At 40.4% G+C, this 123,685-nt stretch overlaps 1 protein-coding gene across 2 annotated transcripts; it reads right to left on the bottom strand.

Annotated features, from left to right (window-relative positions):
• Positions 1–4,946: 4,946 nt before the first annotated feature.
• Positions 4,947–94,526, bottom strand: CD2AP (CD2 associated protein). Of its 2 annotated transcripts, XM_056343995.1 has the most exons (18): positions 94,303–94,525; positions 71,130–71,290; positions 52,583–52,736; positions 48,848–48,948; positions 44,286–44,406; positions 37,848–38,032; positions 34,116–34,224; positions 29,943–30,034; positions 27,548–27,652; positions 25,070–25,106; positions 24,733–24,795; positions 21,198–21,357; positions 17,604–17,746; positions 11,273–11,388; positions 10,351–10,437; positions 9,576–9,760; positions 8,362–8,425; positions 4,947–7,273 (listed from the first exon to the last, which is right to left on the bottom strand). In XM_056343995.1, exons 1-18 carry the CDS (start codon positions 94,304–94,306, stop codon positions 7,232–7,234), a joined length of 1,929 nt encoding a protein of 642 aa, XP_056199970.1. In that variant the 5' UTR covers positions 94,307–94,525; the 3' UTR covers positions 4,947–7,231. The 2 variants fall into 2 exon arrangements, 1 of the variants encoding a protein (XP_056199970.1); XR_008822612.1 differs by lacking the exon at positions 4,947–7,273 and having other exon boundaries at positions 9,576–9,762; positions 10,352–10,437; positions 94,303–94,526.
• Between the last annotated feature and the right edge of the window lie 29,159 nt (positions 94,527–123,685).

Raw genomic sequence — 123,685 nt, 5'->3', positions numbered from 1 at the left:
CTGATTACTAGATGCTATGCATGTCTAAGGTAAAAGCAACAGCTGCTGTGGATTCAAAAGAATTGAGACACTAATCTTCCGTCATTGGATGCAGAGGTAGATTAAGGCATGGACTAATAAAAAAAAAAAAAAAAAGGCATAAAATTGGTGAGCTAAAGCACTAAAACACAAAACAAACACAAAGTGGCAAAGCGGAATGATGGCTGGATTTCAGGAGATGCACACTCGTCAGATCACCATGCCTTGATAGCAGCCACTCAGTTCTCCCCCGATAGTACTGAGCAGCACAGATGATGCTGAAACAGAAGGGGTCCTGCACCGACAGAGTTTCCTGGATAGGAAAACACATCTCCGCTCCAAGTTCTCACCATCTGACAGCATCGCAGGGCCAGGCGCACAGCTGGCTACCCCCTTCATCTGTGGCAATTGTTCACCTTACTGTATTTTCAAATTCGCAGGTTTATTACTTATGAAAAGATCATAAAGGGAAGAGCCATGGGAATTTCTAAGCTAGCTCTAAAGGAGAACCTTATGGCAGCCTCTTGAATTCAACTGGTACGAGTACAAAGATTTTCTGGGTTTAAAAGCTAGAAACCATTAGCTCTTCTAAGGAAATAAAATGGACAAGGAGAAGTGAACCAAAAGATTCAGATCAACCTTGCCAAAAAATGGGAGGTGGCTGGGAAACACCTACAGGTTTGAGGCAAAGGGCTGTATCAAATTCTTTTCCGATTTCTGCGGTCATTATGTGTTTACTGTATGCTTGTAGCCCTAATTCCATTTCACAGCAGGGAATCCTTGAGCTCATCGTGTTTCATCGTTAACTCATATTTTTGTATTTAGTCACTGATGTAACTCCACCTAGGGCTGTTACCTTTAAGTGAGGTAGAAATCTGGAACAGGTCCAGGTATCTAAGGCTCACCAAGATATCGGCCCGCGTTACCAGTAAAACACTGTTCTCGCTCAGTTGCGTTGCTTGACTCACCCTGGAAAGCACCCAGTCTCACACTGCAAGAACATGCCAAGCACCAACAGATACTTAGAGCAAAACAAGGAACACAGCAGCAAGTCACTGTAGGGAAAGAACATGGATATACTGACCCAAGACCATGTGAAAGCACATACACCTATTCCTCGCCCAAAGCATCCAGTTATAGTACTTGAGACAGAGAATAACATATATATCTTATCATAAACTACCTACTACCAGTAATGCCTCCCTTTTTAAGAAGCTGTAAACAGGTTACTCCTCCCTTCCAGAGCTTTCTGTTCCACCAGGACATAGGCACACAAGCAACTGAGTTGTCAAAACCCTTGAGAAACAAGGTACTTCCATACCCTCAGGTACCTCCCACCCAACTCAGGAGATTGTCACCAGCTGTGGAACCTCCTTCTCCACCTCATTTCATTTCATCACAGCACCCCAGGGGGGCAAAGCTCTGAAAGAGTGAGGAGTGAGTGGCTAGACAGTGGTTGCAAGAGGACAGCACCTCTTTAAACAGTTTAAAAAAAGGTCAAGCAAGTAATCCATATGTTCGTGAACATATCGTAGCCTTAAATTCAAAGCCCTTACTCCGTGACTTCTGTTGGTTTAAAATCAAAGTGTTTTGTAAAACTCTACAAAACCATCCCTCCTTTCCTCCACCCCAAGCTCCTTCGTACTTTTCATTTCTGGCAGGATGCTGCCAGGCAGTCTGGCCCCACGTGGCTGCCGCTACCAGAGGGCTCAGCCCAAGCAGCGACAACGGTAGGAACTACAACCCCAGCCTGGTGGGACCGAGGTCTCTGGCCAAAAAGCTCTCCGTTACCTGGGGTCACAGCTTTCCCCTCCTCACTGCTCCTGAAACAAACTACCCTTAGGTTTATGGGGAATGGTATCCTGCGCAAAAACGACACACACATACTGCACAAAATAAAGTTTTACATGGTCTTGCCATAATTGGCTACACAAATATATTTTCCCAAACACTGCAAACTCGCACTGCGTGTATTTAACATTTTCTAAAAAATATTAAACCCATTGTTATGAACCTATTCTATTATTTTTAGGGCTTGAATGGCTACATGGCTAGTTTAAAACTCAATAAACCACCATAATGTGGCAAGTTAGAAGGGCTGCAGCAGGAAACTATTTAGAGTCTTCAACATGGTCATCCGAGGATAAAAGTTAAAGCTCTTAATTATACAGAATGCTATCAGTTGTATTTTTCAAGGGAAATTTACATTTTCCAAATGTATTAAGTAAAGTTGAGAGGAAAGTGAATTTCACAGTAACTTTTTCTGTAAGAAAATTTCTGATTTTCTTAAAAAGTGGCAACACTTTGATTAGATACCAATTACAAAACTACAAGCAAAAAGATCAGAGATTTATTAAAACATCAACACTGCACAGACATAAGGAGAACATAAAACTGAGGAACGAAGTGCAAAGTAAACACAGCCTAAGCAATTAAGTGCATTTTAGATTATGAACAAACAAGCTTCACAGACCACCGATGATTTTCGAACAGTTCTGGAAAAGGTTTTGTGATAATACTCACCGTTTATAGAAATCTGGGTTCTACTGTAAACAAAATTAACACAGCCAGAGATCCTCAAGATATCAGAGGCGACTGTCTAACCATTCATCTGCTGCCATCGTGCCCCAGTCTCACTCTTACGGTTTTACCCAGCGTTGCTTGGGTGCTCTGACTCATTTACAGTTTTCCCATGAGGAAATAATCTTGGGCATCAGTATGCTTCTTTTCTTGTCCAACTGGATTAGCACTGAGGAACCTGCAGACGAACAATAAAGGTATTGCACTGCAAAATGACAAAACAAGTTGCAAACACACCCCCAAAACTGCTAGATTGCCACCTCTGCCAGGAGTCCACACAGATGAATCATGCCTGCGTGGTTTGTACCCTTCCTCCTGGTGGAGGAGGCATCTTCTGTATTGTCTGTATTGATCTTCTCAAGACAAAAAAAAAAAGAAAGAAAAAGAAAAAAAAAAATCTTGCCAGGTTAATGCATTACCCTTCGTAAATCAAAGATGACACTACTGACAGTCTCTCGCACAGGTAAAAAGCTCAATGAGCAATTAAGAATCCTTTCTTTATGGGCTGCACCCATTGTAAGGGGTGAGAGCTGTCTGCTGAACCTTGTGCTACATTCACTGCTCGCTCTCTTAATATTGGCTCACCTCCAGCAGCCAGATTTCCAGTAGCCAGTAATTTACAACAAGTAGTTTGTCATAACAATAGAGCAATTCCTAACACGCTACTCAACAGGGCTGCTTTGGAAGAGTTTTGGTCAGGAATTTTTTCCAGTCCTGCAATGTTTGTCATGGTCTTATAGGGTTTCCTGGGATAACATCATTTTGCCTGCTACCGCAACTTCAGTCAGGCCTCTGCCGCAAGGTAGGTCTCCAGTTTTAGCCTAAAGGCAGGTATTATTTAATGTTCTGTTTTGTTATAGCCAGACTTGCGTCTCACATTGGTATCAAGTAGGAATTAAGCCAAGCGCAATCAGACACAGCCAACGCAACCCATCTGGAAAGGTTAAATGACTTACACTTGATATAGCACTGGTTAAAGACAAATTTGAAGGTGGCACCTTAGCAACCTTCTAAGTAAGAAGAGGACCCAAGACCAGACCGCATCAAGGTACGGACACCTGTTTTAAAAGGCTTCTTCCCCTAGTCACACACACTCCCTGAACCTTTGCTACAACAGCAAGACTAACCACCCCATGACTCTCGATTCTCCAACACCTCCTCAATCTAGCAAGCCCTCCGAAGGATGCAACGGCTGGCATACTTCAACAGACACACACACATGCTTCGCTCGGAAGGAAGAGGTGTGGATCTGTGCTCCCAAGGGCTTCGCAAGATACTCAAACCATGACTTCCAACAAGCAAAGGGGGTACTCCAAACGCTGAACCCAGCAGCATCAGGTCTCACGCTTTACAAGCTGGTCGAGGCTGCATTCTTCAAGCTGGGAGGTATGTGCCTCAGCACCCAAAAGGGAGTGGTTTGTCTTTTTAGCTCTTGCAAAATCCAATTACCCAAGATCTACGACCAGCTGCTTTGACACTGCTCTGAGAAAGCAGCCAGCAATTGGGAACATCTCAGATCAGTTTAATAGCAGCTAAAAGTAAGGCAGCTGTGAAAATCTAGTTTTACCAATTTCTTCGGAAAGAGTTAACACACTTCTGCTAATTGTGACTTCAACGAATACAAGGTACTGATATTTTTTCTACACAACTCAAAGTCAAACCTTGCAATACATTACAGGTTTTCAACAGAAACTTCATTTCCCTGGAGCAACATTCATGAAAGATGTTACCTTAATGATGATCAACTATATATAAGTAGACCTGTAATTTGATGTTAATTTGTTTTTTAAACTGTACCCTGTATGCAAACAAAAGCTTTTTAAAGAATGTTATGAAGATACAATAAAAACCTTGCAGTTTAAAAATGTCCTTCTGTTTGCCTATTCTTCATTTGCCTTTTCCCTCATCCACACCCCTTTTAAAACCTGCCACGCTCTCAGTCTTCAGATCTTCACTGTAGTCTTAAGAAATGATTCAAACATCCATTTATCCATGTTATTTGTTGACTGGTAATAGGGGTCTTAGGAAAAGGCTCTGAAGATGCCAGTAAGGTCAGTTCAATACGGACCGACAGAAAAAAAAAAAGTGGGGGGAATAAGGAGATACTGGGAAGTTAAGATTCCCAGTTACACTTACAAAGAAAAACAGTAAGCTTTCCAACTGTTTCCATCCTAAGCCATCCTGACAGTCAGGAACCAGAGCATTCCAGTGAGCAAATTAAAATCTGAAAGTCTCCAAGACTGTCTATACAAATAGTCATACACTTTGCTCCCACCCCCTGGACTGCTCTTGTAGAAAATTTAATGGCATACCAAACATTCCTGAACAGAACTGAGCAGACATTTCAACAGGTTTTTGAACTTATTTTATTTGCCGAGTTTGGATAGCATGCATCATTTTACAGCACCGGTAAACAATTCAGTGAAGCATACTGCTTTCAGCAACTTGTATTGCGGAATGTCTTCAAAACCATTACCCTCTCCCCCTCCACTCTGGTCCGTAACACTAGCTGAAGACAAGATACACGTATCTGGGCAGTTTCCTTATGGCTAAAAATACTCATAGCAGCGACTTTTAAAAGAAGGATTTATTAAATCAAGTCATTGCACTTGGGTCATTTATTGCTATAGTGAACAAAGGCCATTAAATAACAAACACCTTTCATTACTGGTTTTAACTGATTGTCTTGTTCTGTTCATCTGCTACAAGCTTACATGCAGACAACTTCTGTAGAGCAATTCATTTCAAGATTTGTTTCATGCTCTAATCACAGTGAGGAGCTTATATAACAAAACTGGCTGTTCCGTTAGGCTCAATTCTTGCTTTTCCTCAACTGACTCAGAGGTACAAATTCTAAGTAAGAGTTTAGTGTCTGACAAGGCATTACTGCTGCACATTACTCCTCAATATAAAGATCTGGCTCAAGACTTCATTTGTGATGCACCTAGGCAATTAAAAGTTAAAAGCACTAATATTTGATCCGCTGATTAGCAATGTGACTAGCAAATATTACCCAATACCTGCATAGTATATTAACCAAATTTTATGAACAATTTAAATCAACAACTGACAGACATCCTCCAATTGACTTTTTCCTGTTTGTATTTTATGACGCATCAACTGTGGAAAAAGTATGCTCTCTAAGAAGTAACACTTCCATGTCGCTTGCTCAAGTGACACACGAAATAATTACTGTATTTTTTACTATTCCCATGAATAGAAACTTCATTGCTTCTCTTACTGGTAAAGTTGTCAAACTATGTGGCACGGTTTTTTTTTTCATTTAAATTCTAATAGACCAATAGGAGATAAGGTGATTACTAACAGAAGTAATGCATTTGACTGGCTTTCTGAAGCTGTATGTTTTTTAATTCTTCAATCAAATGAACACAGCAATAAATATCACCTCTTATATTATTCTGGTGCACTGCGTTGAGCTCAGGGGTTAAAGACAAAAGCCATCCACAAGATTTCAACTGTTTTCCATAAAATGTGAAAGACACCATCTTGGACACCAGCATAATGCTGTCAAAGCAACTGTTCCAACCACTCATTAAAATACGAAGTTGTTATTAAATTTAGAGGTACACAATATACTGAGAAAATTTATGGCATAAATATATAAATATTGAGACCTTTTGGGAGTATCAAAGTTCAAAAGGGATTTATTTAGAGACAATAACAAAACCTGACTATTTTAAAAACAGGTCAAGACTATTTTAAAAACAGATCAAGATGCATACTTAACCACTAGAAAGACTGTCTTCAGTTTAGACACACAGAAGCACAGACACTGTGACTTAAGGTTTACTTTTTCATGCTGTATGCTGCAGTATTTTAGGCACAACAGGTTGAGTTAAGACTGGATTCTAGTCTTCTGTATTTCTTGCATTTTGTGGTTTTAAAAGTTATTTTTGTCATAATTTCATGATTCAGTCCTAAATCCCTTATTAATCCAATAGTGCAAGCAACAAAATGTTCTGCTAAACTCCTCAGATCATTCGTTCTAATTACAATGCATGGGAGTTCCACCTGCTTCATGGCATTAACAAATTCCTATCTCATTACTCAACTTATAAACAGCATATTATTAATATTCTCACTGTAGACAGGCATAACAGCATAACCCTGGGTAAAACTGCCAAAATTATACAAATATCATATATTCCCTTTTGCATGTAGGGGAAAAGCAGCAACTACAATTACGATACAGTTATTCCATCCCTCCCAATAGACTATTTTACAGATTACTTGTGAAGATAGATTACCCTATTTATAGTATAGATCTCTTCAAAAATTAAGCTACAGGTAGTCGATAAAAATCTGTTAAGAATTCCCTCTCCTTTCTATACAGATTCAGTAGTATTTTCAAGCAAACCAAAAAATAAGGTCTGCAATTCCAGCACAGTAAGAAATAAGGCCTCTTTTATATTGGCAAAAAAATTACATCATTATTCTTTTTTGTTTTCTTATCTCTCTGAATAAAAGACTATATTCTTTTTTTTTTATTTTACTATATATTTTTTTAAGACTGTTGAACACCAGCATCCACTATTATGAAATAAAGAGTCAGTTCTCCTTGTGTTCATCTTTGAATTCCTGGTGAGTTAAAAACATTGAGTCCACAGCTGTCTCATGTAGACATCACTGCTTTCTTCAATTTTTCTATTTCAAGCTGGAAAATGGACATTTTGAAAAGAGAGTCAGTACTGGAGTGGCGATAAAGACTTCAGAGCTTTCACTAAAATTATAACTGTTGTATTTCAAAGACACTTCAGTAAAAATCACAACACAGAAGCACTTGACAGTTTAGTATTTACAGCTGACTTTATACTAGTATGTCGCTAAACAAACAAGAATTTAAAATCATTACAAACTTGCCTATAGTTCTGCTACATTTTGTTGGATAAACTCTGAATAAAGCAAAGCTGGGTTGTGAAATCACTTGACATGCCCCCATGCAACACTGCATCACCACCTCAGACTAACTTCCTAAAGCAGCCTTCATGCAAAAAAAACGCACCACGATTAATTTGTATTTCTTCAAATGGATTTAGAGGATACACGTAAAGTCACCTCTTCTTCATCCCCGGTGCATATTTAAGGCAACTTCATTGATTGCTTTTGAGTTGCATTAAAAAGCAAACTCACCAAGAGTTCAAAAGTAGCTTTGTAGTCAATAAAAGGTATTATTTCACAAATAAAATGCTCTTTTGTACCAGACAAATATTTTTCTACAATGAGCTCATCCTATTAACTACTTAATGTCATCATATTGTAATGCAGGTAGCCTTCTTCATTAATAAATTGAGAGGAGTGGCATTCATTCATAAGAAAAATTTTCAGATGCATTCTGTTCTTTTGGCAAATTATCCACTTAATATTTAAACAAATCCATCAAAAAATTTAGGGAAGTTGACTTTTGCCCAGTTTTTCTTTTGATTGCATAAAGTCGATTTTTCCTTCAGCTTTACAAAAGCAAAGTATTCTTCTTCTCTCTTGGAACACGTCCAGTTGGACATGTTTCTAGCAAAGAGCAGAATCTAGTAACGCTGAACTGAACTCGCAACCCCAACACATCCTACTGTGAATCTTTCATATACATCCAACCGCTTTGTGAGGCATTCGTTCAACGCCACGCTAGCACAGCAACACAAAAAGTTTGAGCAGGTTCATTAACACTTTACTGTGGCGCCAGATTTCAGAACACTGCCTATGTATACTTGTAAACTCCCCCCGTCACCTTCAAATTGCTAACGTTACCTCCAGATTACTTCGCAACAGCTTCTCTTCTTCCAAATCCTTCTTTAGTTTTTCCAGTTCTCTCCTAATAGTGGTTAAGATACCAGAAATACAGGTCAGATGGGGGAAAAAAGAATTCATATTACCGAGAACAGGAAGCACAGGCCTTGTTTAAATTTTACAAGAGCAATCCACATAACTGTCTGATGTTACATCTTATAAATAAAACTTACATGTAAGTACAGGCCCACTAGTGAACTGGCACTCAAGCCTGTTGGACCACAAGATTCCACCAACCCTCAACACTTCTTACCTAACACTAGGCACCAATCCCTAACTTATAATCACAATTTTAAGTAGGCTACTTAAAAATCTGTACCGTTCTTTTATTTTAACTTGAATTCAACTCTCCAAGTAATCTGGCAATTTCTACATAGAGAACAGTCATTCTTTAGAATACAAAGTTCCTAAAAATGTGTTTTATTTCATAAGTATGTTCAGGCAAGAAAGTACTAAGAATTACCAAGTCACTGAAAAGCTAGTTCATTGATCTCCAGAACTCATAATTTACTAGTTTACTCTGGAGACCAACTGATCCTGATGCTTTATAACCTCTCCAGAGGTCAATAAAAGCCAGTTCAGTTAACACTAGTCATTATTTAAATAGTACCAAAATGAATGTCTGTGCTGTAGAACTAAAACAGAAAAAGTAAATTTTCTGCAGATTGGTCTTTATTATTTTTACTCAAACACAAATTTTATTTTTTTTCTACATCATTCTCCAAACACAACCCTACCCACATGCACAGAGATGATGGGGCCACCACGATCACCAACTTCAAAAGCTCTGTAATATCTTTCCCTACCAACAGTCCTGTCAATACTGCAACTACTTGTGCGCAGTGTTACACAAGGCCAGTACATGTACTTCTATACCCTCAACATTACCTATTTTTCCTTACAGTGAGAGTACTAACTGTTTAAGAAACGTTTTCAAAAAGCTGTAATGAATGCAGGAGCACAGAATATGAAGGAAAAAACCTGTACAAATTCCCAAAATAGTCTGACATCAAATTCATAGGTATTTAGGACATCTAGTTAGATCAAGTTCTAAACAAAGAAGTTCTCAATTAATATTAATATAGACTAGCTTTTTATTTTTAAGAAATTTGGCATTCAAGACATTTGGAAGATGTTTATATATTCCTTTGTAAATTGAGAAGGAAAATATTTACCCATGTTCTTTCTTCAGTGTGTCTACTAAACCCATCAATTCATTCATCTGAGTCCTGAGCTCTTCCACAGAAATTTTTTCATCATCTGTTTCTCCTTTAAGTTGGATGTCCCCAGGAAAAGAATTGAGTATAACAGAACTTGGTCTCTGAGATGAAGATGGAATTGGTGGACTGAATGCAGATGGCTGAAAAAAAAAAAACCCGAGCAGAAAGCTAAGAAAGATCTTTATGAATGGCTCACTTACAGCATAGACGTTGTACTGGTATGGCAGCTGCATGTGTACAAATTTCCTTTACTTTCTACCCAAAAGGTAAAACATAATGTCCAGTTCAAATGGACGACTGTAGTATGTGAAAGTTATTTTATACAGCTCTTTATTAAGCATTTCCCTGAGGTTCCTGTACTCACTTTAAAAAAGTACAGTTCTCTACACCTTAAAAAACAAACTGATTTAATGGAGCCCATTGGTTCATTATAAACAATCTTCTGTGCACCTTTCTAATCTGCTCAGTTGTTCTGTCGGGAGGCTGAAGGCTGAGCAGACATGAAGCTTATTTGGGAAACACCACCAGTTTCATGCTACCTCATGTAATAGTTCTCATCAGAACTGATGCACATTATACTGAAGTATAATGAACTTTATACTAAATGACACTGTACACTTGCATTTAAATATAATCATTTGTATTTAAATTGTAGCATCCATACAAACTTGAAACATGAGCAAGATGAACAGAACAACTGGTACTTCTCTAGCTCTCTTTGGTATCATACCTTTTTTGTTTCAAATGGCTTTGGTTTGGCACTTTCTTCTTCTTTCTGAGTCTTCAAATTTTTTTCCGGACTCACATTTTGACTTGCCTGGTAAACGATTTATAAAAAATGAGAAGGTTTTCAGAATTTAAAAAAAATAAAAAGTAAATAAAAACTGCCTGATGTTTCTAAGGATGTAATACTACAAAAAGAAAAAATACAGAACAAAAACCCCCAAGCTTCAATCGCTAGATTACCAGTTTTCATTCCCCGCCACTCCGAACTTTCTTTCCCTGCACTACTCATTCAGATGAATTTAAACTGAACATAGGAAACTTGGGCAGGATTTTCAAGCATCTCTGCAGTACTTAACAAGTCCTTGATGTTTTTGGGAGCATATAAGTGCTTCAACAAAACAAACATTAATGGGCAGTAACTGTAGATGGTAACTAGCATGACTGAACTATATGATATCCGATGATACAAATTGATTTCAAGGACTCTGCACCACCTGGTTCTCATGTTCTGACAATCTTACATCTCAGCACATGAGGTCACAAAACCCACATTACAGCAACATTAAATTACGAATTTGTTGTGGCCAAAGACTATATATTGTTAGGCTTGTAAGACACTAAGGACACTTTGTGAGTTGTGTGTATGGTTTCATCATCAGTGATCTTAGAAAAGCCAAGTACTCACTGGAGCCATAACCCACAGAACAGAAAGACTCCTCCAGCTGCGACACAGCCACGTTGTTTCTCTTACATACACTTCTCTCCTGGGAATGGAAATTCCTGTAGACTTTGTCTACAGGAACTGAACCTCTGTGGCATTTACCTCTCAGGTAAAAATGATTCATGAGACACTTTCCTAGTGCAATCCTGTTTCCTGGGAAGTTAGTTCTTAGTTCACTACTAGGAAACACCCCCGATATACTCACAGGACTAGTGCTATTGAAACGTGAAGGCAGCCTCCTACCAGGCATCTTGGGTCGGTTTGCAGTGGGGTGTGATAGATTATCTGAGGTAGCTATTACATCATCAAAGCTTAACAGATCTAGAAAGAGATGAAAACAGAGACCACCATCATGACCAGAAGGTTTTGCTGCGTTCTTCTTTTGTCACTTTCTTCCTTAAGACACACACACACAAATTATCAGAACTCTTATTGTTTCAAAGAATTTCAGCATATACAACACTAGCTATATGAAGCAACCACATGACTGGCATATCTGGGAAACCACATTTTCCCCTAAAAAAAAAAAAGTTAATTCAATTAGCATTTAAATTCAAGTTCTCAACAGAACTAGTGCTGTAGTCACATGGCAGCATAAAACAGACCTAACTAGTATGTGCAGAAAAATATATTTTTTGAGATTAGACATTTTTGAGTATTGCCATACTCAATTATGTAGGAGAGCATATTTTGTTATCATTAAACTTGCATGAAAATCCAAGTTTAGTGACTAGGACAAAAATAAAAGCAACATGTTAACATCCATGTTCACACACATTGGTTAAAATAAGTTAACAAGATGTTAACTGCAAGTATTTCCTTGCAGGGTAGTTTTTTCATATGCAGTACTTTGTCCAAAGAGAATACAGAACTTCACGAAGTCTGTAATAAAAGTTTTCAAAACTCCATTCTCGTATTTTATGAAATCATGTAGATGTCTGCCCATTAGTCTCTTTACGCTCATAGCTCTAGGTAAACTCTCTCTTAGAATAAGAGAAATTTACATCCTATGGGAAAAGGCAATCTTAGGAAAAAAAATCTATTAATAGGAGGAACAGAACATATCTAACCTAATAACACAAGTACTTCACCTGGTTAACAACTGGACTTCTTAACCATTTCTCCACAAAAATATTAATACTTACCTGCCAACATATTTGTAATGAGATAGTCTTATTTAAGCATCAACATAAGGTTATAGATGTTGTATATCATTTTACCACACAAATCCATTATTTCTTCTAGAGACTAAACTTAACTAAAACGTGACACAATTTACTATGGGCACTAAGAGTAACATTCAAGGCTCTGGGTTTTGTTTATGGTGACCTCCAATTTTTACATGACATTATGATTTATCAAACAGAAGCTATGATACTTCTTTCCTTACTTTTTCATTCATATTGACAGTATAGCAAGAAGTCAGATAAGAAAAAAAGTACTAAGAACACTGAGCAAGACCATTCATACAGCTTCAGTGTTCGGATAACTTAAAATCCTGATTAATTCCACTTCTACTCACACCATTGTCAAAGCTAATTTACACTTGCAGGAACTAAGTTTTCCACTGAATGTATTAACTGATTTTTCTACTCTACATTACTATCCTTGAAGTCCCTAAAACATTCACAGCTTTCAGACATTCCTGAACACATCTACTTCATCATCTATTGCCTTGTTGAAATGCAAGCACTTATAACACTACCTGTTACCAATCAGTTTTACTTTTTTTTCATTTTTGTAAAGAGAATATAAAGGCAGTCTTTTGTAAATATGTTATCATATTTGTAATCAAAAAAAGCAGGGAAGAAAAAGAAGGAAGAAACAGAAGAGTGATGAATGGCAAGCGGCTGACGGAAAACAGGATGAGGGAGAAATAAATAACTATGAAGGTATTTCTGTTGTAGTCTGTACCAATAAAATGTGTAACTTATTAGAAGTCAAGCAATAGCGATCCAGGTGTATATCTTTACGTTCTTAACTGTCAGTAATCCCAGAGCATGAACCCATGCCAAAATGTAAATCAGGATTTACATTATAGTTAGGTATTACTAAAAAGATAACATGAAGGCAGGAAAAAAAATATACATGCCTTCTCACCCATTTCAGTAATTTTTGCCTTTAAATGATCCTCCTTTTGTCATTCTGCAGAACTGACAAATCATTTGGCAGTAAATTTAAATAAGAATTGAAAATTGAGTTGCTGCTCTTACTGTAATTCCACCCCATCTCCATGAACAAAGTAAACATCAGGCATATTAAGAATGATGTATTGAATTGTATACGATTTAAATATAGATGGTGGGATGACACTAAAGCCAGGTGGCTCTTTTTTTCCTATTTGTAAAGAGCTTCTAAAGGAAACTGCTACACTTGAAACAATTGCTCAGCATTAAAATATTACCAGGACATTACAGTCAGAGGGAATACTGGCTGCACTTGCATGTTCCTGTTTACCATTCCATTTTATTGCTTTGGTATAGGGAAGAAATTAAGACACAGGCTGGTGGGGATTAGGGTTTGTGGTTTTGCTTGGTTTTCTTTTTGAACAGCATTCTTAGTTAATTTAGGAGAAATCCTGGCCCCACTGAAACCAATACAGATACTAATGGAAACACACAGAAAGTTCACAATTTACACCCATTTCAATCAATTAAGTGATTTCACTTTCTTACAGACAGCCTGTGAGTAATTGTTAAAAGGAAATCCCATCATAGTGCCAAAAGAGCAATACTGTACCTCTGGGGATAATTTAAGTCAGAAAATTATTTTAAGGCTGAGCAACAGCACCTTTCTAGAAAGAAAGATGAGCTAAGTTTAATGAGCTAAGCTTAAATAGTTACTTAGGACAGACTTATTAGAAATGTCTCTACTGCAAGCTTAATGGAGCCACAACAGAACTGTTAGGAGCTTTAACAGATATAATTAGGTGAGAGGTTTTGTTAAACTTGTGAATGCTTCAAGTGTATTTACAGCAGTTTATCTTAAAAAGCCTTCACAAAAACAAGCAAAAATGAAGGAGTGTCTAAAGAAATTATAGTTTCAACATCTCACCTGGCTAGGGTTCAAAAAAACGATGAAAAAGTAAAAATATCCAACTGGACCCGCACTGGGTGAAGCACTGCCAGGCAGCCCATGTTTTAGATAAGGACTCACATTAATCAGGAGAGTAAGAGAAGATGGCAGCCTTTTTTCCTATTACTCATGTTGCTGAGATTGCACCCCAAAAATTTAGGGCACAGATACAAGCTTTAGAATATTTAAATTTGCAGTCAGGAATAGTAAGGTATTTGCTACAATTAAAGGTGTGTCTAACACAACTTTCAAGAATACTATTTTACAAGACTCATGATGCTAAATAGCCAACACTAGTGGATTCAGTACCTAAAAGCTTCATAACTGCATAACTTGTGTGTACAGAAAGAGAAAGCCATTCAATCTACATACACCAGAAGTGTTAGAAATTATTGAACACATTTCACTACAAACACTAGGTTTGGCTTGTCAATAGTTGGCCTGTAAAGTTTTTCTTATTTGTTGTTTTTTTTTTAATCCCCACAAGTTCCTAACTGAAAAGTATACTTAAAGTAACTTCTTAACAGCTAAGGCAAACAGGCATTGCATTCAAACAAACAACAAAAAAAAAAAACATTTTAAATTGAACCCCCAAAATTTTAGTATCAATAGCTGCAACTGAAAATCATGCTTACGACGTTAAGAGGCTATGCGTATGGCATAAAGCATTTGGATTTCCTTATAGATTGTTATCTTACCAAAATGGAGAAGGGTAGGGTAATTTCCTGACACGTAAGAAGGGAAACATGGCAAACAGGATAGGAAACAAAATCTGGAAAGAAAAGTCAAGGAGAGGAATGTCTAGAAAAAGATTCTGAACAAAAAAATTATTTTACAAAGCAGGAAAAAGAAACATTTGTAGAAGAAACAGAATTGCTTTACATGTTCAGCATGCTAGTATTACAGCTTTATTCTTTTACAGTACTTAAATTCTAAACTAACAGAGAAACATTTATGCCATTTTTCAAATAAAGCTTCAAGAGGAGGTATTTCAATATGATCAGTGTTTCTGAACTTTTTTGAGTATTTGTCCTTATCTGATGGCTGGGGGCCTAATTTTGGTATGGGGTGGGTTGTTTTTTCCTATAGATACAGAACTTACAGCTTTTCCTTAGGCTAAATTGAAAGTAGCTCAACATACGCCACACTTCATGGACAAACTAAGTTGCAAGAAGAAAAACAAGACCCATACTTTATTGGATTTCTAAAAATTCATTCAATTCAGGTTCTGAATCTAAAGCAGAGGGGAAAAAGCCAAGAAAAAAGTAGAAGGGGGGAACAGGGGGAAGATTCTGGTAACCGTTGCCAACCCCAGCCATACATTTCCCCCCATGTTTTAGTACCTACTCTAGTTCTTGTTAGATTAAACATTTTTTAACTCTGTATTAGGACCAAACATCTTTGGAGTTTTATATAGCCTTTTCTGCTGCATGCAGTATTGTATCTTTAGCATCAGAATGCATACAAAGGCATAAAGCATGAGATTCATTACATTTTACTAGCAGGAGTGTGAACTAGTCTCTTTTCACAAGTGAAGTAAAACTACAAGTGACTTACACAGATCGTTTTAAACAAGGGCAGTTTCACATAACAGGATTTTTGAAACTTTCCTTGACACTGTCAGCATTGCATCCCTACACAGACTGCCTGAGCCTCCTTTGCTTGCTCTGCACCCAGCAAGGACCACTGAACAAACCTCACCCACTTGTTACGCAGCCTGTCTCCTGCCCTATCGAGGTGCTAAAATCTTGTATTGCTCCATGAGCCTGTAAAAGTTAATGCTAGCAAAACAGAATTCATGTATTTTTAATTTTTTTTCTAAATCAGATAAAATCAGGGGGGTTATATACATGATTATCTAATATCACAACTACTATGGTGCCACTGTGGTTATTAAAGATGTCAAGATAATTGCACCTAAAGGGGGGGTGGGGGAAAGACATTCCATATGTTTTCATGGGGAGTTTCTTCCTGGGGATAAATGATATTATGCTGTACAGTAACACATCTAAGCACAATCCTAGATAAACATGTGATTCGTAGGGCAAGGCTTATATTTTTAAGGCTAGGTTGTGCATTGCTATTTCATATCTCAGCTTACTTTGGCCTAGTTATTTTTCTTCCGTACCCTCACTCAAATTAGTCTTCAAAAAAAGGCAATGGCTTAAATGGCCAATTAAACACCTTTAAAACAAGGCATATCACAGCATATGCATAGATTTTACTGGGGAATAATAAAAAAGAGCTTATAAATACTTTAGGGCAACACTGATAACACTTGTAATAACTTCAGGATATTTTAATACGTGCTGGAATCCAGCTTTTTGTGGCTCAGAAAAATGCAGTTTCTGGGTTAAAAACATACATGAACTAACGTTTCCTCACACAAAGCATTTAAGCTTAGAAGCCCATTTTAAAACGCTTAATGGAAAAAATCAGAAGTACTCTTTCCTATTCATAAACCGCTTCAGTTTTTTAATGCATTATTTTTATCTTCTAGATGAATTTATTACACTTTAGTACCAATTATTCTATAACCTGAATATTGTAACTGGTCTTAAAAAAAACCCCAACAAGTTATACTAATTCAAAATGTGTTATTACTGAAACCTTTTCTGAGATGAAAGGTTGCCTTTGAGATATGCAAGCCAAACACTGCAGGTACAATTTTGCTACAGTTTTTTCTGTAGTGGTTAGTCATACAGTAAAAATAATTTAGAGTTTAAAAAATATGCCCACAGCAGATGATTTCTGCCTGAGGCACAGAGGACTGATATCAGTTGAGCTGTCAGTAAAGGACTACAGGTAACTATATAATAGTTCAGAGAGCCTAATCATCCATGTGGGTACTTTAACCAGTATCAAGGCTTTTACTGGATAAATTTAGATTTTTAGAGATACCAGGTTTGGCTCAAGCTGCATCAAGCAAAGCCGTAAGGATGAAACTCAAATGTACAACACTCCATGCTGGCCCAAATTTAAGGTATGATAAAGTCATAATCTAGAACAGCTATGAACTTAATCACAGAATGCTGAAGGCAATGGCATTACTAAAAATATGCAAGTTAGCTAGAAAAGCCAGTTATCCAAAATGCAAAAGCAGAACAAACAGAACCAGTCAGTAAGGAAAAAAATTTCATAAAAACACAAGGTAATTGCCAGCAAAAAAACATGCTTTCAAATTAGAAGAACAAATCATTACTTATGTTTTTCCCTTCCTGTCATCTATTAAAACACATAGCTCATCATCTACCACCAAATAGCCTACTCATATTTGCTCATCACTTGCTGACTCTTACCTTCAGCTACCTACAGCAGTTCTAAAAAATGTTACTTTCCCCTGAACAGCTGTAATGGCACTCTGTGGCATTGAATAAATAACTTTGAAAGCTTATTCTAACTTTGTAAAATACTACAATCCAAACAGAAAGACCCAAAAAAATGTTTTATTCTTTTCTTACCTGATTCTTTAGAGCTCTTTACCACAAGTGAATCTACCTCTACTGATTTTGGTCTAAGTGGTAATGATTCAGAGTCTAACTTTGGTTTTGCTACTGGCTCAACTTCAGATTTCGGTCGAAGACAAACAAGTTCTCCATTAGACCTGTAGAAAGGAAAAAAAAAAAAAAAAAAAAAAAAAAAAGAGAGAGAGAACCACATATCTAGTCAAGCAGATAAATAGTTTACAACTGAAACATAACAAGAATTAGAAGTAACCTGAAAAAAATACTGAAATATTTTCCAAAGCCTTAAAATCAAGTCTGTTGGAGACTAACTCTAGTCCTATAAACGAATTCTTCTTTTCCAGCTCTTGCAGAGTTGTCAAACATGTACAATCTCCTTGTAAAAATAACACAAAACTTTCTCTACAAGGCACATTTTGGCATTTAAAGCTAAAATATTATACTTCAGGGCAACAGAAATCAAGAAACCTGAACAGCACCCTCAGCAATCTCTCATGAAATAATTCAGAAACATACTCAGACTCCTTGACATCAAGATCTTCCTGTAAAGAAAAAAAAGCTGCCAAGAACAAGTTATTTTGTTCTGGGTATAGGATAATGTACTTTGTATATACGGCTTTTATTCTACCATGCATTTTTGCATGTCTGGACACATCACCCAGGGACAAAAAAAAAAGAAACCACCACCAAAACACACACAGCAAAAAAAAACCCAAAAGATGGCATTTTCCTTTACAAATCTTGCCTTCTTTAATGCCGTAACATAAAACTAGAATCATAGAATCATCTAAGAGAACTTTAAGGTCATTCAGCCCAACCATTAACCTAACACTGCCAATTCCAGTAAACCATGTCCTCAAGTCCCACATCTACTACCTCCAGCGATGGTGACTCAACCACCTTCCTGGGCAGCCTGGTCCAGTGCTTCAAAACAGTGTCGGTGAAAACATTTTTACTAACATTCAAACTAAACCTCCCCTGGTGCAATTTGAGGACATTTCCTCTCATTCTATTACTTGCTACCTTACGAGAAGAGGCCAACCCCCACCTGCCTACAACCCCCTCTCAGGCAGCTGTAGAGAGCGATCAGGTCCCCCCTGAGCCTCCTCTTCCCCAGGCTGAACCCCCCCAGGTCCCTCAGCCGCTCCTCATCAGCCCTGTGCCCCAGCCCCTGCCCCAGCCCCCTGCCCGGCTCTGGACACGCTCCAGCCCCTCCACGTCCCCCTGCAGTGAGGGGCCCAAAGCTGAACACAGGGGTCCAGGGGCGGCCTCACCGGTGCCCAGCGCAGGGGGACGGGCACTGCCCTGCTCCTGATGGCCACACTCTTTCGGATACCAGCCAGGATGCTGATGGCCACCTGGGCCACCTGGGCACACAGCTGGCTCATGCCCAGCCGGCTGCTGACCAGCACCCCCAGGCCCTTTCCCACCAGGCACCTTCCCAGCCCCCTGCCCCCAGCCTGTAGCGCTGCCTGGGGTTGCTGTGACCCAGGGGCAGGACCCGGCACTGAGCCTGGTAGAACCTCGTGCCATTGGCCTCGGCCCATCGGTCCAGCCTGCCCAGACCCTCTGCAGAGCCTCCTGCCCTACAGTGAGTCAACACTCCCCAACAACTCAGTGTCATCTGCAAACTGACTGAGGGTGCACTCGATCCCCTCATCCAGGTCATCGATAAAGACATTAAACAGAACTGGCCCCAGTGCTGAGCCCTGGGGAACACCGCCTGTGACCGGCTGCCAACTGAATTGAACTCCATCCACCACCACTCCTTGGGCTTGGCCATCCAGCCAGTTTTTTACCCAGCAAAGTGTACGCCTAAGCCATGAGCAGCCAGTTTCTCCAGGACAATGCTGTGGGAGACAGTGTCAAAGGCTTTACTAAGGTCCAGGCAGACAGCATCCACAGCCTTTCCCTCATCCACTAAGAGGGTCACCTTGTTACAGAAGGAGGTAAGGTCAGTCACGCAGGACCTGCCTGTCATAACCCCATGCTGCCTGGGCCTGATCACCTGGTTATCCTGCATATGCCATATATAAATACTACAAAACAGAGCAGTTGTCAGTTTCAGTGTGTCCCTGTCATTAACTCACCTCCCAAATGCTTTATTTAGACGTTTTACTGTAGCAGGAAAAGAGATAGCAGCCTTATCTTCCTAAAGCAATGTTAAACTTTCAGACACTTAAATATATTTAAATACCCCTAAGAATTAAAGTCTTCAGTTATTAAAGGACCACTGTTTACTACAGACATCTATTTAACTACACATATGTATCCCTCCATAGCTGTAATTATTTGTTAAAATTGAGGAGAACATGACTTGTGGTTTTTTTTTAAAAAAAAAATCTTTACTTGGGAAAGTCTCCAAAATATGAAGTTCTATAACATAACTGCACACTGAGAACCTAACCAGAAGAATCTGGCAATGGTCTAACTCTTCATTCAGGCGTCCAATGTTCCCAGGGCTCTGCAGGGTGGGATCAGAGGCAGCCGATCCCTGTTGGAGTCAACCATCCAAAGTGTGTGCTTTATCCACACTCCCTTTCCCCACTGCCCTCCCCTCCTCACTGCTTTCTCCCTTTAGATATTCTTCCTTTTGGTTCAGCTATACAGGACCTGCTCTAAAGATGATAAACCTTAACAAATGCTTGCTGCCACCCTGTATCTTTGCATGTATTTAAGGTGCAAGCTCTTTAATGTAGCAGCTGTCTGCTCCTTTATTGGTACAAGGCCAAGTGCATCACAACCTTACTTTCTCATGGTTCTTTCAAGTGAACTAAAAATCCCAAAGGGACAGTTACCCGTCAGGAGTTTATATACAGTTTTGGGTAAGGATCTAGCAAATACTTTGATAAGACAGAAAGGGAAACTGTGTGGGTGACTGTATTGATGCAAAATTAGTCTCAGTGAAACACCATAAATAATTCTTTTAAACTCATGAGAAATTTTTTTTTCAAGTGGATCTAAAAGAAATAGTGAGAATTACTTGCTATTACCCTCCCTGTTTGTCCAGTAACTCAACTGAGAATACTCCAGACAGCATACAGAGACTGGATGTAGTTCTGTAACAAGTGCTTTCTTCCCCAGGAGAGCAACACTGCGTACTTTTACTACACGTACTAACTGTGCTAAACCCTTCCTTTCCATCTACCTTACTCTACAGAAATGCTGAAACATCAAACGTTGATGCAGCCCAAATCTTCAGGTTTTTTCCAACACCATAATAATTCTCAAGTACCATGTCCATAGATTCTTTTACACCATACTGCTACTGTAGCTACAACTTCTTCATTATGGGGCAGGCAGGCTTAAAGCACAGCATCCCACAGATTTGTAACTTCATCTGCTCCATGGTTAGTTCTGCTGTTAATACTTACTCTGAGAAGGATTCAATATCTCAAACGACTAGAAAGTTCTAGTGTTCACATTGATAAAGACTCTGAGAACTAAGACACTGGTAGATGTAGGACGAAACTTATCCTTGCATCCTTTTAACCCTAAAAACATACGTTTCTTCCCACCTCATCCATAAAGGAAGATCAATCAACAAACCAAAGAAAATACAGTTGTGTATATTATTTAGGTTATACTGACTTGGACACAGATGATGGCAAAATAGGTTTATCGGGACGTTTTGGGTGCAAAAGTCCTGCTCTCAGTAAGCTGTTAGTCTTGCTTGGAGGAATAGGCTTCTTGGGTGGTACTTGAGGAGCTTGTGGCTTCAAAGGCTTCTGATCCAAAGCTCCTTTTTCATCTGACAAAGTAAGTCACCACAACATTTTAAAAACCCATGTTGTATAGAATTCTTACAACACTAATCAATTAGAAAGCAACTTCTGTCAGAAATACTTTCTTTGAAGATCAAAGTGAAAAACAGATATGCAAGTGTCTTAAGCGATACCTTATCAAAACACAGAAACTACTTACCTGAACTCAAAAAACATGTTGAAGTAAGCAAAACGTCTTTTTACTGAGACAAAAGAGTAGCAAGAAATTATGGATTCATATTATTATACGGCAAGTGACAGCTAAGAACCAAGAATCTCCCTGTATTGCTACTGCTTTTTTCTTTTCCACGATTCACCTATCTCCTCTTTAAAAGGCAGGGTTTGGAGGTTTTATTCTTTGTAACTAGACTTCTTCCATACACAAAAGCAACATAATTTAGCTATGGAAAAAAGGGGAAAATTAATATCTATCTGAATAACTGAATTTATTTTAGATAAAGTCAACCTTCCTGCATATTTGAGATACAAATTAAGTATGGGAAAATCAAACAAAGTTAAATTTATTGTACAATGGCTGCATGTCCCAATTGAATACCATCCAGAGGAGCTGACATATAACATACGGGACCCTGACAAATTCAAGCTGCTTCACAAATGTTAGTTTAATAGTCCTCAACGCATGTTCCCTAATCACACCCTGTAGGATATCCAGGGCATACCTTCTACTTTCCCTTTTAAAATTATGCTACAGCTCAGTCAGGCATGCATAAAGTACTGAGGACTTACAATATCGCTATGTTATAGTAAGAAGTTACGGTCCTTTACAATTACTGCCCTTACCAGGCAGTAAATCAGTAAACTGGGATGGAAAGACTGACCTTCAGCTTTGATTCTCCCCATCCTCCCCTCGCACGACTTTGCTTTTAACCAAGTATTGGTCTAATGTAAAACGTTTACATATACTATGGATTTGGGTGTCGGGTTGGAAATTTGCTTCAGCTTCATCACAGCCTGAACTGTGAGGTCTATGACTGACTGACTTTGGACAAGTGCTGAAGCCCGTGAGTGTCAGCCCTCCAACTGTAAAATGGGAACACACTGACTTACTGTCATTGGAATACAAGTAAGTAAACAGAGCAGAGAGATACTTCTGCAAAAACGCATTATCCAGGGCGGAATTTTCTTCCTCTTTTGGTATGTTTAAACATTAGAAGGAGATATGAACCAAAACCCTAAACTGGTTAGCATCCCCGTCCAGTCTCAGTACCGAGTTTAACAAGTTGAGTACTGAAATACTGGAAAGATTTTGCCACACGGTGGTGCTGACTGTCCTATGTAAAACAGCCCATTACCAGCGCTAGCCACTTCTGCCTACTGATCTCTATGCAAGATTTAAATTTTAAACGCCCAATAGCAGTTAGCATTAACTGATGATCAATTAGCTTTATTTTAGCTATGCTGAACAGAAGTTGAGAATTACGCCTTTTATTTTAAGAAAAAGTGAGTTCATAAACAGGGCAGAAAAGATCCTGTCATCAAATCGTATTCCTGAATTATCATCTGTCAGTTTCTCTTCAATTACTCCCACTCAAAATCTGAATATAAAAACCATCCACAGCTAAGTGGAAAAAGTTAATACCAAAGGTCAAAATTCACCACGAGCACAGAAACTGAACAATTCTGCCGGACAAAATGGCATGCCTCTTTTTTGGATTTTGCTCTGCAATGGAAAAGATAAGCGTTGGCTAAAAATGAGCACTTTAGTAATGGAAATAAAAATACTAATCTGAAGGCATTTACACTGGACAAAAATTTCTACATGATACCACTAAGTGTCCTTCACTATAAATACAGAAATACTTACGGGAGTATTGTTTTAATTTTTTTTATTGCAATTAAAGTCAGATTTATTACTCTTCCAATAGGCATAAAAAAATTACATGGTTTGATAGCTTGTGATTAGCGCTGTTCAATTATTTTTTTTAAACTAATTAGAGTACAATTTCATACTTAATTAATCACTAGTACCAACATGGTTATTTTTCCATAAGTAAAACAGCACTGATAAGCAGGCATTTATTCTAGTAAAACACCACTGCTATCTAAATAACTAACTTTTAAGACACGACCTTCAACTGAATATGAGACACTTACTCCATTTCCTGTACAACAGTAAGGGGCTGTTCTCTACCTTAATTTTTCAGAAGCTCTCATGTTCTAAGCATTTTGGACGATGTCACTCAGTAACTATCTTTTTTCCTATATTCCTCCATGAAAGCTAAACTCAATGACACAAAGGTTAGCACCCCGTACAAACAGAAGCAGTGTAAAATTGAACTTACTTCAGTTTAAACAAACTTAAACTTACAAAGAGCCAAGTGACCAGAATTTCTAGAATCATACAGCTGATCTCAATTCACACCTGAAGATACTGTTCCAACAGATAAAAATAACTTTTTTGTTCACATGCAGAGGAAACAGCTGAATTTAACAACTATCCTTCATATGAAACACCTGAGAACATGCTTTGTTTAAGATGTGGGTTATAAAATCTACCCAAGGAAGCCAAGAAAACCATCAAGCAGGTTTACTTGTCAAAATGCTGTCTAGCTATAGTCAGCCAGTTCACTATTCACAGCACACAGCATGTTTTTCTAATACGGATAAACTGCAGTAACACCAGAACTACTTCTTTAAGACCCAACCAGCATGTTTGTTTAAGCTTCTGACTTTTAAACACAATCAAACAGTTTGACTTGGCAAACTTTTCAAATATGAGAAGAAGCCTTTTAGAAACATGTTTGGGTGATAATAGTAGCTATTTTTTTTCTGAAAAAAGGTGTCCTTTAAATTTTAAGAATAAAGTGCTAAACATCTCCAAACTCTGTGAAACTGGAAAATACGAAACATAGCAAGAATTAACAAGACAAGAAATCTCTGTTTCTGAGCATTGTGACCATAACATCTGTCTGAGTGCTGTAACTGTTCCGTTATTTCTTTCAAAAATACTTCCAATCAGAGACCGATTTCAGCCAAAACATTCAGAAGTAGCAGCAACCATTTTCATTTCTAGTAACTTACTATTCAAAACTGCAGACACTATCATTTAATATCCTTAAATGAATTCAATAACTATGTTATTATTGTAGTGCAATAAACATTTTCCAGAATGTAATGAAGTAACAAGAAATAAACATTTCTTAAAAGAATAGTTGCTGTTCTAATTGCTCTAAAGACATTTCCACAAGATCACAGAGATGACAAATTGAGTAGATGGCATTAAGAGAATCTGTATGATGCCTTCCAAGCAGGTACCCACTACAGAGAGCAGCCAAGCTAAAAACTGTAACTGATTTACAAGATCATGGTCTGAAATTCATTATGAAGCAAACTGGTCTGACCTTTTTCTTCAGGCCTCAAAGAAGGGAATTTCTTCTCTCCAGCTGGCAACTCAGGCTTTGGAGCTGAATGTGAAAACAAACCATAGATATTTCTCAAAGAGCTTTAATTATCTTAGTCACTATCTAAAAATATGACAAACACAAACTGGTGTGTATTTTCTCCTTTGCAAGGAGTGTAATACTATTTATAAACAGTCACCTGAGCCCTAAAATGTTTCCAAAGTTTTTGAATATTTTCAGGAAATATGCAGCAGTGGCAAAATAAAATAAAATAAAAAAAAAGTAAGTCATGCACAGCTTCCAACATTTTGTATTTCCTCAGACACATACTACGTACCTGTACTTTTAACTGGAGGTGGAGGTTTCTTTGGCTTCTGCAAAATGCACCCAAAAAAAAAAGTTACAATAAAGAAACAGAATTTCTCTACTGAAGACAGACTTGTTTGTGTTTTGTTTTGCATACTGTAACATCTAGCTTGTTTACTAGCCGATTTAAAGCATTTCACACAGAAGCAATCAATTCACAGACAGAAAACACAGAACTGGAGTAATTCCTCTGATATCTCCCAGACAACCAGCTGCAAAAACAAGAACAAAATGCTGGTTTCTTTAAATCAGATCAATGATTCAGCAACATGCATAAGTAGCAGAGGTACAAAGAACTAAAAACTAAGAATTATATATTTTCCAGTCTAAAGAATTGCTCTGATCGCACCCATTTGAATTTCGCTATGTAAACCTTAATTTTACTTCCATTCAAGTTTAAAAGAGCAATCAGGTAAATTTTTGAACCAAAAATCATCGCTTTCATTAAAAAATAAAAAGATTCTAGATTAAGTATCAGAGGAACTATTTAAATTAATGGACTTTTAAATTACAATAATGTAAGAAAAAATAAGCAGTGTTTGCAACAAACACTGCAGTTACATGAAAAACATTGTTTTGAGCTCCCTTATCATGCATATTTAAGTGGGAAAGGTAGACAAACTACTCTAGTCATTAAAAAAATCACCAAGTATTACAGTGCCAAAGTCTGTACACTGAAAATAACTCTATTTTAAAACATAGTCACTCATCACTTTCCTTAAACTGGTAAAACTGAATTTGAAACTCTCTCCTGTTGAAGGAGCTATGGCACCTCTCAAGCCAGACATCTCAAGCCTCGGACTCCAAATCCTAAAAATACTGGTGTCTCTGGTTGCAGTAAGAACAAGACTCACTGATAAAACAATCACAAAAACCTATAAAAACACCTGTTCTTTATACAAACACTGCTGAAACCATATGGGATCAGTGTAATATAGACCCTCCAAAAGTACATTGCAGTGGGTATTTTTGAAAGAGTTGCTATGGATGGATTTCCCTTCTGTGCCTCTACTGCTATTGAATAAGCTCTTAAGGCACAAAGATTCTATTCCAACAAGTGAAATGCAATTAAGCAAACATGAAAATCCATATCAAATTTCTTTCTCTAGTTTCAGAGAATACAAAAGTTAGTGAACTGAAGTAACAACACTGGATTTTCTTTCTTTCCCAAAAAAGAAAACACATCATCCAGCTGTGCAGCACTGCTACCTATGTATATATAAAAATATCACAGAGTTCAGCATCAACTTGCTGTTATGTAGTTCCAGTCTATGTTTTTTATTAAGTTGATATCAAATAGCTGATCACAACAATCAGCTATTCAATGCCTTGAACTACAAAGCTGCTCAGTGGAAGATGAATCCCCGTATCAAGACATACTACACAGAGCAGAATAGAGGATCAAAGCAAGGTCTGTCTACAGGAAACATTGTCTATGGTAAAAGAATAATTTTCTTCCTTCCCTCTCTCAAGGGAGCAATTCTGTATTGTGAAACTGTGATACTACCCACCCACCCCTGAAATCAAGTGAGCTGTATTTATAGCATTTATGCCACCCTTCCAAAGCTGAGAATCAATTTGAAAAGAAAGCACTGACTTGGAGTAACTACACTTCCTGTGTATATTAAGTAACTCAGGTTAAATGCTAAGGCAGTAACTATCTATCAGGTTTTATCTAGCAATCCTCTGTTCCTCTGTGAATGTCTCCAATTCCAGACCAAACAGCACTAAATTACTATGAAACTCAAATGCTGTTCTGCTGAGATATAGGCTTCAGCATTTAGATGTCCCGATCTGGAGCTGAATCCATCCCATCTGGGGATGACATACATCTGTCAATTAACACAACCATCTTTGCCGCACAAACTTGTCCGAACCAAAACACCATACAAATGTCAATAAAAATATATAGAATAAGAACAAAAACTACAGGACCAAAGAGTACCGCACGAAAACACAAATTTTTACAAGTTAGCACGTAAGATGGTGAAAAAAATATTTCTAGATCCCATCCAAAGATTATCCTTCACACACCGCAACCTACTGGCAAGTCTCAACGTGGAAAATTCCCAGTGGGTTCCACAGGGGTCATTCAGCATTTTGCTACTACAGATGGAAGAGACCGACTGCTTATCTGCTTTCAAAATAGTAAGAGCTTAACTCAGTAATCAGTAACGCATCACACTATATTATCAGAACCATTTCTATATGGCCTAACCATCCTCATTAATTACAGTTATCTCAAAAAGTATGCCTCAGATAAATATTTGAGAAATTTTAAAACAAACATTAACCTTTAAATCTTTCTTCTTTGATATAGCTAATTCAAGATAAATATTGCCAAAATTGTAATAATATTTTAAGCAGCATAACGTGCTCTGAAGTCTTTTATTCTTTGCATTTCCATCAATAATTTCTGGGATAATAAATGATACATGTAAGAACTTACAGGGAAGTCTTTATCAGACTCTTGTATTTGAACAGCAAAATTATCTGGGAAGACTCCTTCTTTACCATTTAGTTCTCCTTTCCACCAGCCTGGTTCTCTAGTGTCCTAAAACAAACAACAGGACATTTCAATCAATATTTACTTCTTCCCCAAAACAGATACAGTTACAGGAACAACATTTTTGCTTTTACCCACAATATAAAATAATTGTTTGTCTGAAATATCACATTTACGAGAGGAATACTTTTGGCCACATTAGCAAGAGGAAACAGCTACAGATCAGATCAGGTTTGGTCACTCTATTTTTTAAAAAGGAGGATGAAATGATACTACATCATATATAAGATAAGGGTATAAGGATAAGATCACCTTATGACCCAATGTACAATATTCAATGTTCTCAACTGCCTTGACTGGCAACTTCTTCAGTAAACATTTAAAGTGTCACTGGAGTAACACACAATTCTACTGAATAAAAGTGATTCTGATGTGATTGATCAGGTCCATTGGTCTGAAAAGGGTGAAGAAGCAAGAGGATATAACCTACTGAGGGAAAAAATAACCACATGAAGACATAAAAAAATAAAAAAAAAAAAAGGAGAATTAATTCAGTGGCACAGAAATCCATTACATGATCTTACTGGATCGAGGCCTTAGTTTGCCCATAACAGAAGTATGACATTATTTGAATATTTTAGCAGCATAAATAACAGCTTTCTTCTGTGCCTCTGATCCAAAGTACTGCAGATGTCACTCCTGCATACAAAACCAAGAGGATTACTGCTGATATGTGCCACTGTTAGAAGCACCAAGTAGTTCACCCCAAAGTTCAAGACACAAGGACAATTCAGCACTTACTATAGCTGAGACACTGAACAGATAAAGGAGTAGGGTAAAAATAAAATGTAAAATGAAATAATATTAAAAAGAAATCCCCCCCTCCCCTTAACTAAAGGAGGAATCAGCAAGAAAAAGACCTGAATAGGTGATTAGTGCTGAAAGTAAAAGTTTGGTGAAGTTTTCTTTCATTTCTCCCTCCACTACCCTTTTAGATAAGTACTACAGAGTCCAAGATCTGAACAGTGTGTGATGGTGGAAGAGATAAGGCATCTATTGCTAAACTTCACTTAACCAGTGCTGAGGTATATTAGAAAGTCAGAGACAACTCCATGGACAATGATCATATGTACATAAACAGAAAAGAAACAGCCACGGGGGACAGGCTTTACACAAAGTGTGCATGGTAAAGAAAAATAACTCTTAACTCTTGGCAAGATCAAAAACCCGGACTGAGGCAGCCACCTGGAAGTTACATCAATATACCCAGACTTCAGAGGATGGTTTTGAGGGAGAGCTCTGCTCCGGATAACCCTTCTGGCTCCAGTCTGGAGCAGCTTATGCTTTCAGTAAATAGGTTTAAAAAGGACAGAGAGACAAGACATTCAGTGAAGACAGGGCAAGGGCTGTCACATTTTTAAAAGTGGCTTCCATAGCTACTCTTTTCCATTGTAATTACAGTCAATACTACTGACAATATCAATTCTCTTGTTAAGAAAAATGGCCATCTTTTCCATAAACTTAAAATACTCCTAAAGAAATAGTGTTACTTTTCTTCTGCAACTGTGCAAAAGCTGAAAACAAACAAAAAAAGAAACATTCCACCTTTTTAGGCAAGTTGTTATTCCTTAATAGAGCAGTATATAACCTAACAGGCCAGTACTGCAGGGAAGTTAAATATGAGTAGGTTCATTTCTTGTTTACAACCATCTCTGCAACAAGATAACGTTTCAAAGAGGTGTTTTCAATATTTAACACAAGTAAGAACATTCAACTAAATCATCATGTCTCTCTAAATAGCCAGACAGTATCATTAGCTTCTGTACGGTTACTTTGAAATACCAAGTACTTCTAACACCTGGACTTCATTTTCCTACTGAAAACAGTTGCTCAGGGTTGTTTTTTTTCATAATACCTAGACCAAAATCAGTAAGTACAGATATTAATTTATTACCTTTTGACACAATAACACTTTCCAACCACCACCTCTAGGTCAGCCTGATATACCACCAGAGGAAAAAGTACAAGTTCTGAAGATAAAAGGGCTATTTGCAAAGCTTTTCCAATTTCCTCACTGAAAAAGGAGCTGGTACTAGGCGTATACTGATTTAACTAGACTTTGAGGAATCCAAGATAACTTCCCACCTTGGAATGATCTTTAAGGACATCTGTATCTCCACCCAGTGCAGACAGAAAGTTGACTCTCACATGACACAAATTAGCCTACAAGAACACCTACTGCAACAGACTCTCCTGCTTTCACATTTTATACCATTACCTACCTGTAAAAAAATCCACAAAAGCTAGACAAATGGTTAAAGCAGATGAAATATCTTACCTTACTGATTATTTGAATGATCTCGCCTTCTTTAAAGCTGAGTTCATCATTTGAGCCTTCATAGGAAAATATTGTCCTGCAATATTCCTTGGCTGAAACAAAGCAGCGCAATTAAATTAAACTTCCAAACCATTGGTAGTAACTCACTCACATAGTACCAGGTCACTTAACACCATGTGAAAGGAGATCTTGGAAATTACCATGACAATCATACTTCCCTTCTAAAGCAGTCTCATATGGCTGGTCTACAGATGTTCAATATGTCATTCTGATCACAAGAAAAATATGATTATGTATTTACATAACTATGGAGGTAAGTCTTTGTTAAGTCAGTAGTTTAAGTTCCAAAATATTTTTTCCACAACCGCAACTTAATTCAAGTACTCTGACTTCAGAGGCACATGAGGAACCTACTCAAAATTGTAACAGCCTAACCCTCCCCATAGCATTATGTATTCAGGTTTGAGCTACTTCAGGCAAAAAAGGTTTCAAGCTTTTTACTGAGTTTATAAGGTATTTTCTTACCTAATTCTTACCTAAATTTCAAATTTTTAATCCTAATTAAATTCATGCAATCATTTCAAGGTGCCATCCTTTATCAACACATACAATTACAAAAACTTCAAATACTCAAGCAGCACATTTGCTGAAATTCTCCAGTAAAACCAAGTCACTGAAGCAAAGGAATTCTTGGCTAAGCACCTGAAACCAGACCTCATCTGAGCGATCAACTCAGTCACAGCCTCTTCTGCAAAAGTAGAAAGAATAATTTCTTTCTTTCCATTTGGTACAGTTCAATAACTAATCCATTTAAATTTGTGATAATTCTAGGTGAAAAAGCAGGAGGGGATTTGTTTTCCTTTCCCACACTAGAACAAAAACAACAGGAGAAAGGCCAAAACACATTATTATAGAAGTCTTGATTGCAAAGCAGTTTTTGCACCTTTTTTAACCCCAGCACATGTAAAACAACTTGGCAAATAGAGAGACTGGATTTCTTTATCTGACAAATTAAGGAAGCAAACAAAAGGACTCTGATGTGCTGCCACAACCCATCAGGTATTTGGCACTGACAACACACAAAGGTAAGCAGCTGCATCAACCCTGTTAGGCAGCAGCACAACATTAAGCCACCATCAGGACCTTCTGCAGGTTTTGCTGGATGGTAAGAAAACAAATGATTTGCAGTTAAATCTTTTTGTTCTTGTATTTTGTTTAATCGAGATACAAATCTTAAGTTAAAAAATGCACAAATTGCATTCTTAGACTAAAAAAAAAAAAAAAAATCTACCTTGGTCAGTGACAACCACTGTGTTAAAATGCAGAGGTACACCAAGCTTAAGAGTTGGATATATATGGATTTCTATACAGATACATTTATCTATGTAACCACATGAGTAATCCTAGGTACAAGAACTTGCATTATTTTACCGCCTTATCTAGTGATCAAAAATGCTCAACTACAAATGGACTACATTGTGTTTGTGAAGAATTACAGAAACATAAGAACTACCATGTCAGAGAGATGAATGTTTAAATCAAGGTTAAAAAAAGAAAGAAAACAAAAAAAAAAACCCACAAAGACTAAAAAAAAATTTACAGGTACCTTACAAATATCTATCAAATTCAGGGATTTTATTCATTAGTAATGAATAAGTATAACAGAAGTGTAATGTATTTCTATACATCCTGATTCTGCAAAAATACATGCATTTCCTTACTGCCTCTCACTGCCTGGGGATTCAGCCAGCACACAGGCACTACACAATCCTAATCTTCTCTCCTCTCCTCCTCTAAGCACCTCTCCCCTCGTCACGTACACCAAGTTCCATAACAGCAAGAAAACCATGAGCCAGAAAGTGGCCCTTTCGCTCTGCTCCAGCTGCCAGGAAAGCTGGAAACAGGGAGCACTGCAGACTGCCAATGTCCCCATATATGCCAGGCTGTGAACCCCAGCAATCAGCACCACCCGAGAAACACAGCCACGTACATTAAGCGTATGTACTATTTGCCATTCTGGCATTTTTTTTTGTAAGCCTGATATTCTGCCAGTAGTTAAGATGAAAAAAATTTCTATATCTAAGATGGTGTTTGTAAAACAGTCGATCTGAACTTCAGCAAATATTTTTAATAAAAAGGTATAGAATCACAGAATGGTTTGGGCTGGAAGGGACCTTAAATTTCATGTAGGTCCAACGCCCTGCCATGGGCAGGGACACCTTCCACTAGACCAGGCTGCTGAAAGCCCCATCCAACCTATCCTTCGTAGTTTAAAATTTAATCTTTTTGAAAAACTTGGGATCAACAATACAGTAGCAGGAAACATGGATGTTGTATTCTAACATAATGAGGGGGGAAAGAGGGGTCAAACTGTATTTATTTTATTTTTTAAACAAAATATTTTTACATACTTGCACCAGAGTCCAAAACAAACTTCCCAGAAATAGCAGAGCCACACCAAAAACTAAGCCACACTAGTCTAAACATTTTAGGGATCTCTGTTTATTTGCTAAGGTATTGAACACAGTTTATTTTAAACTTCCTCTCTCAAAATTGAGGAGGATATACATAAACTATAATACTGTCTATATTAAAATAAAAACACTAAGGAACAAACCCAAGTTTTCTTCCAAAAGTTATAAGATGTTTAATTTGTCTCTATAGGTATTATGCACTGATGTCCTCCCACAGCATCTATTACTAGCATATTTCAGTTCCTTTCTGATGTATTCATTTCTCCAGGGAGCTGAGTCTCAGCATAGCTACTAGATTAGTCCAATTTCTATGCTTTTAGCATGAGATGCACCTGAAATTATAAAAAGAGCTAAATATTTAATTCATTATTCAGTACCAAATGTTCAGATTTTTTTAGGCAGAGTCGAGTTAATTTTTATGCAAAGTTCCAGGCAAGTGAAATTTCACAATACTCAGAGCTGCACATTATCTTGCTGGCTCTTACAGAAATAGCACTGGAATGGTTTAACAAGATCGAAAGGTGATCCCAATTTTGATGTTCCGTAAAGATTTTAAAGTTGAAAGTAAGCATCAGCTTCCACTGAAAGCATTGTACACAAACTTTTGATACATGCTTTGCAATAACAAAACTCAAGTATTAACTGCTCTCAAGCCATAACATCAAATACCTCATGACAGTAATCCGCTGTCTGTACACGTTCACGCTATTTACAGCTACTGAATTCAACAAAGCCAAAATACTACTCAAATGGCATGAAAGCCATATATATATATATATATATATATATATATAATTAGGGCTCTGACTAACAAACCTGCCACTTCAAGTGCCCTGTTGTGCTAGATTACACAGTTCCTGAACACACACAAGAAGTCAGTTGTTTGCTGCAGTATTCTTATTTCTGCAAATTATGCATTCCATATAAAACCCACTTACACCAAAAGAAGTTTTTTCCACATAAAACAAAAATATACTTGAAATTACAATAGAGAAGTAGAAAAAACATCTGCTCTGGAACCAGGTAGAGTGAGCCGTCCACATATCACGTAATTGAAGTTAATTTTTTATATGGAGTTGGCACTCTCACAAGATGTCTTGGGTTGGTTAAAAATATCTCTCTAGATAAAACTATGCAATTTGGTAGTTAAATGCAGTCAGAAATTCTGAAGAGATAATAAAAAAAGAAAAACAAAAAAGCTGTTATAAACAGAATCACAATGTAACTGGATTATCTAGGGAACAGACTTCAACAAAACATAAGCACCAACTTCGAGGCAAGAAACTTTGCACACAGTTATGACAACATGCTAGCCACTCAGAAATGAAGTACGGGAACTGTTCCATTGCAATAGATATCCACTATCCCATCTGAACACCAAAAGCTAGGCAGAACGTCAGTCAGTTTGAGCACGTAGGAAATTAATGTAAAGGGACTGCTGCAATAAAACTTCATACCCCAGCCTTATTTTGTTCTGGGAGAAAATGCTACAAACGTTTTTGACTCATTTGCCACAGAAACGCAAGCAAAAACTCCTTTAGACTCTTTCGCATTTGCCTAACTCCTCAAAGGTACACAACACTACAGAAAAAGCCAGTATACACAGAAGTTTAAGATTTTCACACAAAAAAAATTAGACAACCAAGTACTTATCTAGGGAGGCCTACCAAGTAATAGATGTAAATTTCATCATCCTTACCTTTTGGTTTATTTTCTCCTTCTGATTTTATTACTTCTGATGAGTTTTCAGGTTTTGTTGTACTGGGAAAATGAATTAGCTTTGTTCCAGGGGGACAGTTAGGTAATGGCTATATGAACAAAAAAGAATTTTGTTGACAAAAATTCTTTATAAGTTTTATTTTTTATTACGCTACGAAACATACTCAGGTTTTTATTAGCTGAGATGATGCAAATGACCATAACCAAGAGATTCAATGAGCTTTTCCATTAAATACTTCAAATCCTGTAGCTATTTATATTACAGCCACTGCAATTAGAATTTTGTCTACTGATTAAAGACAGAGCACAGCTCTCAAACTGGAAGCAAATCTCAGGACATCACCAGACATACTTTTATAATCTTGTTTCAGCAGTTTCAAGCGTTCTCTTCCATTATCCTGAAAACTGCCTCCTCCAGTGCAGAACTGCAGCAGTTACCGAACAGCTCTGCTGAAAGTAACTCTCTGACCACACTTAGCACTGGAATAAAGCAGGAATATGCAGTAGCCATACACCACCTCAGCTGAAGAGGCATTCAGGTTTTAACTGTTCAGACAAACGTAAGAGCACATGGAAACTTGTCAAAGCTTCCCTCCACTCTTAAAAATTCGTAAAGAACAGGACAGGTAAGTGTCACTAGAGATATATCCTGAACCAAAAAAAAAACAAAAAACAAACCAACCACAGAGGTATTGCAACTAGTAACAAATTTCAGAATTAACATCTAACCAAAATAATTGTTCCAGTATTATTAGCCCCCCCACACACACAGAGGAGATTTACTGAGCTGTCAGGAAGATTCAGACAGCTTCAGCTGCATTCACTTCTTCAGAGGTGAGCTATAAAACATGAACTTACAGTCAGTACTTACCTGAACAGCCCTAACAGAGTTACTGACATGAAAAATCCCATTGCCTTTAGTTACTCTGTTCATTTTCATTTACAGTTAAACTTTGCAGGCTTCTTACGTCAGAGAAACTAGATTTACTCTCCCTAAAAGCAGATGATGCCTGTGGGCTGGTGTTTGGTACCTCTGACATACCATAAAGCCACACTTGGGATGTTCCTGAAGTACATATGCAATTTAACTCACTCCAGAATAATATATGAAGGATGCACTAAAATAACCCACCTATGAGATTAAACAAGTCCAACATGGAAATAGTTCTCTACATTTCCCCCTTCCAAAAGAAGATGCAATTAGAAGTATGAAAGGAAGTTTAGGCAGGAGGGCTATAAATAGCCTGAGCCCAGACAGGATACTAGGACCAGCTGAAACTATCTCCTGAAGGAACATATATAGTCTTAAGCACTTCAGAGACATCAGTGCTCAGCCTTCCTGTGCTGCACAGTCTCGGAATTCCCCAACAGAAAAAAAGTCCCCTCTATTCTAGAGTTTCCTGATGACAACTTCTTTCCTTACTGGCTTAAAGACTGAGAATGGCCTTCCAGCATCCCTCCATCTAACTCCAAAGTGAGTTGAGCACAAATCCAACGAAGCCACCCATTTTCACAAGACCTTCAAGAAAATTATCTCCCTAGGGCTCTCCACGTTGTTCTGCAAATCTGTCCACCTTTGGGATGACTGGCAACAAGCACAAGTGGAACGTTAAGTGCTGAACTCAACTGTTTATTTCATTGCCTTTAAGCTATGCAGAACTATTTTCTCACTTCATTTCCCTTCTTCCTGAGAAACAGCCAACAACAATTTTCCAGACAACCCAACCAACAAACCAGAGCACCAACATATTTTAGTGTTTATAGACAGGCAAACAACACAATTCAAAAACATCTGAGTAGACTTGATTGAACATATTTTAGATAGGCTCTTTATACTCCCAAGTTACAACGTAGAAAGTAGGGAAACATGCTTTTGAACAATCAATCTCATGACAAGACAGCAAATTAAAAGCTAAGGCCTGAAACTCTAGTCTATCAGCATTCACATGAAGATGCAATGATCCCACAAACTCCTACGTCAAGGGACAAAGCCTGGTGACAACCAAGGAAAATCAATGTGCCTTCACAGAATCACAGAATGGCTTGGGTCAGAAGGGACCTTCAAAGACCACTCAGTCTGACACCTTTGCCATGGGCAGTGACATCTTTCACTAAAACCAGGTTGCACAAAGCCACCATCCAACCTGACCTTGAACATTTCCAACAATGGGACATCCACAACTTCTCTGGGCAACCCACTCCAGTGCCTCACCTCCAACACCACCATTAGATTGGACATCACCTTATGTCCAATCTAATTCTGCCCTTTTCAGTTTAAAACTGCTGCCCTTTGTCCTGTCACTACAGACCTCAGTAAAAAGTCTGTCTCCATCTATACACCAAAATGACACATTTAGGTGTCCCCAGAGCCTTCTCTTTCCCAAGCTGAACAACATCCTCCTCAGCAGATAACATTCCCCAAGCCTTAAACAGAAGGCAACAAACTTACAGCTTTTGTCTTCTGAATCATCCGATGTTTTGACTGGACCAGAAACAAAGAGGACACGTACCATGTCTACAGGTGGATGATCACTGCTCTTAGCACTGCTACTGAGAAGAAACACATTCAAGGAAGTCTCTGTCCCTACCCTCTTTCTCAGGGACTCACCCCACCTTTTGCCCTACACCATTACAATTATTCCCATGGCAGAAGAGAAAGGCAAATCAGTCAGCAAAACAGCATTAATGACCATAACTGACAAGACAAAAAATTGAAATTGGACAAAGGTTTTAAAAGCTTTCTTGAATTGTCACCAGAGTAAAAACTGAAACACTGGCTATCTTAGCCGTTTTAAATTTATCAAAAGCTGAAAATCCATATATAAGCTTTTGGTGTAAACAATGTATAAAGTCAAGATAAAGAACGGAGCATCACTGTTGTGCTTCGAAGAGGTAAAAGTGCTCTTAGGTGCAATTCTAAAGCAGTTCCACTACCATTACATTGCCTGCTCTCTCCTAAAGCTTTAAGTCTGATACAGAGAATAAAAGTGCTCCTTTCCCACTCAAAAAAAAAAAAAAAAAAAGTAGGGGGGACACCACCAACATGAAAGAGGATGCAAAATTGTAGAAAAGTATTTTTCAGGCTTACACAATCAGCATTTTATGTAGCTCTTTAACCGAAGATATCAACAAAACCAAAAGCTTGATAGCATACACTGAAGGATGTTTACATTGGTAGTGACAGCTGACACCTAAAAGAGCAATCTCAACATCTACCAAAAGTTGGGGGAAAAAAAACAAGCCAAAACCTAAAGAAACCCCCAAATATTCCATGTTTTAAAGGCCAGGTTTAACTTGTACAGGAACACTTAACAGTCTTGTCCAGACTATATACAAAGTCTGTTACAAAGAGAACTACAAAAGGCCTCATATTACAGATGTGTTCGAGAAGTTATGTCTTACACCACACAGCTTTGAAACAATTTTTATATCAGCTTGGTTTTCGCTCATGTTTTAAATACCAAGACATTTGAATAGACCTTTTGGAATCAATGGCAGATATAATGTACTATGAAAGAATTCTGAGGGGGGTTGTCTTGTTTTATAGGCAAGAACCTTATGAGATTATTATGATCTCATTATGGAACAATACTGACAAATTTTAAAATGGTCAGTGTATTCAGCATCTGTAAGGTACTACGTCTTCAGATTCCATGTCTTCTAAATTATTTTTACAGGAAACCCAAAACCAACAATATGAACCACTACAAACCTTATCTTGCTTTTTATCTTCTGATTCATTACTGGACAATCTTGTCTTAAGTTTCACTGAGCCTTCTTTAAAGATATCTCCAAACCCAATACCTCGGATTTTCTTTGGCTGTGCTGGTCCAGATCCAGGTTCACTCCCATTTCCTGGAGAGGCCACAGGTGAGGTAGAACCACTGAAAACAGACTCTGAAAGTGGGGGTGGGGAGGGTGGGTAAGACAAAAAAAAAAGAAAAAGTTGTTTTCATCTCTGAAGTTATTTGCTCTTCTGGGGAAAAAAGGGGAAGCAAACCTGTTATGTGCACTGCTCTTGCTAAACATCTTTTCCAGGAATATTATTGTAGCTGTAATGCCTCACATTTGTTCTAGTTGTATATTTAACACAAGACCATTTGAAATTATACCAGTATTGTACTGAATGCTCTAGCAACTAAGTCATTAGACCACTAGTATTTCTGGCTATTTCCATTATCATTCAGGCTCCACAGTCTGTTAACATCAGTGTTTTCCATTAATTTTATAAAACATTGCTTACACATTCTCCGAAGATGTGGTTTCAGTCCAACATTTAAAAGCTTGTTATTTCCACAGCTATAGCTGCTGAAAGCGATAATCAATAAAGGTCCATAATGAATCCTACCATGTTTCAACAGCCACAGGAAAAAACTGCATGTTTCAGTGGTAGACTCATGTCTTTCAAAGCAAAGTGAAATTTTTCTATTGCTCAAAATGCACTATCAAAAGTACCTGAAAAGAGTTTGCAAATTTATTTAAATAGCTTTTTAACCTAACAACGCTTAAAACCCAATTTAAATGAGTTACACACTAAAACTGTATATAGCCTTCTGAGATTAATCACTGGTAGTTAACACAAGCTGTCATGGCTTAACCCCAGCCAGCAACTAAGCCCCACGCAGCCACTTACTCACTCCCCCGCAGTGGGATGGCAGAGAGAATCTGAAGGGTAAGTGAGAAAACTCATGGATTGAGATAAAAACAGTTTAATAGGGAAAGGAAAAGCCGCGCACACAAGCAAAGCAAACCAAGGAATTCATTCACCACTTCCCATGGGCAGGCAGGTGCTCAGCCATCCCCAGGACAGCAGGGCTCCATCCCGTGTAATGGTGACTTGGGAAGACAAACGCCATCACTCTGAATGTCCCCCCCTTCCTTCTCCTTCCCCCAGCTTTATATGCTGAGCATAACGTCATATGGTCTGGAATATCCCTTGGGTCAGTTGGGGTCACCTGTCCTGTCTATGTCCCCTCCCAACTTCTTCTGCCCCCCCCCCCCCCCCCCCCCCAGCCTTCTCGCTGCGCTGGTGGGGTGAGGAGCAGAAAAGGCCCTGACTCTGTGCCAGCACTCCTCAGCAATAATGAAAACATCCATGTGCTATCAACACTGTTTTCAGCATAAATCCAAAACATACCCCCACATACTAGCTACTGTGAAGAAAAGTAACTACCCAGTCAAAACCAGCACACAAGTATTTAAGATTCTTTTAAACTTTTTGTCTTAAGGGACAACATTTATACACCCCTAAAATACGTAGTTCAGAGCAGATCTTTAAAGCTCCTACCATCTAAATTAAGATATTTTTTTTGTTTCTGGTTGTTTTTTTTTTTTCTTTTTCAATTTACAAGTTAGTCAATCTGTTAAAGGCTACACAGTAGTATTCACAGACAAGTGATCTCCATGTGCAGAATTCCAGGAGACAGTCACATGAAAATAGACAGCTTTTATAAACCAAATTCAAAATAGCCTCCACACCTTTTACCCTTTCACATAAGTTATTTTAAGTGTATGCATGCCTAGGAATTGCAATAAAATCTAAAGCCTCTTCCCTCTACCATAAATGCAAGGATTTTTGATAATACCGTGAAGTTACATGGCTCTTAAACTCAGTTTCTTGTAATTTCTCAACCAAGTTACTCTTAACGTAGCTACACCCCTCTTGGATATCTAATAGGATAGCTAGACATTTTAGAAACATAGAACTATTCAGGTTGGAAAACACCTTTGAGATGATAGAGTCCAACCATTAACCCAGCACTGCCAAGTCCACCACTAAACCATGTCCCTAAACGGCACAGCTACATGTCTTTTAATACCTCAAGGATGGTGATTCCACCATCTCCCTGGGCAGCCTGGTCCAGTGCTTGACAACCCTTGCAGTGAAGGCATTTTTACTAATATCCAAACTAAACCTCCCCTGACACAACTTGAGGACATTTCCTCTCATTCTATCACTTGCTACCTTACGCGACCGACCCCCACCTGCCTACAGCCTCCTGTCAGGCAGCTGTAGAGAGCGATCAGGTCCCCCCTGAGCCTCCTCTTCCCCAGGCTGAACCCCCCCAGGTCCCTCAGCTGCCCCTCATCAGCCCTGTGCCCCAGCCCCTGCCCCAGCCCGGCTCTGGACATGCTCCAGCCCCTCCACGTCCCCCTGCAGTGAGGGGCCCAAAGCTGAACACAGGGGTCCAGGGGCGGCCTCACCAGTGCCCAGCGCAGGGGGACGGGCACTGCCCTGCTCCTGATGGCCACGCTCTTTCGGATACCAGCCAGGATGCTGATGGCCACCTGGGCCACCTGGGCACACAGCTGGCTCATGCCCAGCCGGCTGCTGACCAGCACCCCCAGGCCCTTTCCCACCAGGCACCTTCCCAGCCCCCTGCCCCCAGCCTGTAGCGCTGCCTGGGGTTGCTGTGACCCAGGGGCAGGACCCGGCACTGAGCCTGGTAGAACCTCGTGCCATTGGCCTCGGCCCATCGGTCCAGCCTGCCCAGATCCCTCTGCAGAGCCTTCCTACATGCAAGCAGATCAACTCCACCACCCCAGCTTGGTGTCATCTGCAAACTGACTGAGGGTACATTCAACCCCTTGTCCAGATTGTTGATTAAGATATTAAACAGCACTGGCCCCAATACTGAGCCCTGGAAAACACCACTTGTGACCAGCCACCAGCTGGATGTAATTTCATTTGGTACCACTTTTGGGGCTTGGCCATCCATCCAGCTTTTAACCCAGCATAGGGTGCACCCACCCAAGCCATGAACAGCCAGTCTCTCCAGGACAATGCTGTGGTAAGTGGTGTTAAAGGTTCTATGTCAAACCCTTGCCACAGAATGAGATCAGGTCAGTCACACAGGACCTGCATTTCATAACCCCATGCTGGCTGGGCCTGATCCCTCCATTGTCCTGCACATCCTACGGGATGGCACTCAGGATGAGCTGCTCCATAACCTTCCCTGGCACCAAGGTCAGGCTGACAGGCCTGTAGTTCCCTGGATCCTCCCCTCCTGCCCTTCTTGTAGATGAGCGTCACATTGTGTAACCTCCAGTCTGCTGGGACCTCTCTGGTTTGCCAGGACAGTTGATAGAAGATGGAGAGCGGCTTGGTGAGCTTTCTCTGCCAGCTCCCTCAGCACCCTCATGTGGATCCCATCCAGCCCCATTGTGTTGTCTTGAGTGCATGTCTCAGTGGAGCAGCAGGTCACTACCTACCTCCTCCCAGACTGTGGGGACTTGCTTCTGCTCCTCTTATCCCTGTCTTCCAGCTCAGGGAGATGGGTACCCTCAAGGAAGCTGGTCTTACTTTAATTATTAAAGATAGGGGCAAAGAAAGCATTAAGCACCTCAGCCTTTGTAGAAACATTCCCCGCCACACCCAATAAAGGATACAGGTTATCCTTGGCCTTCCTTTTGTTTCTAATGATTTGTAAAAACATCTTTTTTACATCCTTTACAGCAGTGGCCAGCCCGAGTTCTGCTGCGCTTTCACCTCTCCGATCCGCACCCTGCACAGCCTCACAACACCCCTGCGGCCCCCCAGAGCTGCCTGCCCCCTCTGCCAGCGGTGGAAACTCTCCCTTTCCCCGAGTTCCAGCCCAAGCTCCCTGCTCAGCCAGGCCTCCTCCTCCCCCACCGCTCATCTTTGCCTTTCGCCGTTCAGAATTCCTCCCTGAGGAACGCCCGGCCTGCCTGGAGCCCGGGCCCTGCAGGGCTGCCTCCCCAGGGGCTCTGTCACCCGGCCCCTGCACAGGCCAGCGCCGGCCCCCTGGCAGCACAAGGCAGCCGTTCTGCTGAGCCCCCTCCTCACTGCTCTGAGAAATGAAAACTCCTGTCATCCGGCGATCGCTGTGCCACAGACGCCCTCCAACCCCCACATCACCCACCAGTCCGTCCCTCTTTGCCCGTGGCAGGCTCCGTGGGGCATCTCCCCTGGCTGGCTCGCTGACCAGCTGGGTCAGGCAGTTATCCTCCGCCTGCTCCGGGAACCTCCTGGAATGTTCCCTCTTCGCCGTGGTGTATTTCCAGCGGCCATCCGGTAGGTTGAAGTCCCCCACACGAACAAGGGCTAGCTGATGAGCAAAGTCCACGTTGCATGTTTAAAAGAGCACAGCTCAGCGAATGGGGCATTTACCATCTCCCAGGAGTGAGGAGAGAGTGAGCAGATACTTGAGATACTGACTGTGAAAGGTCTGGGCATTAAATATAACCCCTGGGGGTATGAGGGGCTGAAAATCCTAACTTGTTAGTTAGCGACAGAAAACACAATTACTTCAAATTACTGTTCAGTCCGACTGATCTCAGTATTCAGGAGTTAACACCCAAACATACACACCTGTAAATCCATCTCACCAGACTCCAAAGTCAGGGAACTTTACCTCCAAGGACAGCCACTGTGCTATCTGCGACTGATCAAGTCAAAGAACTCATTTTATGCTACTGTAATTATTTCTGCAATTAAAAAAAAAATATCCAAACCAGACACTTCCTACCTCTGAACAAACTCTTGTTAGAAACAATACTAAACATCTTACAAGTGAGGGTGCACATCACTACAAAGAGAAAAATAAATTTTAAAATCACTTTTTCCCTTTAACATTACATAGCTGTGTTTAACCATCAATTAACTAGCATTAAGATGATGTTCCCAAAGAACACTCACATTCCACACTGTCATATCACAGAAACACAGAATGGTCGGGGTTGGAAGGCACCTCTGGAGATCATCTAGTCCAACCCCCTGCTAAAGCAGGATCACAAAGATCAGGTTGCACAGAGTGGCATCCAGGCAGGTTTTGAATGTCTCCAGAGGGGACTCCACAGCCTCTCTGGGCAACCTGTCCCAGAGCTCTGTCACCCTCAGAGGAAAGAAGTTCTTCCTCACATTCAGGTGGAACTGCCTGTGCTTCAGTCTGTGCCCGTTGCCCCTTGTCCTGTCACTGGGCACCACTGACAAGAGCCTGGAGACATCCTCTTGGCACTCGCCCTTAAGGTATTTGTAGACATTGAGAAAGTCCCTTCCCAGTCTTCTCCTCTCCAGGCTAGACATACCCAGCTCTGTAAGCCTTTCCTCATCAGGGAGATGCTCCAGTCCCCTCATCATCTCTGCAGCCCTCCACTGGACCCTCTCCAGTAGTTCCCTTTCTCTCTTGAACCAGGGAGCCCAGCACTGGACACAGTACTCCAGACCCAGCCTCACCAGGGCAGAGTAGAATGGGGGGACATCTTCACTCGACCTGCTGGCCATGCTCCTCCTCATGCCCCGCAGGATCCCATGGGCTTGCTGGCCACCAGGGCACACTGCTGGCCCATGGGCAACTTGCTGCCCACCAGCACTCCCAGGTCCTTGGCAGAGCTGGAGCTGCCCCCCAGCAGGTCAGTCCCAGCCTGTGCTGGTGTGTGGGGCTGTCCCTCCCCAGGGGCAGGACCCTGCACTTGCCTAAGCTTAAATCCTCTGCCTGCACAATCCAAGTCCTCAGGCGTTCACAGAGAGAATGCCTCTAAAGTGCAAAGGAATTCTAAAGTTTCAAAGGAACTAAGTAATTTCCTGTAACGTACACACATGCCTGGCACCACTCGGCACTCGGCTACTGCTTCTGCCCAAGCTGTACACTCATAGCCACAAAGGATGGCTAAATGTAAATACTGCCTTAATTTTATTGCTAGATTAAAACATAATAAAGAACCGGGGTCCCCTTCCCAGAATTCATTTTAAGTTGAGGCTCTCTGTACTGTTTTGGTTAAATTCAAAAGTTTTATTTATCAGTTTACATGGTTAAACACTTCAGTTTTCCACATTAGGGAATGCATGTCTGCGAGAATAAGATGAAAAAAAGCTATTAAAACAGAAGAATAATTTTACATCCAATACTTTAAAAACCTCAGCTCTGTATATGATAAAATTTCTAGTGCTACAATGCAGAACACACATTTGTAAGATCAAGACCTTGATTGTAATCTTACTAAAAGGGTATTGGGAGCAAGACAGGTATTTCTATACTCAGTATTTTCTAAAATGAAATTAAATACCATCCTAAGGAAGCTCATAGCTCACATTCTTTAGAGCTTTTGTTGTACTAAAACCATAATACTCCAAGATGCATGCAAGATCTAAAATGACTTTGCTAAGGGTTTACAACAAACAGAATACCACCTGTGTCATCCAGAGTGTCCTGTGTTTCTCCATCATCCGTCAATTCCAATTCTTTCACAAAGTTTGAAGGAAACAACCCTGCTTTGCCATTTAGTATTCCACTCCACCAGCCTTCTTCTACCTGTACAGAAATATTTTGCACATTACCAATAAAGCAAAAGGAAATTCCTATTAATTCCATCCATACTTCACTTATAAAACTCTACGAACAACATTGGGAAAGTTCAAAAGACCATGATTTCTCTATAAAGAAACCTACCAAAGATGTACAAACAGTAGGCAAAAAGAAGAGGAAAAAAATAATATACTGCCACTTCTGTCACTACAGTAGTGATCCTGAAACATGTGACTAGCCCCAGGCCAATTAATCCAGAACAGCAGCAAAATGTTCATCAACTTCCTCAAGGTAAGACAGTATAACAGTTGTTACATATCTTACAGAAGAAAAAAAAAAATTACACTGTTCATGAAATAACTATCAACTTTTAGCCTGGCTTTCGAAGGAAATTTTTATGTATTCTTGCTGATCATCTGTCTTTCCCTCTGTCTTGTCCACTTTCCACCAGTCCTACTCCCTGCCCTCCTATCTATTGAACAATCTCTAACAATTTTGGTCAAAAGACTCAAGTTTCTACAGACAATTTTTAGAGATAATGTTGGGTAGAACACAGAAAAGTCCTTAAGAATATCACAGAGTAACAGAAAACTAAGCTGTCCATTCCTTCTAGCAGGAGACAACTGGCTAAACAGCATCTGCCTAGCTCTAGATGTGTCAGAAGTACAGATACTTTCCCATCAGGGCTGTCCTGCCAACAAAGGTAGACGAGACACACGAGGATTTTGTGGTGGCACACAGCAGTCCTAAGGACAGAAGTCTGTTGGATGCCAAATTTTGTTGGCTTTGCTATTCACAAAACAACTCATTTTTGCACTGGAAATAAACCTGTTCAGTAATTAGGGAACAATGATGACTAATGTTATGTTCTTGGATCCCTGGTGTGTTATTTACACTGCAATACTCCAAAATTTAATGGAACATTTACCAGGAGTACCCCACGGTCCAAAGCAGAACAAGCCAAAGGTGGGCATGCATAGGTGACAGTGTAAAACAATACCAGAAGACTCAGTAAGAATTGTGCTCTTCAAATTTATCAACAATTTTCAAAATGTCTTAAGTCAAATGTATTTGCCTAATGAGCACTATTTTAAAAATATAATTAAGATGAGATATTTTGAAAATTTAATTGTTCTGTTTTGTGGCTGGAAAGCTGTTTTTAGATATGAAAAGCAAAGCAACAGGGGGGTGGGGAAGCAGTTGTTTACATTTTCTTTTTTTAGCCTTGTTTTCTAGGTCACTATGCCTGACACACAGGGATAGTTCTTAAACACTAGCATACCTTCAGGCAAGCAGAACCTGGCAGCTAGAGAGACAGACAGGCAACGAAAAGAGCACTGTTATTTTTAAAGACATCCTGGTGCTCAAATATAGCTTTGCTGTGGATGGTTCAAATTCAGAGTCTGGTCCTCTGAATTTAAGCACAGATTACTGACAAGTCCTCTCCAGGCTCCACAGCCTCATGCTTTACACAACGCATTACAAAAAACTAAAATTAAAATTACTTGACTCACCCATACAACACCCAAGAGCCATGAGAAAGGGACTTTTAATGTTTATGACACAGAAAGTGACTCGAGAATCCAATTTATTCTTCTGCCAAGAAATAAGGTCAGCAAAGCGCTTTAGAGACTTGCAAGGCAATGCGATGCCACGTCACGTCAGAGACAGACAGGAATTAAACAAAATTCTTGAGCACACTTACTTCAACCTCCTCACTACGCGGTCTTTAGAAAAAAAAATTACTATATACAAACTATATTACCAGAAATGGTATCATTAATCAACATTAAAAAAAAAAAGGTTTAAAAAGTTCTACGCACTTTGTTGGATAGCGTCCGTGCATGTCTGGGCACTAGCAACACAGAGGACAATTTCACAAGCCTTATCTTCCATTTCCAAAATCTTACACATGATACAATTTCCACAAGAGGGAGTTACAGCTTTTACACACATCAGTGCTTTTTCCGAGTGTGAATTCCATCAACTTATTTCTATAAGACGATGAAAACAGACTTCAAAACAAAGGGGGGGAGGTCCGAAACAAGCACTCCGATTTTTTGATTTTTTTTTTAATAAAAACTCCACTAAATTGAGTCATATGAATTTCAATTATGCTTGATAAACACAGCATGCAAATACTACAAATATAATACTACAAAAATAAATCTGCTATTTAGTGCTGCAGCTGACAGGAGTGGAAGGAAGATAAAGAAGAAACAGAAGTTATACAGCAGTGATACAATTATCACATACATTCTGTGCATGTATTTTGCATGCAAAACCCACATGTTCTGTAAACAAAAAACCTTGCAGATTCAGCCAGCACATAGCACAAGGGCCTTCTTCCCTAAAAGCTACTTCTGATCCTTGTAGCCTGCTCTTTTCAGTATTATCCATTTAATTCCTGAACCATCTGCCTCCACCTTTGATTTCACAATCAGTAGTGTCACTTGTAACGAGTCAATTAATAAAAACAGTTACAAAGGCTAAATTACTTAATTGTTCTCAGGTAAGTCCCCTTGTGAGGCTGATTTTACCTTATTTTCCCCACAAAAAAAGTAACCAAATGATATTTCCTTGAAGTAACAGTAATGCACTATCTGCATATATATAAATAGCATCTTTTATACATAAATGGAAGCGAACCATCTCACAATAATGGTAACAAGTTACCTAAGAAAAGTTATCCCAGCATACTGCACAACCAATGGATGGCATTTTCTACCATTCTTCACACGCATTTCTGGTCCATCAGTACAGTTTAGTGAAGCAAAGCCTACACCTGTCAGGTCTACTCTATGCCACCATAAAAACAGTGTGCAAACAGCTCTATGAGCATAGTTAGCTGCAATATTTTTCTACTGGTAGCATTTGCCTAAAAATTTCATTAATAGTTTTTCTCAGAAGTAGCAAAGGCTGTGTACTACAAACACGTATTTTCAAATCATTAGGAAGGGAAGAAGTATGGGGACTGACCAAATAAAAATTGAAAGAAAAAAAAAAAAATAATCCATGTTTCCTTAAGAAACCAGATGAGGAAATGCTTTGATCTTTTTATTCTGTTTGGGTACTTGGTCATCTCTGATACATCACACTGAACATCCCTCCCAAAATAATTCCAGATGTTGACACGTGCAACCTGAAACAGCAGCTTCCGCAACAGTTTACTGCACTGCTATCTCTTGTAAATGCTCACTTGGACCATTCAAAGTCATGACTGCTGTGTACAGGCACCATCCACAAATTAAACTGGTGAGGTTCTCCAGGAACACTCCTTTACAAAACACACACACACAATGGTATTTATGAAACTATGATTTTAGTGAGCAGGTTTTACAACTCACTTTCTCTTGTTTATAAGGAGATAACAAATTCTAGAAGTCATTGGTTTAAATGCATTTAAAGGAGTAACTTCTTCCTTGCTAGAAGACTGGACAAGTCCTCCCTGGCAACTGGCAGGATCCTGAAGAGTTAGGAGTCTCTTCAGAAGAGAGCATACATGTGAAAAACACAATCTCGTAAAACTACTTAAAAGCACCACCAGACACATGGCTACAAAGAAAGGTTCAGTCTTTTCCTTCCTCAGACCCTCAGGGAGACAGTAAGAAGAGATGGCACCAGTGAAGGTCAGAGCATGCCATGCAGAAGTTTTCCACCTAGTTCTGACGAGGTTCCTCCTACTATGGCTCTGATCTTTTCTGCAGGCTCCCTGACAGTTTTTGCTCTTGTAAGAGAAGCTCTTCCCACATATTCAAGCCTCTCACAACAGAAGTTGCCATTGAATGGAACAGACACTAAGGAAGCACATAGGCAGGAAAAGATAAGAAACTCCCTCTCAAATACACAGGGCCATTGCCATCAAAGTCTGAACATCAAGACATATCTTTAACTATTTCTTACCCAGTGGGAAATGAAGGCAATAACACATTGAGTTCATTTCTATGCTCCATATTTTTGCGCAAGTGGGTTGAAGTGTATTGTACTACAGGTACAGGCCTCTGTGCTGAATACTGTTACTATTAGCTCAAGCTTCAATGAATTTCAAAAAAGCATGAAACTGGAAAATCAGGTCAAATAACATTTTTCACCTAAACAAGTTAGGAGTATGTGTGCTTAAAGGCAACCAGTCAAACAGTTTTAGTATAAGCATCTAAAAACACAGATCACAGACTGGGCCAAAGAACTGTAGAAGTATCTCAAAAAAGGAATCTGTGTAACAAATCACAATTTACAGCTGCGATGATCAAATACTTCCCCTAAACATCTAGCATTCATTGGTTTAGGATTGGATCCTAAGAGAAGAACTCCTAAACTACTTGCTTTAGCTTCAAAAACACTACTTCCCCATGCTATTTTTCAAACATCCTTGCAACTCAGTAATCAGTCAACCCGCCCCCCCCACAAACATTTGACTTTTGGCCACATAGCGTGACAATCAGCTCACCTCTTCATGGATGTCGATCACATCCCCCAGCTTGAGTTCCAGCTCATCCGCATTCTGCGGGGTGTATTCAAAGAGCACTTTACACTGCCGCTTCTTGGACCCTGATTCAAGGGAAATGGTGAAAGTAAGAACACTTGCAAAGGAAAACTATTTTTTCCTAAATTCAGCTCCTGATGATCAAACCTGATTAGAAGATCCACAAACCATTCCAAAAAGCTATGTAGCTTTTGCTGCTGGTTTTTCAGTTTGCTTATGTCACTTTAGGCTAACGAGCCGTATCTTAGAGCTTGAAAACCATCAAGCTTCACAGACTGCAATTACAAACAAACATACACTGCCAATTACCAACATCCTATTAAAAAAAAACAAACACGTTGACACAAGCAAGTCAGATAAATCCCCTTACAATGATTTTTCAGGCTATTTCCTGACCAAAGTCTGCAGGAATGACAACAGCTGCCAACTGCAGTGTTAGCACCTGCTTGGAAGAAAACATGCAAGTTTGAGCCTCCAGTCTTTAAGTAATCCTGAAAGAAGTAACATGTTCTGTTCTGCACAACACTGAAGCGCCGATAGCCTTTCTGTCCTCTAACAAAGACCTTACTAACTACAGGTCTGAGGTAATGCTAACATTTTCTCAGCTCATATTTCAAAATCCAAACTCATTTTTTATCTGTGAATTCAAGAAAACTCCCTTTTCTCCATGCCGGTATGAAGTAGAGAAATTCAACCTAAGCTTCAATTCAGTGTCTGACACAGGTAAAATTAAAGTGCAGTCTTTAGATGTTTGCCACATACCATTAAAGCTTTGCAGGCATTAAAAAGACAAACTCGAGAGGGGAGCCCCTCCAGGCAGTGAGGTATGAACTTATGGTTGCCCAATTACTCTGCACGTATCCTGGAGGGATGTTTCTGCTCTACCCAGAGACTTCAGACACTTCTCCTTCAAAGAAGAGGCCATGTCTTCAGTCTTTTTCCACAACAGAGCACCAGCACACTTTTGAAGGCAACTGCCATCCTGAGCTATGACCCACAGATGTTCCCCATCCTCCTCAAAAACAATCTGCCACAGTTTAAGTGAAAATGTGAATCAAAAGCTTGAAGTGGTAAAGCTCAAGATAGTAGGAACTGTATATATAATTTCCACACTCTCTTGTACTTTGCAATGCTTCCTCACTCAAGCTGCAGCAATTAAGATTAACTGGGTGAAAACATTTCAAAACACAGATACTGCCTCCAAGATTGATTCTTGTTGTATTATAGCAACGTTGAAAGTCCAAAGTCAGATGTTTAGAAGGCTGCCACACCCAGCGTCCTCAGTACAAAACACGCCAGGCATCTGAGTAATAGTCAGCATCTACAATTTCTGAGAGGGCTCACCAAATCAAGAATTTTCTACTTGCTGGTATATGGCCTGTGCTTAATAAGAGGCATGCAATATATCAGCCAAAAGTATGAAGCTCTATGGGTTATTTTTAACAACATGCAATTGCCCACATAATATACCCTTCTTTTAACTCCACTGAAACTCCTACACCAGCCAAGAGGGATTGTTAACTTAACAGTAATTGGAATAAACAGTTCACTGGCCTTTACTACCTCCTACAGCACTTTCAACACTCTTCCTTTGTATGAGATTAACTGATATCAAAAAAAGACAAATTAAAAGTCATGGTCATTTGGTATAAATCTGATCTCAGCATTCCTTTTTGTATTGTAATTCTATCTAAATGGGGAAGAGGGGGAGAAGAAAAACCTGCAGATGCATTTCACATCCAGAACTCACTCTCATCTGAAGTCTGTTTTCAGTGGTGCCCGATTTAGAAAGTACTGCCTGCCAGTTTTGAAAATCCCTAGATTAAGCTAGAAACTAATGAATCCACTCAGAAAACACTCCAGCCTCACTGCAGCCCCCAGGCAATTCCAAACAGCTTGTCCAGCTTCAGGTTTTATTTGTTTTGTACAGGGTAAAACAAATGTATCCGTTGTTGCCTTGATTTAGCTCACCTTCTGTATTTTCCTTTTCCTGAATAAAGGCAGCCATCTAACGGATAGGAATACTGCCTGCAGCTTATTACCCATCTGATATAAAATACCTGAATACAGTGAAAGCTACTCATGAGAATAACACAAGGGACTTCCCCAGGCAGATACAACCTACCTCACTGCACATTGGAAACTTACTCTTAAAGCAGCTTAACTTTGTTTTCAACATTGTAAACCTCATTTTACCAGGTTAGGAACTAGAAAAGGAAAGACAACTAAGCCCTGAAAACCTTTTGAAGACAGTAAGCGATTGCCCAGGCACAGAGCAAACAGGATCTGCAGGAGATGTTTAAAGAGTCTTCCAGGAAAGAGGGAACAGAAAGTAAAATGGAAATGCAGAGACTGTCATTATGCCAAATGAACAGTTGTGTGCTTAAAGGAAGGTGCCCGAACACCATTTTCTACTAGGAGGATAAGACTAGCCAGAGACCAAGCTGTACCTACTACCCTGGTCACAGCCACCAGTATGAGGACAATGCATGCTGAATATGGGAATGTTCCAGGGTTAGGGAGACCACAGTAAGTAGCCAACACCTGAACTGATATCAGATCATATGCACAGAATCACAGAATCCTAGAATATCTCAAGTTGGAAGGACCCACAAGGATCATGCTGATTCTCTTTCAGAGTCTGGCTGCTCTAATCTAGGAACAGCATTAATTTTTAATGATACATTTTCAAAAGCCTGCTGATGCAAACATCCAACAGGCACCTACATGCTGTTGCCAATATGCATATAAAATACAGATTAGATTCACTAAAAAATTATTTTGAAGGTAACATCCTTAGTTGCCTAGAGGAAGGTTCCAACAAATTCCTAAGTCTGGTGGTCCCATTTCAGGGCTTTAGAAGATGACTAGCGGCTCTTCTTTTATGGGCAAAACCACAAAGCATAAACATACTAGAAACAGTAAGTTCTGACTTCTTTCTTTTTAAAAAAGCAAGCTTAAATCATAAATATAAGTGCCTGCAATCCCTTATAAGAGAGAAGCAGCCAGATTAGAGCAACATCTCTTACAAGACTGAGGTGTCGAAATACCAATCACAAGTCAGTTTTCTAGATGCAGGCAATGCTCAGTTTTCTGCTTTAGTTTTAGTCAGCTTGATTTAAACGCTGGCATTAAAACATAAAAACCACAGATATGGAGGCACCAAGTCTGTGCTCCCGACCATCCTGGGGGCTGCAGTTACAACCAAAGACCACTACTTTGTCTTAGGCACCACCAGCTCTACCTTATTTCACACTAGAAGCAAGCCTACCAAACAAGAGGAACTTGAACTATGGAGTGTTTCCTTGTCAAAGTCCTGAATTTGTAGCAAACACATTTAAAAGAAGTGACCACAGGAAGATTTTTTACTATCATGAACAGGCCTGTGGTTCACATTCAGGTATGTGACAATACAAGCAGAGCTCACGTGAAGTTACAGAGCAACTCTCTATAATCTGGAAGGGGGCTAAATCCTGTTCCCAGGAAAATCGATCCCTATTGCTGCTGTTAAGAACTGCATTTAAGCTTTCTGTCCATGCATACAGGAACAGAATTTGGCTGAGAATCAAAGTTCTTCCTCCTATGTCTCTAGTTTTCGGTCCAACCTGAAAACTAAGTCAGACATTAAATAATTCATGTTCATTAAAACAATGCACGTCAGCAGCTTATGCAATTGAAGGAATTGGAAAGACTACATACTCTTCTTGAAGCTTTTGGATGGGGGGTGAGGCTGAAATCCTCCTGCTGGAAGCCCATAGTTGCTCATACGCTGCACAAGGCTGGCTACATTGCCAGATTTCTCCCTCCTGACTGGTACGGCATCATCCTTTGGCTCTACATCCTTCTTAACTTCCTGAAACAAGAGATTTAGAAGACCAAGTGAATTACTCAAGAGGTCAGTGCTTTTACACAGGCAGATTTATGCAGACTAATGGATTTCAGGTACGTACCATTTGGTGTATAATGACGTACTATACTCAAAAATCATGGCATCCTACAACCAAACATACTAAAGGCCTTAATAAACTTGACCCTTCCATACAATTGTGTTAGTAAACAGGTAAGCTGATGCGCTGAGAAAATTCAGAAACAGGAGCAGTATTTTAGCCATCTACTCCAACCCTAAGAAAAATTGCTTTAGAGCCCAGAAGTCCCATATTACAACTTGTAATTAACAGCTCACATTTGAAAATATTTTTAAATCCAAAAACATTACTTCAATGACAGACCTATAGGGTAGGGCACTAAATATTTTCATACGTAAAACTGTATTAGGTGATCATCTCTGCCTCTGAAAGCTCCAAAGGTTGTTTAGCAAAAGACGCAAAAGTACTGCTGAAAGACCAGTGGAAAAGAAAGTGAGATACAAGAAACAAGAGTGGGAAAAGTGAGGGCAAAGGTGTAGGAGGAAAAGTAACAAAGACATTTTTCTGATCATTGTCTCCCACCTTCCAGTCTTCCTAAAATAAGGTGTTAACATTGGAATTGAATGTACCAATCAAGACTAAAAAGCCTATAAACAAGAAAGCATCAGCTTTTGACAGAAAAGACCATGTGTGCAGCAGTCACTCTACTGCATCAGCTCCTTAATAGAGATTCCACCGGAGAACAGACACTCTGAAAGAAGGAAATAGTCACTTTGCACAAGAAGAAACCCATTAAGTCAGATCAATGGTCCATCTAGTGCAGAACACAGCTCTGAGCAGCTGCAATCCCAGACACTCTCTAGAGAGCTACCCTGCAACCCAGATTCTCCAGATTCCCAGAGCACCCGTAAGGGTTTCCTATCAGGGAGATACACCCCCTCCACTCTTCCCTTCAGGTCTGCGGATGAAGCTGTCTAATCCCTTTCTGCATCCACGGTCCCCTCTGCCTCCACAGTCTCCTTGTGGATAGACACAAGATAATCGCTCTCTGCTCTGTGAAGAAGCTCCCCTCTATCATCTAAAGCAGATGACACCTTATTAATCCCAGTGTGTGCTCCCCACCGCTGCATTTATTTTATCACTACCTCCACAGCTGTGTAAACTGTGATTGTGTCTCCCCTTGGCTTTATCCTCTCAAATGAGGAGTCCCAGCCTTGTCAGCACCCCATCTCACCAGGCAGCTGTTCCACCCCCTGACCATCTCTAGCCACCTGTCCCCATCCTGGTCTCAGTGGATCTGAGGACACCTGGCATCCTGCCAGTGTTTGGGGGTGCTACTGCACCTGGAGCTGAGGAGTTTGGAGAACTGAAAGAGACAATACCAGATATTCATGTGCTGATGCTCAGCTCGCAACAGGCAGTTCCATGTAGGCATAAGGATTAAGTTTTCTTACACACAGTACTTGGCATTTACTTACCTTGCTTAGCTCACTGCCATCAGCATGACATTGAACTATCTAAGAATTTAAGAGCACTCACAAAATGGGAGCATCTGCTGTTAAATCCCCTCTCCAGATGACTGGAGATGCTGAACAAAGCCAGGGTCACAACCAGCTCCTGGGGCATCCCATCACCAGCTCTCCTCTACCCTGACAAGTCACTGCTAAGTCCTTAGCTTCTTATTCTTTAAGCATCTTCGAAACCATAAAATATTTTTCCGTTTAGTCTCATAGCAACTTCATTCTTTCAGTAACTTGATGGAGAACTTCATCAAAAACTTTCTGAAAACCCAAGTGTGTTACATTCATTGAATCTCATGCACCTGCATGAGCTTAGCAAGACCCTCAAAGCTGTCTGCTTTCCTACCACTGCAGCATTACAATGTCTTGAGCAATGCAAACACCCATAAGTACCTGGCATAAGTACTTTTTGTGATCAACTTCAGAACAATTCTTGCATCCACCAGCAGCAGCCACTGGTTCACAAGTCCACTAGTTACTGCAGCTGTAGCTGCAATAAGTATGTAATATTTGAAAACAAGATTGGCAATGAATACATGTACGCTTACTAACATCATGTGAACTCTTAAACATGAGCTTTAAGGCAACAAAACCCATGCATTGATGAAACACCAAAAATACAAGAAACATTTCACCAGGACCTATCTAGCGCTTTCTGGAACATTAAACCCCAGGTTCCTTAGTGCAGCTGTCCAGCTGGAAAATTCAGCAGGTTTGGTAATCTACTGATGCTTTCAAACACACTACAAACCTCAAGTCAAACAGTCCAAAGTACCTTCCTATTTCCCAAAAGGAGCAGAGCAAGTAGAACAAACAAGACTACAGACAGCACAAATTTTCCTCCCACTTATCTACATTAAGCAAAGAGGCTTTTCAGAAAACAGGTGAGTAGTTCCTGCTGTTAACTAGTCTTCATCCTCAGGGACTTCTGCCCTGCAGATCTTAGCTCTGCTGAGATCCCATCTTCCAAGTAAAAAAAAAAAAAAAACCACAAAAAAAAGCCCCAAACACCAACCAAAAACCCCAAACCTCCACAATAACAGGGCATCATGTCTATCTCCCATTTCAGTAGGTATTTCAAAGACTCTGTCAGTCTTATGGTTGGTTTTTTTGGCTAATTACTTCCAAGTCTGATAAACCATAAGGAATTAAATTTGACTACGGTTGAAAAATTTGCCACCTCCAAAACACCTTTCTGACTGCATTACTGATAAGGCCATTCTGCTCAGTTGAATAACAACGGTGCTTGAAAACTTGCCTAGAGCAGTTATATCCCTGGGTTTTTAAAACTCTTTATCTTTCACTATGCAATTTATACAGCCTCCAAAAGCTTCCAGCTGCTCCAGGAATTATTGCTTCCCCATTTAATTTATTTCTCAATCATAATGCTTTCTGGTGAGGAGTCAGCTCCAGGCTCCTCCCCCAGGTCTGTATTTCACACAAGGCTTCAGAAGCAGCTGCTTCAATAACATTGGGAAAACCACAGAGATGCAAAAGGGAAATGGGGAAGACATACACAGGCAGTTGGGTCAAAAACGTAACACCTCCCTCTTCTGGGTGTGTGTGTGTGTGTTTTGTTTTTTGTTTTTTTGGTTTTTTTTTTTTAATTTATTAGAAGAAAAACAAAACAACAAAAAAAAAAACCACACACACCACTTCCAAATGCTAGAACACATTGTAAGGTAAGCATCACCTGTATCAATAATTTGAAGTAAACAGACAATACACTTTTCAGTCCAGCAGTAATGTAAAAGGCAGCAAATAATTGATAGCTTACAAACAGGAAATTATCCGAGACAAAAGCAGTGACCACCACAAAAGAGCAAATACCCAAAAAGGAAACAAGGAATGCTTGAGCGACTTCTTTGCCAGGCTTCAGTCAGTACTTGAAGTGGTGATAGTAAGGAAATACTCAAAAAGTCTAACTCAAGACTAGCAATAGCAAATTTTAACAGAAAGTACAGTGGAATTAGACTTATAAAAATAAGATCTGAAATAATTCCATGAGCAAACATTATGTGAAGAAAATCTTGCAGTCATATTCAAAGGCTGAAGATTTATTGATGAAGAATTTCATCAGCAGAAACCAGGAAGAGTAACTGGACACTAGGACGGACTGGTACCACCAGACCTTCCTAATACAGCTAAGATATTAAAGCTGAACACTTCACAGTTAAGAGAAATTTTCCTAACCTAAGGCATACAAAAGGAAGGAGGATGCAAAGAAAAGATCAAGGTGACTACGGGATAAAACCAGGAGCAGAGAGTGCAAATCAATCAGATTTACAGTGAACAGACATGAGTAACGGACTGATACCAGCCGTGTTTAAATCAGTCAACAGCAACATTTTACTTCATGTATCAGAAAGCATGCTGTGACCATAGCATGACGTGAAGCTGTTCTGCAACAAGCAGAGGAAAAATAACCACAGAAGAGTCTACTGCTACAGCAACTAGTGATAAATCTAATTTTGACAAAAAAATACAGAAGAAGGGGTTAGATAAATCTTGACAAATTTTGACAGAAAACTACAGGAGGAGGCATGGATAAGCCAGCAACTGCTTTTCCCATATTTAACCTACTACCCTTTAGAACATCCTTGTAAAGCAAGCACTATTGGGTGGGTGGGGATTTTTTCCTTCTTGTTAAAAGAGGAACTGCAGCATTAATTATCCTTCTTCAGGGCATTAAAAAACACATTAAAACCAAACCAAGTTAAAGCAAATTCAGGAATCTCTGGTCTCTACAACCACATATGTTCCACTACATTGTAAACCTGTATTTCACATCAGCCTGCTAACAGTAGGAAGCTGCTCTAAGATTCATTTTCAAAAGCACACATCAGGATACTCTGACATATGCATCCATCACCACCACCGGCAATTCCACCTTCAGCATCATCATTACAACTCTCTGAACTTTTGGACGCGTTAAGATTTTACAAATTTCCAAGCAAAATACAGATCGGTTTGAATCTCTGAAAATTTCCACTAATCAATGCAAACATTAATGCATGCCCCGTTAATAACATTAATAAGAGTCCGCAATTAATGTTAAATGTTAATAAGAATCTGCAATTCTTACATCTCTGCCCAAACAGCTAGCCTGAATTTCAGCAGATGGAAAATGACACTGCCCCCAGGCCTCATCTCCCAGGTACCGCTATAACCAACATGAACATGCCCAAGACTCCTATTTACTGGCTTGACAGCAAGTAAGGCGTTTTTCTTAGGTATTGTTTTTTAAGTCAGCCTCACATATCCAAACTATCAGAGAGTCTGTGCTGTGACAATACCAACAACAAACATCCAGGACACTTCAGCTTGTTCTGAGATGAGGCCACCACCAGCTGTCAGCCAGCAAAAACTAAATGAAAACCTGACATTAACCACAGCTGTTTTAATATTTTTATTATGCCAGTCTACTGCAGTTCAAGGCTTGTCAGTGTTCCCATTAGCAACACAGATTCTATGCATTTATGACTTGGCAGTAGAAGGTCAATACAGACTGTCTCTTGGCATAAAACACTCTCAACTGGGAAGTAACCACCCACTCTTTCTGTTGCAGACAACAGCACTAGTCATATACGTTTGAAGTTTTCATAATCTCAACTAAACACATATTTCACGACACAAAATTTGCCAAAATCATTACAGGTTAATATGCAAAAATGCATACAAATCTAACTCAACAGGTAAAAAAAGACTGGGGTGATCTTAAGGGGCTACTGTTTTAATTGCACCTGTCACAATTTAACGATTCCTCCAGGAAATTTATATGTAACATCTCAAAACCATTTAGGTACAGCAACATGTGAAACAAGACTTCTTCTCTATACACAGACAAAAAAAATCTAACACATTAATTTAATCTATAGCCTCATGATGCCTATTAAACACATAAGCAGGCAGTTCTGACCTACTTTTTAAGCAAGCAAGCAGCCTTCCCACCACCAGCTGCTTGCCTACACATCACTCCAGTGGGGACAGCAGGATCCTCCCCGCTTCCCTTGCCAGAAGCAAAGAGCATTAAAATCAGCAGGGCGCTGGAGATAAAGCAGGTCAGATCATCTAAAAGGACACTAGGAATAGATGATTGTATACATGAAGTCTATTCCTGAATTACAGGGCACAGAGAAGTTCATTATCCAGTAAACCTAAATCCTTAGCTAGATTCTTCAAACATAAAAATATTAAGACTTTAGCTGCCCACCTCCTTCTATTTAAGTCATACCCAAAACAATTATCATTAGACTTTTAACATTATTTCCACTGTAAACTATGAAACATCAGCTTATACCAAAGCAATCTGTGTTTCTGTTATTGGCTGAGTACATTTTAAACCAAGATCTCAAGCAGCAGAAAATGGTCTTGATCTCTGAAGAGGCTGAGATGAATACACAAAGGTAAATGTCTGAGCCTTCATATAGAATTATCTCATCTCTTTTCTTCCCCATCAGAGCAGCAATAACATACCCATGGACTGGTAAATGAAGTTTATTATTCACGTTTTACTGGGCAGAAAGTAAGTCAGAATTGAACTTGTCATTTATTTCAGGGGAGAGGGAGGAACTGGAAGCTTGTGATACATCTACGGGCAATAGTTTTGTTTATACAAGTTTATCTTTTCCCCTCACAGCCTGCAAAACCCCATCACTGAAAAATAACACATACATATGTGTGTGACTGTATATAAACGCATAAAAATCTGTACAGCTACATACAAATGAGATTGACAGATTATGGTTGATTAAGTGCGTTGAAACATCACGGCTCCTGGAAAACAAAAATCTTCACATAGCCAACTATTTAAGCAGCCATTACCTCTCACATTTACAGTCTTAAGTTACAGCAACACAGGCAGGTACAGGGCAGCTTTAACAGCTCCAGCCTCTTAAATCTGAGATTTCCCACGTCCTTTCGTTTTGCCAGTGTCTCCTCCTTGAATAGGAAACGTTTCCTCACCCTGAATGCAGGCACCCATAGAGGCAAAATATTTAATAAAGGCAAAGAGAGGAATATAAAAATGAATAATTTGCTATCTGCCCCATTCCTTTGCCATGAGCTAAAGAGACAGATCAAGGCTATTTTATGTACCAAAATAGCTGAGAAGCTCCTGAGCTCTTTCTCTGGAACATTCAGGAGGTCAGAGCAGGTTCCACCTCCCGACAAAAAATCTGAGCTGGGAGAGGTCACGAGATGCCCCTGACTCCCAAGAGGATTGAAAGTTATTCTTAAAACCAGAAACAAATCACTTTAAAGATGAAAGTAGTTGCCATCTGACAAATGGACAAACTTGATAACCTTTGTTTTGCAAGACAAATTACCTCCTGGGCAGTTTAACATATGTCACCAGTTGTGGGGGGTTTGGCCTAATTTATGGCCAGTGTAGGTACTATTTAACAGTAAATCACTGGGTTTATTTTTTAAGTGCTGATCCACAATCAGGCTGAACCAACAGTAGGGTGGCATCACTCCTCATCTTTTCCTCTTCCAAAACTGAAGTTGCTTCATATTCTGACTTCTGTACACCCCATTCAGGGGCATTTCTGTTCAAGACTAAATTTAAAAAAAGTTTCCAGCTGACATGAGTCCCCAGCAATTTTCACATAAACTACAGGCACATACTGCTGTGGGAGCAACTACTGCTGTAGTTCCTCAACACAGCACACCACTCACTCAAAGGCCATTATCAACTGAGCATGGCTTTAGAAATTTGCCTAAATGTTTCTTGTAAGTTTTACACAGAGCTATCCATTTTACAGCTAAAGTTTTTGCATGCTTCAAACATGAGAGTACAGAAAGCAAGGATGCAGAGCCCCTGGTAGATAAACTTCTCAGCCATCAAGCGATGCCAGAAAATATGTGCAGACTCCCTGTGCATAGCAGAGTTTCATAAATGGTTGGGTAAGTATTTTCATATGATTGAATTATTAATATTTGTGCCTGCTTCAGATTCAGATCACAATTTCTAACCTTTTCCCCTCAAGATTAAAATATAATTAGCTGCAGAAGTGACTCAAGCCAGGCTCACACTTCTCCCATTTGCAGACAGAACCCCAGTGTTTCCTTCTATTAAATCACACCCACATCACATTACCCAGCATGAAGTTTAACAAGTTACCAATATTTTTCCATGTGTTATAATTATGCTAAATGTAGATCATATAATCATACTATCATACTGCCTCCCTGTAAGGAAGAAAGGCATAATCAGTCAGGCAAGGTATCACTTTATCACAATACATAACACATGGAATAAGCAGGATCCCTGGGAAGCGTAAAAAAAAAAAAAAAAAAAATACCGAGTCACTTCAGACTTACAGACTAAAACTTGAGCCACTGAATAAATGTAATATTTGAAGGTGAAGAACAGGCAAACAATCAGACTTTCCTAAATAAGGAAAACTCACCTCTAAAGAGGGAATGTAGAAGCAGGCTTGGAATTCCAGATTTTTATACAGATTTTAATATATGTAAACAAAATTATACATACATATCTATAATTGCTTTTTATTGTGGAGAACTGGATACCTGTAAAGCTTATGCCAAACAAGTGTCAAAACAGATTCTGATCTGAGGTCTTGTTAATATTTCAAAAATACAAGGGACCTAAAAACACTGAATGTCTTGGCATCCTAAGAAGCTTTTGCTGATGTTAAAAAGACTCCTTCCATCTGTTTTCAAGAAGCACCAAAGCCCAGATGCAGAAAAGGACAGCAGTCACATCACCAGGCCTACCAAGAGTGGAGCAAAGCATTCTATATCAACAGGGGTAGCTAAAGGAAGCACAGATGTTTACATCAATGTTTCCCAACCATTTAATTAAGAAAAGAGGTTAGTCTTAAAATACTTCTAAAAATAATATCTAAATAATATTTTATCATGCTGCTACATTCACAGGCAGATAAGAACATCTTAAAATGTTAATTGCATTTCTTTTCTATTCTACTTGCTTATACATATGAAAATTTAATTATCTTTCTTGTAATTGTTTTACAGACTAGCAGTTAACGTCCTATCAACCACCAGTACAAAATAGTGCTTTAGATCAATGAAACCAAGAATCACAAGTAGCAGAGCACAAGACAGATCCAGCTCCTGCAGCACTGTGTTTTATCAGGTTTTCCCCACACAGAAGTCAGAAAGACACATTTCTCCCAGTTAAATGCCTCTACTACTGGTCCAGAGAAATCCATGACCTGTTAACCACTACAGTTCCACTCTGATGTTTAACTCAGAACATCCCTTATTCCTTCTTCCCATCATTCTGGCTTCTCATGTTTGCTGTCATACTCTGCTTCCTTCTTCCCTACATGCCTTTTCCAGGGCACCCATCTCTATTCCCTTTAAAACCTCCAGTGCCTCACTCATGGCCACCTCTGCACAAAGGTTACAGTGAGTTAAAACATTGCCACATCTACATCCCATCACAACACTTGCCTAAGACGCTAAATCAAATGACTAAGAAATGTGCCAAATAAGGGCTAAAAATCTAAGTCTCTAAACCTCTTTTGATCTTCACTAAGATTTTAAGATTCAGTTTTACCAAAGATTCACAAGTTATCGTTAACTGAAAATGCATCTTGCTTTCTGCTCCTGTTCTGTAAGCAGGTAGGTGACAGGGCAACTGACCATCTTCATCAGTTTCTAACAGTTTGAAATCTTATTATACCAAGTCCAAAGCTAATGAGCTCACATGCATACACAAAAATTATATTTTTAGGAAGTGAAAAGTATCCAGAAAGCTCAATAAGCCTAGAAACCACTTAACACATCTAACTTTGAGACCAGCTCACCGTATTAGATAGAACCCGAAGTTCAAGGAAGGAAAACATACATTTAAAAATAAATTTAATACTGAAAACACTACAGTACAGGACAGCTAATTTCCCCCCTCCAAAATGATGACCCATCCAAAAAGAAAAATTCTCAAGTGGCACAAATGTTACAAGATCACAGGCCAGATGAGTAAGCCCCACACTAGTTTAATTTTCAAGTTCACAAGTAGATTACTTCATTCAACCTCACAAAAATAAGGCAAGAGAACAGATTTAGTAGTAACTGTGTTGGGTGTACACACATGTTGATTTATTAGACATATGGCAAACTACTAAAAATGTAGCACTGGAACACACGTCCAGAGCCTCCTAGTATGCAATAAATATTACATATTACAGTATCCAGATAACTGACCTTTTTGGTATTATTACATATGCTAATTACAGAGTACATATTTATGGCTGTATTTTAGACTTGTATATACAGTGAAGGTCTAAACTTAAAAGTAGGTTTTCTGCACCTCTGCAGTCAGGTATTGCTGCCCAAGACACTGGCAATACTTTGTGGAGTTCACCCATCTGATGGAACACACCCCGTTTACAAGCTTCCAGCCAGACAATGGTTACCTTTCTCCAGTGCTCAGAAAGGAAGTTATAAAACTATGCACAAATCAAGTGTAAAAACTAAATAAGGAAGGACTAAAGAGCAGACTGTTTCATGTGGTTAAAGGAATAACTACTTGTATATACCTGTTGCCCCTTCCAGGATAGCTTGTGCAGCAAACACCCAAACTGAGCAGCAGTGTGAGTATCCAGGAGTGTGCTGTTCCAACACAGAAACATCACAAGCTGACACGCCATTTAAAAAAGCAAAAGACACATGTACAATCAAGAAACTTGGATAATTTGAATCAGAGAGAATAATCAGCATGTTAAGCAGGTTTCACCCAAGTCATTAATCATGTTTTATCCTGCTGTCCTCAAGAACAGTAACTCCAATCCCCTTCCATACCAGTACTGCCACTGTGGCAAAAATTATGAGCTCTTTCCATTTCTCCCATGCACTTGGCAACACAGTATTTTAAGATACAGAAAATATGTTTTAAATGCTAAATATTAAAAGAAGCACCACTGTTTTCTTCATTCTGTGTTCACATCTGGCCACAAAAGAATTCACAACGCTACAGATTGTCATTCTTACAGTGAAACAACAGTTTTCAAATGTAAACTGAAACCTTCTTTACAGGTGGTATTTTTGGATCTAATAGTCCACCAAGATAAGTAACTCTATAGCTATATAACTTTCTCATGCCGTATCTTTCTAATCAGCATACCTATACTGCCTTGGAATAGGAAATAATTCACACAGCCCCAGGCAACACCGATAAGGCAACAAAATCTCAGTGTGGACATAGTGACAATAAGAAAAGACAAGCTGGCACACAGATGCCCACAAGTGGCTGTGCTCATTGCTGTCAGCAACAGGGTCTCTACGGTGCAAAGTCCAAGACCATCTTCAAACTCAAACCAACCTCAAGGCTCAGCTTTTCCCCTCTTCATGTCAGATAGAGTACAGAGGGGTCAAGGCCCAACTGATACAAACCCAAGTAGTCAATCCACTGATTCAACTGCAAAAGTCACAGAAATAAGAATAACCCATGTTGAGAACTGAATCCCAGCAAAAACTCTTATATGAATATATATCTATACATCAGTGCCACTGACTTTATCTGCTTATGTCTTCCACTGGTTTATTTAGTATCATTTTTAGAAACAATGGTTCCCCCATCATAAGCAAGGCTCAGGCAAGCCATTTATCCTGACATTCCAGTTGGAAGAAACCTGTTTCTTTGTTCATTCAAGCCAAAACAGTCGGCTAGTAGAGACCTGTCTCTCACCCCACAAGCACAGGAATCATTATCGCCATTTCCGCAAACCCCAGACACATGCCGATGGATGGGATTGGTGGGAGCAGCTCAGGCAAACCCACACGGCACCCCCTGACAACACACTGTTCAGTGGCACTACTTTCTTCATGAGCCAGAAGAAAAAAATCAGCAGAAACAACGGATGGTGCCATCACATCATCAACACGTCTTAAGAGCCCCAGCTTGAATGATCAGCTTCACTCCCCGCCAGGAGGCAAAAAGCCACCTTACACCCATGGTTTCTGTCTCATACTCAGCACTGAAAGCAAAATTACTTAATACAGCTTTCAATCTTGCACGTTAACTTTGTTTCTGAAAAACAAGAACTGTCAGCTTCAACACAAGCATCTCCTCCTTACTGACAGGGCTGCATACCTCTCCCTGGGAAGTCAACACCACCTCCAAGCCCCTCGGTCTCACCTCCCTACACTACTCACTACGACGACAGTTTCCTCAAAAGAAAAAAAGCAAATGAAAAAGCCATATAAATCGAAATACCATTTGACTGATAGGACCGATGAAGTAGTGCATAGCTAATTTCCCCAAGCCTTATTTGCATGCAAACAATTTGGACAGAACACCTTGAAGAAGAGCAAACCTCAAAATTCGGGAAACAGATACGTGTTTTATTCCATTCTATAAAGACACCCCGATTACTTCAACTTAGATGCACAATACTTATCCTATACACATTGTTTAAAAGCTTACAGTTAATCTGTTTTTTTTTAATTAATGTTACTACACTATTTAATTGTGCCTTGCCCAGGTTAGAATTAAGAACAACTCAGGAAAGAGTAATACTGTCTTGCTCATGAACCTTCCCAACTCCATGATTCCTGTTTAAAGTTCTGGGAGAGGTCAATTCTCTGTTTTTGAAAAGGAACTGTGGCAGAGGCTATGCTTGAAGGAGTTTTCAGCTAAAACTTCTCCCACCAGTTCACAGCACACTCGGTCCTTAATAGCATCCCACCAGCAAGAATGCAGGAAGAAGGCAGCAAAGACCCAGCCTTAAGAAGGCAGGTCAGCTATGCCAATACTATGACGTTTTCATTCAGGGAGGCTTAAGCGTGAAGCAAAGGGGGTTGGGTTTTGTTCTTTTTAAATGGACAAACACATAGACCAGGAAGCTGAACAAGGACATAACCCCTAAAAACAAATCACCCTTTTAAAAAGAAATTCTTCATGCAAGCACCATAGGTGTCTGCAGTTCCTAAGCTTCGCTGTACACTGCAGAAGATAAGCTAAGGCAGATAAGCTAAATCATACCAAAGTAATTTTATTACACAAACACCTCTAAGGCCAAGAATTTACACTTATATATTAAATCAAAACTAAAAATTATATTACAATCACAACTTTTAATTTGTGCTGCTGTTCATGTTCATTACTCCAAAACACAAAGTCTGTTTACAATATCTGATGTTAAGAACATATGGAAAACAAAGCAAGCTTACCGCTTCCAAGGACATACTTGTTTGAACACACCCAGTGTTGCAGGCTTTTTTATTTAGGGGGAGGAAGAAAAATGTCACAGCGAGCAAAGTTCATGTTAACCTGAAAAGGATCCAGGCTCAGCGCTAAAGCAAAGCAGGAGCAGGCGCACACACCTGAGCAGGCAAAAAGTCTCTAAACCAGCTCTATCACAGACACATCTTTTGCTGAGCGGACAGTTGAAGTGGTGCATATCCCAAACGTGCTTGTAAAAGTGACCAGCTTGCTCACCACAATACCCCCAAAACCTACCAGCAAACCTTTCTACCTTAACTGATGAAAGCTACTAATTAATCTATCTGCTGCTCCTCCCTCATTCAAGTTACTGCCTTGAGCTTATGATCGAACTGGTTTTACTACCACGAAAAGCCGTATTACTCACAGTATAGCTAGTCACAAAACTAAGATAGCAATAAATCACATAAAACAAGGAACTTCACTTCTTAAAAACCTTCTCAGCTACACACAGACAAAAAAAAAATACACAAACTTCAAAATGAGCAGAAGGAAGAACAGCAAATCATCACTTCCGGCTTATCAACACAACTGGTTGGAGAGTGAACAGAGCTACTCAAAATAAACAAACAACAAAATACAAACAAACAAAAAAAATCTGAACCTAAAACCAAAAAGCCTTCCACATCCCACATACCTTAACATCTCCACAAACCTCACACGTTCAGTCTAACAGTGTTACTGCACTGCTCTAACCCATACTGGAGATGAACATCTGTATGCGTATTTTAAACTGTGATGAACTCTAGGAAGGAAAAGCCACTCTCAAAGAAAACAACAAATGTCTGCTAGATTTCCACTGCTAATTCTTTTCAGGAATGTATAAAGTTGTTTATTTTGAATCGCCCATACAGGAAGAGGGAGAAAAATGGCTACAACCATGTAAGGGACAAGAACTCCTAATTCAAATATTTCACCCCCACTAAAAGTGTATACACACACAGTTTCAAACAGCAATTTCAAATCAGTTTTTCTTAAAAAAATTAGAAATTCACACACTCCAAAATCCAGCACTGCAATACAGGCATAAAATCTTAAAAGAGGGCTAGTATTAAAAAGTGAATTAATAGAAAGTACCTTCAAAAGTGGGTACTGTAATTGCTTGTACTTTTGTGTGTGTGTTTTTACTTACTTGTTTTCAACTATACAGTCACTGCAAGCTTCATTACCCTTGAGCTCTGGTTTCAGGACTGCTTTGGACATCCTACCCCATGACTTCCCTCCCAGCATTTACAACACCTCCTGCTCTCCATCCAACACTGTCACACTAGTATCTCAGGATATTTTGGGAGGCTCTATGGCGTTCCCTTTAGAGGTCCACCTGTTCTCCTTCTTTCAATGCAAAACAAAGCAAGTAGAAGTCAGCACCAAGAAATGCACCTTTTGGGACAGACCATCTCAAACTGCTACTTAACTCATTAAGTGATGAGCTTGCAGAAAATGCCCAGGTCCCAGCTGGCACTAAGTACCACCAAGCTCTGATCTTTCTTCAGTCTCACACTGTCAACAAGCAAAAAGTTTAGGTAGAAGCCAAAAAAAAACCAATCAAAAAACTACCAGCAGATCTTATAAGGTACCAAGCATCAGCATCACATCATACTGATATGATTAATTTATAACTAACCCTACTCCACAGGAAGCTTCCATACATTCCCTTCTGTATGCAAGTATTTCGAAGTCATATAGTGCTTAGCTCACCTAATTATCTGTACAACTAATTAACACATTCAAAAACATAATGCCAGCTTCTGTTGCTGCACTTCTGACAGCAAAGGCCCAACCGCTACTACTACACAAAACAAACCGACTACCACTACATAACACTATTTTGCAATGTTTAGAAGACTTGAGGCAAATAAAAGAAGATATCTTTTTGGTTATATTTCCTGCACAACTTTAACTACTCAAAATTAAGTTGATAGCACTTGGTCATACTTCAAAGGGAAAAGACACATGTGTCAAAGCATGCAAAAGTCAAAGTATGAGGAGTGGTGTAAAATGTCAGTAAATCCTGTGTATTAGTGGAGCCCAGGAGGAGGAGGGAACATAAGGGGACTGATCTGCTTTAGCAGGGATGATACAGTCTGAATATGTGGCATCCAACACATCCAGGCGGCATGCAGTAATAATCCTCCTGTTGGTATTTTGGTTATCCCTCACACAGGCAAGAAGCAGCCGCATGTTGCCTGACAGCCAAGGACAGTTTGCAGCTGCCACCAAGGCAACAAGCTCTTTTCCTGCCCTCAGACAGGATGAAGAAGAGACAAACCAATAAAATGAGCAAAACCCAAAGCAGCTGGCATTATTCCACTCCTCACCTCCCCTCCAAAAAAATTCTCCTACAGTTGCCTGTGAAAATGAAAGGCTTCTTTTAAAAACTCAATTATCTTCTCTAAAAGCATCTAACATTTGAAAAAGAAAACGTCTGTCTTCACGTAATCTGTCATACATTTATTATGCTTTTAAGTACTTCATATACGAAGAGTCTAGGCAATTTTAGTGAATAACACATGCACCTTCAGCTTCAAATGCTAATCTTTTTCAGTTTGGCACAGACTATAATTTACCATCCAAATTCTGCATGGAAAGGTTATACCCTGACTTCAGTTCAATTCTTAGCAAACCAGCATATGTATCAGGAAAGAAAAACAACCAAACTTATCCACATGAGTTCAGGCCAGATCCCCATGTAATGCATGGAATTACACTCATAACAGAAGAATAAGAAGATCCTCTCATGAAGAAATAAATATTCAAGTCTGGTCCCAGAATTTTGCATCCAAATGCGTAAAACTTGGTGCAACCCTTGGTCCTGCCCACAGTTACATGCTCTCTCTGGTCACATGCCGACTGTCCTGACCTGGGAGATCCACCTCATACACCCAAGGTCCACCCAGTCCTCCCAGCTTAGCATCCTTCCAACTGTTTTTCCCCACTGCATCTTTCAGACCTTCAGCCTCCTTTCCCTTTTGTGTGGGTCACGAGAAGTAGCAGTATTTGTCCCTCTTCAGCATCCTCCTTGTCATTACCCCACCTAATCAACTTGCTACACTTCTCTACTCTCAACCCTACGCCACCTTACAGGAGCCCATTACTATAAAAAGCTTAGAGGACATGGAGGCCACCACCACCTGGTAGTGGTGAGCTACTGCACAAGGCAGCAAATGAGTAAATCCATTTCTCAAGGGACTTGCCTTGTTCACAGGGCCAAAGTATAACCCTGCTTCAGCTTCTGCCCACCTCCCTCCTGCAGTTCACCCACACCTTGCAAGTGTTAACATTGCACCAGGCCAAGCTGGAGCATGTAAGTTTAGTTGCTGAGGCTTAGTATTTGCAGCAGTCCGGTCATAGTAGCACTAACAACCTACTGCAGCAGCAAATGAGAACAGTTTGGAGAGGGAGGCTGAAAACCCCCACTTCTCTGCAACAGCTTTCCCAGACATAGCTTCTCAAATTATCACTACCTGTAAACTAACTTTTAAGAAATGACAATCAAATCGGTCATGAAGAAAACCATGACTTTCACTTCCCTAACAATGTTTTCCCATCATCTCATCACTGCATGACAGTCTTCCAGTCTATGCACACCATCTTCAAGAGCAAAAGTTCCCAAGATCAGCCTCCTAACCACACTCAACTCCAGCACCAAGGCAGCAAGCTATCCTGTTGTCATGAAACCAAAGACGTAGTCTTCTTTCACACAACTCCCTTTCCACTTCTCAAAAGCCCCACACCTTCTAGAAAACTGACTGTCCCCTGTAATTCAGGAATCCAACCATGCCACACACATACTGAAAAGCTGTATAGTTAAAAATACCTGGAGCTGAGATGCATAAAGATTTTTCAGAATGAAAACAATTTAAACCAAAGTTTATAAAAGCCACAGCTGCAGAAGGGCAAGAAAACATCTGACCAAGTTTAGTACTTAACATAGAAACTAGCCACATCTGGCCCCTCTCCGCTGTTCAGCAGAAAGGCAGGAAAGGCAGTTTTGATGACGCAAGAACCAGAGATGAGCCGTGTCTGAACCTTTCTTTCTATATGGCACTTGAGCACCAATTATCATCACCACCATCAACACAGTAATCATCAAAAAAACACTTAAACTGCTGTTTATACAGGACCCAAACCAGATTCTGAACTAAAATACAAACAACTTAAAAATATTAGACAAGCGAGAGGCATTCGTACAAACTTTTCCTTGGTAAAATACTCTAAGAACAAATGGATTATTCGCATAAGTTTTAAAAGGTAGATACTTAAATCCCTCCGCAGTAAATCAAAAATAAGTAATCTTGCTTTTTCAGTAAGACGAACAAAAAAATTATCAAATGTAATTAAGCTAGTGTAAAGAAGTGTTTATAGCACTGGACAAATTTCCCCGTAGGTTTAGCAATGTGAAAATATCACAGTAAGATACATTAGATAATTCTGTTTCGCAAATGATTAATTTCGCTTGAAAAGAGACAGGAATATATAAATTCTCTTTGATTATAATTTACGGAAGTCACACTAAGCAATCCCTGGAAGTTACTAAAAAGGCTAGAAAGCATAAAGCAGCAAAGCATAACATCTCCATAAAATCTGCGTAGTTTACATGATAAAGTATCTGCAGCTCAGATGACTCAGACTCTGAATTTCAGAAGTTACACATGGAATAGCACACCTAGCTGCTTTGCAGATTTCTTCATTTTAACTAATAAATAGGTTCATACTTGATATTAGTCAGAAAATAGGAAAAATGTGGAAGGTGCAAACAAGAACTTCAATTTAAATTAGGACACAAACAAAATAAACATGGAAGGTTAAATAAAAGGTTTGAGAAGCAGCATCTCACAACAACAGACAACCACCACAAGTCAGTCAGTCAGCACTGAGCGAGACAGAGATCCCAGAGAAGAGGATCATTTTATAGAAAGATGATGACTAACCCAAAGACATGACAGCACTGCACCCAGTGGAACACTTACCATACACCTGGAAGGTTTCAGTTACTTGCTGCTGACTAATGCAGATCCTGGTCAGGAAACCAAACAAGCTGATAGTCAACCTGAGTGCACAGTTACCTTTCAGCTGGACATGTTCCCTGCCCTGTCCCTTTGCATGGTCACAAAAAAAGGCAGAGCCAGCAGTGGAAACTCCAGGGTAGAGCAGAATAGCTCCTTCAAACAAAGCAGCTTAAATCCAGGCTGAAGCACCCACACAACCACAGCTTAAGGATGTAGTTTTTCATTATAGCTGAGCTGCAGCCCCACTTTCCCAATTCCCTCATGACTTGATGTCTTCTGTAGGGGCAGGTTTGGGGTTTTTTTATGGTTTTAGTGAGGTGAATTGATTAAAAAACTAAAGCAGGTAACCATGGCTACAGACAACTGTTAGTGCACTCCAGCAGTAGGAGGGAGACAGCACATACAGCACAAGGGTACAGACCAAAAGAAATGCTTAAGTGAGTAAGAACAGGCAGCAGAACTTAAACAAAAAAGGCCTTCAAGAACACCATAAAAAAGATGTAATCATCTAAAAGGTCTTCCAGTTCAAAAAAACCCATCTTGTTACAAATACAACTGATACGTATTATAACCATTTCACTAATAACTAGCCTGCTGTATAATCACAGTAAAACAAAGTCAGCGCAGAAAACTCACCTTCACAAAATTGTCAGGGAACATGCCCCTTCTGCCATTTAGCTCCCCTTCTAACCATCCTTCTTCTTCCAGTTTTTTCACATTCCTGATGATTTCCCCAACTCGAATCGTTAACTCATCATCATGTACTGCATCATAATCATATTCCACAATATAGTCCACTAAAAAAAAAAAAAAAAAAGAGAAACACACCACAGTGAATGCAAATCAGATGTGGAAACACAACTTGAAAGCCATGCACACACAAAAAAGGCAGACCCAACGACAAATGCTAAGAACAAGCATTTCCCTTACAGCAATGCTCATTTGTGAGCTGTAGTGCTCCCAACCATCTTGGGGAGAGGGAAAAAACTGGACAGTCACCTATTAAAGTAAATTTAGGAATATGACACCAGGTCATATTTTGGTGGTGGTAGGTAGGTTTTTGTGTATGTGTGGTGGAAAGGATTGCAGGCAGTGGGTCCCCCTGGCCCCGCAAAGTCCCAACTGAAGATTTACCAACCATGAATCAGTGCTCACAGGGCAAGAGTTTCTTACTCAATACATATTTAGGGCCAAGGAGGGAGAAAGGCTCGAATTGTGCATGTGCAGCATGCACATGCAATGCTTTGCTAATTCACATACTTGCATCTGCTATTTTACCTGCAAAAAATTGATTGCGGCACACAAATATTTTCATAGGTTTCATGCAAGAAATGTAATATAGCCAGAAGGTGTACAATTAACAATATCATACAAATAAAATTCCCAGACATGAAAAAGACACAATCCTTCAGATTCATCTGGGTCTACTTGAAGAAGCAGCAGCAAGCAAGTTTTAATTTTGATATAAATAAGTTTACCCAGAGGAGTATAGCAATGTATTTACATACTTGTCCATCTGTTGCACAAGATCCACTAGAGTTGCTTACTGAGAGCTTAAGGCCTGTTTGGCAATAAAGGCCGATTTGTTCATCAGGAAATTCTGTTTATGCCAGAAATTTCCACAAACCTGCAGCAATCAAATAATCTTCCCTCTCACTCAAATCCAGTCAGGATACTCAGGCACTACCAAATGTAACACTGCTCTCACACCTTCTCTTCTGCGGATCACAACAGACACATGCAAAGGCGAGAGTACAACAGGGTTAAAAGACAGAAATCCTGAATGGCTGTGAAAGTGGTTTTTTCCCCCAGGTCATTCTTTATTCTATCAGTACGTAATAATATTGAACAATTAATTCACAAATTAAGGAATCAAATGGAAGAAAGTATTTCCTGGTAATGAACTTATTAAATCAATATAGAATTCTGATCTGTGGACAGTTTTGATCAGAAGTGCTGCTGCACGCATGTTGTAACGCATCTTTATCCCTCTGCTGCCTAGAGATTAAATCAGAAAACCTTTGGTAAAAAACAGAACTACATGATTTTCAGAATATACCCATTAACAAAGGAACCAGTCGAATATAAATATGAAGATTTAGTTTTGCTTTTTTTACTTTAAGAAAGAAAATTTGTTTTCTTCATTATGAACAGAAGTCATCAATAGAGTTGTCTGCTCGTGATACACACACTACAACTCTTAACACACTTTTCATACTGTATACATTTATTTTTTGTCAAACGTATTCTCTAAGCTTGCTTTAAAGTATCCTATTTCCAGACTACTGCCTGCAGCCACCATAGCAATTTTGTCTTGCTTCAGCACTGAATTGTCTTTTGAGTGGATGACATGAAATATTGCCCAACAGATAGGAAATTCTGGCAGCCACAGAACATAAAAACAACAGCCATTCATCACCTACAGTCTGGAAATGAAAATGTCATCTTCCACCCAACTCAACCATGCTGGAAACCTACAAATGCATAAAAATGTAAGAAATATCGATGTTACATATTTCTCTCATGATAAACTCTGTTTTTAAGCACATTAGCAGATACTATATTTCAATATACGCACTATAGGACAGTTTTATGAAGTTAAACATGGAAAATGGATCAGAACACTGTATCAGTCATAGTAAATGCTTCCAGCATTGCAGAATATGACTGCAACTGCCAAACACCTGGTCCTTTTTCCACAGAAGTAGTAGGCAATCATACTCACATTATGTCAACATAACAATTATTTTGAAAGCTTCTTTATTTCCTTGGGGGAACATTTCCATATTTGTGCTTGAAATGCACAGCACAGCACATTCATTTTGGTAACCTTTCCAGACTGTAAAACATGGACTCTGTCATGGCAACAACCAAAAGGAGGATCTCAAGAACCTCCTAGTCGTCATCCATGTGTCTCTGTTCCAAAGACAAATAGCAATGTACGAACATCAGCTTTTTATGTTTGACATTTAGGTGCTGAATTTCCTTCTGTATTTGTCAGCAATATTCAATTTCACCCTCACTCCCAAGGATACATACACAGAACAGATCCAAACTGTGCTGTCTCGCCTGTAAAGCTAGAGGAGTCACGTGATGACACAGAAACAGGAGGACGCTACACACCTCATTACTATGTGGTCCTCAACAGGAACACTTACCACTTTTCCTTTTCAACATTAGCAAGTAGCCTAGATGAACCAATCGGGTCATCTGGATGGCAGTGTGATGGGCAAGAAACTATTCTACTACCAGAACAGTCCAGACTAAATAAGCCTCTGAAAGGTTTTCAAGTATATTTACCCAAGCAAAACTAGTGTCCAGTGATGACAGAAGATGTTTTTAAGGAATCACAACTCCTTATAATAACAGTAATTAAGACTCATGTCAGTCCATGGATTATACTTAATGCCTGAAGTAGTTCTGAATGCTTCTGGAAGATTCTCAAGTTCTCACTTAAAAGCTTTACTGAAGAACAGATATGATACTAAAATCAGTCAGCAGTTAAGTTGGACTGCAGTAATACAAGCTGGTCAAAAGAGTCAGAAACTAGTCCCAACTGGTAGAAGGTGCATCAGAACATCACAAAAACACAAACTATCAAAACCATCTATCTTGCCTCCCCTCTGCTTTTTACACAGCTTTCTCAATTTCAAACCCAACTCAAATCAATTGTAGCTTAAAAATCCGTAATGACCAAGTGTTGGAAGAAAAAGTCTTCTTGAGCTTCAGCACAAACACTGTGAGGTTAACTATGCTTTTCTTGCACATCCAGCAGGACCAAAGTTCACCCAAGAGGGAAACAACATTTTTTCTGAGTTTTCACAGGCAGCATGGGCCATCACAAACCACCTCCTACACTGTGTGCAAAGAAGCTGTCTTTATCCTAGATCTCTAACCAATAAGTAGCAAACTAGGGGTTTTATTTGAATTCTTGCCAAAACAAGACAGCACCTGGCACATGCTTCCAACCAAGGAAAGAGGGAAACAAACAAAAAATGACAAGCCAAATCAGTCAGGTTGATTAGGGTATTACAGAAAATAAATTTTAACAGACTGAGAATTGACAGAATAGATCTAGAAACATAGGACTATGTTTACTGCCCTGGTAGCAGTCAAGGGGCTGGAAACTGTTCAATGAAGTGTCAGAGGCAGATGAGTCGGTGCCAGGAGCACTGGGGTGACGATAGTGGGAATCGGCTAAGATGTATGAAGAGGAAATTATGCCTGACCAACCTGACAGCCTTTCACAATGAAATTGCTCTCCCATCATGCCGTGAAGTACTAAGGTACACCGTCTCCCATAACATCCTCATACACAAACGGATGGAGTACAGGCCAGATGAGTATAAAGTGAAGTGGACTGAAAACCGTCCAAAATGCCAGGCTCAAAAGGTTGTATCAATGACAACTGCTGGAGGAGAATCACCAGTGGTGTGCCCCAGGAATCAATGCTCAGTTGTTCCAATATCTTTATTAATGACCTGGAACTGAATGCACCCTTAGCAATCTGCAGATGATGCAAAACTACGAGGAGTGGCTTACAGACCACACTGATGTGCTGCTATTCAGAGCGACCTCAACAGGCTGAGGGAATGGACCAACAGGAACCTCATGAAGTTCAAAGGCAAATGCCAAGCCCTGCCCCTGGGGAGGAACAAACCCCTGTACCAGTACAGGCTGTAGCCTGCTTGGTTGGAAAGCAGCTTGGCAGAGTAGGACGTGGTGGACACTAAATTCACATGAGCCAGCAAAGTACCCTTGCAGCAAAAGGCGGCTAACAGCATCCTGGGCTGCATTAGGAGTACTGCCATCAGGTCAAGGGAGGTGATCCTCCCCCTCTGCTGAGCACTGGTGAGACCCATCTGGAGTGCTGGGCCCTGTTCTGGGCTCCCCGGTACAAGACAGACACGAACATACTGGAGAGCCCAGCCAAGGGCCACAAAGATAACTGGTATGTTCATATGTACCTTCATATGAGCAAAGGCTGAAAGAGCTGGGAGAAGGCTGGAGGAGACCTTATTGATGAGTGCATGCAGAAGATCAAGCAGTGCCCAACGAAAGCACGAGGCAGCAGGCACAAACTGAAACAGAACAAATTCTTCTTCAACATATATATATATATGCATGTACATATACACACACACTGCAAGAGGGATCAAACAATGGAACAGTTTGTTCTGAGTGGCTGTGCAGTCTCCTTAAAGATGCCCAAAAACCAACTGGACACTGCCATTCCATTTTAGTCGTAATTGAATTTTTGAAATTTGTTAGTGATAATCCAAGAATACCTCTGTTCTGCATCAGTAATGAGATACAAAGAGCTGTCTTCAGTTAACAGTTTGACTAGATGATCTTGAAGACCTTTCCCAACCTAAACGATTCTACGGTGCTGAGCAACCTGCTGTAGCTGACCCTGCTCTCAGCATGAGGGCTGGACTAGATGATCTCCAAAGGTGCCTTCCAGCCTCAGCCATTCTGTGACTGACTTGAGCCAAAAAGATATACCTTAGGTGGCCACTTTCTGTCATCCAGCCATGACAGCCTTCCAACATAGCCAACTTCCTAGACAGTGCTTTTTGAAGGTTATGACCAATTTTCAGGGGCAGGGGATCAATTAAATCAAAGCGCTTAGTAAAAAAATATTGACAGGACATCCTTGGGGGAAAGGTGATTATAGCAGACTTTATGAGAGTGGTCTATTCAGCTCTTGGTTTCAAGTAAGATGACAATCTGACTAATGAAACAATGAAACGGGCCAAACATGTCAAAGCTAGTCAGTGTCATCAACTACAGACTACGTTGCTCCCTGTATCAAAGACGAAAGTGTCCTCTCTAACACTGCCTCTTTGGCAGAATTGCTCATGCTGTTAGCCAACATAGCAATGCTGCCTGCACAAGGCATTCAGTCACTGCTGGCACAGGTGGACTCTCCACTTCTCCAAAACTTATGCATCCCAGTGCCAAAGCAGAAGGCAAGCCTCCCGATAAGCATGGCTGCATAACATCCATCTTCACTGATTTTAAACAAAGGAAGTCTTCAACTACCCAGATTCTCTCTGAGGTTGGCTATTATAGGTAACTAAGGCCCTCTGGGAGCCCTATAAAAAAAAAAGCGTCCAAAACAAACAAAATCCAAAAATAAATGAAGGAAAATAATGGAAAACGCACTGAAATTCTAGCATGACTGTCTTCAACAGAAATAACCAAGTGTCAGACATTTGTCCAGCAAAGAGCAAAATTCCACATTCTTAGTACTTTAAGACATTACAGTATTGTCAGAATCCAGTGTCCTTTCTGTAGTAGCCAGGAAAAGACACAAAGCAGATATAAAATAAATCCCATTAAAAACACATGTAATAGCTTATAAAATGAAAAAAAACCCCACCAAACAAACAAACAAAACCACCAAACACATTTGTGGATAACTGAAATCCTTGCATATAACCTCCAAGCTATTCAGGAAGCCTTGCTGAAACTTGCTGCAGACCTGGAGGGACAGAGTCCAACATCGAGCAGCACGAAGAATTTGGGTTGCATGTCATGCCCTGTAAAGGTCTCTTCAGGCAGGTTTTAGGTCAGTTCAGATTCAGTCATTTATTGGAACAGGAACCCTGGAAAGTTGTGTAGTCTCCAGATTTATCGTGCCAGCAGAACTGCAGTTACACTAGAAACTGAGATTTTGCTTTTCCAATTTATAACAACAGACAGTTGCTAGATGCCCAAACCAAACTTTACTAGTAGTTATTTCCACTTGTACATCACAAAAAAAAAAAACCAAAATTTAGTCACCTATAAAACCAAGTTAACATTTATGTTATTATTTATGAATACACATACACAGAGTAACAAAGGCATTTATTTTTATAGCAGACAGCAAGCTTACACTAGAGACAAAAGACGACAGAAGACACAATCTTATCCTTTTAGCTATGATACTTTTCTTCACAATTATCTCAAAACCGGGTGTTAGACTGAAGTAGAAAGCTTCTCCCAATTGCTCTCCCACAGAAACATTCCTACAATGTTAGATACAAGAGTTCCAGCTGTTTTAATAGCAATACCACAGTTTATCTTTGGCCACTGAAAATAGACCTTAACACTGAAAAAGTAGTTCAGGTGTTTAAATGCTGAACAATGAAAACACGTCCCTAAGTTCTAAATGTAAGTAGTGGTTATAAGAATTATCTTTTTTCTGCTTCGACACCACAAAATTCCCTGTTACCCTGACTTGAGTCACTAATGACAACTCATATGCTCAGCTAAAGAGACCCGGTGGACTGCCCATTGCCCTTAAAATTCTAGCCCCTGCTTCAAAAACTGTACGAGGTTTGTCCTACGAAGCTTTCCTGGTAAGACATACACACAAGGTGAGCATCAGGGTTTGGCAACCAAAGACAAATCCCTCCTGGTCAAGAGCCTCCACTTCTTTGCAGCCAGACTCCTTCTGCGCTCTGCATCTGCTCTCATGACTCGCTCTCCTGTTTACACAATGAACCACCATGACCATAATAATCAGTTCCCCAAAGATCTAAGTATTCTTTTGGGGTACAGATGTGGGTTTGGTCTTCCTCACACTGAGTAAGGAAGCATCTCACATTTCCCACTACTGGGGAAACCAATCTGACCACCGGTCTTGTGCAAAAAGATACTTCCCTTCCTTTCACGTTCCAATAGTCATCAGCATGAGAAGCAGCCTAGGGACTGAATCGGGAACAGATGGAAACATACAGGATTTCCTACTTTCCTTCTCATGGTGCCAAACACAGCTATATCATCAATGGAAACTGGGAAACCTGCAAAGCTGTACTTCCAAGACATCTTAACCCAAGGGTGCTGTGAACCCATCTTCTCTTCTGTTTGCATTCACATGGTCCCTCCTCCCTGCTCTGCACCTGGAACTAGTGTTTATTTATACTGCTGGTGAATTAGGCAAGGAAAACAGCCTGAGAAAAAACTATGAAGTGCCAACTACCTTCAAGTTTATCTCCCTAAGATGGCTCACAGCAGGGCCAGATGCGCAGGACTGAGTCAAATCCAACATCTACACGATTGTTACAGTCCAGATCAGGAGCATGCTTCTTGGTGAAGCTCCCCAAACCATCCTCATTTAACGTGCTTCAGTTCAGTGTGGACCAGCAGTCTCACAGCAAGTAATCTGGATTTCTTTTCACTGAAACTAAATCAAAGATATACAGCCAAACAACACCCTTAATGCATGCTAATCTTTAACAGGCATTAAATCCATGGGATGAGACTAGGACCATGATGATATAAAAACATCCAAAACATGCAGTATGAATGTCAGATGCCTAACACCAGCAGTTTCCCACTACGGATCCAATCACATTGCCCCTCACTACATGCTGCTTTGCACATAGACAAAACCTGCCACAAAACCACATCCTAACACAACGCATAAACAACATGAGGCCGCTGGATTCATGTCAACACTGTTGGTAGGGATGCAGTTCCAAGCTATTAAGAAGCTGGACAAGGAAAGAGTATTTAACTAATGGAGACCATGTAGTCTACACGCGTAGTATTTTACAGCAGAGTTCACCACAGCCTTCAATAAGTCAACGGTTTCGAAGTGACACTATACAGAACAGCAGACACTTAACCAAGCTGAGCCACGCAGAGCCATCACACTCATGCTCCATGTGGAGGACTTGCAAAACAGTTGCATAACGAGGGCTTCTGAAAGCATCAAGCATCACAAGATGTTCTGCCTTCACAGTAGCTCAAAAGGAGGTCAGACACCTCCTGCATGGCCTCAGAAACAACAGTGACACACGGCAGAGCCCTTTCTACCTGTGCCTGCTCCCATGTGAGCCATACCAGTCATGCCAGCTCCAATCCTAATAAACACCCCTGTACCACAGCAGCCACACTGCTTCCTGCTCCTGCAGCTTTTATTTCCTATATGCCAGCCAAGCGAACTTCTGTTGCCACAAGGAAGGGATGTGGCTGAGGAGTTTACTCGGCAGTTTAAGATACTGCTGATCTCATATATTCAAATATTGACTTAAAGACTTGTTTTCAGCAAAGTGCCCTGCGCCATCAAGATTCTTTCATTAGTTTAGAATAAAACAACATAATGCCAATGAAACTGAAAGATTTTCACGCCATTTTATGTACTTTCTCTTTTAAGCATATGCAGTTAACTCCCACTTTGCTATATGCTCATTATTCCAAAGACAGAGAACCTAAGTCTGTAGAATGTATTAGCTCAGGTGCTGGGCAAACACACACTGCTTTCAAGCACTAAAGACGCCTTCAATATAAACAAAACACACATTGTTGGACCCAAGCTGATTCTACACAAAACCAGCTCAGCTGTGTCTACCCAGACTCTGGGAGCACCAAACACACCCTGCTGCCACACAGCAGGGACTCAATTTGGAGCTCAACAGGATTTGCTCCATTTGAAGCAACAACCTTCATACTCATGCCAACACACCCCACATCTCAGAAGGCTCATCAGATTTGATGAAGCATTAGATGAGCGATGTCAATCAGCCACTATGCCACAGAGTCAGGCCAAATTTCCAACAAGCTGCCTTTCTGCTTCCCCAGCGTAAGAGCTGATCAGATGGAGCACCATACCCACCTGAGTTCGCATTCAGGCAGTGCTGTGCTGCAGCAGCTCAGTCTTCCAGCCCTAGCCCCTCTTCCTCTAACAAATTTTTAAAAAAATATTTTTAGAAGGGAATTTAAAAATCAAAGTCTTTCCAATCAAAGACCATAGTGCTGGTTATCAAGAAAACATATCATTCCTCTGGAATAGAGTGTATCTTTTCTACCACAAGTTACCACCAAAAAGGTCCTAGATATATGTTACGGTTTAGAACATCAGTTAGAAACTTAGCAAGTACTCTCCTGTGCTTACAGTAAAGGTATTTTCAACTGTTATAAAAGACAGTTTTAGGAAAAAAAAAAATCAAATCAGAACACACACACACATGGGGTGGGGCAGAAACAAAACAGCTTTCAAACATATCGTTTCAGTCTCACAATATCCAGTATCTCATTTGGGCATCTGCTTGCCCAGACTTCAGCACCAGCAGCTCAGACACTGTCAGCTTCCTATTTTGATCAAATACTATGAGCTTCAAGGAAAAAAAAAAGGTTTCCGCTGGAAGAGGGGAATGAACAAGCTGGAATAAAAAGCAGTGTTATTTTCCTGAAATATGGGGTCCCACCACATTTTATGCTTTCTAATGATAATGGAGACCTTACTTATTTCAGTATATAAAGGGGGCTTATAAAAGAGGTGGGGACAGACTTTTTACTAGGGCCTGTAGTGACAGGACAAGGGGCAACAGTTTTAAACTGAAAAAGGGTAGGTTTAGACTGGACATAAGGAAGAAATTCTTTATGGTAAGGGAGGTGAGACACTGGGACAGGTTGCCCAGAGAAGCTGTGGATGTCCCATCGTTAGAAGTGTTCAAGGCCAGGCTGGACAGGGCTTTGAGCAACCTGCTGTAGCAGAAGGTATCCCTGCCCATGGCAGTAGAGGTTGGGACTAGATGATCTTTGGAGGTCCCTTCCAACCCAAACCATTCTGTAATTCAGACACAAAAATCTTTAATGAGATTTTACCTAGGTGTTAGATACATCATACAAATAAAAGAATTTATCAGTAACTGGTTTTAGCATGTTCTCTTTCAGAGACATCTCACTTTCACAGAATCCTTGCGATCTGTTGGATACCTCATTAAGTTTCTCAAACTTCCAATTTTACATATCTACAGCTGACAGGCAACTCTGTGCCAAAGTTGACCAAACAAATTCATTTCAGCCACTGAACACTTCTCCCAAAAATACTTCTCGCTGCTATGCCTCTGACATCAAAGTCATGAACTCTCAGACAGTACGGTCCGAAGCCAGCTCCAGTCACTTTCAAAGTCAGTGATAACATGATTTGAGTAAAGTTTCATTTTTTTTCTTTTTTCTTTTTCTTTCCACCCTGCAGCATCTGCTGTTTTTCCTTATTTCCTTTCTAAGTTGCTCTATGCTGCATCACTCCATTCCAGCACAAGCATTTTCTGCTTAGAGCAACAATCCTAAAAAAAAAAAAGAAAAATAAAAACAAGAATAGCAGTATACCCATGAGAGGGTCTAAAGCCAGAAGTCTTGGTCCTGTCAGCACAGAACTGGTCTATCTGGAAGCTGCCATGGATTTGCCCAGCATTTTTAGATTGGGCAAGTCCATCATGCATTCTCCAAGAAACGACTCACCACACATTTTTAATAAAAGATTATGTCTAATTTTACAGCCCAGTAAGAATGGCTAAAATAATTAGGAAATGGACAATTGAAAACTCTAAAAAAATGTATGCTTTTACTCCCAAACTGTTTAAAGCAATGAGAAACTCATTGCATTCCAACAGTAACCATCTCAAACACCAGCTTCTCCAGCTGGCTCCAGTACAATTAGCAAGATACTTTGTGAAGGAAATTAAACAGCACAGCAGAAATCCTGCCCAGCAGCCTGCCCTGAAGCATTAAAGATGCAAACCATACATGGCTCATTTTCCTCTCCAGGCTCCCCTAATTTTCTAGAGTGCATTCTAGTGCTTACCACTGTGTACAATAGAACACACTTTAAATTAAACATTTGTCAGTTTTTACTTCCCTAAAGCAAATCACTGCACACATCCCCTCAATTCCAACTGCATCCTGTAGATGGTAAGTCATCATTACCAACCAGATGGGAAAAAAAAGCATCTTAGTGATATATTTCTCACTGCAGGTATATTAAACCTACACTAGAAGAAGAATCCAATCATGTCTTCTCCAATATTATCAGAAATACTTACCTTAAGATATACGCAAACTTAAGAACTGATAGAATTGTGGATTTAATTTACCCCCCTCAATTCTATGAGCAGGACTTGACAGGCTCCTCCCTTCACAGCAAGACTGAAATAGGAAGTATTAGAGTAAAACCACTAGTATTTGACACCACCTTGTAAGGACAGGAGAGGTCAAAATGTTTTACCTGGCAAGTTACATTAAGCACAAAGTGATGTTTTGCTGTTTCCTTCAGTCTGAGCAGAGCTCATTGCAAGAAACCAGCCTGGAAATGAGAGGTGACACCTGCAGAAAAGGTAGCACATGTCTTCATAAGCAAAGGTGAAAAGCTGCTACTAATTTAATATGCAGAGAAAACCAGGGACCTGAGAGGGTACAAGGGAATGTACTTCAGAAAATGTGTGCTTTTTTTAAAGTCATGACTCAGACACTGTTCCATACATAGATTTACACCTCTTCCTCCGTTCCTTCCCTTAAGTTAATTTTATAACATTTATTTGGCACAACATTCAAGGTAAGTCACAAAACACCAAATTACAAAAGCTGCTAAAATAAAGCCATGCCAAAAAGCTCTGAAGAACAAAAAAAAAAAAAAAAAAAAAAAAAAAAAAATCGTACCTCATTCAGATTTAGTTCAAATTCAAAGCACCAAATAAGCAGTAAAAGTACCACAGGGTATAGGTTTTTCCCTTAAAACTTTCACTTGATAATTAGCTCACAAAAATACATTTGAAGGGGAAGACTCTGTTGCTTATCTTAGAATTCTTTTTATAAAGTTATTCCTGTACCCCCCTAAAAAAATTTTTTTTAAAAAATGTATTTAAATTTTATAGAAGTTTTCCTCCTTCACTATCAGGACCCCACATTACTACAAAAGCTTCAGCTCCTCCTGCAGATTTTTTTCAGGACTCTTCTAGCCAAAAAGGACAGCATGATCATAGCTCCAGGTTATGAATTCATGATTTACAGAAACAAGAAACTGTCTGAAAGCCTTCTGGGTTTAAACCAAAAGAAAACTCTTTTCACACTCCTTAAAAAAAAAAAAAAAAAAAGAAAAAGAAAAAATGCTTTGATAGATGGCCTACAATTTGGCACATATTTAATTCAGAATGACAATTAGTATTTCTGCAAACATGGCAAGAATCTGGCTTTGAAATAAATTTATGGAAACTTAAAAGCATCATTCGGAGCATGCACAAAGTGTTCCCTTCATCTTTAAAAACAGACATGATGCAATAGTCTGAATGGTCCCAGATTGGGATCTTGCAAAAACCACAAAATATGCTTAGCATTAAAAGAGGAACAAGTGTTCCTATCTGACTTCATGCTGTCAGGACAGTCCATTCTAATTATGGCATTAATAAAATTAATTTACTTTTTACTGCGGACATTTTAGTCAATATAAAAAACTGAACTGTTGATTGAAAAGCACAGAGAGAAATCCTTATGCAATAGTTTTTTTACAAAAGCCAGTCAAAATGGCAAATGCTCAAGGGCACTCTACAATCTTAATCAGATACTTTTAAAGGAGATAAAACTGCTTCAACAGCTCAATTATATTCTAAAAGTTAGGAGATAGAGTCCTTTAAACATCCATTTGTAACCTGAATTTAGACAGATTTAGAGTATATCTTATTAACACCACGATTTAAACAGATGTAGCTTGCAATACTTCTGATCATAGAAAAACAAGTTTTCAAAGGACCTCTGGACCACTTACGGCAAACTGGTCAGAGCAAGGCTAACCGCAAAGTCAAATCAGGTCACCAAAGCATTGTCCAACTAAATTCTGGAAGTTTTCAAAAAGGATGGAGATAAAACAGGCACCCTGGGCACCTTTTCTGGTATTCAATTCCACAGTAATTTTTCCTCCATTATATTCAACAGGAATTACCATTAGTCCTAACTTGCAGCCACTGATACACATTTTTTCACTGTGCCTCCAAGGAGAATGTGTCTTCATCTTCTCCAGGCTAGACCAACTTCCTGCACACTGTACGCACTGGCCTCCTAACCATGCTCAACTCTCCCATCTGTCAGCATCCTCCTTGCATCTGCGGGGAGGGATGAGCAAAACTGGAAACAATATTTTAGAGACACCCTTGTGAGTGCCAGATGGTGGGGAACAACTACTCCCCATGACCTAGTAGCTACTATACTGCTAATGCCACCTGATAGACAGTGAGGTGGTTCTTTCTCAGATGGTGGATTATGCATTTGTCCTTTTGGAACTGCAGGAGGTTCCTGTCAGTCCATTCCCCCAGTACTGCTGCAGCACATCAACTATCCCCCACTGCATTCACTGTGGAGGTTTTTTTAGGTATAGGAACATCACCTTGAGCACTTGAAGAAACCAGGCTCACACAAGCCACTATCAGCCTATCCTGCTTCACTCCTGATAATTCTTTCCCTGTGCAGCTATTTGGTTGAAACATGCCAAAAGAGTAGCATTCCAAAAATAAGAGCTGCACTTTCCCCCCACCCACCCCCACCCCCCGAGTCAGCACTGAGGCACCCAAACCACTGCCCAAACACTCTTACTCTTATAACCTGATGGCTGGCTAATCATCAAATATGCAGCTTGGAAGCAGCTACAGCATGTGCTGTGTCTTGCAGAGCTAATTGATAGTAACACAGAATGATTGGTATTTGAAGAATTTGAGGAGGGATCTGATGCCTTATGGGAGGTTATGAAAAGCTGTCTGGGGCAAGGGATAGCAGTCACTTCAGTCAGGAGACAAAGCACCCAAACGCAAGTTCATAGAAAGCTAACCCTCACCTCCACTGCTCTCACCACATTCAGCTGAAGTAGTAGTTTGGATTTCAGAAACACTAAGGAAATAGTTTTGACTGTCCCCACATATTTCACCACTACCAACCACAACCCTGGTGACCCAACTACACACACATTAAAAAAAAAAAAAAAAAAATCAGGAGGAGAGAAAAATCAACAATATAACCTCAGCTTGTTAAAAAACACAGTTCAGGATTTACCACTTCAACCACTGCTCAGAACTGCAAAAGCATGATGCAGCAGTGAACAGCCAGACCCAGAAACTCTTGTCTTGATAGGAAACAGCTTTCTTGCTGCATGGAGATAGCAGGCTGTGTTTTATTCTATTGACAGCACATCTCATATTTCATAAACAGCTTTATTTCATCTCCTACTCACCAAGCCTGAGGATTCCTGGCAGGTTTTCTTCTGCTACCTATTCATTAGATGCCATTTACCTTGCAATCCATATATATATTTTATGATTCTCTCTCAGAAAGGACACAGTACTAAGACTGAAAGAGGAAACCCTCTTTCCACAAAATAAGCATCTAGTAAGATGATGAACACACGAAAATTAGGAGGCAATTTTATGCACTCTCAACTGTGCTTTCACTTGAGAACCACCACACTGTTAATTCACATACAACCCTATAGCACACACAGTTACAAGAAATGTCTTCAAGTTCTCCTCAAACTGCAAAGGGTTTAACCCCAGACAGTTTCCAATTTCCCTTCACCACCATCCTTACACAGAAACTGGTATGCTGGAAAAGCAGATCCTATTATACTTAGGCTTCTCATAATGTGCAAATATTAATGTAATGTTTTAACTATCGTCTTCCACTCCACAAACTCTCATTCCCAGTGCTGAAGGGCAAGGTGTATTTTCTGTACCACACACAACTTGAGTCACAAAAATGAAGCACTTTCATGAGCAAAACAGCACAGTTTACAATAACTTTTCTGAAAGATCCTTATCTACCATACCCATGATAGTATGGGATTAATGTATATGGTTTTGTTCTCATGCCTACAAAAGACTTACTCCCTTCAGCACTTCCACTGCCCCAATTTCAGAACCGCATCTCATCTTACCTGGCTTCAGAATAGCACTAACTCAGATGAACACAAAAACAAGTGTTATCTGGGACACTGAGGTTTCAAACATCTGAAACTCTGCCGACACTCCCAGGCAGCTTGCAAATCTAGCTAAATTTGAAGTCTTGTACTAAAAAACTCTGGAGAAAATAATATTCTTGACTTAACCAGTTAGGAAACCAAACAGATGGGTTCTGCTTTTCAGGAACAGTTGCTTTAGTCATTTACAGAGAATATAGAGTTTCTTAGAGTGATTTCAACAATCTGAGGATGAAGTAGTGACCCTGCACGCTCTCTCCCTGTTCATTTCCATACTGCTGCCTCTTCCCTTGTGCTTCCACAGTTCTGCTGCTCCAGGGTGTGCCGGTTTTAGTTTGCTGCCAAATCAGCCAGCTGGTTCTTTTCCAGCTGGATTCAACCCTGGCCAGTGTCTTGAACTAGATCATCCCAAGGACACATGATCACTAAATCTGCCAAAAGGGAAGACTAAAGAATGCACTGATACGGTCAATCCCCTGGATGATGCCCCTATCGAGAAATGATGGATCTAGCACTTCCCTTGGCAATTTGTTCTAGTAGTCAGTAACTTCCCAGACAGAAACATTCAGATGTTAAAATGAGTGCAAACAGCAATATAATTTCCCTTAAGTTTTAGGCAGACTTATTCTAGTTGATCTTGCATTTACTGATTTATGACAGTACTAAATAAGCCAAACTCCATAAAAGCATAAGTGATGGGAACATTACCATCCAGCCCAACTGCAGAAAATCAGAATATAGAAGGACGGAGGTATATTATTTTTTACATCCTACGGTAAGCTGTCTTCTCAAAACATACATACCACCGAGTACAACCAAAACCAAAATCCACAGAAATAGAAAAAGCCACCAAAATAATAAGTTCTAGCTGTTTAGGAACTATTTTCTCTTTAAAGGCATTATTAAGCCCATTTCAAAAAGAAAGCAAGTTAGAGACAGTTTAAAAAGGACACTTGGCTGGCTTAAAATGGATGGGGAGGATGACAAGGACTTAAAAAGCATTTTAAAGATCAGGAACAAGAAAGCTATAAAATAATCGGTTTGCTGGATCATGAACACTTAGGGAGAGCAATTAATATAGACACTCAGTAGAAACTCACGAAATTTCAGCTTGGATCAAGTGCAAAGTAACTGCAGGCTACACTCTCCATTCCCTGGCTCCTGAAATACAGTCCCATCCACTTTCTTGCACAGGCACTAATGACTGTGCAGTCAGAATAAGGCCACTCAGCTTGCTGACACAATGGCAAACCTGGCACATGAGTTTCTTCCACACCAGCCAGCTTGTCAGCTCACACTGCGGACTCACAACCACCAGGGCCATAGCAAGCCAGGAGGAAGCATCACAAAGCTCTACCTTGTTCAGCAGCAGCTTAAAGAGATCTCCGCTGAAGCACAGAGTTAAACTGCACACACAGAATGACTCCAGGACAACAGAAATTACACACAAAGCAACCTTAAAACTAATCCTTTCATAACTAAAGCTACAAGTCCAGAGTCAAGTGATATGATTCTCCTTTACTAGAGCGTGAAACCTTTATGAAATTAAGCAGTTTCATTTCTTCAAGCAGTGAAAGTGGGAGGCTTTTCTCTCCCCAGTCCCAAAGATTCATTGAGTGGAAGTAACTTGAACCATCCCAAGAAATTTGCTATTGTTCTTCTTTCGTATCTTTCCTGAAAAATTAAGAAACAATGTAGCTTGGAAAATAAAAAATATTAAGCAGAATTAAGGCAAACAGGTAAATAAATCAAATAAATCCACAATTGAACCAAAGAGCTAAAACTGGAAGACAGTAATTTCTACCAGGCACAACTCTGACAACTGCTCTAAATGTGCTGCAGCTGACACCACTCTTAAAGAGCATCCTCATCCTGCTTTCATTCACTTTTTGCAACCATGAGCTTAGTCTCAGCTTCTAGAGAGCCAACCTGGCTGAAAACTAATCCAGAAAAACAGGGAAGTTTCAAAAGATTCAGCTTGTACAAGGAAGGGAAGAGGACAATACTCACTAGCCAGAAGCAAGTGAAGGATGAGATTTTGTTTCAGCACCAGCTTACAAAGATCATGCTACTTATACAGTCGAAAGCATTTGACTAAGACTGACCACTTCGTAATTTTATCCAAGAAGTAGTAACTAATGACTTAAGAGTCTTCTTTAAATGGTAAATCAGGCAAGTTTCCAGGATCTTGGGCAAAACCGCCTTCCTTAAAACTAAAATAAAAATCATTAGTAACTCAAATCCACAAAAATCTATTCAAAGGAAGCAAAAAAAAAAAAGAAAAAGAAAAAACATTTACATATTCCTGTACTGCCAAAAAGTATCATGTTCGTGACAATTTAGATACTGCTAAGGAAACAGCATAAGCTTAAGCCATTTCAATAATTTAAAATAATACTTTATCCGGTTTAAGCAATAAAGGTGATAAAATTAATTTTTAGTTTGTTTAACAATTTCAAATTTAAACTCAAATTTACAATTACAAAACTTTACAGCACTAAGGCACACAAGCAGACAGATCCTTGCTTCTTTCTCCAGATTTCAGCAGAGAGCTCCAGCTGCAACCCTCTCCTGTAACATCGCAAGTCAGCACTGTCCAAATTGCTGAAATTAAAGGAAAAGGGTGGGTTTTTTTAATAATTCAAAATATTAGATTCTAATTTATTCCACTGAAAGCAACCCTGCCTAATAATACTTTAAGTGTGCTATAGGCAATACATATTCCTTTAAGAAAAGTTAATTCCATATTCTAAATGACCTCATATTATATTCTCTCCAGTGTACATCACCCCCAAAAGTGGAAAGATTTAACTCATCTGGCAGACAGACACATACTGTGACTTGTCCTTCAGTCTGATTTAGGACTCTGACAGGACAGCCAAGGGCTATGTGCAAGCAGGGTTACGCTCGCACCATCACAGTGACAAAGTTATGTAAAACTATTTCTCATCACTGCACATCCAAGAAGATACGGGACAGCAAAGACACAAGCATCCCCTTCACAGTGAGGAGGGCACATTTTACATTGTTAGCAAATTCACAATTCAGAGTAGAAGAGAAAAGCAACATTCATGGAAAGGAAGAGTGTCAGAAAGAAAAGTTTGATTTAACTACATCACAAAATCTAGGAAGCCAGCTTAAAAAAAAATAAAAAATAATCAAATCACCAGACTTTAAAGGAACAGAAGAAAAGGACTAACCCCTTGTAGTGGACCAGAGACAAGTTTTAAGTGCGCAGGGGGCAATCACAGGTTGGACTAGCTGCTAGAAATTGCTACATTCCAGAACTACTAGTAACAAATTTCACCTGATCAACTTACCCACATCTGTCAAGACAACCTAAGTCACTTTAGGCACTTTCATTGCTGCTCTTTCCTAGCAAAGCACTTTTATGAAGCTGGGTCAGGGAAATACTAGAGCAGCAGTCACATGTGACAGCACCCCTAAGGAAGCAAAATGGATGGGGAAGAGCAAAGCGATGACAGCCAGAGCGGGACAGCCCAGGCAGCCGCCTCGCTTAGTCCCAGACAGTGCAGCATGCCTGACCACACACTTCCTGTGTTTATGCAACAAAAAAATCACTAAGGGACAAAAAAGCCTAATACAGGCAGACAACGGGGCGAAGGCAGCCAGTGAAAGTGAAGAGACTCCAAAGGGAAGACCCTACCTAGCTGAAACAGAACCTCTAAGAACCGATAGGAGAATAAAAGAAGCCAGGACAGCAAATAATTACACTCCTGCATGGAGTTAAGTCTTGAATAACATATACACAGTCTCAAGAACTCTCCACAAGATGAAAGTGCTATCAAAATTAAAATAACCATCCAGTAAAGGTGACCAGCACCCAGAATGGCTGGCACACAAGGAAAGCAGACGTGGGGAGACTTCTCAGTCTGAAGCCACCAATCACCCACCATTTCTCAAAAATACAAAGGAATTAGGCAGAATGAGCAGCAGCTTTAGGGAAAAAGCCTCATGCGAAAACGACATCTTTCCTACACACACACCCATTCATGCTAAACAGGGACTCTCACTGCCACAGGTAGCTGTGGAGAGCAAGAGCCTCTTTGCCCCCCTTTGTACAAGTCCCTGATAGCCTATCCCCATCTATAAAAAAAGTCCAGTGAAACTACAAACACTTTTGAGCAATTACTAATTGCCAGACCATGTGTCTTACTTAAAAACAAACAACATTCCACGATGGACCTGCCTGCTTTCCATATCCTCTTCCTTCCTACCTGCCCCAAAGACAAGACTTAGCATAGCAGCTCTTACATGCTTGGAAAAACAGAAAAGGCAAAAGCTGAGCTGACATAATCTCTAGCACTTTTTGATGGGATTTCTCCTCCACCTCAACCCAAACCCAGTACACACCACCCCTTCTCAGTTACTGTAACTTGTTTTCCCAGTAGCTTAGGCACCTCTCTTCCAGAGGTCAACTTTCCATCATCTTCCCTTATAGTTTTGCCTAGAATAAAGAAAACTATAAGACAGCACTTTGCTCAACATTGCCAGTACAAATACAATGGGTCTGTCAACGTTACAATCATCAAGTGCCCCAGTAGAAAAGGGTTGCAAAAAATTTTACTTCCAATAACTCATTCTTCAGTATTTTACTATGAATAATAGTAGTGGAAGGACTCTTCATTTATCCTATCCCATATGTTTGGGGGGTGTTTGGAGTGATTTCTTTTTTTTTTTTTGGGGGGGGGGGGGGGGGGGGTGTTTAGTTTTGGTTGGTTTGTTGGGTTTTTTTCCTCAAATGAGAGAGCAAACCTTGAAGTAATGTTTTGATTGGTTCTTCTAATACTACTAGTCAATACTGCAACAATCTGTCACTGTCCATGTGACTATGTTACAAGCACTCAGCCTGCTTACAAAACCCTTCTAGATTTTTTCTGTTGCCAACATGAAGGTAAAGAAAGCAAAAGGTGTCATGCAAGTTTAATGCCCGATAAACTTACTAAATAGTTTCTGTAAAACAAATATATTTATGTATATTTATACTCATTCTGTTAGCAATGAAAAAGTATGTCTGGCTTCTTAAAGTATTCCAAAGTTATAAAACTTTCTAAAGCTAAAATCCAGGAAATTCAAATGTACTAACTTCTCAGCACCACAAATCAAAACTTGCACAAATTTTTGGAAATAAAAAGGGGATGGGATGGGGGGGGAAGGGGGGAGAAATGCATATAGCGAAGTAGATACTGACAGAAGTCCAGTAAGTTTCAGTGAACCACTGTGGCAATTTATTAACTGTTGCTGGAATACTTCACTCTTTAGCTGTAAAGCCATATAAAAATTAGTTGGACACTGCAAATTTAGCGCAACCTTCTTGTTAACATGTAAGTTATACAGTCAAACACTTTCTCAACTACAATTAGTAAAATAATCTAATTTTGGGCCATAAAAGTAAACCAGACAGATCTTACAATACACAGAATTCTACCTCCAAGTGGCTATCAACCCAAGACAGCAAAAAGGTAATTCAAAGTTTTTCCACAGAACATCTGAACGCTTTTTCCCCTTTAATTAATCTATTTCTCTATTTGTAGAACCATATATTGAATCCATTTGACTTACCTAGTACAGAAGGCAAGTAATTACAATGACAAAGCCTAAGCCCTTAACAGGGCATTACCGCATTACTAGTACTTTAGTTACCAGTTAATAGTGTCGTGTTTGTCACCTCTGACGACATCCTCCTCCCCATCTTTCAAGTGCCTGAATGACACATGCTCTTGCAACATTAATGTCCAATCACTACAAGAATGTAAAGAACCTATTCCAAGGCATTTTGTATTTCTGCCCTTCTCCTTTTGGTTCCTCCACAGTCATTCCTCCACATGCCCCGTTCTTACTTCTCCATAAATCTCGGAAACCCTTGAGTTTGTCAAACAGATATCCCAACAGCCCCCTCCATGCCACCTCTTACATGTAAAATCTCTTCCATAAGCTGACATAAAAGACAAACAATCTCTTATCAAGAGCCAGGTCTACTATGACGTCAGTAATAAAATAATGAAATAATGACCTCTAAAGTTAAATGTGAGGCCATCACTAAATATAGTGAGTGCAGTGCAGACTACAGTTAGTTCTTTTTCCACTCTTATTTTTAGAGGTGTTTTACAGTACATTTCTCCCTACTTTTGGTGACAAGAGAATAACGCTTGAAAATCTAAATAAAGGATGACACCTTCATAGAAAATCTATCTAAAAGGTTCTAGGATCATTCTGCAATCATTTATAGAGGTTTGCCAATGTTCTGGCAGAAACAGTTCTATACTGCACACAAATTGCTGTAACCACCCATGCAATAACAATACTTGACACAGTATTGTCAATTCAGTCACCTCTGCAGCAGTAATAACATGCTCACTACTGTAATCAGAAGAGACAGAGAACCAAGCCACACTTAAAAAAAGGAAAGGAAAAAAACCCATAAAACATAAAACTACAGTAACCTTTAGTCATAAGCTGGACTCAGTCCTTTATTAACAGTGTTTACAGTATTCCTAACTGTACACTAATAACCCAGACCTACCATAAATAAATCCTCAGGTATTTCACATTTCAGCATTACACAGTCTGAGTTTAAAAAGTTTAACTAGCACACTACAACTTTATGCTTTACAAACTACCATCACAGGCCACTGCAATGACCTGGACAGATGCTTCTCACTTGCAAGTAAGACAACGCAACCCAGAAAGAAAGAAACAATAATTCCTGCCTATTCTGAATAACCAAAAGAAGCATCAAAAAGTTTTTTAGAGTTTGGCTTGTATCAGAACCTAGAACGCCAATTTCACTTTATATTTTCAGACTTCATTTTAAGTGTGCTTTGATCATGTAATACAACTTTCACTGAGATGAAAAAACTGAGAGCACGTCTTTATTATCAGGAGGAACATTTATCGGTCCACTAACTGCACGTTTGATCTACACACACCGCATTTCTCCCCCCCCCTTTTTTTTTTAATGCATAAGGGGGAGGAAGCAAAGCTATTCAAAACCTAGGTATCCTTCCACCTAAAAGGCTTAAATTCCGCTTAAACATAGCATGTTTGCACACAGCAGCATAAGCACACACACGCAGCCCTCTTTAAACAGGGCAGGCAAGCCCCCACCACACGCACTCCTGCACACACCCCTCCAGAAGGGCATTAAGCAGCTGATGTTACACAGGACAGCACAGCAAGGGATGCAACGCGAGTGGAGGTAACAGAGGCAGATAAAATGGTCAACGGAGCTCTTTGGACCCCAGCGGGGGCATCCTGTATAAGGAAAGAAGGCTCTGAAGAGTGATGTTGAAGTCGGTCTTTCACACTTGCCTGTGCAGAGGCTCTTCCATTAAAAATCAGACCCAGCACAACTGATTGTTTCAAGTGTAAACCTGAGCTGGCACATTATGAAAACAGAAATACTTCGAGTCGTCGTACACTTGCTTTTTTGAAGCCAACACCTTGGTGGAGAAATGGGAGTAGGCACAGCTCAAACTGAAGCTGGGTACAAAAAAGAAGCCAGAAGGGCTGGATTTAACCCGAAAAACTTTTCACCAAGCCCCTCCGACCAAGACCAAGCTCCCTCCCTCCAGCACTGGCTCAATGCTCGCTATACGGCTGCAAACCTCGCTCTCCCCACCGAAAACCCTGTCACCCCCGGCACCGCCATCCGCCTCCGGCCGCCCCGGGCCCCCGCCGCAGCCCCCCGGGCTAGGTCGGGCAGGAGGGAGCGGCCCCGGCCTCTCGCCGCCCCTCGTCCCGCCGGGGAGGCGGCGTTCAGCCAAGCACCTGCGGGCACCTGCCGCCGCCGGCTCCGGCCTGCCGGGCCCGGGCACCCGCGGCAGCTCCTCCAGCCCCTCCGCCAGCCGCCACCTTCCGCCAGGGCAGCGGGTACCAGCGACGCTGCTTCCCCAGGGCACGCCGGCGGCTGCCCTGAAGCGACGCTTCCCCGGGCACCGCAGGTCCGCGCCCCCCCCCCCCTCAGACAAAGGGCGACGGAGGCGGCCCCTGGGGAGCGGGAAGAGGGGGCCAGCCTCGCCGCCTCCCGCCGCGGCAGCGCTTCCCCGCCGTGCTCACCCATGCTGCGCCCGCCCGCCCGGGCTCGACGGAGCGACTCCCGATCCCGCCGACGTGCTCAAGCCGGGCACGGCGGCTCCATCCGTGTCCCTACGGGCACCGGCGTTAAAGAGGCTGCTCCGAGCCGCCGGCGGCCCGGGGCAAAGGCAGAGGCAGGGGCAGGGGCAGGGGCAGAAGCAGCCGCAGTCCCCTCCCGCCACGCCTCGCCTCGGGCGAGCTCCGGCACCGGCGGCCCCGGCCCCGCCCCCGCCCCGCCCCGCCCCGCCCCGCTCGCCGCGGGGGTCGCCAAATCCCGCGAGAGCCGAGCGCCACCGCCCCCACGCCGTGGCGCCGTTGCCAGGAGGGGTGACGTCACGGCCGCGTCCCCGCCCCGTGGACCCGCCCCTCCCCCGGCGCCCGCCGTGCCCCCTCAGCGCCCGGCGGGAGTGCCGAGCTGCCCCGCTGCCGCCTCCCTTCTCCCTGCCTCCCCGGTTCGGTTTTCTGCCCTGTCTCCCGGCCGCCCCGCAGTCATTTGTCCTCAGGCCCTCCTGAGGGAAGGCCGCTAGCCTCCTGAGGGGCGATGCGCCCCTTCCCACAGAGGCTGAGGACCCTGCCGTCAGCCCGTGCTCCCACAGCTCCCCCGCGGGATGGAGCTGCCTCACGGCCCCTCAGTAAAAACCTCGGCCCGCTGAGGCCCTCGGGCTGCCCCATGCATCTAGGGGGTACCCCACTTCATTCCCCAGAAGGCTCTTGGCTCTGGCCCTTGGCCAGAAACACCCACCCTGGGATGGTTTCAGGGAGCCACTTTTGGGCAGACGAGTCTTGAGCTATGGGGTGGGTTCTGGCTCTAGGCGCCGGGCCATTGCTTCTGGCTTGGGGAAGGTGGCAGGGGTGCATGCAGGGAGGCCTGGGGAGGGAACCGGCCGTCACCTTGGTCTTCAAGGCTACTAACTTCATGAGCATGTTTGTGGACTTGCACATTGCTTTTGAAGAGTTTACAGGGTAGGGGTGCTTTTTGTTGGGGTTTTTTGTTTGGTTGTGGGGTGTTTTTTTATTTAATAAAGGAGGAAAGTGTTCAAAGCTATATCAGGCTGCCACTGTTTAGGTTTTTGTGGGAAACTCGGGAATGAGTGAAAACGACTACTTAGAACTAAACCGATTTAAATAAAAAACACTGACCACAAGGCCAAAAGGACAAGTAAACATGGTCTGGTTTTGATGAAAATAAGGGAATATAACGCAGCAGGGTTCTCTGAAATGAAAATACTCTGTCTTCCTTGCTGCAGACATCCTTTTATGAGTGGTTCAAAATCAGCCATTTCAGCCATGCTCAGGACAAAATTAGCCTAAAAAGAATGTCAAGTATTTCCAGGAGTCAGCTTTTGCTTAGCATCTTTCTCGTGGAATATAAACAGAAAATGAGTCAGATAATGAGTACTTGAAGACAAAATATGAAGTCTGAGGATGTAAACAAGCTATACCTTATTGTAGTATGACATTTGCAACCTGCTCTAGGAGAACCTACTTTATCGGGGGGTTGGGCTAGATGATCGCCAGAGGTCCCCTCCAACCTGATCATACAGTGGTTGTGTGATTTTATCTCCTTCACTCTACTTTGAGGAGATTATGCTTCTGTTTCTTCTGACAGCAGAACTGGACATGTACGAGTGATAGAATTACCTTGAAGCAAGTATAGCATTTAATGCTGATAAATGGCCCCATGGCAATTCCCTTAAAAGGAGAATCTATTTTTTTTGTAAAAATACAACCTACACACCAGTTTTACAGTAGCTAGTAGCAAGGAGAGATATGGGACAGAAAGGAAACATCATCCTTAGAGTTTGAAGTCACTCCAAACAAAAATTCAGAAAATAACTTCCCTGAGGATGAATTATCCTCATCTGTCTTCTCTTGAGTATTTTTCTACTTCCTCTGAAGAGCTATGTGCTAAAAAGAGGATAAAGGATGAGAAGAATTATAAATTGGACCTGATGTAGCAATTCTTACCTTTTTAAACCCTGCCATAAGGCTAAAATATGCATAAACGAGAGGTACGGAATGAAATATTCATAGTGTATGCCTTCACAGAGAGTTGAAAGGGCTTCATGTAGCCTTCTTTCAGGAAGCTGGTCTGAACTAGGGCAAAAGCTCATTCCAGTTTGTTTAAGCATCATTACTACCTTTGGGTCAGCCCTAAATGAATACTTATGCTGACATAAAGCTACCTTTGCCCTCCTCTTCAGTCTAGAACATGCTGGAGAGCAGAGCACTGGTTCTCAGTTGTTATGCTCTGGACTAAGACACTGGCTTTCTGAAATTCTGTTTTATTTTTATGTGTCTTGATAACTGTGGCCAGGGCTGGCTCAAAGCTTCTTCACAGTCCAAGTACAAAAGCTGAATTTTATTTAGAGCCCATTTGGTCTGATGATAGTGCACCACCATCCAGCCGGTCCTGTGCTTTAGCCTCCATCTCCTTTTCAATACCAGTGAGACAGAAATGGGATGGTTCCTGAGGGAGCCCCTGTGGCTGCTAAGCCCAAAAGTCTTCTTGCAACTGGCAGTGATGCTGCTGAATCCATCATCTGCAGCTCTGTACAATTTTCTGTTTTGCCCATGTCTTAAATTGGTCCTTCTCTGGGGCTTTGGTCTGTGAGTTCTGTGGTGCTGAACAGACGTGTCTGCCTCATGCATTGTTGAGTTTGACAAGACTTTGCTGCAGTAAGTTCTGCAAAAGTGCAAGAGGCTGCTCATGTGGAACTCGAAGCAGCTTGGGGACCTGTATTTAGCATTCTGTATATGAGTTGGTGATTATAATTCATATAAGGAAAATACATCTGTGCTAGGCTATTAATTATTATGGCCCAACCGTTAAGCCACATCACTACTTTGTTTCTTTTCTATATGTGCTAAATGCTTATTTACCAATAATTACCTTCTAAATCACCTACAATGAGTTCCTTCCTCACTTAGTCATTTTCACTTGGATATTATGCAATGATTGGTATTTACGCAATACTTTGAAAATACAGTATTGCTGTTGTACTGATAGATACACAGGGAATGCTGGATCTTCCTTTTAATTCAGTCTTTTCTTTCAGTTCAAGGCAAATGTAAAGCATCGATATTCTGACAATGGAATTACAACAGTGCATATTTGTTTCAAAGTATTTTCAAATCTATTTAGGTTCCCCAAAATAGCTGTGATTATTTTCTCCTGAGGTGGAATTTGTATAACAATAAAACTTAAAAATGAGGATTAACATTTTAAATACTTCATGACTGAACTTAATGGAATATCTGAGTTTCTTGCCTGCTTTTGAGAGAGGAAGAGTTGTGACATGTTCACAGATCAAGAAAGCATTCACTGATAACATCAGTAACTGCTGTCATTTTATTTTACAAGAGAGCATTTTATAAAGCCTGCTATATAGGTTTCTAGTATAAAATAAGAATAATACAATTTGTCACCACTGGAGAGACTTTTTTTTTTCTCTCACAAAAAAAACCTAGGAAGAATGATAGACCCTTTTTCTGGTAGTGCTACAGTGAAAATTTCACTTGAACTTTTTTGCCACTGTGGTAATCTTAAAATTACTCCATTGGTTCCAAATAAAGAAACCTAAACCCAGAACTTTCAAAACTTCCCCCTAGAGCACAAAAAAATTAAGGAACTGACATTTTTTTTCAAATGAAAATCACATGTCAGCTGTTACCAAGTTATGGTTTCACGCACATTTGAGTGGCACATGTACTGCAATAATTGTACATTCCCCTTTAACCAAACAGTTTGCTCCCAAAATTCCAACTGAGTCAATTTTTCATGCTTCTAATACTCCATTTCATTTTTCATGACAGCAACTTCTTGCACAATAATACCTTTAAAAGTTGACTGGAAGCATACAGCCTATAACACTAAGGAGCTAAACAGTACTGATTGTAAAATTTCACCTTTCGTTCTCAGTAGTAGTTCCTACTAGGTAACACAGTATTACTAAGAAAAAGAGAGGTTTGTTTCAGAAATTTAAAAGCTGTTTAGATGAAAAACTCCCTCTGCTGGTTTGAAGAAGCAGCAGATGTATTTCACTTCAAAAATACAAACTGTGGGAAAATACTCATTCAGCACACACAGTATTTTTCCCTTCACTGCATACTCAGTGGAGAGTGAATCTGCTTATTCCACAGAGTGAGGCCAGACTCATTAAGACAAAAAAAAGTGAGAAAATACAGAAACACAGAGCAGTTTTTTGTAACTAAAACCTGTATCAAAATGTAGATTTTCAAGAAGAGGGCAAATTAAGCTTGCACGCTAACATTTAATCATGTTATTAACTGTTGACATGGGGCGGGGGTGTGTGTGCATTATTTTACGAAGGAAACCCAACTTTTTCCTTTCTTTCTACCCCCCTACAGACAATCCATTATGTGGCGTCTTGACAGCTATGCAGGGCTCTTGGTCTGAACCCTTTGCAACCACACCACAGCTTCCTTCATCCACTTAAAGAGCAAGCAACTGGTCATAGTCTTTCTTGCAGATTATTGATTGCTAAAGGAGGGTGAAATACTCTGTCACTACAGACAGCTGGTGATACTAAGGAATTTGGGATGCCAGTTTTCGGGATATCCAAAGAGTCATGCACTAGTGCCATATTTTTCAAACCGTGGAGTGTGGATCAATGATGATCTATGAGAACTCAGGAGCTGGTCTGCAAAATAATTGAAAATGTCTTTGTAAACCACCTACACTTTCATACTCATACATCGAACAAGCAAGCAACCAAAATGAGCAAAATACTATGGACACTGGAAGTTTATCCTAATTTTATTTGTCTTTAATGGGAAATTGTTGTGGCAACACCACAAAAACAGTTTTTTGTTTATTGGTTAAGTTCCTGGTTGAAAAGGTTGACAAATATCAGCCGGCAGAAACAAATTCCTCTGTCCTTTGTTTCAAGTTTAACCACTTCTGATCTGTTTCCTCCATTATTATCAGCCTCTTTAGTCAACCCCGTTCTTGTCTCCGTAATCAGCTCTAGCCTTGACTAGCAAGTACTTTTTTTTCCCCCCTTGTCTTATTCCTTTGCCTCATGCCAAAAACTCCTATGCTTTGCTCCATTTTGCTGGGCTGAGCACAAGACAGGAAGCCAGGACAGGTTTCTGTTCTGTGGCCTCATTTTGTTCTATAAAAATATGTCCTTCAAGTAGGACCCAATGTTGATTAAAACATTATTGTAGATGATAGCTTGTCCAGTTCTAAATACTTCTAAAGTCCTGAAGGAAGTATTAGAAATGAAATATTAGTCACTTTGGTTGCACAGGTGTGAAATAAAGTACTTTTAACTGTTGAATCTTGAAAGAAAAGAACTGGGGGAGAGGAAGAAGTATCTGAAATTCAGGCTAAGTATAGGCAACAGTTGATCGTGTTTCTGCCATGAGGCCATTGTAACAGTAGTCTGAAAGAATAGTTACCAACCCTGATGGCAGCTATTACATTTTTTCTTTGACATCTCTTCTGAGGATTCAGTTGTTTGTACTGAGCTAATACTAAATTAATAGAAAGCTGCAAACAGCAGGGAGGTCTGTGTCATGCTGATAAAAAAACATTTCATGTGCACATGTAGTCATTAATGGCATAACCATAAGTGTAACTATACATGTAGTTTCAAAGATATTCTGTTTGATTTAAATACAAGTGAATTTTTTTCCTCCACAGTTTGGTTGTAGTACATCACACTGTACTTAAGAAGAAGCAGAAGAAAAAAAGCAAACTGTGATTTTCACTTGCATATTTATTTTTTTCTCTAATAAGCAACGACCTTCCTCCTTCCCTTTTAGGCACATTTGGCATTTTGCATTTGTATTAAGTCCCTTTGGCAGCCACTGTTTGGGATTTCCTCATATTAACATCTAGCACAAAGAAATCTCATCTTCAGGGTCCAATGGGCTAATGATTTCCTTCAGCATCTGAATAAATCAACAGCTGTGGCCTTCAGCCATTTTGTCTTACCAAAATAAAAGTGGCAGGAAAAGTGCTTGTTGTTGTAACAGTTCTCACACGTGCGCCGAGAGGGGAATAAGAAGACTTTTCTCTGCAGAGACATCTTCACACAAAACATACACTATGAACAAGGTAATTTTTCCCTTGCCGCATCAGTAACAGCAATGTAGCCCTAATTGCAATGATCTAAAGTTTGCTTAAAAGGTAGTTTTATTAAAGCATGTGATACATCATCATGAATACTTGGACTACTGTAAATACACACCCATTATTTATCAGGGTGCATTTCTGTGCCACAGGTGAGATGATGGTGTCAACTGAAAGTGCTCTTACGTTCCAGTGGCAGCCACTGATACCTGTACAGCCCCTTTATGCTGTAGCTGTGGTGCCAAAAGCAGCTTGCCACCACAACTGCAAAGTTTCGCTCATGGCACTGAACATCTCTTTCTGGCTTTCTTGCTCTTGTGCTAGTTCTAGCACTCATCTGATGGTTTTGCTCAGTCAGTTCAGCTTCCAAATCCAGCATGAAACGTTTAAAACGGGGAACTGTTAAGTCTTCAGAGCAGTTTTGACTTGCAATTGAACTGTGTTCAAATGGAAGTTTTAAAATTCCAAATAAAACTAGTCTATCACCAAAAAAACTGATCAGGTGCAGAAACTGCATGTATTACTTGCACTCAAGAAACTGCTTTGGGTACGATTGTCTTGGGGTTTTGTTACATTTTTTGTTGTGGCTTTGGTTTTTGGTTTTTTGGGTTTTTTTGTTTAATAGAAGTACAGCAAAGCCACACCCTGCAAGCTCTAGGACATGAAGACACAATATTCACTCGAGTGGTCTGCTATAGGGGGCTCTTGGGAGCCTTTTGGGGAAAGGGATGTGGAGTTACCTGTATGTTTACATTTTCCTGTATTGATTTTTCTAAACTGACAATGCAGTGAATAGTGCATTTTCATCAGTATCACAGTTTTCAACAGAGAGGTCAAGGCGAAGGAGTGCAAACATACTTGTCTATCGCTTCATGCTTGAAGCTTAATACAATGCCTCCTCTCTCTTCATTCTCAAACAATGTAAGATTGTGATTCATTTTCTTGAAACTGGCAGCCTTTTTGTGAGTGCTGTTCAGCTGCTTTTGAGTTTATAAATAGCATTCCCAAGGGCCATCTGTGGAATTGCCAGAGTTGACAAAATACCCACCCACTCTTGAGAAAATTCTGTAATTAAATATTACTTTCCCTGACAATTCAATTACACACCCTCACCTTCAGTTACTAACTGAACTCCAGGACTCTAGAATGTGTTGCTATAATCAGCAGATGCGTCTGTAAGGTATATATTGCCAGCAAGCCACTAAATTTGGTAAAAAAGTTGTTTTTTTGCATTTTCCATTCTGAAAGTTATGAAGCAAATTAGAATTAGCAAAACTATTAGCATTATTACAGAGAAAACATTGCCCAGATCAAGGAAGGACACACTTTTCTCCCTCCCCATCCCCAGGCAAACCAAACTCTTATCAATTTTGTTTGTTAAAACCCTCAGAACTGTGATTGGATCTAATAAATATGAAATATTTTCAATTAGAAGGGTTAGCTTTTATCTTCATAAGGCACTTGTGGCTGAAAAAGGGCCTCTTGGCAGAGCCTCGGAGGCTTTCACTGATTATTTTTTGTTGTTGTTGTCATGCAGAGTAAGAACTTAGATATTTATCTACATTCCTGCAGGCTTGTATATCCTCTCCCTCCGGGCATTGATGCCTGCTGCCAACAATGCATGTCAGGTTTTCTACAGAGACAGCAAGCTCAGCCTGACAACACACTGAGCACTTCAGAAGCACCTGATCGCTTTATAAGAATATTGGGCATTATTCATTTTACCAGAGCATATTCCCACAAAAACAGCAGAAGATGAGTTTTATGTTTGGCTCACTGGCTGCAAGTCAAAATTTTGACTCTGTATTCCCGCATGAATAGTTATCAACATCTCAACCTGAAGGAGGAAAAGCAGCTCCTATTCTGCTTTCAGAAACAATGAGGTTGCAATGGCAAACAGGTTGGGTTTCTGTCTTGACAAGTAAAGCGTTTTTCAGTTCCCATTGTAGGTGGGACAGTGAACTGAGATTATTCCCACTTTCCCCAATTAAGGTGTAAAGTTTTGTAGGATTTTTGTGTGCAATCAGAGAAAAACACCACAAAGATATTAATTATATGGAATAGTTTGTTGCATTGGTTGGACTTGCATTTGCCCACCGGAAAGTGCAGAGGGGGATGTGTGACAGAACATGGGAATGTCCTCCAGCCACAGTATCTGAGTTGCCAAAAGTGCATCACCAAATATACTCACAAACCTGAATGTTTCTCTAAGGAAACAACATTTAACTAACAAATTAGCTGATCTGTGACTTGATTAACTATAGATACAGGCCTGGGTAATTCATACTTTTCCTACCAAAAGTTGAATCCTTTAGCTGGCACCCTCCCAAAAACATCCACTCACAGAAAAGTTTGCAGACACAGTATTTTCTTTTTCACTTCTCTATCTGTGTTATTTCCAGCCCAGACTGCTTGAAAGGCAGCACCCCTTCCTGAATCTAATTAATCCTTATGACTTGACCCATCACATCAAATTCTTTCCTTTTTAGAAATTCTAGTTTATAATTGTTCCAGAGCTCCTGCTGTACCCAGGCACTCCCAATAGACATTTTGTGTCTTCATGACCTTTTGTCACAAACGAGAGTGGAAGCTACAGTTTTGTTTAGACACACAGGTCTGCTAAAAGAACATACTTTTTCCAAAGTGAGCTCTTAGAAAACAAGATCATTCTGATGTAAAGACAGATGGTAACACAGGATTGCTCAGAGGCTATTTCCTCTCTCAGTCATTTTCTCAATAATTAATCATAGGAATCTCAATAAATCTCTCATAGGAAATCAGAATTCCAACTTATTCTTGTTCCAATTTGAAATTACAGCAGTTCTTGCAGTGCACTTTTAAAACACTTCTGGAAAAAAGTGGTTTAAATATCCTATGTTTTTCTTTCAGTGTTCATATTTGTCTCATGTCATGTCAGTAATGACCTGATTTAGGGAGTTTAGTTCTTTTAAACAGTTCTGTGACATTCTAGGTGATGGCTCTGTGATCCAATTTCTTCTCAGTGCCTGAAAAATCCAAGTACCAAAGCTTCAGCACTTTTCATTCTTGCTGACTAGCTCTACTCCTGTGTAATAATGGAACATTTTGTTATTCTAGAGCTACTGCCCAAACGGGACACAGGAACACACATGCATGAAATCCACCCTTGTTGTAATGTTCAGAAAAGTGCTAATGTCGACCTGTAGTTTTTAGAAAAGTGTAGCACGGTGTACTTCATGTACCCAGCCACTTCAGTCACGGACTGGAATATTCTTTTGAATTTTAAGATAAACAGTGAAGAGAGGCTCAGGTCACCTGATTTGAGCTGCATGGTTCAAGTACTCTGCTGATGCGGCTTCGTTTGACAATCTGTGGGAAGGAAGAAGCAGGCACTGATAGGAAACAGTTCATCAGATCCTAAAATAAGTGCCTAAGGTATGAGTGATAAAAACCCTGGAGAGGTGCCAGTATCTTTCTGGTGGCTGTAGAAGGAAACCACACAACTAGCTTAGACTTTGATGACTAAAGATTGATAAAGCAAATGCCATTTAGAGTAGATGCATGGATCTCTGTATTATTTTTGCCTTTATACCCGGCTGTTAAAATGCTTTTTGCAAACAAAATCAACAGTGCATTTTGGACAATCTAGAGTTAATTTGGTTCATGTTTCTGAACACTGCTTCCTATACCCAAAAGTAAGACCAGACCTAGACACAACTGCCTAAAGAGGAAGTCTGGAAGTGGAAAGAAAATAATACAATACTGGCCTAATCCCACTATGCTCTTACTATTTTTAAGCCTCTTGGTGTGAAAGACAGTGGTTCAAAGTGCAAGGTCCTGCACTGGTCCTGCATTGAAGCCAATGGTGAGAAGTTACTTGTTTGAAAGGATATATGTTGAGAAGAAAAATAAGCTGTACCCACTAACACGATGCAGCCACAAAAATGACAAATACGGTTCTTCAGCTTATCAGGAGAGGTGTTTCCATTATATAGGTGAATGTAGATGCCATCATTTAACTAGTAAGACCTGCTTTTGAAAAATTAATGCAAAGTTGTTCAAGAAAAGTAAACTCTGCTTGGAATAGGTACGGAAAAGGTCCATTTGAACCATGTTGGAGCGTGAGCAATCTAAAAGAGGTTGTTCAGTCTTACAAAATGAAGACTGAGATGAGAGGGATTCACCCTCTGTAAATACATCCGTGGGGAGATCTGAGGCAGAAGACATTACTAAAGCTTACAAGCAGCACTGGTCAGAATCAATGGACACAGTATGGCGGTGGATGTGCTTAGACTAGACATTAGAAAGGAAATACTACTGCAGAGTACAGCCATGGTATTCCGGAACAACATTCACACAGGAGTTTGGAGAGAAGGGACATCAACGATTCTCAGGATGAAGCTTGCTCATTTTATGTAATGGATTATTTATTAATGGATTAATTTGATTTGCTTTACTACCGGGAAAAAGGACTTGATTACATTATTTCATGTATAGATACACACATATATATAATGTATGTTTGTGTGTATGCATGCATGTGCTGTATGTATATACATATATTAAATTTTTAGAAGTTCTGTGCACAAGGGCCAAGTTCTTACCATTCCATGAGAAGCAGAGGGCACGGGCACCTATGTACATTTATAGGCTGATACAACGCTTCATATGGCATGGACTTCACTGTTAACCATTTTCCCTTTGACATCTAGATATTCAGGTGCAATGTGGCACACAGATGCCAAAGCAAGCTTAGCATTACCAAATCTGGGTACTGGTGACAGTAGTCAGTGTATAGATCACAACGAGCTAGGTAGCTCTGCTGTCTCTGATGGGTTATCATGGTCCTGCTTTCACTGTGTTTCTCTCTTTTTCAGGAAGGGTAGTCTTCAGACTGTCAGAAGGGCATTCCTAAAGGGGCAGGTAGAGGTGCAGACCTGCAGTAATAAGGAGTGCAACTGTCTTTCCTACTCTAAAAGGAAAAAAAAAACCCAACCAAACTACCAAAGACTGAAATAAAGCACTGAAATCCTGTATCCGCTTTGGCTGTGCTCCCATGACATTAGCCAGGTGAGTTACCACCCAAGCCCAGGAGAAGTGCTTGAACAGTGCTATTTGACAGCTGCTGATTAACCTGTGTGGTCTACCAGCAAAGTGATAGGTGCCATAGAGAAGCCAGACAATTGAACTATCGCCGCTTGTGCAAGCTGGTGGCCTAGAATATCTGTTTCTGTGAGGCCGCTAATCCAGCATCTGTCACAAGCATCTAGTTCATAGTAAGGAAACAAAGGGAAGTCCCAGTGACACATCTTCCAGCTGCAATCCCAAAGAAGTGTCATAGGAGGGCCATAGAATGCCTCTGCTGCAATGAATGAGTGGGTATTATAAGGCACATAAAATATGCACAGGGTTGAATTTCACCTCTGCCAAAGACAGCAGACACCAAATGTGTCTAATTGCAGGAAGCTCTGGAGTTCTGTTCTGCAAGGCCCTTGAGGAAAGCTGTAGTAGGATAACTGTAATAGCTGTATATGACAACAGTGTTGTAACTTCCATTAGAAATTATGATGCATGAGATGTAGTAATCTCATTCTTCTGTGCTCCCAGGCTGTTTTGTGGGGACGGAGACACAAAAAAACCAAGAGCCATGATGTCATTTTTATATGGTGATTTTTGTCTTAGAACAGAAGACCTTGATTCCTTCCATTTACTTATTTTTTGTAAGTACAACAGCATTCTCCTATGCAGTCCTCAGTCTCCTATTCCTCTGCTTTGTCTCCTTTTGTTTGTTTTTTTCAAAACAGAGTTTATTCTCACTTTTTCTGCTCCTCACCACTACATACACTATTTATTTTTGTTAAAATTCTATATCCATTTTATTTAATTCTGTAAAACCATTTGCAAAAGAGATGGTATTTAATCCACAGGCTTGTTCTGTGTATCTTCCCTGTTTGTAGGGGATGCTGCTAATCTTTCTAATAGGCTTTAAGATGGTACTTGGCTTTGGAGCACTAGTTATAAACCTGTTGTTTTAAAAACCCACTCAAGTAATTTCACCAAAGAGGGTATAACAGTCACAAATATATTTCAATTGCCTCTATTTTTGACTGCCTAATTGGTTATTTTCTAAACGACCTGGTTTTCATATGACTTCCAGAGCTGATTTCAGATAGTCCGGACAAAGGAGCCCAGTCTGATCAAAGCAGCAAAGGGGCAATACCAGAGCAGAAGAATCGAAAGTCCGTGGCCTGGGGAGGCAAAGGAGCTCTGGGCACAGAGGTAAACCTGAGAGATGAAAAGGCAGGAGCCTGAGGTCAGAGGGAGGAGAAGGCTTATAAGGAGTTGTAGGTGACACAGCAAACACAAGCCAGGCAAGCCAGTGCCTTTTCCAGGAAAGGAGCACAAGTGTTCAGGAGGAAACTTGCCTCATACATAGTCTTCGTACCAGATAGATCTGACTTAAGTCAGATGGTGGCTGAGGCCTAAAGGAGGAGAACCCCATCCAGATAGCTTTAAATGGATGGCAGCCTGGAAGGAGGGAGCAAACAGCTAGAATATAGTGGTAGGAAAGGGACCTAGGGAAATGAATTAATGGTCATGTTTGAGGCAGGCATCTGAAAGATGTTGGATTTTCATTTAACTTTTTCCTATTTGGAACATCTCTGTTAAAAAAAAACCCAAACTAACAAAAACAAAACCGGGCATGTGAAAGTGAAGGAAATTGCACAGTTACTGTAACACAAGAAAAACCAGAGCCAGTTAACCAAGCCAAAACAGACCTGGAGTAACTGGTCTCTGATCTTTCACATAGCTTGTAGCTTTAGGGCATGAAAGCAGACATTAAAAAAAGAAAGAGGAGGGACCATAGTTAAAACGATCCTTTGAGAGAACTGTGTCTTGAGGTAGAAGTCACTGAAGAAAAGGAATAATGGCCAAAAAGGGACAGCTTGCTAGAGGAGCCAGAAGAGAGAAGGAGCTCAAGCTGGCTGAAAGGCAGTTCAGACTTGAGACGTCAGCTTTTTTATCCTGAGAGGAGAGACGGGTCTCACAGGCTGCCAAGGGAGGTGTTGGTACTGGAGACACAAACCAGCCTGCAGGTTGCTTGCCATGAAATTAAAGAGGAAGACTTGAAATTGTTTTACTTTGTTTATTGTTTGACTTTGGGAGAAGTGCACCCGGTCATTACATGCTATTCTGTTTACCTTTTCTTCTCCACCTTCAATAAGCTACTATCATTTTAAACACTGTGATTCATTACTGTGATGGGAAAGGAAATTTTCCCGGGTGTCTGGGCTGCAGCTCAAACCAGTCTCCTCAACAGACCTTCAGTGATAATCAAAGCCAGCCCCTATAGCTGCCAACCAGGGCCTTCCAGAAGTACTGCAGAAAAGCTGATAGTACTTCTATGATTTACTTGGCTTTTGGCAAAAGGCTGCAGCTGTGCTAAGCGCTATGAAAACAACACCGTCCCCAAAGATCTTTGATTCCAGATTGTGGAAGATAACACAGGGCCACAATTCTGCCCAGGACCAAACTTTATTCCAAGATGTACAAGCAACCAGTGCTAATTCAGCCCAGGTATAGAGAACCCAAAGGACTTAATGAAACAAGAGGAATCCAGCCACAGGCAGATTTTAGAAGAGCAGAGTTTAGCCCAATAGGATCTGGAGGCTGTAAGTTCCTTGTCCAAAATATAAACCAACAGCCTCGGAGTGTAGTTCTTCTTGCAAAGTCTAGTAACATTATTTCCCTAGGACAGTGTATCGTTGTTTTTCTGACAAAGCTTCTTTTGTGTCCCTGTGTTTTTTTCTACAACAGATATTTATAGAAATTGTAGTCACAAAGCTGCCAAAAGCACTTCCTGTAAATTACATAATGTGTCTGCCTCCCTTCCAGTATCACGAGGACCTATTCACAAGCTTCCCATTACTTTTGAGACCTTTATTTTACAAGATAGAAGAGCTCTGACTGTTAGCATACGCTATACATGTGCTCAAAGAAAACACTGCCGATAGGAGAGGACTGAGGCAGACAGCAACAGGCAGAGAGTAACTGGAACAGTGACTGTGAGTGCTTCATGTTGCCAAGGGTGATTTTGTTGTTGGTTTTTTTCAGATCTTCAAAATGTTTTCTTGAGCAGATTTTTCTTCTGAAGAAGCTTAATCAGATTCGCCAGCATACCCTGTGTTGTGCTGTTGATTTATCTCAGGGCAGAAGCGCCTGTGACTGCAGTCTCTCTTGTATCTATGCAATGGTGTATGCTCCCACCTCACCCAACATTTTCACAGTAAAGTAGCTGTGCAGTTTTCCGCTGTAGATCTGGGCTATGTTCACTTTTATGGTTGAGAAGACCCCAGCATATTCCCAGCAAAATTAGATAGTTTAGAATACACAGCATTCTGAAACAAAACTAACTTGCCTGGGTTAATTTTATATCCAGCCAAGCATAAAATGGTTGATTACAGTGTTCAAGAGGAAAACATGAGATTAAAGAATTGACCTAATCTGCATTGTAGTTAGTAAGAAAACATCCACTTATTTTAGTGGGAATGGGTTTGAGCCTAAATGTTCACGTTGTCTGTAGTCCAAAGGAAAATGAGATCCAGGCAAAAGGTATACAAAATGGGGAGAGCACATTACGTAGTAAACAGTCCCATGAGCTCGTGCTGTGCCCTTTCTTTGCCTGCCTTTGATGTTGGCGCTCCCATTGTACTCGTACAGACCTGATCCTGCTGCATTTGAATTTAACAGGAAGACCTCTCATTGACTTTGTGCAAAAACTGACTTTATATTCTTGCATGGCTTTTTGGAGCAACGAAGCGGTTCTGTACTTTTGCTGTGTGATTGGATCCTAAGCTCCCCCAGTGCAGGAAAAAAATGGATCCAGGACTGTATTACTTGCACTGGCTTTCTGCTCCAAGCAGGCCAGGGACAGGAGAGGAGCTGTACTCCTATTTTTCATGCGCATCCTTTTGTCTCTCTTCACCAAAATGCCAAAGCAGACAAAAGCAATGGTGCAAAAAGAGACCAGTGGGGGTCCAAGCAGGGAAGAAACAAAGGAGGGAGGGAGGGGGCTGTACTGGGTTGAGGTAGAACCATAAAATCGAAGAACGGTTTGGGTTGGAGGGGACCTTTAAAGGCCATCTAGTCCAACCCCCCTGCCATGGGCAGGCACGTCTTCAATTAGATCAGGTTGCTGAAAGTCCTGTCCAAGTTGACCTTGGATGTACGGGGTGGTGACAGAGTGGAGTTGGCTTTAACATTTCTCACACTCTGCTAGCCTGCAGCCTGCTCTGGTCCTGCATTCCCGTCAGGAGACCAGGTCATTCTGCAGAGGGTTCCCATGCAGGCCCAAATCAGACTGGTGCACAGGTTTAACAGTGTCACAGCATACAGTTGTAGCACAATATTTTTCAGGGGGAAGGCAATATCACTTCACAAAATTCAAACATCATCCATTGTGGATATAGAGCTGCCTGCTTCTTCTCAGAGGTGTGTTATTACTTCCCATACAGATAGCCATGAACACAAGATGTGTGACATGCTACCTGCGTTTCGTAATTGCCAGAGAAGGAACTTGACAGCATGTTTCCCCCAGGGAAGGAAGGAAAAATAACTGCAGCCTGGAAAAAAAGTGGAAATAACTTACCTTGTCCAGCTTGCACGTTCCTCAGCTCTCTCATGTTCGGAAAAGAAAAACTTCCCTTCAATTTGACTCTGCCTGTGCCTCAGACTCCTGCCAGCAGCCACTTGCAATGGTAGCCTCCACCAAATAAGCAGTCACTGTCATAAGATCCTGGGGTAGCAATCAACTGAGGACAAAATCCTGCTGAGGCCACTCACAAAGCAGACTAAGTGAGATTGGTCCTACTCTGTACAAGTCGGTTTTGATTAAGATTTACAGTGCTATAGCAAGGATTAGAAAGCGGCAGTGGAGGCCAGCATGTCCCAGCCCCAGCCCTGCCTGCTGCCATCATTTTCCCACAGGAGACAAAGATCCTGGCTGCGGAGTGAGCAGGAGGCTGCAGGCACGGGGGGATGGGGATGGGCAGTGGGGAGCACTCAGTGGGAGGGCAGCAAAGGGGCTGTGAACATTACACAGCTCACTGTGGCTCTGGGACTTTCTAGCAACATCACACACTTCTAAAAATTTGAAATGGAGGTGATTTCCCAACACAATTTTTCACTCTTGAAACCTCTCCCTTAACTCCCCTTTTGTTAATTTATTAACAAATTAGCGTGTTTTCTGTAGCAGATGAAGGAACTTGCATTCACAACAGCACAACACTGGTTTAAAAATAGTAATGAGAATTTAATAGCTCAAATACAGAGTGTCTACTTGGAGGATAAACATGTCTCCAGTGTTAGCTCAGCTTTTAAAGCAAACTAATAATTGCTTCCAGAGATAAAATATTTGCAAGCTATTATTACAGCACTCTTTCATTAAAGGGAAGGAAACACTGTTGTCTCTTTGGTGCAGGCAGATGGCAACAGAGAAAGTTATGCTCCATAATTAAGCTTCAAGAACTGTCAGGTACCTGTACCTCTGACAGCCCAACATTAAAACCTGATCAGCAGAGCGGCCATCCATGCTGCTGTTTCCCAAGCCACCCAAAAGAAGTCATGAATTTGTTAATTAATTTCTTAATTTCTTAACAGAACCACAGTTCTGTCTCTGAAAGCAAGTAGCCCAGGGAGATGTAAAATGTCTCGAACAGAGGACACAAGCCTGCAAGTGGTTTAAGGATTTGAATACTGTGTATTCTTCAAAAGCAGTGGAAGAGGAGGGACTGTGTCAGCTAGCTTGTGTCCTTGCACACAGAAGTGTTTTTTCTTGGAAGTGGCTCTTTCACTTCAAAGCATCTGATCCTGCAGCTACTTAAACTGACAGCCAGTGGAGCTGCTTCTTCACACCAGGGTGGGTTGGACTGGGGAATGTCTGAAGGTAATAGAGGTAACACAGTGCTTTCCAGAGATTTCTTTAGGGCTATGAAATACAACATATCAGTAGCTCTTGTTGTCTACAGAAACGTCCCTCATACACAGCAGCATTTCTGGCCACAGTTTTAGTTCAGCTTCTCCTGTTCTTACAATAATTTGGAACAATTTTGCACTAAAAATAACCTAGCAGGAAAAAATAACCAAAACAAAGAACTCAAGCAAGTAATAAATCTACATCGTTTCCCTTCAAGGGATAATAATATTGTGATATGGCAAGAGGCCACGGCAGTAAATTGCCCCATATCTACACTGCACACCTGCTGCATCAGAATGGCACATTTCTGTTCACAGAGGCACAATCTAAAATTAACCACCAGGAGCTCCATAACATAGTAAGCTCAGTTAAAATTATGATGTCTAAAAGGTGAAGAGCCTCACTAGCACTGAACATGACATCTGAAGTACACAGCCTGCTTCTGAGTTTTTAGCATTTTCAGAGGAAAACTGCTACACGTGAATCCCAGGATTGCTCACACATTTTACAGTAAACACCTGTCTGTATTAAACCTCTCTGGAACTAGATTTTGGCCAAGGGCTACCTAGAATTTAGAAATTAGGCAAATCCTTGTCAGGGCCGATTCTCTCTGGCTATGTAATATGCACTACAATGTTGTGTACCCCCCTACACAGCCGAAGGCAGTGCCTGCCTTTTTTAAGAACCCTGCTGCCCAGATCTCATGCCCAGGAAGAAGACTTCGTATGACAGTTGCCAGTTTTTTCCTGAAATGCTTTGAGTTCCCACCTTACTGTGCTCTAATTAACTAGATCACCTCAGCAGACACTCCTCCTCCACCTCTGTTAAGGCAAGGCCTTTGTGGGCACATAAACATACGCTGCATGCAACCAAAACACTTTTTCTGACTGCAGAGTCTTCATTTGGAACTGGGGAGCCTTAAGGAACTCCCTGCTGGCTTTTTACGTGAAGCTGTAAAGCCACTATTTGGTAAAGAGAAAAAGACAGACCTTCAGGCAGCTCTTACCCTCGTCGTGACCGTTCTGCTGGTGGTTACCATCTCAACATTGATCTGGAAACTTCCTCATTTAACACACGGAGAATTTGGGCATTGTGAATTCTGCTTCTGAGGCATCAGTTGCTACCACCTGCTTTTGCAGATCAGTCTTGAGGACATGCTGTGGAAAGCAAGCCAAGATCTTTAGATTCTCAGACTACCACCTTACCCGTGTTTCTGCCATCTTCTACCCTTCTGTGTGCAGGTTCAGAGAAAAGAGCTTTCCCACAGATGGCAGAGTGCTTGTAGGAAGATACTCTCCTACTAGGAGCAATACAGTATGGTTACCCTGGTTCTGTACCACTGTTGTTCAGAGGGAGCCTCTGTACAGAGGAAGGAAGTTTTAAAATGATTGTCTGCAAGTATTTCCAGCAATCAGAACTCATGATCCATGGGGATTATTTGTAGTTCTTTGTGAACCCTGTCTCATTTGTCCTCCTGAAGAGGAAGCTCAGTGACTCACTGTATGAGGTATAATGATTTTTGCCAGATCAACTTCCAACAAAGGAGAGCATTTAGTGTAAACAAATCAGTTACCGTAGAGCAGTCTTTGACTAGTTTGCAGTGAGAAATAGGGCAGAATTTATTGCACTGAGTAGAAGCTGGAACGGTTCAGTCCCTCGGGACTTCAAAATGTTAGTGTAAGTGTAATTTCTGTAATTTAAACTGATCATTTTATGTCCCTTCACAGTATACAGGAAAAGCAGTTCTTTTCCTCTTTTCAGAAGTGTTTTTGTGTATATAAAGGTTGTTACAATCTTCTCTATCAGTTCTCTTTTCTAGAAGTTTCTAGAAATTGATTGTCTACACCTTTTCTGAAACCAAGCATACTTATTCCATCTGCAGCCTTAGCAATGCAATCTAAACTGCAAAGTTTATTTCAGCATCTTACATGCCATACCTAGACAGTTTGAACAAATGGATTCTTTACAAGTCTGCCTTGACTGTTATTAATTAGATGTTTTCTGCATTTTTCAGACACCGTTCTGATATTTTTTCAGAAAATGCAGACTGATTAGTGACAATTCCTGTGTACCTCCTTTTCTTTTTTTTTTGAGGATATTCACCATACTTACTCTTCTCCAGTGCCCTGGAACCTCATCTGTCCTCACCACCTTCTCAAGATGGTCACTAACATCTCATCCTGCTTACACCAGCTACTTAAGCATTTGAAATAAACTTCCTTTTCCTTAAGTGACTACTGAAGGAAAAAAAGTTATTAAACCTGTCACCTGTTTTTATTTCTCCCTTCCTGTCACATGTTGGACTAACTCTTTCATATTTCATATCTTTGGAGAATGTCTTCATGTTATTCTTCATTCCATTTCTTTGTGGTATCTTATTCTGCTCTTTATTTTTGTCCCTATGAGTATGCTAGTTATCAGAATTCAACCAGTATCTACATTATGCCAAAATCCGTTTGATACAAGACATCTGTCTGTTAATAGCAAGCAAATACCACTTAAGCAAAATACCACAGATTTTTTTGCAATGATATCACTTCTATTTTTTTTTTCAAGGGGATTACTAGTTTTGTTTCCCTTGAACTCCTGCTGAAACTCCTCCTTACGTCCAGGGAGGTGAAGGTGTTATCCTGACTCTCAGTAAAATAAGATGTGAGCATTTCTCTCTCGCACAGTAAAATCACTATTTCCAACGTGTGCGAAGTCAGCAGGGAGATGCCAGGTGTGTGCTGTAAAAGGAGAAGGAATATCGCACCTACTGTGGTGTAATGGCAACTTAGTTGTTGAAAGAAAATGTAAGACTCAAGGATAATTACCAGGGGTGAATGTAGTACTTTGCTCCAGGATTATTAATGAATGTGTGAGAGAGGAACATTTTGACCATTTAAAGCATATTTTTAGTCTATTTGAATACCTGAAACTGAACTGTATGATTAAAGAGTTGTTCTGGTTAAGGTAGGATAAACCCAAACCCAAGTATTTTCTGAATGTTTGCCTGTTTCCCACACTAACCAGGAAACAGTATTTTGACAGTTCTTAATGAAGCGTTTCCTTAATATTGTTTTTCTCTTGATATTTTTCATTTCTACTGTTTAAAATGTTTTTGCTTGAACAGAATTGAGAGTTTTGACGGTTAACATTTCTCTAAGCATGATTCAAAATGCAAAATGACCCTGTTCTAAAATATGTTTACTAATGACCAAAAATGTACAAAGCCCAGAATCTTGGCTGCCTACGTGAGCTGAGGGCAAAGTTTGAGCCACCTGGTGTTTACCCATGACCAATTTTAATGCTGTGTACTTCCCATCTTTTAAATTCTCTTCAATCATTAACTGATTTCTCACAGTTCAGCGATGCAGGCATATTTCTTCCTTCCTGTTTTGCAGACAATAAACTGAGACAAAGCAATACAGTGAGTTGAAGAGCCACAGAGGCAGTCACCTTCAGTGCCCCCCTTCAGAACATGATTTAATTAATCTTTACATGATGGTAAAAATGGCTCCATCTTTCCTTTCACTCAATGTCTCATCCATCTCTTTCACGTTTTCTCATCTGTATTACACATCTTTCTCCCTTTGCTTTTTACAAAAGAAATTCTGTTTCTTTCTTTCCATTTGCTTGGTCTCTTCTTTCCCTGTGAAAGCTCTGGCCCAGAGGAAAGGATCCTGTGTCTTGCTTTTGGATAATCTCTTAATTTCTTGGCAGACAGACAGGTAGAAAGCAAAGCAGAGAGTTTTGGCACTGGACAGGCTGAGTGTTTGGTTGTTTGGGAATTTTTTTTATTGTTTCTATGGGATTTTTTTCCCCATCTCTTCTTGGGGAAGTTTCACTTAGGAAGCCATTATATTAAAGGCTGAGGTTTGATGTTACAGCTATTCACAGGGAAGTGGGACTTTCCTTTTATTGTTCACAAGAAACATTTTCCTTTATGGGAAGCATAATAGAAAGGCAGGGTTGAAGTTAGGGAAAAAGATGTTTTGCCCAGCCTTAATCAAATAGGAATTGCTCATAAAGTTTTACAAGAAGTACATTGTTTGAGCTAAAGAACACCAGCTGATACTTCCTTTTCTTTTTGGATACATCATTATAAAATAAATATGGAAAAGATAAAATGTAAGTATTCTAATATTTTACAAAACCAATCCTGTTAAACAGTAACTAGTAATAACTTGCCGTGCTGGGTCTTTGCAGATGGTCTGTCTGTGCTCTGGGTTAGCTGGTCTGTTCCCGAGTCTGTAGCACCTCTGTGTGGGCTGAGCTGGGAAAAGTGATTCCTTCTCTCTGGTGGCAGGATTCACTGGTAGCCAGCAATCACTTCCCACCTGCCTGGCAGCTCTGGCAGGAAATATCTTAGAGGTGTCCTTGCTAACTCTTTAACTGCCAGATTTCCATAATTTGATGGAAATAAATCCCTGTGCTTTTGGAATCAAACACAACCTGGAACACTCAAATTTTAGCACTTTCCAAGCCTTGAGCACTATTAATCACAGACAAAGCTTACCACATTGAGTCCCCATCCATTGCCACCACTCAGCCTATCCTCGAATTCCTTATCCTGACAAAGAACCTCCTGAGACAGAGAAATGATGCAGCAGGAGCAGGAAAATCTTGAGCTCCCCATGCCCCTGCTTCGTTCTTTAGCTCCTTCTTCACTCATGCTCCTGGGCAGCTCATAAGAGTAGCTGAGCTTTATTTTCTAACTACAGCTACACAGTGTGGATCAGGATCGCAAAGCAACTATCTCCAGCCAGACACAGTCCAGTCTCTAAGTAGAGGGGTGGGATGCTCTGTGATGTGACTACTTTTCTGTATCGTGGCTAGCTGATGGCGTTAGTAGTTGTATTCATCATGCTAGCAATTGGTCTTACAGGTACAAGTTCTTAAGCACGCGCACACATGCACTACAGGTGTTGTAAGAACTGTTCTCCTTTCTGGCAGAACCCATATCCCTGCATGATGCTCAAACAGGGTGTACAACCGTTGGAGTTCACAGGATTGTTGAGCTTCAGCTGGCTAATGTAGAGTCCCTTGGCAACAGGTCCAATATGAATAGTCTTTAAATTCTTAACTATTCAATCACCATTTCTGTAACATAGGTATTTTCTAAATTATACAAGGTAGGTGTGCTCTCTTTTTCTACATGCCCCATGTCTGTATATTACATTTGTGGGGCACGAGGCACAGTCTTTTCAGCAAATCTTGGGATTTGTCTTCATACAATCTTACTCTGAAATAATTACATCAATGTTCTTACACGTTCCTTTACTTCAGGAAAGTCCATGAATGAACATGTTTCTTTCAGAGTAAACTGAACTGTCAGCAAAGAAAATAAATAGCCTGTATGGGAATGTTGCTAGAGGAGAAGAATAAAGCTGATCTAATTTAGGCAGGTATGGAAAGTTAAAGTTTGGAGGCATGAAGAGCCATGCTAGAGCCTACATTCCTGGAAAGCCACTCTCTGCACTGGAGCAAAGTTCATGGGTAATTATACAACTAATGAATGAAGTGCAAGAGGACAGAACTAGTAAAGGTTGAATCGACTCTGTATGTCCAGAAGGAAAAAAAACCTAGTCGATGTTCAGATTAAACCACTGCTGAACTGTGCTCACTTCAGCCCTGTGTGTTTCAGCAGGAGATGTCGGCAAGTGTGTATTCTGATTCATTTCAGCAGCATGGCTGAAACCATGAGTTTATTGCATAATTGCAAAAGGGGAGAAATTAATTTCAAAAAAATACGTTGTATTAAACCTTGGCCTTGTTTTTCCCCACTGAACACCCAAGTGAAATTTCACAAGACTCATTCTTCATTTGAAATATTTAACAAAATATCTGTGTTATATTTTGTAAAAATTCTGGGTGGATTGTCCCCCAGCCATATAGTTGATATTACTGTCATAAGGGATAACACACTAGTAAAATCCTTGTTTTGGGGATAGATGATACAAAAAATAGGCATCTATCATTTATACCATCTACATATGCTAGTGGTGCAGAAGGATTTGGGCTATGCTGACAGCTGATGGTAAAGTTTGCATCATCCATGCTTTTAGTGTAAATATTTGCATGTACAAATGCACTTCTAGAAAGTCAATTTTACAAGTTCATGTCATTTTGAAATCTTTCTAATATATATGTTCTGACATAATTCAGTCAAGAAAAATTTGGAGACAGTGAATCTCAAATTTTTTTTTAATGATCAAAATACTTTTCTTATTCAGAGGGATTTAATAATCTTATACAAAAGACTAAATTGCATGAAGAACATCACTTGTGAAATTAAATCTTTTTAACTATAATCTAAGTATAATTAATGCTGACATGCACAACCCTTAATTAGCCACAGGGTTTTTATAGGACCTGATGTTTTGAATAGGAAGATTCTAGTAGGAATGTTTAAGTTACTATAATATACAAAAGATCCTATATTAAGGAAATGCATGAATAATTTGCCTTCCAGCATGGCTCTCTAGAAAGATGTGTTTCTCTCTGTGCATCCTTTCCTATGTGTAAATGTTGGGAAAACTCCTGAGCAAAACTGGATGCACAGAGTTAGCCTTCTGCCAAAATTTCTTTCCATGTGATCACAACCTCTTTTAAGAAGACAGCTATTTTTGCACATCCATCAGACCCAGCAGGGTTGGTCCACAAAGCCCAGCCTGATCATTGTCCAGGGTGATATAACATTATTTCAAAAAACACATCCAAAACCAGGCCAAACTTAAGATCTCAAGAGAAAGATGTTCCTCCCTAAGGAAGGAAGCATTTGGCAAAAAATCCCCTGTATTTTTCCCTGGTTTCTTGGCACTCATTCGGAAAGGATTTTAGATGGAGAAGCTGCCTGGAATAAGATCTTTGAAAAATCAAAGGAGTTGTATTTATTACACCAAGGTTCACCCTAGCTGTTGAGCATGGAGGGTAGGTAGTCACAAGAAGCATTCACATTTTTCATGTTCCCCACAGGCCTGTCAGTAAGATGAACCAAGCGGGAGAGCATCCCCACAGCTGATTTCCCCTTGAGCTCTGCACACCACCTGTCCCACAGCCTCTATCCAAGCGTGCAAAGCCAGGTGCCAAGCTCTTTGGGTTGGGTGATGTCCTGGTTTTGTCAGGGAGAGAGTTAATTGTCTTTCTAGTAACTGGTACAGTGCTGTGTTTTGGACTTAGTATGAGAATAACTAACTTAGGTATTGGACTTAGGATGAGTTGATAACACGCTCATGCTTTTAGTTGTTGCTAACTAATGTTTAGACTAAGACAAGGACTTCTCAGTTTCTCAGGCCCTGCCAGTGAGAGGGCTGGAAGGGCACAGGAAGCTGGGAGGGGACACAGCCAGGACAGGTGACCCCAACCAGCCAAAGGATATTCCACACCATAATGCATCACGCTCAGTATATAAACTGGGAGGAGCTGGCTGGTGAGGGGATCACTGCTGAGGGACTGGCTGGGCATCAGTCAGCGGGTTTTGAGCAATCACATTGTGCACCACTTGTTTTTTTGTTTTTGGTTTGTTGGTTTTTTTTCCCTTGAGTTTTATTTCTCTTTCTCTGTTTATTATCTCTCTTTTCATTACATTTATTAATATTGGTATTATATTTTACATTATTTCAATTATTAAGCTGTTCTTATCTCAACCTATGGGTTTTTTCTCCTCCCCATCCCACCAGGGCAGGGGGGGAGTGAGCAAGCAGCAGTTCGGTACTTAGTTGCCAGCTGGGGTTAAACCACAACAAGCAAATCTTGCTGCCTACACACCAACACTCCGGCCATGCAAGACATCCTCAGAGATATGGAGAGCCCATCTTTTCTAGGTGGTACCTAGCCCCACGGTGCTTCTGCTGAGGCATGGCCAAAGGCACCAGGTACATCCCACAGCTGCAGTACTGTCATGGCACTGTCCTAAGGTACTTAGGATGTACCCGTGTGTGGTGTGGCATGGCATGTTATCAAAGCCCACCTGCCTCATGGCTGGCATGGCAGACCTGATGCATCCCACCATACACAGCTGTCAAGTTTGGTGAAGGTCTGCATGCACAGCTCCGTGTAGACTGTAGCCAGATGATTTACATGGGGTGGTGGGTGGGGGCCAAAAGGAATCTGATGTTACTGATGATTGTCTTGAAGTGCTACAGCTTAACTGGGGGAGGCTGAGTGAACTTCCCCGGGAAAACTGGGGGCTTGCTGTCTGTGTAGATCTAAGATGAAAGCTGTATAGGGCTGGCTGCAAATAAATACATGGGTGGGTGCTTGAAAAGATGTCCTGTGCTTCCCACACTGACTAACACTTGATTCTTGTAATCTTGGTGTTCTCCACTGCATTCCGGCAGAGAGACAAAGAGACAGGAGGCTGCAAGCTGATAGACAGCAAATATCACAGGAGCCTATGGTGACCCAGTTTGCAATGCTCTCCGCTTTCCTGTGGATGCAGGAAGGTCTCAGCAGGGCTGAAGGGAAGCTGGCCCTACCAAGTGTTTGCCGCCTGATGTCCTTGACATGCAGCAGTTCTGGGAGAAAGAAGTCAAGTGAAAATGGAAAACAAATCTGTGTATGCAATTCAGATCAACCTGATGCAAAGCAGGTTAAGATGACAGGCCCAGGTCTGACTGATTCCCATGCTTCCTAGTGAAGTAGTTGTGTCACCATCTCTGGAGGTATTTAAAAGATGTGTAGATGTAGCACTTAGGGACATGGTTTCATGGTGGATTTGGCAGTGTGTTGTGGTTTAACCCCAACCAGCAACTAAGTAGCTGCTCACTCACTCCCCCCATCCCCTGGTGAGATGGGGAAGAGAATCTGGAAAAAGGTTAAACTTGTGACTTAAGACAAGAACAATTCAATAATTAAAATAAAATTAAATACAATAATAATAACAACAATTGTAATAAAAAGGAGAGAGAAGGAGAGAGGAATAAAATCCTAAAGGAAAAAAACCCAAGTAATACACAGTACAGCTGCTCACCACCTTCTGAGCGATGCCCAGCCAGTCCCCGAGCAGCGATAGGCAGGCCCTGGCCAAGTCCCCCAGTTTATATACTGAGGATGATGCATTATGGTATGGAACATCCCTTTGGCTGGTTGGGGTCACCTGTCCTGGCTGTGTCCCCTCCCAGCTTCTTGTGCCTCTCCAGCCCTCTCACTGGCAGGGCCTGAGAAACTGAGAAGTCCTTGACTTAGTCTAAACATTAGTTAGCAACAACTAAAAGCATGAGCGTGTTATCAACATTATTCTCATGCTAAATCCAAAACAGAGCTTTATACCAATCAAACAAATTTAGCTCTATCCCAGCCGAAACTGGGACACAGTGTTAGGGTCACAGTTGGACTAGATCTAAGGGTCCTTTCCAACCTAAATGATTCTATGATTCTGTGATTCTGTGATCTGCTGTCTGACTTGCTCCAGTATTTTTCTGATCATAATTCTTTGCCAGCTCCACCTTCTCCTTAGCCATACAGGCCTTCCCAGAAGAGGATTATGGACTGTACTAATCACCCAGCAAAGGATGGTACCTTCTCACCTGCAGTATCACGTCCCTTCAGGTGTCTCCCACTGGCAGCAGGCTGAGAACAGCACTGTCACAATGGGCCTGTTGTTAGCTGGTACCAAAGGATGTCTCTGACTTGTAACTCGTCTTTAATGTAACACTAAAGACAATAAAATCTTAGAGGGAATGTGGTGCAAGAGAGAGAGAGATTTGTCACATCAGTCAGGCAAATAAGGCACTCCAGCCACAGCTGTCTTAACTAAAATGCTACACAGATACTGAATTTCAGCCCAGACTTGCTATGGGACCATAAAAACCCCTAAAACCAAACAAAAAGTTACAAGTAAGCCTTACACAAAGGGCATTTTGCACACTTTGGTCTTGAAATGCAAATGTAGGTACACATAATGGAGGTGCATCTCAATACTATGAGCAGAGTTAAGGTTCTTTTTTGGAGTGTGTAGCTTGCCATTTCACATGTGGTTGCTTTTTTGGAGAGAATTAACATATTGATTATTTGTGTAACATGTAGCACCAGGACATTCCTATCCCATATTATTACTAAGGAAATGTCCCATATTTACACTGTACAAACACAGAACTGAAATATTTTTTTGTTTTATATATGTCAGCCTCTGTCCATGCAAGTGTAGGTATGCTAGCATGAAAGCCAGGCTCAGGGAAAAGAGGTCAGATATCTGCTCTGTGCCATGGGGACAGCCTTTGTGTCAGGAGCATCATGACCCTGTTTCACCTTTTCTGCATATTCTAATAAGGAAGCAGCGCTCTTCCACCCTGCACCACTCTGAGCAAACTAAAAATAGCACAAAGATCCAGCTCTCTCAGCCACCTTCCCTTTAAAAGCTTTTTTCTTCCACTCTGTTTTTCTTTGGGGAATGGCTATCACGGCCATTAACTTTTTGAATCTGGTTACTATTTTCTCATCTTTCTTTCTGATTTCATTTCACCTCCACCAAAGCATCACAAGCTGAGTCCCCAGGGATCCTCCAAAGTGCAAAAGCAAGCCCAGATCCTGCTAGGAAGGAGGCTTTCAGATTCAGGTAGACATAGTAGACCAGAAGGGGATCAGAAGACAACTGAAACCAGTGGGGTGGACGAGGGCAAAAGCATAGAGGAGATGGACCACCTGTAGATACTCATCTGGGACTTGATGAATGCCAGCTAGAGCAGTCACAAGAGCAACAGTCATTCTAAGGTTGAAGGTCAGGTTGGATGGGACTTTGAGCAAACTGATCTAGTGAAAAAAATTCTCTGCCCAGGCCAGGGAGGTTGGTCTAGATGATCTTTAAGGGTTTCTTCCAACAAATCATTCTGTGATTCTATGATCCTCTCAAACTCTGTCCTGCTAATGTGCTGCTGAAAGCATCCGCATTTTGCCACAAAAGCAGCTCTTCACCAAGACAGATGATGACAAAATTGATCTGCAGTCAGAAACTCCATTTTGTGAATGCATTTGCATCTTAAAGTTAGATCTTATCCATGATCTCCAGTATTTCTGCAGAGAGAAAATTTCAACGCTTTCATGTAGTATCAAGCCATGCAGTTCATTCTGATTTTGTCTTACATTAAAGTGGAAAGCCAAATAAAAAGTTTTGGAAAAAATACAGTTTTCCCTACCAAATTGCTAAATGCAAAAATGAATCAAGTGTGATGAATTTTAGTGTGGTAAGAATTTGTATTTCTAAAGCTGTAAGCTCAGCTTTCCATGAAGCATCGTCTCTGCAAGCCTAATAATCATTGCATCTGTTTATAGTTTTAAAGAAAACGTGCATTTCTACCCCAAAGGCATTAAGCACTTAGAAAACAGGAATCGTACCCATTCTAAAGCCTGCTGTTTGCACACAAATGGAAGAAGTTGGTTTTGTCATGAGATGAACACGCATTCTGTTTTGCAGACTCAGGTCAGGCAGAAAAGTTTTGTTTCTGCAGCTATCGGAGAGAAGGCAGAATGGCAGAGGTCCAGCCCTCTATCTGTAGGAGCTCTGATGTAAAACAAAAGTGCTGGGGCTTGTACACATCTACAGCAGACAAAAAACTGCCCTGAGAAAGGAGCATCTGCATGGAAGGAAACTTTGTTAGAGCAAACGTACCCCTGCCTTCCCCAGAACTCAGGATGCACAGCTCTGTGGCCTCAGCACCTCTGTTCAGCTCATCCCTCTCGCTCTTACACTGCTGGGTCCTTGACCAATTTACAGGCCTGTGTCCGCATTATGTATTATTTTACAGCACTGATTTTCAAGTAGAGCTCCTATTTGAGGAGGAAAGGGTTTGTCTCCTAATTTCCAAGGATACTTCAGAATAATTTTCATTTATTCCTTCTTTATCTTGCACCAAAGATCCATAGATGAATATCTATGCTTGGCTATTATATATATATTTTATATATATATACACACATAAAATATCTATCAGGCAATAGCTGATCATTTCTTACCGAGAAAAGCAGACATCAGACTGGCAGAGTAAAACAATTCCCGTGTTGGGTGGTGTGCAGCAGCCAGACCATACCGGCTGTACTGCCCAGGGGCTGTATTTCAAGAAACCTCTTAATTGCACGAACAAAGTTTGAAAACTTACCTACATTGGGAGGGAAAAAAAAAAAAAAATTCCTTGTCCTGCTTTCCTCTGTCAGTAGATGGCTCTGCAAGCCATGCTGTTGCCTGGTTAACCATTGCGTGGTGGAGACGGCTGGGGCTGGAGATGGCTGGGAACCTGGCTGTGTGCCCTTCTGCAGTTCTTGCTTTCTGCCTGGAGAAATTTGAGGTGCCCCAAAATCTGCGGACGACCTCGGGGTTTGTCCAACCCTTC

This window comes from Falco biarmicus, chromosome 6 (genome assembly GCF_023638135.1).
Source record: "Falco biarmicus isolate bFalBia1 chromosome 6, bFalBia1.pri, whole genome shotgun sequence".
NCBI lineage: Eukaryota > Metazoa > Chordata > Aves > Falconiformes > Falconidae > Falco > Falco biarmicus.
The sequence above is the reverse complement of the archived record's forward strand: the minus strand, read 5'-3'. Positions and strand labels throughout refer to the sequence as shown.

What these genes read in the sequence shown, in the direction of transcription:
- CD2AP (XM_056343995.1), bottom strand. An exon ending in TCCCTGACAATTTTGTGAAG is followed by an intron (nt 52,737 to 71,129) that starts GTGAGTTTTCTG and finishes CTCTTGTTTCAG; the next exon opens with GAAGTTAAGAAGGATGTAGA. An exon ending in AAAGAGCTCTAAAGAATCAG is followed by an intron (nt 11,389 to 17,603) that starts GTAAGAAAAGAA and finishes ATCTCTTTCTAG; the next exon opens with ATCTGTTAAGCTTTGATGAT.